The 144179-nt window shown below is 42.8% G+C and overlaps 1 protein-coding gene across 1 annotated transcript; it reads right to left on the reverse strand.

The window, feature by feature from the left end:
- Window positions 1-33866: 33866 nt before the first annotated feature.
- STAC (SH3 and cysteine rich domain) lies at window positions 33867-95208 on the reverse strand (the record flags this gene model as incomplete). The annotated part of the gene is made up of 11 exons (XM_080610338.1): window positions 33867-33976; window positions 42763-42900; window positions 43027-43078; window positions 44525-44613; window positions 45542-45606; window positions 48987-49068; window positions 53198-53313; window positions 55041-55122; window positions 56122-56222; window positions 71598-71874; window positions 95092-95208. 11 exons carry the CDS (start codon window positions 95206-95208, stop codon window positions 33878-33880), a joined length of 1218 nt encoding a protein of 405 aa, XP_080466464.1. The 3' UTR covers window positions 33867-33877.
- Window positions 95209-144179: the final 48971 nt, after the last annotated feature.

Raw genomic sequence — 144179 nt, forward strand, 5'->3', positions numbered from 1 at the left:
TCAGATTTGGGGCAAATTAGGCTGAAAAATACAGTGTATTAACACATACCTATATCCTAAAGAGCCCATATTTTCGTTTGAAATCTTTCATAGTGAAGGCGTTATCACTGAAGATTACATTAACTTTGCAAGACAGGAGGTCTCATACATAGTGTGATTTTTATGAAGGGTGAAACCTCTATGTGTGTGTGTACCATTCAAGTATAGGTTGAACATCCACTTCTTGTTCTGGAATGCCTTTGTTTTATGGTATTCGGTACTGATTTCTATCCATTGATCTCATCTGAAATGAGTTTAGAGGTTTTTCATAAAACACATCTGTCTTCCACTTTTTTCTTAAACTGAATTTGGTCAAAATACATACATTTTTATGTACATTTTCATATGCAAAACATAGGGTTTTTTAAATGGTTCTTCATAAGAATTTAGTCTCTGGTTTCTGTGGCAGCATCTCTACTTAGCACAGGGATAAAAACCTATGCAAGAGGTGAGTAAACCCAAGTGCGGTCCTCCATTGGAATGTGTGATGTGCTTAAAAACATTGTGGTATGAACTGGAGATTGCTACATCTCAGGACAACTTAAGGCAAAAAGCAGCTCCATCCTATAGGTGCAGAGAGGTGACAGATGCTTAACAGAGTTGCTCCATCCCCATGGCCACAGGGAGGTGATGGTGTCTTGGCTGCCCGCTGTGGCTGTGCACAGGACATGGTTTGTACCTGGGTTTTGAGCACTTGGCGATGGTTCCTGAAGCAGCAAGGTGAGGCTCTCAGGTCACACTGCCCGACGTGCCGAACCCACCTCCTCTGTGTGAGAAGGGTTCTGATGTGCTGGTACAAAGCCAGGCTGTGCTAACTACACAGAGTGCTTGCCCTGCTTAGAAACATCTACTGAGGAATCTTCACTTCAACCACCTTAAGCAGGTGCTGCTGCTTATCCTGGGAGTTACAACAGTGCAATTAGCCTGATCTGAACCAGATTTGGGCACATCAATGCAGGCTCTCTGCCTTTTGTCTCAATTCAAAGCAGATACATGCTGATGGAACACTGCTTTTGCTGCTGTGCTGGTTTTGGATGGGGCAGAGTTGATTTTCTTCTCAGTAGCTGATACGGGGCTTTCCTGGAGATGGCTGCGCACCTGCCTGCCCATGGGAAGGGGTGAATTAACTCCTTGCTTTGCTTTGCTTGTGTGCATGGCTTTTGCTTTACCTATAAGAATGTCTTTATCTTGACTCGTAAGTTTTCTCCCTTTTACCTTTCCAGTTCTCTCCCTCATCCTGCCATGGGGGACAAAGCGGGTGGCTGTGTGGGGCTTAGTTGCTGGCTGGGGTTAAACCATAGCACCTATCTTCTCCAGGGTCATCACAAGACTTCAGTTAACATTATGGAGACATCAGTTCCAATTGCCTTGATCTGACCATGCTGACACTCGTCCTGTCTTCCTAAACCCAACAGGTATCCAACCAGCTGATCTTCCTGGGATAACAACTACAGAGTTAGACTCTGCCTGGCTGAAAACTAACAGCAGGGAAAGAACAAGGTCAAAAACGTGAGTATTAACCAGAAGAAGCCGTGTCACTTTAGTATCAGATTTTCACAAGAGATGCAGTGAAAGTGCTTGGAAAGGTTCCCTGTTTTGTCTTTTCCAGACCAAGCTGGGGGTTTCACAATGAATGGATCAGAACATTTGTCTGGGGAGCAGACACCTGCAGTCTCCTTTGTGACTCTTTCTAATCTCTTCTGTAGCTCCCTGTTAGCTGTCATGCCAGTCTGCACTCCTGTCTGGCTAAGCTTGGTTGAGTCTGCAGCTATATTTATAATGCTCCCTTGAGGTACCCAGTCGGAAGCTGCCTGTTTGCCTCGTGTTAATGGAAGTCAGGCCCAATTATATACATGTGGGGGATAAGTTGTTTCCTCTTACTCATAATGAATCCTGACCTTTCCCAGGATCTGGCTTGCCTGTTTATTCAATAACACGCTACCCTTCACACTCAGGGGAGAAATGGAAAAATCCCTGAGCTTGCTCAATGGCAGCCTTCTGTTGAAGCAGCAAAGGATAACGGAGCACATGTATGATGCCTGTCTGAGTGGGCAGGTTTGACCCTTTGGCAGAAGGAACACTTGAGCTGCAGTAGTTGATTGGAATGTGCCCAAGCGAGCTCCCACACTCAGCATGCAGAGGCAGCAGTGGGCATGACGTCCTGCTCGCACTGATTTACCTCTCCAGTCTGAGATGAGCCCAGCCTTCTGGGGAGCACTTCTAGGTGCTGGTGCAGTATGGTTGTGGGTGGGGATGTGCCTTTGCCTTTGTGCCTTGGGGCTGCAGCATCACCAGGGTTTCTGCATAATGGTTTTTGCAGGAGAAGTGTTGTGGAAATTCAAAGCTTGTGCTCTTGGGTAGGAGGTGAGTGCATAAATCACACAGGGTCTTTTGAAAGCCTTACCCTCTGGCCTTTGGCTGTGGTAGCTTTAAGCCCCATTTTTCTCTTGTTTTAATCCCTCTCTGTGTGTGCATGAAGATGAGGCAGCTGCCAGCTGCTGAATTACTGGAACAAAGGCAAGTTTTCTAAAGCACTTTATTTAACACTTGTTCCCTTTCATTTGATGAATGATCCATTAATGTCTCTGTTTGAGATAATTATTACGAAGGCTATAACCTTTCTCATTATTTGAATGAACACAAAACATTACAAAGAAAAACTCTGGGAGGACCTAATTCATGCCCAGCAAATGTGGTGCTGCTCTCAGCAAGTTGTCTACATGTGTGTGAAACACCAAAATCATATTCACCTCCTGAGCTGCAGAGCAACACGTATCCCTCAATGTTTGTTTAAGAAGCTGATGTATTTCTGTTGATGGTTAGGAAAACTCTGCAGCCATTGCTTCCTTGCTGATGTTTGTCCAGCCCTGGATTTTCCTGGCTCTGCTTGGCACAAATCTGAGCAAGCCAATGCAGTTAAACCATAGAATTATAGACTCACAGCATCATTTGGGTTGGAAGAGACTTTGAAGGTCATCTAGTTCCTATCCCCCTGCCCACAGCTGGCTTGGAGGTGGTGGACTCTGTGTGTGTGTGAAAAGGGACTGACCACACACAAAAGAGGACAGAAAGGGGAAAAATGGGATGAGCAAGAAGAGCAAAGGAGCTCTTACAACCAAGTCTACTGCAGTGCTCTCCCACCACCCTGCATGGTGAATCCAAAGGTCGTGAGGTGTTACTTATGGCCAAAAGCAGCATGACCCTCCTTAAAACGATGGTTTGCTCTGCTTATAATATCTGAGCTCAGCAGGAAAATGATCTCTGATCTGGTAAATCTGAGCTGGGCCTCTTTATTTTTAGTCTTGGTTTTGTCTGATGGCTTCTGTGCCTTCCCAGGAATCTCAGAGGGAGCACAGCCACTTGCTTCCAACAGTGTTCCCTCCGGTGTCCTGGATACTTCCTGACAGCTCAGGTTTAATTTTACTGTGTGTATTAATGGTTACAAACGTTCTGAAACTTTTCTAACCAGCTGGAAAAATGTGAGATGACAGCATCACCATCCAAGACCTCAACTGAGAACAGTGCTTTCTAACCTGCTATACACTTACATTTGGTTGGATTTCTTCCTCTTGCTTTCCAATGAATTTCTTAGCTACTCCCAGTTGTGACTCACAGATTAGAAGGCCAGAAGGGCAACTAGGTTGCCTAAAAAAAAGTCCTGTTTCAATGAAATATTCTTGAAAAGAATATTTTTGAGTACTGAAGCAACAGAAACCATGGTTATCCTGGATCTACCTGGGAAGTTCTGCTCAGTCCTTTCATTGTGCCGAGTATTGCTCTTGCCTCAAGGCTGAAACTTGCTAAACCAAAGTAATATGTCCTTGGGTACACCTCATCTGTAATGCCGTCCAGTGAATGTCAGTGAGAAGTCGATGCTTATTTATTACACTTTGGGAAATTGCTTGGGCTAATTTATGTGGGGAGCTTCGCTAGATGGGTAAGCATGGCAATCCCATCAGGATTAACAGACAGCTTCATCTGCCATGACAAAACTTCTCTCTGACATCTGGGCCATTAAAGTAAACGACAGGTTTTACTGCAGTGTCCATCTCATGGAGGGACATTGACAATTCGCTGCTTAAAACCCAAGTCACAGCAGAGCACTTAGGTGACAACTGAGACCTTGGCATCAGCAGCCAATATTGGTAATATACAGCACAAGCACCACACGAAGGGTGGAAAACATCACTCAGAATGCCTTGCTGGAGTAGGTCAACAAATAAAGCTTCCTTCTCTGTTATGGTCCAGGGAGAGAATCTTTCTGCTCAGTGATAAAGACAGAAGGTACCAGCTTTGATTCTGTTTTTATATATTCCTGACAAACATGATTTATGAAACAGAATACTTGTTTCATTACTGAAAGGATCTATCTGCTCAGTGCCCTCACACAATGATTTCCTTGTAAGATTTTCTGCTCGTGCATTTCCTAGCCCCATTTGTACACTGTCTTGTCAGTTCCATAAATCATTAGGGATAAATAAATCCTTCTCTTCACCTTTTGGGGTGATAGCATTACTAATATTTTCTGAACATATTGCCTACAGTTCTTCTAGAAGAAAAGACATGTCCTTTCCTCTGAGCATAGAAAAAGCAAAAGCATTCTTGTTCTTTTTGGTCAAATCAGTAGAGTTTTAACCCTTCTCATTGCTTGCACGCAGTCTTATAAGCAAGAAGTGCTCTATCAAAGCTTTGAAGCTGTTTTAGAAGTTCATGTGCGCATCAACATATTTGAGTATTTTGTTGGTGAAGGCAGATACTGAGCATTGCACAAAGCTCCTCAGCAATTCCAGAAATTAAAGAAGTCTGTATTTGTACCGCCTTTGAACTCTTCTCTCTGCTAGCGAGGTAATTTGGTGTACGATAGCACGGGATTCAAATTGCTTTAGCTTCATCGTAGTCCTTTGCCATATTGAAGAAGAACTACAAGTCTGCACCGTGATTCAATTAATTTGACTTAGATTAAGAAAGTAAAGCCCGGAGCTCAATGAAGATTCTTATGGGGGGAAAAAAAGAATGGAGACCAAAATAGGCTGTAGGAAAATTGCAGCAGAGGTGAAACATTTTTATATGGAAAAAAATCGAGAGAAATGTCATGTCTAAATAGCATCATAGAGTCATAGAATCAATCAGATTAGAAGAGACTTTTAAGATCATCAAGTCCAACCTTTACCCCAGGACTGCCAAGACCACCACTAACCCATGTCAGTAAGATAAAACAACATGGAAGGGTGATAATCCTTAGCTCACTGGAAGGTAGGAACAACTTTCCTCCCCTGTCCAGAAGCGAGATAACTTGGTTTAATTTTATTCCCATTACCTTTTAGCAAAGATGCAAGAGGAATATCTCTTGCCCACCTTTCACAGTGATGTCTCGTCCCTACTTCAAAGCTTTATGTCACCTTTGATGTCTGCGAGTAGCCAGCTAACTAAGCCGTCTGTGACATGGATTTATTCACGGAGATGAAAACAAGCCGGGAATACAGATATTCCTTTAAGAGTTAGCACATCAGCAGAAAAGCAACCGAGAGTGCATCCCTGACACGAAGAAAGACCATGGGTATGTCGATCTTCTCTTTTGTTAGGGTTTTTCAGACCTCAGATAGGTCATGTATAGCCCACACAGAGATGTGTTGCTGCCCTGTTTTCCATTTCAGCTCTAACTCCTTTCTAGTAGAAATCTTTGGGGGCAGGATGACTGCATAGCTAACTAAATTCTGCCGTGCTTGGAAGGGGAGAGCACTTGAATTCATTTCTCTGGCTCGCTCCAGTAACAAGGGACCAGTCATTGCGAGCAGAGGTCACCCACAATGAGAGCAGTTGCTATAATTAACTGTCATCATTCTGAAACGGCAAGCACCAAAAAATGCTCTCCAGGTCGGTTTTGAATTTTGGGCAGGGTTTTTGTTTTATCCTTTTTTGCCTTCACCCTTTCAGAATGAATAGGTCTTGCCTGAAATTTGTCAAAGGACTGTCTGTCTATGCTTCACAAGGTAATGCAGCAGGTTTGTAATTGTACTGGCCTTTTGTAACAGTGGATCTTTCAACCCAGTGCGTTTTTTAAGGCTGTGACACATCATCTTGTCTTTTCTCTTTCAAGGTGCCACATCCATATTTAACATCCCCTGGAGCTTCATCCATATCCAATTTCCTGCACGTCTTGGTCTAAATAGTGGTCATGTAGCTGCCATTCACAGCAGTTTTATCCTATTATTTCCTGGATTTTCCAGTGTTTGGTGTGATAATTCTCACATTTAGGAGCAAAACTTACCCAGTGGTCTCCATAAATGTTACAGAAATGATGGTTGTTATATCTCTGCTCTACTAATCTAGTCACCTAAAGATGAGTGATGAAGACAAAATATACTATGTTCATATTTTAGAGACAATTTGAAATGGAGGATATTTGCTAATCTTCAGGAAACTGCAGCACAGAAGTCTAAATGCAGTGTAAAAAATGGTCTTTGCAAGCAATTAGTAACTCTTCCTGCCCTTAACCACAGCAGCTTGTTGCTTGTGCTTTTCCCTTTAAAAAGGAAAGATAAAATGAATGACAACAGGATCAGATTTTGTAAGCTCTAACGCATAAAGATACCTGTGTGGGAGTCCTTGTACTGCATTTGACTGAAAACAAAAGCAAAAATATGATAAGGCAGAAGTTAATCTGGAGGAGAATTAAATCAGTGCCATCCTGTGGAGGTTACTCCTCACTGCTTTCATTGCCAAAGGACAAACGAAGAAGAGATCTGTTAAAGTTTAACTTTCTTTTAAGAGCATTAAACTTCATCACCATTTAACTCACAGTGATGTTTTTAGCTGATATCTTGTTTTGATGCTGGTATCCTACGTGTCTATCAAAACGATGAATTTCTCTCTAGAAGTACCAAACTCCAAACCATCACATTGTCTCATCACTAGCAGCACTCTGGTTAATGACTAACATTACAATATCTGCTGTTAAGCAGATCATATATGCACTGCAATAGCTATTATGTCTGTCGCTGCAACCCTAGGCACGCTGTGCTTATACTGGAGCTTAGTAATGAGGTTAAAGGATACTCAAGTCATGTGGAGCAGACATTTTGTACTAGCTGCAGAGGAATTTCTAATGAACTGTTTTCTGATGAGACTTGAAGGCTTTCAGCAAACAGAACCTGACATTCCCGCTCCCTGACACGGTTTTAAAGCTCTCTCTTTATCAAGGATCCTTTTCTGTCATCTAGGCAATGGGGAGCACTGCTGTGGCAACGTTTGTATTCTTGACTCCTCTCCTAAGTGAGTCGTCTGGTTTCCGTTTTATTCCAGCTCTTTGTGTTTTCTGGTACCTGAATGGAGCCATCCAGGAAAGCCCTGGACAAGGATGTTTGGTCAAGCACATGCTCTGACAATTTTGGCACCATCAGCAGCAATGTGAACCATTTCCCACCAATCCATCCTAACTCACTGCTTGATTGACTTGAATTCCTACCCTGCACCCTCTGTTGAGGTTGTCACTAGGGCTCTTTAACTGTTTGATTTTATTCTTATCCTCTTGGCAAAGTCTAAAGCTTTACAAGATTTCCTTTTGGTTTGTAGCGATAGAAAACCCCACTCTGATAACAGGGCTGCTGAACCAGCGTATGTGACAATGTGCAACAACATAGACAAGATATTGCTTGTTGCTCTAACAACGTCTGAGCTTCTGCTCCATCCTTCCAGCCTGCCTGCATGGTTTCATGTCATTTCTGTCTTGCTTATTCCTACCAGAGGCCAAAGATCAGCCATATTTTATTGTTGTAAAACATCTGGTACCCTTGGGAAACCAGCTCAGGGGACTCATTTGGACACTGAACAAGGAACTTCTTAGAGCTGTTCAGAGGGACCATTAGGCCAATGTGTCCACAGCACTCCATGGAACCTAAAATCCAGCAAAGATGGTGCAGAAGGAATGAGAAAAGATAAGTAAGTGTAAATATTTCTTTAACTGGACCCAACTCAATGCCTTTGTACTTTCTGTTACCAAATTCTGCATTCAAACAAAGGAAGAAACAGTAATGTGGGTGCAGAGAGAACTCCACATTTCCTTCTGATGCAGTGATTGAGTACTCAGGCCTGTTTTAGTCAAGGTTTGTTCTACATAGCACTTGTTATATGCTCCAACAATAGAGCAAATATAGCTGCATTAGTCAGGTCCTTTGCCTGGGTGAAATAGTCCTGTCAAGATTAGCCCAGGATCACAGAAATTCAATTTAGAGCATGGTTTTACTGAGCCTGGGATGGAGCTGGGAGATTACTGCTTCAGTGCATTGTAAGGCCATTGTATTGGGCTCTGGCTCCAAGCTATAGCATCTTCAGGCTGTAATCTCTCCTCCTGCCCCTGCTTGACTAAAGTTTGGCCCTAATTTAAGCAAGGCAAGGCCCTGTCATTAATGCAGCTGTTTACTGATGCTGATGACGTGAGTCGTTTATGCAGCAGATGGCATTCAGAGAGGCACTGAGGTTTGCTCTGCTTCCAGCATCCCATCCATCAGCTGAGCACTGCATAAGCAATGCTCTGGCACTTACTAAATTTGGAGCTGCTGGGGGTTTTTTGACAAGTTCATGGGGTTCGGTGGCTCACAGACAACACGGGCTTTCCCTCCTGCCAAGAGAACAAACACTCCACTTCTGTTTACTCGCACCTCTTTGGGAAGGGGAAAGGGCAGGACAGGATTGCATTCTGAGGCAGAAATGCACAGCCCATGTGAGAAAGATAGGAACCTGCTCAGTGGACCTTGTAGATGTTTGTCCTACAGCTGTAGAGATGCAGGGTAGCACTTTAAAAAGGTCTGGATATGTCTGTCCCTTGTTGACTTGAATTCAAGATGATAGAGGAGCTTCTAAAAGCCTGCAGAAGGGAAATACTTGTAACCAGGCTATACAGCTGTAGCTTGCTAAGCAAGGAAGAAGGGGATCAGAGCCTGACAGCCTTCCCTGTGACTTAGGAAGGAGTTGAACTGGGTCTTCTGTGGGATAAGGACATCCAAGTTACTCAACGACTGCTAAAGCAAACAACCAAATCATCGCTCCTTCTGCCTCCTCAGCATTTTCTGCCCCTTTATTACATATTCTGTGGGTTCCCTGTGAGGTTTACCATGTTCAGGTATGTATCCTGATGGGATGGCATCACCGCCTGGCTGCAAGTGCCTCCCATTTGATGGTTTTTCTTCTTCAGTTTGGTTCCCTGCAGAAATGAGGCTGTCATTACACTCTTGGAGTATGTGTCCCCCATCTTTGCCAGCATCAGTCATACCTGATAAAGGTGTATCTGTCTCAAAGACTAAGATTCCATCAGAGGTTTATGAAAGTAAATGTCTGCGTGAAGAAGAGAGGTGCATCCACAGAGAAGAGACATGATGCTCTCACACAGGCATCAGAAACGGAAAGAGACTCTGGAAACCCTGTTCATGGGAATTACTTTTAGAGGGGAATCATAGACTAGTTAGGGTTGGAAAGGACCTTAAGATCATCTAGTTCAATCATTGCCACTGAGACAAGAGAGGGAGTTTCCTAATGAGATTCTTACTTTCTTCTGCATTTATATATAGTGTTGGTTATAGCAGTTGTTTTTGTTTTGGTGTTGCAAAGTGGCAAAGATGAAAGCACACGTTTTCAGTGCTGTTCAAAACCAAACACTGAAAGCAGAGCAAGCATGGGCTAAAGTAACACAGCCCTTGCACAGCTCGCTGCAAAAGAACCCACGGACTAAGATGTGTGTATCAGTGGGATCAGCTTGAATTCAAGAGCTTGTTGATAGCCTCTGTTATCTGACCATTCACCAACCAGCTAATTTTACCTTTCCTTTAAAACATAAGGTGATTTACTACATTGTGGGTCGGTATGTCTGTGACCTTTCAGGTCATCAAAGATCACTACCAGCATCTTTGGATTATATAGATGAGCCAGGGAGCATATGAGGCTCCTGATGGCTGGTGCCGCAACGCAGTCATGTATTAAATGCAGGATTAATGTGGGTTCCCATAATCTGGATCAACACACAAGAATGTAAAGCTGGCTTTCTCTCTGAGTGCTTTGTGCATTATGAGCTGTCATTAGTTTCTCCATCTGCCTGAACTACCCTCATGGGACACGCAGCTCCCTGGCCCTCTTCCCTGCTGTTCCCCTGCTCTCTGGCCAAGCACTGCTTCTCAGGCTGTGCCATGCAGGATGATATCTACCGTGAATTACAAGCACTCAGGCCCAGCACCAGGGTGTGAAGGTGAGGAGATGAGAGCAGGGTGGGAGGTTGTGTTTCACAGATGTGCTGTGCCTCCAATGCCACATTTTCACCCTTGTCTCACTGCATCAGCAGCATCTCTGGGAAGGCTGATGGGGCTCCAGGGATCTCTGATCCAGCTGTGGCCCAGGACCCACTGGGAAACTGAGAGCAATGGGGAGGTGAGCCCCAGCAGTGCTCCTTAGCAGTTGAAAAGCAGCAGATTTTCCTTTTCATGCAGCTGCAGGCACAGTGTGTGCCTTTCCTTTTGGTAACAGCAAAATAATCAGAGAAACAAACAAGCACTGGAGATTTCACTGTTTCCCAGTTCAAAGAAATCCCATTTTCCAGTGGAAGAATATGTAATTCCTGGAATTTTCAACCAGCTGTGCTGCTGCCTGCTATTTCCAGTTTCCTTCCCGTGATGCGGTGTGCGCCAGTGGTGCATCCTGAAAACGTGCTTTCGCCAACCCTTTCATACAGGTGAGTATATCTCTCGGTAAATTACCCAGGACTCCTGCAATTAGTCTTTTGGAAATGATCTGTATGGTTTTTTACACGTGGCCCTCAGCTGCAAAACCCTCTTAAATCTTTGTCAAATAGGTAATAATGAAGAGAATACATTTCCATGCAGCTTGGACCTTCTGACTGCAGCACACTGTAATCTCTTACCCTTCAATGTTCTTGCAGTAGATTGAGCTGCCAATCATCAAATGACCTGAAGAGAAAAGAGGAGACAAAGAAGCTGAAGAAAATTCTGGTACTTGAGTGAAAATATCTACATTTAGCCAAGAATAATGTCTCATATCCCAATGAAGATTAATGCAAAATGTGCTGAATGGCAAACTAAAATAGCAATATATGCTTAATTTGGGTCTGGTAAAACTGATGTTTATTCAGAAGGCATGGCCCTGCATTGAAAAATACACATGCAGCAGAATCTCCCTTTCAAGCTGTCTATAAAGATGCACCCACACACCTATACCCTTATCAGTTGTATAGCCTCAGTGTCCCCTTAGCCATTATGGCTGGATAGCAGCCACCACCTGTGTGCTGTGCACATCTGCACAGGGGTCTGGGCACCAAATCCATGCACCAGTGTTGCCTTCACCTGCAGATGTTGCAGATGAAGGAGGCACTGAAGGGGATGGCAGCAATGAGAATATTCCTTGGTGTTAACTAGCTGCTGGCTACCACGGGCTGCAGCTGGGGGGCTGTAAGTGTTAATGTGTACTGGGGCTTTAGAAAGAACATGAAGCAGCCAAAAGCTTACAAGGAAATGATAAGAGCTGACATGAACGTGCCTCTTGTGACAGAGGGCAGAATTTTAGAGGTATGGTAATTTTAGAGGTATTGTAATTTTAGAGGTATGGTAATTTCTGTAATTTCAAGCACCAACCTAAAGACAGCCTTTGTGTTGTCCAAGAAGGGCTTTTCAGCACTGATTTTGACCACTGAGCGAAGCAAGTGTCAAGCATCACTTATAGGCTATTGGTCTTGGCTCAAGCAGCAGTCAGGGTGTCCTACTGTCAGTATGAAGCACGTCCACATCTTTCACATCCTATTGGGAACAACATTGAAGCAGCTGTGTTTCTGTGAAGGTGAGCTTATCACAGAGCACTCCAGACCCCATCTGGTGATGGATGAGCCTCCCTTGAGCATCCACAGGAGTCAAAGAACCTCTGTGTCCCATGTGCAAGTCCTGTGCTGAAAGAAATTACTCTCTGTTACCTAAACCAGGCTGATGCCCTCTTGTTAGGCTCTAGAGGCAACTTTCAAGTCACATTGCAGATCTGGCCAGTAGAAAGGAAGATGGGTAGCTTTGGTCTGCCAGTCAGGTACACCAGTGAGACCTCAACTCCAAGCGCCATATAAAATGTGTGTTACTTCCGTGCAATACCTAATTCATTGTTTGCATATATGTTAATAACCCTTTAGATCCCCGCAACTGAAATACATCTTGCTTTTCTGAAAGCATGTGCTGTTTCCAGTACTGTGTTTTTGTATTGCAGGACACCTCTGGAGGCTGAGGGCTGTGGAAAATCTGATTTCTGTGTCAAAATAAGAAATCACCGAAGCAAGTGACATGAAAGTGCACACATTATTACACAGGCATGGAAACACGGAAGGAAAATATTAGCTCACCTTTTGAGCCCTGCAGAGCAGTTTGCCTGTGATTTCCTTCTCTTTTCTTGCGTACCTGACTCATCTGTAAGTACAAAGTTAATTACTGTCTTTATATGGACAAGCCTTAGATCAGTCTCTCTGTTCCAGACCCATCTGCTTGTGTCCAAATGAAATCTCAGCCTGTCTGCCTGGCATTTCCTCTTGATGTGTCATCCCCAGCTCCAGTTCAAGAAACCTAAACCTCAGCTGTTCATCTTTCAACACAACTCTTAGCTGTTAATCAACAACCTCTCCCTCTTTTGGGGCAGCACTGCTGGGGTTCAGGTTGCCCATTTCTGATGTTTTTCCAAGCAGGCTTCTGCTTGTCCTTTTGCTTCTTCACATTCAGGCAACCCTCCTTAAGCATCTGGAAAAAGTGATTTCTAATGTTTTGTTGAATTCCCAAAAAAACCCCATTTTGAGGGGAGGCCAAAAAATCCTTCAAAAAACTTCTCAAGAATGCCTAAAATATCCATTAGTTGTGCTTGCTTTTGTAAGCTGAGGTTTAGATTATGAAGACTTTTTCTGAAACCTGCTTGTGTTGCTATTTGAGCAAGAAGCTGGCACTTGTGAGAGCAGCGTGATTTGGCATGGAGAACGGTCCTATGATTTTCACTCTGAATTCACCTACTGTTGTTAGAATAACAATAGGTTTAATTCTTCCCCCGTAGGACCGCTATGGCAAGAGTCCAATGGCAACAGCAGCAAAATCAGAGCGGACAAAACACCGGTGCCCCGTCTGAAGTCAGTGCTTCAGATCCCTGCCTGTGGCTGTGATTTGGCACCGTTCTGTGGTTGGGCAAGGGAGCGGTTAGATGTGTGTTGTGAGTCTCTGAATTAGTATGTTCTTTCCCTTGTATGGGGCTTTGTGGCTAAAGCTACAATTTGCTAAGATCAGTGTTTTCTAATTCATTAATTTGCTTGTGGCTGTTACCATGGTGCTGTTATTTGGCAGGCAGGGAGCACTCCTAACAAGTGCACTGAAGTCAAGCTGGAATTCGTTTCTCCTTTCTCTCTTGCCCCTACAGTGGGGACATGTGGAAGGACACAGCCAGGAGGATTTCTTCCAGTGTGATGGGAAGTCGTTGAAGCTGGAAAAGGGGCACCTACTCTCATCATCCCATCCCACATCATGGGGTAAGGAGGACGATGAACCCTCTCGTGCACTGAAACCAATCCTGATGGACCATGGTGATGGAGAGGGAAGGCATGGCAGAGGTAGCAAGAAACACATCCATGAGGCTTGGCAGGAAAGCGTGAGGCTGACCTGGAAAGGGAGAGGTGCCCCAGTAAGTGCTGACCCGGGCGGGAGATAGGTAAAAGCCCTTGCCACCAGTGTATCCATGCAGCCTTTGGGTGGTTCCTTATGGCTCTATGGAAAGGTGATCAGACAGGCTGCTTAAAGAACCCGTTTCCTTGCCACTTCCAATGTCAGGGCATTTCCAAATGTTATTTTGCTAAAGTGTAGACTAAAATCCTGCCATTGCCAGTTACAGAACTAAGATGTGATGCTGTGATACCAGCAGATTCAAACTACCCACTGGCAAGCACGCTGCAACAGGTCCGAATGCTGCACCAGATGTTTGAGAATGGTGTGTGTTATGCCTGGGAGACTTTCAGGAGAGACAGCTGTTGTTGTTTCTTGGGTTGGGTTTCAGCCTAATTAGAGCTACCACAGGATAAGTGTGTGTGGATCATGTCTCCAGAACCGGACTGTTTCTACCTCTCTGAGCTGTATGTGTGGTTTCAGTGCCTGGTAACAGTGGGCCTGTGGTTGCCCTGAACCCCAACCAGCAGACAGGGATCAGAAGTTGATTTCATGTCAGGGCCGTGTCTATAAACTGTGCTGTAAACCCTGGGGCCTGATCCCCAGGAGCATGATGACAGCTAGGGGGGAAAAGCCTTAGCTATTGCTATCTCCATTCTGCAGCCCCCGTCATGGGCAAAGCTCTTTTGGGAGGTGGAGATGGGCCAGTGAATGACAACGCTGAAAAACAGGTTCACTTTAGCGTGCTGCTGAAATGAGGGTTGTGAAATGCTGTCATCCTCAGTTAACTCTCCGGGTTCTCCAGTGTCACTCTGTTAGTAATGTGGTCTGTCACCCAGCCAAGGTAATCAGCTCTATGTGCAGGGAGTGAGTACGAACCCTGGAAATCCAAGCTCTAAGCAGAGTGCAAGATCACTGGGGAAAGGAGCGATGGGGATATATAGTTTCACTGGGCTGCATTACTTCAAATAGCATTGAATATGTTGGCTGATGGTGAGCAACACAAAACTTCACATGGCGCAGCCCCATGGTCTGCAGTGTTCAGATGGGGCAGAGCAAGTGTCTTGCCTTGTTTTCTTTTACGTCTTCATGACCACTCAAATCCTTGGTTTCTCTTTCAGATTAAATTCTGGTATCCCTTTCAAAGTGAGTCTTCTCCAACCCTGTGGTTATTAAAGGACTGCATTGCCGTGTGCAGGAAAAGAGGGAAGATCTACTTTCTTCTGCTTTCTGCCCACCATTCCTGAAGGTCAGTTCTTCCAATCCACAAAGCCAAGTTTCTGCCCTGTGGAAGAAGATAACTCACACACCCAGGCAGAGCAAGTTCCCTTTCCCTATTGGATTTGATTGGCTTCCTCTATAGGTTTGCTCAAGGTCCATCAGGCTCAAGACCTGTTGAACAGGGTGTATAGTGCAGTGCAGTGGTTTAAATCCAACAGCCACGGTGCTTGAGAAGATTCAGCGTGAAAGCTTTACCAGGGTTTTGTCTGAGCTAAAGAATGTGAAACTGAAAGGGAGGGCTCCTAATGGAGGTCAGGATTATTATAATAATAATTAGGATTATTGGAAGCCCCATGCAAAAGAAATTAATTCACACTATACCAAAGATTGCTTTTTAATCATTTTTAGCCATTTTAATTAATGGTTTTGAATTATCAATGATAAAAATGTGTCATAAAGCAACGTGTGTGAATCTGATCGTTGTATGAGTACCATAAATAACTTTGAGTTGTTGGAAGCTGTGAAATTTCCTTAAGATTCAAGTATTCACAGCTTATTTCAGGGAAATAAAGTTTGCAATTTGACCTGAAGTTTGGTTGTGACTGCGTGACTTCAAGTGATCAAGTTTTAAATCACCAAATATTCATGCACAGGAGGCAGCCAATGAGCCCGAAATTGGTCCTTCCCTGAGATCTGGCGTGTCAAGATTCATCTTTGAGCAAATATCTGTTTGCTCCTCACTGTTTTAAGCCACATGTGCTTCCTCTGAAGGAGAAGAGGCCAATAATGTTGTGTTTGGCTCCCTGCAAGGGTCCGGGAAACTGGAGGCTTGGAAACTTGAAGGTGAGTTGCCAGGCTTTTTTCATTGTCTTGGTCGTTTGAGACATTGCTTTATCTCTCTTTTGTAATTTCCTCTGGTCTCCCTCAATTTCTCTTACATAAAAGCAAAGGAAAAGGATGAGAAAAGGCCTCAGCTCAGGTTCTCCATGAGGTGGGTTAGGTTAACAGGAGAAATGAAAGAGCTCTGTGCCTTGTTCATCCCCTTCATAAACAGCTTAAAATAAAATCACACCTATCCTTAGCTTTCAATAACCACACCTGAAATGACAGCTTTCCATCATGCCTACTTGGTTTACTGATGCATAGGCAGCAGTGTATGGAGGTCATGTTGCAAACAGACTTTTCCTTGAAACAGATGTGTATTGCACGTCTGCTGCTTCTTCACAGTTGAGAGATGGAAAATCAGTATTTGAATTGAAGAATGTCTTGTATTTCACGTAACCCTACCCTGCAGAGAGATTCTTCTCTCTATTGCCACAGGTCTGATTATTACTACTGGAGGCTGCCAATACAATTAAGTGTTAGTGGATGGGTGCCTGCTTACCAGAATGAAAGAGGAGGACTGTGTTCAGCTTCCATGGTTTTTTAGCCCTGTGTTCACAGTGACAGGGATGTTCACAGTGATGTGATGTTTAGAAGAACAAAGTCAGAAGTTGTTAGCAACAGGGCACTGGGGATGACAGGCAGTGCTGCTGAGAGATCTTGTGAACAAATTCAAGAAAACACTAAGATTTGGTGAGAGATGCAAATATGTAATAAAGATCCATGATTTATTGCAAATATGTAATAAAATCCATCCACAGCAGCATGAACTGAGCATATAAAGAAAAATCATACATTATAGTGAAGGTCATAATTTAGTGTTTGCCTACTAAATGCCAGCTCTTTATTTGTCATTTGTATGCAAACATGTGATAGAACACTCTGGTGAAAGCCCACATGGTCATGGTCTAACTGATGTTAATCTGGGGTCTCAAAGTCTGGTGACTAAAACAGGCTAAGTGTATGTCGTGGTTTAAGCCCAGCCGGTAACCCAGAACCACGCAGCCGCTCTCTCACCCACCCTACTTCCTCCCCCCACTCCCGAAGGGATGGGGAGGAGAAGAAAAAGAATGTAACTCCCACGGGTTGAGATAAGAACAGTCCAGTAACTAAGGTATAACACAAACCACTGCTGCTACCACCAATAATAATAATGATAAGGGAAATAACAAGGGGAGAGAATACAACCGCTCACCACCCACCGACCGATACCCCGCCTAACCCGAGCAGTGATCTAACCCTTCTGGGTAACTGCCGCCAGTTTATACAGTGGCCATGACGTGCTGTGGTATGGAATACCTCTTTGGCTAGTTTGGGTCAGGTGCCCTGTCTCTGCTTCCTCCCGGCTTCCCCTCCTCCCTGGCAGAGCATGAGACTCACAAAGTCCTTGGTCAGAGTAAACATGACTGAGCAGCAACTAAAACCATCGGTGTTATCAGCGCTGTTCCCAGGGTGAAAGTCAAAACCACAGCACTGCACCAGCTACTAAGAAGGAGAAAAATGACTGCTACAGCTGAACCCAGGACAGTATAATTTCTGCTAAAGGTTTTTCTTGTTGCCCCATGAAGTGGCCTCTAACAGCCACTGGGCTAATTTGTTCTGTCTCCTATAACTGACAGTGAAGTTTATTTATGGGTAGAAAACCAATCATAGCTTGACTTGCCTTCCCTGGTGTCAGCACAGCTTCATGGTCTGCAATGCTCATTCTTCCTTCCTTGCAGGAGCAAAGAACAGTGGTTCCTCGTGCTCATGTCAGAGTTTACAGTGGTTATGTCTGCAGAGCAGCAAGGATATAGTTTTGCCCCATCTGCACAAATAAAGATAAATCCCAACTACTAAGCAAGGGTAAGTTAATGAAAGGTATTGAGAACTGGGTTAACATGATAAGGGAGATACAAGCTATGATAAGCATGGTAACTCATGGTCATGCTGTTTTCAGTTGTGTTTCAACATTTTCTGTCACTGTGAACCTGAAAGGAAGCATTTCTCATTTCAAAGGCTTTGGATAAAGGTCTGGTCATGATGTCAGAAATGCATGGGTGTTCAGGGAACCAACACAACTCAAAGGACAGACATTAAACCACATTTTTAACTATGTGGGACCTGCTTCCCCACTCCATATGTTTAGTAGATCAATATTAGCTCCTCTATAGTCAATAGAGCTCACTGATGTAAAACTGCTGTGTGCATGTTCTTAATGATTCATAGTTTTGAAGCCTGGCCAGTTCTATAATTCAACCCTCGCAAAAGCAATCAGCCTCCTGCCAATCTGCCCTTTCTTCTCTCATCCTGTTGTTTGTTAGGCGTCTGTAGCCCATTAGCTGGCTTACTATGGTATTAATATGTGGCATCACTATTCATAGCCAGATCTGCTGATAAGAAATCGAATGCTCTGATAAACAACTGACTGGGTTTTTTTTCCATGACATCAACAACAAAGTCAAATGGGGTGCTGGAAAAAGGATAATTCCCAGGATCATGTTAAAAGATTACATAGTTATGCAGAGGAGGGGAAAAGCTGCTTTCAGAGCACTGATCAGGGACGTTCTGTGTCATTCCCAGCAGACACACACCAGCACGTCTTCTGCTCACACTTGAACTGTCCACCTGTAAGAAACAGATGGGACTTCATGGTGTCATTCTTCAAAATGACTTCTTTCCCAACCTTCCCCCCAGATGGCAAATTTATCTCTGGAAGAATCAGGGTCAGACTTCTTCGTGTGAAGAGGGGCACAGGGTTGGCCAACAAGGGGACATGCCTAAGCCCACTGTCTCTTTTCCTCCATAAAACCAGTGCCTCAGGGTACAGGAGAGCACAAGTGGCTATTGGCTTAATTTTTGGTACTTAACTTCCATGCTACTGTTGCAAGTGCTTGCTGCCCCTCGCCATCTAGGAGAGTGGCTTTTGGGGAAGCTCTTTGCATGTTACAGGGCTGGTTGAGCAGGCATGCATCTGCACACAGGGATGCTTCTCACTTGCCAGCCACGTTGGCATGGGTGCGATCCCCAGAGTTAGTATACATGTGTTTTACATTATATATGTGGTTTACATTCTTGTGATTCCTCTGGTTTTGTTAGGATTGCTTTGCCTTGACATCTGTTTGACACTAACACCTTCCCCTTCCCTTCCCAGTGGCTGGCTGAGTAATAACTGGTTTTGAGGCTGAGATTAACTGTGATTAGGCAGTTGAAAACTCTGACTAATGCTGCAAACACTTGGGCAACACTTGTGAAAAGGTAAGTGCCATTTTTAAAGCTTAAAATCATTTCCACTCCTTGCTCCTGGATAGCACAATTGCACCTTTTTGTTTCTCTGAAGTACATGCAGTAACTTGGTGCAAGGATACTTTTAATGAAAGGCCTCTCAAAGATTTCCAGTGATTCATTCCCATTTTATGTTTCAGGTTAATAACAATGATTTTCAATAATAGTTCAGAGAGGGTAAGGTCAGACAGGATCCTTACACCATCTCCCACATTGCCTGGGTTATTCCTGGTCTTGCAAGTTTACTGCTGTCTTGAGGCTAGCAGCTTCAGTGCAGAATGAAGATTATTTTCTAAGCAAGCCATTTCTTTCTCGGACTGAAACTCTGCCATTCCTCTGGTGTCTTTTCCAACTGGTCACTTACCCCTGCTCCTTTAAACGTGAGCTTCATTTCTGGTCTGAGTTTGTCTCATCCATCTTTGAGTCCTTGGTGCTTTTTTATGTCTTTCTTAGATGAAAGAGCTTGTCACTGCCCTTGGCCTTGCTCTCTGAAAGTAATAACACCAGGTGAACAAATTGCTCAGAAACCATCCTCTTGATGAGCTTCTGATTAACTACCTGCCTGGAAGGCATTTTTTATGTGTCTGGCATCATTTTTGATGTCTTTTCCAGCACTGGGTTTTTCAGCATCTGGACTGCCAACTAGTTCTGTAGCTGGTGTTCATCTTATCCGTGTTGCCTGCACAGTTAATACAACCTCCCTTACAGTAGGCCACATATTTCTTTTCTTTTTAAAGTATCTTAAGGTCTTTTTAAATCCCTACAGCTTACGCTTCTTTTGCACTGGTGGGAAACCTGTAAAGCTTATATCCTTTTCAGTGAGGTTCAGGATGTGACTGTCCTGATCTGAAGGTCTATGGTTTCTTTATGTTATAGGAAAAACTGTCTCTCTTCATCACCTGGAAGAGATCTTGTGTCTGCAGGTGCCGGCACACAGTGTGTTTGAATGGGTCAGCTCTTTGTGAGTACCTTTTGCCATGACTTTCCTGAAAGATTGGAGCTGTGTTTGTCTAGTGCTGAACTGAAACCTCAACGTTGACATTGGCAGCTCTTAACACAACTTCTGCTGTACTGAACACACACTGAAAACTCCTCTCTCACAGTCCTGGCAGCCCTAGATCTTTCCCTGCTATCTTCAGCATGAGCTCCAAGTTTTGAAGTGTAGAACATGAAAAAAAAGGAAACTTAAAGACATTAAGGAAAAAGCTAGAATCCATTTTTAAGCATTCTATTTTTTTTTATTCTATGTTGATTTCATTGTTTTCTACTCCTCTTTCTTGTCTTCAGTATCAACAATTGCATCCTTTATCGGAGAACCAGGGAGAGTTTAACACTGAACTGTTTTCATGTTGTTGCACTAGAAGAGTGCAACTCCATAGACAGAGACAGGGATTTGATTGTGTCTTTAGGCTAGCATCCTTTTGTCTAGGATGTATCACCTCACACAGAAGTGACTTGGAAAGTCGTTCTCCTCTACTGACAGTCTGTACAGCATTATCCTCACCCTGGCTGTAACATCTCCTTCGGTGGGCATAGATGAGCTTCACTGGATCCAGTATGCTTTTCTCTAAGGAATAGGTATGTTGGCATTCAACTTAAACCTTCTAATTATTAGCTATTATATTTCAGTCATGTATCACTTATTGCCTTGAAATTTAAGTTTTCTCCCAAATACTTCAGTCTCTGTCCCTTCCTTTTCTCCCTCTTCACTGGGGATGAAGGCCACCACTTAAAAGCAAGGATGAAGCATAGATATTTCATTTACTCCTCTAGGATTCCATTGTTTTCTTCAGGAAAATAGAGGCCATTGGCAGTGTTATCTTGCTCCCAGATGTTTCAAGGGTGATGGACGCTGAAGTGCTGTATGCACTCTCAATCACAAAGAATGACATCATCTTTTGTGTTGGCTTTTCTGTGATCTGTCAAGTGGGAGGATGAGCCAATACAAGATGACTTTCCTGGGCACGTATGTCCCAGCATTTCTGAGAAGTGCTTCAGCTGCTCGCCTCTGAATCTGCAGAGGCAGAACAAAAGGGCAAGTGGCATGCACAGTGCAAGGCTAGTAAGGCTAAGAATAACAACCATGGGTTGCATGGATTTAGTTTGCAGCGTTGTGGCAATTTGGGTGTGGAAGCTTCTCTGCTCTTATAATAACATCAGATTAATTTTTTTGCTGGAAGGACACTTATGTTCTGGAAAAGCCATTATGAAGTTATTGTCTTCTTTTAATTTAATTTAAAGCCATCCTCCCTTTTAGAACATCATCCTCTGCATGTTACTGAGATGTTCATCTGAGGGGAAAAAAAAGGCCCAATAATTATATTAAACATGTGTTTGTCTCCACAGCCAGAACAGCAGCAAGAGGTGATTGATTTTAGAGGACTGGTCCTTCTCCTTGCTCTCTGATAGCTCTCTGTCCCCTCTTTGTTTTTCTTCCAGTTGCCACACTTGCCATCTTTTCTGTTCCCAAAAGGAAGCAGCAGAGGTGGTAAAGTGTGCTCTGCTCAGCTCCTGCACTAGGCTCTGCACATGCATTTGTAGGTATGGAGGAGTATGAAATACTGGAAGGAACACGTAGGCTTTTCCTTAAACCAAGGCAAAAAAGAGATTTAGTAGTTAAAAGTAGCTCTTGAAGTCATGTGGCACCATAAAAGACACCACCTGACAAATATAAAACACATAGGAAGAACTGCAAGATACATTTTCAAGTCTGAAATTTTCATTCCTCTTTATCAGAGGACTAAAACCAAGGGAATACTGGAAAATGCACAAACCTCTGTCCCTCAAGTACGAGGATGCCTGGATTTGGTAGCAGAAGGCCTCACGTTTCACTTTTGTTAATTATCCCACGCTTCCCTTGGGGTGATAGGAAGATAAAGCATGTCCATAGCCCACTACCACTATGACAGGCCAAACCATCTTCTGAGACATCTCATTTGTACGCTCCAGCCTTGTCTATTGTTTTATTTATTCCTGTGCCTTTCCCCCTTTAATCTCAGTTTTCAGAAGCTCAATTTTCTCTAGCTATCACTCCGTGTTGTAACGTATCACGAGTCATGCCCCATATACTGAACAGTAAAGTATACTGCATGCAAAGAGGATTGTCCCAGCCAGCCTATCTGAAGAAAACATCATGTTTGGAAAGCTGGATCTGGCCTGTTGCAGCAGAGCTGGTTTCAAGTTTGCGATTTTAATGAAGCTGCACCTGGACCTTTTCTTATGTTCTTCTTTTTTAGATTTATTCTCAATTAGTTTTTGAGATTTGTTCTCAATCCATGTGATTACGACAGCTTTAGTGTCCTAAAAACCAGCAGAACAATTCTTCTCTGTAGCCAGTGGGACTGTAATTAATATAATGTCCATTAAATGACAGGCCAGTATAAGAACTTCAGCCACAACTCCTCTGGGTGTTATCAGTCTTTCAGGACTTAGACTGAACACAGTCATGCAGAAATGGTGTTAATCTTGCATTGCAAATGTGACTGAGAGCTTATTAAAAACGCCCCCAATTTCCCCAAGATTGATGTTTTAGATCGATGCTTTAGATGCGCCTGCTCCTGTGTGCTCCAGCCAGCAGCTGAACAGGGTATTTATGCAAAAAAACCCACAAAAATTATTGCACCAAATACTGAACTTTGATTAGAAGGCATCGGAGATTAATTAAAATTGGCCTTTTATTCAGCAGCAATGAAAACGTCGTAACTGGATGCTTCTGCATGTGGCACAGGCATCGGTTGTCAGCTCCAGGAGGTGATGCTGTTTTATTTTGCCAGCTATCACAAACCCTTGCAAAACTGCTTTTTCTTTTGGGAGGGGTGATGAAGGTGAAAGGGAAAGGGATGACTGGGAGGCTGCTAATTTGTCTGGAGGCCACCATTCTAGGACTAAAGTCTGTTCCGAAGGGTAACGTCTGAGAGGCTCCAACCTTTGGTGTTTGTATGTCAGGATTCACTAGGAAATGGGCATTCTTGGCACAGAGAAGCTGAAAACTCAGTCCTGGCTGCCTCTGCCCCAGTTTAAAGACTTTGAGTTGTTAGTTACAGCCAGGATATAAATTTTGACATCTAAAGGTATGACTGGCTCTGATATGCAATTTAGTCCCATTTCCTCCTTCCTTCTAGAGAGTAACAATTCATACCCAGCTGATGATAAAAGTGAATTTAATTCATTTTTCCGTCTGGAAACCTTTCCCTTCCTCAGGTTTTCTCCGAGCTCAAAGCTTTCTTTGACAGCTGCTCCAATGGCAAACTGGGATTCTGCCTGCTCTGTGATGTGTTTTCACCACGTCGCACCAGACCTTGGCTGAAAATCCAGATAGGCTCAACAGGGAAGGATGGAAGACCCTGCCAGTAGACACCACAGCACCTGTAGCCCACCTGCATCTTTACAACACCTTAGTATATAAGAAGCAGCATCCCTTGCCATGTTAAATGGGAATGGCAAGTTGTAGAAATCTGTTGATTTTACTGATGAGATTCCAACTCTGAATATGCCACCCAGAATTTTTTTGGGGGTATGGGACAACGAATTTCTTTATTAGAGAATATATTCAGCTTAACAAAGAGCTAGAAGTAACCCATCTGTTAACTGCTGTTCAAAGATTGCATGTAGATCAAATCACATCAGAGATATAATGACAGCTTGTGCAACTGGGTGGCTGCAGCCTTCCAGGATATATCCCTGTGGTGTTCCTGGAGTCTAACTGGGAGAGAAACTTGGTCACAGAGATGCATAATGCAATCACTGTCTGAGGCATTCTTCTGGAGCCTCAAAGGTGGCTGATGTTTGGCTTGCACTGCTTTGTCTGTGTGGTACTGACATGGATAACATAATTAAGAGCAAAGGCAAAGCCAGAGGTTTCCAGATGAATAATTTAAGACAATAAATAAACTGGGATTATCACTATAAACCTTTTTCTCCATTCATTTACTGCTTTCTCTTTTTACCTTATAACTCATTTTACCTTATAACTCATTTTCTACTTTTCATCTTTGTCAGCCAAGATTCCTCACTCAATTTTTCTTAATATCAGTCCAAATCTGTTGCCTATCACCTGCTACTTACTTCTGAATAAAGAATCTGTCCCTATATTACTCATTTCAATTAATTGCCATGCTTAAATGATCTTTTCCAATCCTCTCTAACCCCAAGGCAACTCTTACCTGCAATCTTGATAAGTGATTAATGACTTTCCATTCCTGGAACCAATGTGAAAGACAAAAGAGAAAGAAGACAACCGAGAAAAGACTCTCCTTCTAACCTTTCTTTCACCTCAATCATGGCAGGAAGGAAGACAAGAAGGGTAAGAAATGTTTCACTCTTCTTCAAGGAACACCAGCTCTGCTGGTGCCCAGTGTTAAGTACCTGAAAAATGCTGGAATGAAAGAACACAACTTGAAAAGAAAAGCTCCTTTTCTCTCGTCAGGTTGGGCTGGTGGCAAAAGAAGTGCTTGCTGACACTGCTGACACCCCCTCTCTTTGAGTAAGGTCTTTATGTTGCTCCCCTCAATCTGGCCAAGCCTAAGAGCAAGAGCAACACATTTCATGGGTGTTCTTTTAGACCTATCCACTTGTGGGCTTGCTGTTCATCTGATTCAATCTACAGTGGTTTACAGCGCACCAGTTGCTGCTAGAGGTTTGTGTTGTGGTAGCATGTTGGGCTCCAGTGGTACAAGATTCTCAAAGCACTTTACAGTCTTAACTCACCTTGTCCTTTGTTTAATGGATTTCTATAACAGATTTCTATCATCACCCTTGCCCACTCGTTCTTAGTCCTCAGTAGCAAGGATGAACATGGATCCAAGCATCACATGCACACAGTTGTTATTATGCCATTGCATTCAGCTGCAGGGGTTTAAATAGATCACAGTCTTCCCACTTCCCTTCATCTTCCCTAAGGCAAAACCAAGTTTCCTAAGACATCCTGCCTATTTGAGTGCTGATCTGTCACGTCAGACCTTATTGCAAGTGCTTGACTGTGATTTGACCCACAACAGTGGGTTTTTACATACTCCAAGCCTCCTTGTGCTGCTTACACCATGGTGGGAGCTGCCTCCATTCCTCAGCACCACTGGAATGTGATCAGGTGAATGTCAGCTGGACCCTCCTTCCCACAACAGCCTCAAACCCATGGTTAACTAGCTTATTTCTCAGCCTGCAGATGAGTAGAGAGTCACCATTCCTGTGCAGAGCTGATGATTCTGGTTTGGGAAGAAGGAACTGTGGTGAGGTAAGGCTGGAGACCAGTTCTCAGGAAGCAGGAGTAGCACATTTACTTTATTCAAGAGTAATTTATGGCCCTATTTTCAGTTCTTGCTGGGACTTCCCCTGTTTAAAGGCAGCCTTGAGTATGGCTTTGATATTCCCTAGAGTGTTTTGGTTTTACTCAAAGCAGTGCATTTTATATGGCAGTATCATCCGGGGTGGCTGGGGGGTATCATGTAAGCTGGTTACCTGGTGCAGCTGATAAAGTAATGAACCCTGAAAGGTAACATCTGTCTCATCCTGCTCAGGCTCTCAGATGATAATTACATCACCTGCTCTATAACTCATTAGTACTGACAGTCCTTCCTTCCCTTGCTCCCAAGACAGTGGGGGAAGGCACTTCCCCATCTGTGTTTGGATTTCCACTAAGCAGGCACTGAACCTTCATCTTCAGTGGTGAGACTCACAGGCTGCAGCATTTCGTTAGATGCTGCTCCATCTACTTGTCAGGTCTTTCCTTGACTGCTCTGAGACCAAAGCCACAGTGATGCTGCTTAAAAGAGGGCATGCCCTCATAAGTGATGCCCTTGTAAGAGGGCAAATCTTAGAAAGCTGGCTGTGAGAGTGGTATTACATGCAAAGCCCATGGTGATGCCTGACTGCGAAAATGACTCTAAGCTGAGGATGACCTGGACATGGAACCACCCCACAGGAAAAAGAGTCAAAAAGACCCTTCCTATTTCCTCCACTACCCATGGCTGCACTGGTCTGGTGGGCAGAGCAGTTCAGTCACAGAGACAGCATTGCAGGTAAGAGGCTGCTTTGATACCTCTGGCCTGCTGCAGACTGTTTCATTAATTGCTAGTGTCAGCTGTGACTAGTGTCTTAAATCTATGGGGGGGTTAATTGGGGCACTGAAGCAGGAAGAGTTCTTAAAGAGCTCTTAAACTCCAGAAATTAGGGCACCTCCTTCTCAATGAGCAGGTTTTGTGTAATCAGAGTCTAAGGGGTAAGTACAGTACTGTCAGATGAAGAGCTATGTGTATGCTCCAGCATCTGATCCCTCAGCTCTTGCCTTATGTTAATTGGGGTTGGGGGGGTGGTAGTATGCAGAGGTTTTTACAACCCTTACTAATGTCCCACAAGCCAACATAAAGGCTGCTGGGATTTTGGAGAAATCAAGCTAGAGCATCATGACCTATGAAACCATTATGGTCAAACCTGGGCAGACACTGCCTGGACACAGACTGGGAGGTGATGTGCACCTAGCATTCATCTTCTGCTCCAGTGGTGCTGCTACAGCCAAACCTGCATAGAGTCTGCATGGAGCACGCTTTAGATACAGCCATGTCCACAGTGCCACCTCTTTTGCTTTGCACAAAATGCATGTAGGTTTGCGGGATACAGATTGTCCCAGTTAACACTGTGCGCAGGCTTGCATGTCCCATTGCACTGCTGGTATTCACATGGAGGTCCAGCACAGGTCCTTTGTGGTTCTCTGAGGTCTTTCAAGACCAGAGCCTTACAAGCTGTGTGAAGAATAGCAATGGTCTTGGTGACAGTCTCCAAGAAGCAAGCTGTCTCTTCAGTCTCGATATGTGGGACCTTTCACCCTTCCTTTCAGTAGGAAATGTCTTACTGACCAATGAAGATTTATATGCAGGAACTAAACTGATTTTCTGTTCTTTCCATAAGGCACCTGTGAGCTAGTGTCAGGATGTCAGTAAAGCTGATTTGCCCGCTATTTGTACTCGTAATTCATATGACAGTAGCCTCTAGAGGCCACAGGACCATACACATCTCTACAGAAAAACTGCAACAGATGGTTCAGGAGCTGCATGCATAAGATGATAGATAGGAGTAAGCTAATAATGGGCTATTTTTGTGTATTTACCATTTTATTTACATGGTAAAATGCTGCAAACTGTATAATTACTGAAAAAAGTATCTGTTCCACTGTGTTTTTCTAGTCTGTCCCACCATGGTATTAGCTTCCATTTTAGCTCCAGTGCCATTAGATGAATTACCTTCTCCATGGTTAAAGCAAGTAACTGCGCACATGGGATCTAGGTACTATTTTTATGGGGTAACCTTCTCTTGACACTATAATAGCCTGGGCTTACTTCTTCCCTGTGCAGCTGACACCTCATTCCTGGCAGGACTGAGCTTCAAGTGGCTTAGTCAATTCAGGCAGTACTTAGTAATGGGGATAGCTGTGCTTAAGTAAGTAATACATCCCACATGGTCTGTCAGCTTAGAAAAGCTACTGTCCTGCAGGGGGGAATGTCTCACTGTACCTTGCTAATATCCACAGGAAGCATCGCCCTTGGCAGGAGGAGAAAAGCCAGGGAGGGGAAACCTTTGCAAGACTGAGCACAGCTGATTGGGATGTGGGGTGAGTGAAGGAGAGAGCAGGAGAGCTTTGCATTCGCTTTGTGTTTCTCGAGCCAAAATGTGGAGACAGAGAGTAATAAATAGAGTGAATGGGCTGAAAACAGAAGTTGTTCTCCCCTGTTTAGTATGATTCACTTAATATTTGAGCCTTAGAGACCCAGACTTTTCCCAGAGTAAGGCAGCACCTGTTTTTCCCTTCAACCCTTGATGCCATAGGGTAGATCTCTCCATCCCCAATGCTGATAGGAAGAGGCTCACAGCAGTCCCTTTGAATGAGGGTTTCCAACCAGCTCGTAGAAGATGCCCGTGTGAGAAGGCTGCTGAGCCAGGGTCAATGCCAGCCTTGCCTTTTTGGGGGCAACTTTCTTGACAGCAAACATTTAACAGTGGACACACTGAATGGGCCAAAGAGGTTTTTCCTGGCAGGACAGAGTGTCAGACTCGCTCTGTGTGTAAAATGGGAATGCCTGGTGTGCTGGTGAGAAAGGTGCTGCAGCCTTCTCAGCCATGGCAGGATCAGCAGCAGTGGTGGTTTCAGCTTAGTGATGCTCTGTTTTCAGCATCTATCGCATTACTGTGAGGCAGCCAGGACAAAGAGGTAAGATTTACATGTTCTGACAACGTTTTCAGGATGCCAATTTGTATGCAGCATGCAGTCCTACCTTCACCTGATGAATGGCATGCATTTTGGAGCAGCAAGTATCTTGACTGCACTCAATGTATTGCATATTTGCAGTTCAACTGCCTGTAACTCTTAGTTTATGTGTTATATGCTTTGTTTAACACAGGTAAAACTTGTCAGGGCTAGATTTCTCTGTACAGTTGTCTGTCTCCGTACTTATCAGGCACCAATTATGATCCTGTTTAGGTGCTGAGCACTTTAAGGTGAGGAAAAGATCAGTCAGGCCAGATTTTTAAGGGCATGTGTTCTTGCCTTCGGGTTGATGTTAATGAATATAAGATATACATGTGTATCTATATATGTTTATGTGTTGCCTGTATGCTTGTATATAAAATATGAAATTAATCTGATTGATTGACCAAATAGTTTGGTAGGTGTTGTACTGATTTCCCTGAACCACTCAGGAGATGAACATATATGCTGACCTGAAGCAATCCTACTATAGTTTTTCTGGGCCTCCTTTGTGAAGACCCTGCCAAATGTTCATTCCCCAGGCACAGAACAATACAAAGAATGGGTTTAAAAATAGCTCTCACGTACCTTTCAGATTTAGATGTTCTTTTTAGCCATGGAACGCTCAATGTTGTGATGACACGTATTCCCACTGGGAAACATATTTATTCTCCTCGCTTTGCGCTATCTGCATGATAATTTGGGACTACGTGGTTTAGCAAATGTCTCAAATATGAAATTGAAGACTTGTGTTGGTCTGACCTTATTTGTAATAGAGCAAAGTACAGAAGCAGTATGCATGGGAATATCCTTCACACTCCTCCCTTCCTGTATTTTAAACACAACCTGACATCCTTTGTAATTGTTCATTTTCTTTTGGACTTATTTTCACTTCTGTTTGATAAGCTATTTGATAAGTGTATCACCAGTGAACAGAAAATACATATCTGCTTTTCTGCTTTTTATGTATGAATAAGCAAAGCAACGCCCTCCCTTGCCCAGGCCAGTGCTATTCAAGTTGGTGGATAGGAGCATCTCAGAATGTTGTCCAGGAGAAACATTGTGAAATGTCATTAGAAGATGAACCACACACAATGCTACTGCCCTAGGCATAAGGTAAGTGCATGCTTCTGTTCTTGCTTCTTCTTGCTTCTGTTTTTGGAACTTATGGACAATCTATTTTTGCAGGCAGGGATAGGGTCATGCTAATGTTCTTCCTGTTCAAATTCAAATGTCCTTAAATAGGATTGATTCTATATGATGTTTAAGTTATGTTCGTATTTAAATGCAGAATGTTTTATTTAGGAAGCCACCCTTATCCACCAGCCGGTAAAGGAAATTCTATTAAGAAAATGGGGAAAAAAATGCCTTTGTTTCTCATTTTTAACAACCATGATTGGTAACTTCACAGGCACTGTAGAAAGTACAAGACACATGGTAGTCAGGTGTACTGTTACACCTGCATATCCAGTAATTAGGGCTAGGAATTCTTCTGCCTTGAAAGAGATGTTGCATCTGCAGAAGTCTACATCTGACCCAGGTGTTCAATGATCCCTTGGTTGTTGATGGGTAGAAATGGGCACTTGTGAGGCACAATTTAGCTCATGCAAAAGCAAAAGTCTTCAGTTGCTCAGGTGAACCATAGCACTGAAGTGCATATTAATTCTCTTTCCTGGGGAAGCGTGAGAGCAAATTGACTTACTCACTTAGATGTAGACATTTACAGATCAGACTAAATGACATTATAGATTTTGGGGAGAACTTAACATTGACTAGCCTTTTCCAAGACAACAGCTGACCTCCAGTCCTTGTGACATTCAAGGATTCATTTCACTGTGGATTTCAATGGGATAAGATTGCTGTGGCTTGCTGCATTTATTCAGTGGCCTTTAGGGAAAGAAAGATCTAATTTAAAGGCTCAATAAATCAGCCTTGTCTGTGCATATTTAAAATAAATGAGTTAAGTTCATTTTGCAAGGACATCTGTCTAGTGCCAGTTTAGACAGCCTACATGGTCTCCTGTGGCTTCTTTAGAAGGTCACGGTTCTTCCAAAACTCCAGTGTCACTGCTGGCTCTATGCAGGTTCCTCTGATGGTTCTGGATGCTATATTTAGTCAATTGAATATCAGCAAATAATTAGAAGAAAAGGCCTGTAAGCAGTGCTAAAGATGCATGATCTTTGTAGAAGCATCTTAGATGCCCTGGAGCCATGAATCCGCAGCTGACTGTGCACTGCAGCATCTGTCTCTGAAGGAAGTCAAAATGGCCAAGTGCAGAGAAATGATAACAATAATGAGCTGAGATGCTGTGTTATTTATGGATGGGAGGGGATGATGATGATTCAGGCAGTTCATCCTTAACTCCTGTTGATCAGCTCCTCCTAGCACTTATGAAAGTATTCTGTACTGGTTTTATGCTGTGATGAGATGTGGAGTGGCTAAAATACATTCTGATGTGCCAGAAACAAACGTTCGAGATGGCCCCACCACAAAACTTCACCCCAAGTCTACACATGGTGCATACATTGCAAAAGAGCTACTTCAGAAATGGTTTGCTAAATGTGGCAAATACAAGTGCTGTAGATTTTAAACGGGAATGCTCAGTAGCATCTGATGATGACAGGTTTAGTGAAGGTTCTTGAAGGTGGATAACTGAATATGATACAGTCCAGTGCAAAGAAGCCAAGAAACATACACTTCTATTCTCCTTCCAACCATCACATAGTTTTTATTAAGCAGAATATTAAATTAAATCTGAACAGCATTTATCTCCTAAAAATTCAATTTTTCGGAGCACACGTCAGATAGAGTCCATTTTCTGTCTGACTTTAACTGCTTGCTAATGCAGTACCTGTGGTGAACTGCATGTGGTAGGAAAAAAATGACGGGATACTCGTCTGAATTCAGAGTAAGGCATCCAAAATAAATTCCAGGAAAATTACCTTAATTCAGCAAAGTGCTTCAGCTTTAAGCATGCAAATAGCCAATGAATCACATGCTTAAAGTAAGACTCATATATGTGCTTCTTGCTAAATTAGGCATTCTACATATCAAACGGCAGCAATAGCCCAGTAAAAAGACAAAACCAACACAGATAACCAGGAAAGCTTTGGTTCAGAAGCAATGCTTTCTCAGATGTAATACAGTCCACGTAAGGTCTGTTTGTTTTTACTCAGTCACTTTATTATTTATTGCTCAGTATCAAAAGGAATCAAACTGACATTAATTAAAGGCCATTGTGAGTTGTAGGTAATATTCATATAACTCTTTCAATAGTACGATGCACATTGTAGGGATAAATTGAAATCATAGAAGACTGAAAGAGGAGGGAATCACAGTATGATGCAATCATGTAAACAACAGCACATATGTACAGATTAACACAGATTTCCTCTGTCCACGTGACAGGCCTGATCAAAAGTAGCAAATATTTTAATTCTAACAAAACTTGAGTTTTCATTTTGGACGGATGAATATTAAAAAATACATCTTTCAAAGCAGAGCAGATTACTACATCTCTACCGCTTTTCCTCTTGATCTTTAAGGCTTAACAGAATCCTTTGTCCTTGCACTGAGTTTACTTAGGAAAATGAGCTGAGCAAATGTTCGTTGTTTGAATTGAAAAAAACCAAACCCTAATGTTTGTAAATTGCTGATATTGCCACAAAAGATATGAAATCAGATACTTTTGATCAGCCAGGAGGACATTAATTGGTACAGGCTGATTATAATAACTTACGTTATGAGGGTCCACATTTCAGCAGTTGCCACCCCTGCAGCTTCCTCCTCTGCAATGAAGTGATGCGTAAGAGCTGCAAAAGGTGTCTCTGAAAGGCTGTAGACAGATCTGCTCTGTGAACTTCTGGCTGTGTGTAGAGCTGCACCAGATTTCATAAGGCTATGTGTAAGATCAGCTACTCAAATAGGGCAACTATCGAGACATGGGTTGGGCACTGCAGATTCAAACTGCCTCAGTACATGGAAGCAGGATGGATAGCCTGGTTTTATAAATAGTGTCATCTTTGCAAAGGGCTACACTAGCCTGGCAGAATGTGTATTTCTTCTTGTGGTATCAGGATTTAGGACATCACTTTGGGGTTAATCTCAGTAAAGACTCAAATTCAGTCTCAATCTGGTCAAATAAGGCATGAATTCAGGAGGGAGCTTCGGGATACGACTTAATCTCCACGTCATAATACATGCTAAGCTGTTTAAGTGTGTTTGGTGCAATTACATCCAATTAAATACTTGGAAAATAGGTTCCCTGTCTTGAGTCATGATAAGGCCCCTGCTCTACAACAACATTGGCACTGGCTGACTTGTACAGTTTGGTCAAGATCCACAGGTCCCACAGGCTGCTTCCTGGGTACCAAAAGGTTCATATGCCCAAAACATGTTTGAAGATGGAGGTTTACATAGACAAAACAGATGGAAAAGGTTTATAGGATGCTCATGGTGGTTTATACCAAGGAGGAATTCATGACACTGTATTTATTGGTGAATCTGCAAAACTTCTGTTCAGCAAATGAGAAAGATGCCTTTGGCGTGTGAGCACAATACTCAGGCAGTGCCCTTGTATCATAAGTTCTGGATTTCAACAATCACAGACTTCACGTCCATGTGCAGTCTGCCCTTCCCTAGCATTTTCAGTCTTCCAGGGGTGAGTTAATTGTTTTATTATTTTTTTATAAATAGCATTAATATATAAAATCTTTTAAGTGCAATAAACACATAAAAATAGAAAACATTTCAAGCCTGTGGCTCTCCCCCAGCATCTCTGTATCAGCAGATCAAGGTGCAGGAAACACAGAGGGATGCTTCTGAGCAGGTTTGCGCATCGGAGGAGCAGTTACTGTTGTGAGCTATGAGAGCAGCCATCGCACCCAAACCACGCTGAGAGCTTTTGTTTGTATACAGAGAAAACAAAAGACATACAAGTTCGCTACTCTTTCATATGGGGAGACTGCACAGAAAGAGAAAGCTGGCAACTTTCAGGGCACAGTGCATCTCTCGAACTGACGTGGTTCACATCGTGTCTCCAAACCGCGCTGTTATGGGATTAAACACCAGGATTTAAACGGACAGAACCGCAGAACCACAGCCACACTTCCTACAAGCACTGGACTGTAGTACGAGGACAGTTTGAAAGGCGTTTTTCCCCCCTCCCCCCTTAAACACACACTTCAAACAAGAAAGCAGCCCAACAGTTTTCTAAGACACAAGAACAGGACGTAGCTTTAGTCCTTCAGAACAAACTGTCCGTCTCCATCAGGGTGTAGCAGCCATCTTGCACCAGAAATCAGCCCAGACTCTTCTTTTCCTTACCTTATTCTTGTGAGCATCCAAGGACCTCTCATTTCCCTATTGATTTCTGACTGTATTTTCTGTCAAACATTCCTCTTATTTCTCAGTGTTGCTGTTGCAGCCTAAATGTCTTTTTCTTCTCGTAGTTGCAGTTTTCTCACTATTTCCCTGAACATCTGCAAGACAGCCCATCTGGGTTGACACAGTGTGAGATGAGGCAGACAGGCATTGCCAACAAAGGGCTCCTACTGCAGCAAGTGGGTTGTTGAAATCAGATGTTTTCTAAGACGTCTATGGGGACAAAGCCTTTCTTCTTCCCGCTGTATACTTTGATAAAGCCATCGTGTTCCTTTTCAGAAGTCACACAAATCTGAAGGCAAAGAAGGTATGGGAATAAAACAGTAAACTCTTTGCCATGATCAAAGCAACAAATTATTCCAGGCTATTTATCAGGTGGGTTAGACTTCCTGCTAGTTGTTTCTATAGGTAGAACAATCCCTTCTGGAATCTGCCTGCTTTGATAAGACACTCAAACTCATATATTCAGAGTCACCTCTCCCCCACCTCCTTCAAGTGCCACATTTGTGTAAGAAACATCAAAATCATTAAGAAATTTGTGCTGGATCAAAGATTTTGAAACTTGAATTGTGAAGTCTACTGTAATGATGTGATTTAGCTCTTTGTGTACAAGAGGAATGGGTATTTCAGATCATGAGCTATCTGCCTCCCTCAGCAGTTGTTGGTGAAAAGTAATTCGAATCCTAGCCTGGTTTGTGTTGGAAGGGATCATAAAGCTCATCCAGTTCCAACCGCTGCCACGTGCAGGGACACCTTCCACTGGAGCAGCTTGCTCCAAGCCCCTGTGTCCAACCTGGCCTTGAACACTGCCAGGGATGGGGCAGCCACGGCTTCTCTGGGCACCCTGTGCCAGCGCCTCAGCACCACCCTCATCATCATCACTGAATCATGACACCAAGTGGATCACTTGCAGCAGCTGATCTGAATGCAAGCATATTCTCTTCTGCATGTTCAAGGAGCCCAGGTACTTCTCAGATGAGCAGTGGGTTATGTTAGGTCATATATTATTTATTATATATTTATTATATATATAATATGTACATTATATATAAATATATATTTATATATAATATATATTATATATAAAATAATAATAAATATATATTATTATATATTATATATTACATATATTATATTAGGTCAGCCCTTGCACCTACAGGTGCCTGTTTTGAACACCAAAGTATGTGATCTGAATCCAGCTCTGTGAGTGTGTTTGCATCACACCTACTCCAAATGGAGGCAGTTGTTGTGAAACCACATGGTCTTTCCAACAGCCCAAATATTACATCTTGGTAAAGGTTTGCCTTTCCTGAAGACCTTTGAGATCTCAGGTATTCTCACTTTAGAACCCTTTCTGAGACATTTGTGGTAATGGCCAAACCATTTGTTAGCCCAGTGGCACCGGTACTTTAGCCTGGGCACTTCAGCGCAGAGCCACGCAGAATAAAGAATTGGTTTCAGACATCTCTGCCAAAGGGCTGCATATTTCCTACTGATCAAACAAGGCTGAAAAATAGCCAGAAAACTGATGGTCCTTTTGAGACCAACTCACTGATTTCTCATGATGTCAGTGCCAGGTCTTTACAGCCTTCTGTTTGGCCTAACACTCACAAAGGCTCTGTCTGTAGGTATTAACAGTGTTTAATTACAATAATTCAGAGGGTATGAAATGAAATAAAAATGACCCTATAGTATTCCTGGCTAAATCCATTTCAGCATGACTGCTATGGATTGTGCAGTGACACCTAAACACCACGTCTGAAGTCTGGGCCAGCTTGTCCTGCTGTTGTTACATACACAGCATTTACTTTCAACAGTGATGCTGCCAGAGGAAAATGAAAGGTCATAAGAGGGAGATGAAGCTGCTTCATATTTGCTGCCTCCAGCATTTAGAAATTCTCAGGTGCACCTTTGTACCAGCAAATAAATGTTTGCAAAGCAAATAGACTCATTAATTTTCTTACTTAAGCTACCTACTGAACACTAACTGAACTGGATCCCTGTGGCAGGATGACTGAGCACACCAACAGAGCTGACATGCAATGAAATAAGATGATGTATTGTTGTTTGGGCTAAATCATATGGAAAGTGTGGGAGGTGTGGAATTGATGCTGTTTAGTTTAGGCTGTGTTATAAAGCAGCCCAGCCCACTCATGCATTATTCCCTAGCACAGCAGCTGCCCCCTCTGCAGTCGCATCACCATTTGAAGCACATACACACAGAAAGGGGTCCCTGACCTCTGATAGATATTGGTTCTGTGTCCATAAGAAAGACTACGGAAACTTCAACAGTGAGAGAAAAAGCCTGCAAGGAAGCACAAGACTAAGGATGCCTGAGCATGGCAGAGTATTCAACATTGGGAAAGAGCACCTTGGTTGAAAGATGCCCCTTCTCAGCTGATCCTTGCTGCTGTGTGGGAAAAATGAGCCTTTGCAGCCTTTTTTTTCTGGTTAAAAGGAATGCCTGACTCCATCACTGTGCTTTCTTCCTAACCAAAGGGGTCTGCAAGACCCCTGGTTTCTGCATGGGCAAAAGAATCCCCAAAATAGATCTCCAGAAGGAGATCTGCACTGCCTGCTGCCACCATGCATTTCTTGCTTAACCCTCTGTTGCTGTGCAGAATGTACTGTGAGATCAGAGTTTTCCCCTGATGTCAGCAGGATGATTTGTGGTCTAAAGACAAATGCTGAGCTTTCTGAACGGGTTTCCTTTATCATTGGAGTGAAAGAGGATGGCAGATTTGGTCTTTTGTTTAGAGGGGGTTCTTTACTTCTGGTGCTGGTTTGAGTACTCCTTGATCTAGCAGTGGCTGTCCTCTGCTACAGCAGTAACTTCAGACCTTCACTGGGCAGGAGGAGTACAAGGCACTCTGTAGGAACTTGCCTCTCTCTATATGAATGCGTTGATCTGAATTCTCCCAGATTCCAGCTGCAATTCTCCCAGATTCCCACTGAAATTCTCCCACCCTCATACACTAAGCCTTGCATATGCCGGTGGTCAGAGGACAGAGGATTTTCCCACTCCTTCCCAGGGAAAGGGATGCACGGAGGGCAGAACAAGCTTGCCCACAATATGCCACATTATCCAGGCCTTTGGACTCCACCTGATGGAGCTGTTGCCCTGGTGACAGATGCCAAACTCGATGGCTGTGGCAGCACAAGGTGCCACAGCTTGTTTCGGAGCCACAGGATTTTCTGTGTCAGATTGGAAACTACTCAGTAAAATGGGAACTGCTCAGGCTGGCAAGTCCCAGGGGCAAGGCTGCTGGCCTGGCCAGGTAAGGGGGCCACTGAGCAGCCACTGCCCAGTAAATTTGGTAGCAACACAAATGGACAGTTGGGTTTTTTGCCTGCACCCAGCTCAACAGGTTAGTACTAGAGTAAGCCCCAGAGTAAGAAACTGCATCTCAGGCTGTTTCTCAGTCATCAGAACTAGCAGAAAATGGGATCTAATGTTCTATAAAGTCCATTCTCAACTCTTTCATCTCGCTTTAAAAACCCCCAAACCCAAACCACTAAACCCAAACCGTTCAGACCATGACTGTTGTCTGAACTGGTCAGCATCTGCCCTGAGGATTTTCTTACCCAGCAGTCAGCCTGGAGCAGATGGAGGAGATGAGCAATTAGGAAATGATCCTTTAAGCTGCAGGGTCATTAATGCTCTCCTGTTCTTCTAAGTCGCGTGCTTTGAATGTGGCCTCAAGTGGCAAATTCTCTTTGTCCAGGAGTAAGTTTGAACTTGCTCTAATTTTATGCTGCTATCTTTTGCTTATCTCCTCTCTCCCATATATGTAATACATCTGTCAGCCACAGACTGGTTCTGATCAAGTAGGGATTTGGCTATAATGACAGTGCAGTTGCAAGAGCTGTCCTGGGGCCTGAAGACCAGGTGAAGTACTCTGAAAGCTCAAGTCTTCTGTTTGTCTATAAGAATGATAGCACAGGGTCACTGTGAGCTTCTACGTCTGTGCTGAAGTTCTTGCTTATGTGAGCTTTGTGGATGGAAAAGTAGTTCAGTTTTCATACCCATTTGGTCATAGTGAATACAATGATGACAGGGTTTACATCAGTTGTTTCATTAGCTTTTAGATGGAGAGCACCAGCTTGTTTTACCTACAGCACTTACTTAAGGCTTTAAATATGACCTGGGATGAACTGGATGAATGAATGAGGACACCCCTCCCTCTTCAGCAAGGCTGACGTCAATGAAATCAGAGGCAGCAGGAAAAAGACACTCTTCCCCTTAAGCCTTGCCATGAAGTGCAGCAGTTATAGCTGGGGAGCATGTGAAGAGCTGCAATCTCGCCTTCTGCACTAGCTTTGTGCTTCACGTGACTCAGTCCAAATGCATAAGTCACCGTAATGCAACTGATTTTCAAAGGCAGCTGAGTCATGCTCTTAGGAGTTCAGCTTCTTTTAGAGTATCACAGATGAAAGATGTGGGGACATAAAGGAATTCCTGGGCAGTGAGGTGAAAAACCAGGTAGGGACAAAGCATCCAGTCTCATCAGGAGAAGACCTGAGACAGGGGGATCCCCCAGGGCTATAGACCTGCCTTGTTAAGCCCAGCCTCATGGATATGTTTAAGCCCATTCCCAGGCTCTCCTGGAGTGGCTGGATCATATCTGCACAGAGCTGATAACACACATGTGGCTTCTTGAAATCCATGTGACGAGTGTTGGGATCAGGAGGGAAGTTTGTCCCCTGGGCTGTGGTGCCAAGGGGACAGCAAGGCTGACAGCTCTGGCTCAGAGGTTGTGGCCACGGGCAGAATCTGGCTGGGAGATGCTTTCGGTAGCAGATCTAGTTTACATCAGTGACATTTACCATCTCAAAATGATCTGCTGCACTGACCTTTGTGTAAACTCACAGTACACATCTAGATGAGGCAACCCAGATGACTGACGGTCCTGTTACAAATGTTGTGGTTTAGGGTCATTTCTGTTGCACAAGATGACTTGTGCAATTTAAAATCAATTGTGTTATTTAACCACAAAAAGCCCAGCTCTAAAGTGGTTTGTATTAGCGTGACTCTGGACGTCAGAGGCAGCCGGAGAAGGGCAGGAGTAGCTTGGTTTTAAAGAACCTATTTCCTTTATTTAAGTAGGATGTCATAAAAGGAGTAAACCCAGACATTCAAACAATAGATTATTATGACTACTTTAAATATAAGGATGACCAGAAAGGTCAGAGCATTTTAAGAGACACTTTTCCAAACACTGGTGATATATTAGATGTGGTGGCTTTTTCTTTCACGAAAAGAGGTCGAATCAGAGCCTGTAGTCATGCAAAGAAGCATTTGTATAATGTGTGGTAATGAATTTGGGTAGGCTAGAACAGAAGTTATAGGCTGGAGAAAACATTACATACCCAAGCGATGGTACAAGCAATCAGAGTTGGAAATTATGCAGGCAGCGCTGTGTGTGAAACAGCTTAGAAGAGTGGAAAGCCACAGAAATTGGGTGGGTTTGGTTGCCCTGTTAATAATCTTGCTTTATTGATGTCAGGGCCTATGTCTGCCTCTCTGCCACAGATTCCTGATTGAGCCCTGTGGTCCCCAGTCAGCTTCTGAAATGGTTTCAGGACCCACAAATCTGCCAGTGAACCCTAACCCCCCAGAGGTTGCTGTCTGAAGCACTGCTCCCATTCTCCCCCAGGCTGGGTTTCACATTTCATAATGAACTTTCCAAGGCATCCTCTGGGAAGACGAGATTGCTCAAGATGGGTGAGCAAACTGCGTTGTTTTTATCCTTCAGCCCTGTCCTGCGGTATTGGCTTTGCCAGGAAGGTTTGCATGAAGATGAAGCTCAAAATGTTATTGCCAGGGCATGAAACTGCCCAGTGATTCCAGAGGAAGCCTCACCCACTGAGCTTCAAACTCTGAAGACGTCTCTGCTTGCCTGAAAAGGCTTTTCTTATGGCAGTCCTGTGGCTTCGCTGATGTGCCTTTTGCCTTAGAAGAATAGACTCTCAACCTGGGAACATTCATCTAAAGCACAAAAGGGATAGAGGCCTGCAGGGTAAGCCATGGAGGGCATCAAGCAGCACAATCAATCATGGAATCCCAAACTGGTTTGTGTTGAAGGGACCTTAAAGCTCATCCAGTTCCAATCCCCTGCCACGGGCAGGGACACCTTCCACTGGAGCAGCTTGCTCCAAGCCCCTGTGTCCAACCTGGCCTTGAACACTGCCAGGGATGGGGCAGCCACAGCTTCTCTGGGCACCCTGTGCCAGCGCCTCAGCACCCTCACAGGGAAGAGCTTCTGCCTAAGAGCTCATCTCAATCTCCCATCTTTTGGCATGTCATCCTTGCCTCTGTTGTCAGAATGGCTCTGGGCTCTTGTTAGACCTTGCAGAATCTGACTCACTGAATTAACAGTATAAAATTAAGACCATTTGCCATCCTACAGTAACAAGAACTTATTAGATCAGTTAATGAGGTTTTCTAGCTAAAGTGAGACTTGACATCAATTGGTAGCAATAACCTCCCATTCTTGCTAACCTGGAATAAGCCAGCACTATGCACATAGTACTTACACCACATTCACAGCGCTTTGGACACTGTGCCCAGAGGCAGCTAAAACGGGTGGTTATATCCCACAGACATCCCCAAATAGACCAAACCAACCAACCAAACAAAATTCTGCCAAGCTGTTCCCAGAAATCCCATTCAGATGACTTTTCTTCCCTATTACATCCCTCTCTCTGCTTCACAACGAAAACAGTGGGGAAATAAAGGACTAAAAAAGAAGAGAAACGGCTGAAGAAAGAAGAAAGAAAATTTCAACTTCAGGAATACAAAATAAGTTTTGGAATTAAAAAGAACCAAAAACCTCTCGATATCAGCATGGATTTTGCAATCAGAGATTTTCCACAGTGAAGGCAAAGTTGTTCTGTTAAAAACAGAGACAAAAGAGTTGTGCCCTTCAGACAGCGATCTCCACGGCAGACACACATCCCACAGGTTAGGGGCAGGAGACCTTGGGCTCCTGTCCTTGTCCCACTGCTACATGCTGGTCCTGTGCATGCTGCCAGCTATCAAGGGATGCTCAAAACCTGCACGGAGGGACAGCTACTTGGATGCCTCCTTTTGGAGGATTTGTGCAAGGGTGGAGTGGGATCTATTGGTTCCCCTCCTTTCCTCTGATGTCTCTGCATTTGTCTGCTTGCCCTATTGTTTAACACCAAATATCTCTTTGTTCCTCTGAAGCCTCTCTCACATGGAGTAAGCACCTGGCAGTGTTCACATTCAACCTCAGCATCTGCAGGGGTTTGAGATAGAGCTGAGTAAGTTCACTAAACCAGGAAATAGAATAGACAGGCAGGACGTGTTCATCCCTTTCTTTACCTCCTGCCCTACCACAGACAACGCTGCGCCCCTGACTACAAGCTGTCTTGTGAGCCTATTATGAAATAGGGACAATAGGAAGACCTTGTGTTGAGATGAAGCTGCCAGATCTGCCCACTTGGAAACTGTGAGTTTGAGAAATGAGGCAAGAAGCTGGGTTCTTACTGTCTGCAGCAGCAGCTACACTAACAAAGAGGATCTGGTATGTCCACTGATGAGAAGGGACTCAGACCCTGAGCATCCCCTCATGCTGGCATGCCATATTCCCACACTATTATTTCCCCAAGCTTTGCTCTTGTGTATTGCTTATTCTAGAGCACAAAGGGTGCAAAACCTCTCGTTCTGCTTTGGTAACAGTTTTTTTCCTCTGTGTGCACATTTATAAGCCATCAAAAGAGGTGCTGGGTTAGAAAAAGGAAATATAATCAAAGCACTGTTCTCTCTTTCTAGCAGCTTCAGGGCTGCCCCACGTACTATGTGCACAGGGGCAGTTAAAATGTATTCTGGTCGCTGTATTGCTGTGCAATAAGCACAATAAGCTTAAAAAAGCTGTGCAATAAGCATAATAAGCTTAAAAAAGCTGTGTAAACCCAAGGGTTGTGGGTACTTGTATGGCTTGCTATGCCACAAAACAGCAGCAGCAAAGGTATAAATTAACCTTCTCCACTAAAGAAGTGTTATAGAAGTTCTGTGTGGAAAAATCGATATGACATTCATTGCCAAGGGAAAAGAAACACTTAGTAAGGTGAAAGAACATGAGCCTTCACAAGATACAGTGAGAACAATCCACCAGTTCATCCAGGTGTCAGAGTACTCAAGCTCTGCATCACCCTTACTCAGCCATCCTCCTAATTAATGAGCTTACACCAGAAACCTGACTGTCCCTTAAAGCAGGTTTTGAGCCACATCCTTTCCTCACTTTACCCCAGCAAGCATTTATAGCAGCATCACAAGACTTGACACTTGGATGTTTTAAATGTTAAAAATCACGTTTCGAATCAGATCGAAGACAAATCTCACAGTGGTGGCCATGGCTTTTGCCTAGTGAACCCAACTGAAGGAGCTGCTGAGAGCATACCAGGGTGGATAGACCCAGCGAGTCCTCACTGTATATGATGTACTTTAACTCACAGTAGCACTTCTAGTTTAGAATAACTTACAGCCTGTAAAGAGGGTGTGTAAGTGGTGACACAAGCAGTCAATGATTAAAGATGCTTTGCAACTGGTGAATGAGAGTGAGATTTGAGGTTTACAGGTTGGTTTGGTGCTGTCTTAACTCAGTTCCTGTTGAAACCAGACCAATGAGCTGTGTTCACAGCTTTAGGTAAGTTAAGATCTGAGGAGGGAGCCACTATCTTCTAGGTTAGCTCCAATAGTGAGTAGAAACCCAAATCATTTATCAAGCACACATGATCTATCTCTAGAAGACTGCATGTTCTTCAAGCTGTCCCTCTGAAGCCAATAGCAGAGTGCATAAAATGCAAAGCACCTTTATGAATGTCTGCAGTCTGAAAATTTTGGCTATATTAGGCAAGGTGCATACATTTGCACAAGGCCAACACTGCCCTTAACTGGCTACTAGACACTATTACTGAACAAATAATAAATGCTGCAGTAAAACTGGAGTGAACAGCATCTGCCTGTGCTCATCTTACACAACGGTCCCTCCAGTCATCGGTCAGACTGCTGGATGCTCAAGTCCGGTGGGGATCCGGCACAAGGGAGCTTACCTGGTTCTCTTTCAGAGTTATCTGTCCCTGTTCCTTGCAGCCAATGAATGTCCTGATACACCTGTAAATCTTCTCATTGTGTTGCACTCTTTGAACAAAGTTAGCAGGAAAAAATCCAGTTCTGTCATCAATTTTCCCCTGTGAATAAAACATATAGGCAGAAGAAGATTGTTAACGTTAAGTAGCTTGCATACAAGTTCAGTATTGGAAAGAACACATTTTCTCCTTTGGAAAGGAAACAGGTAAAAACTAATATGCATGTACCTTCCACCAGTCTTCATTGGAGTCTTCCAGAAGAGTGATCATATCCCCTGGCCTGTAATTAGAAAAGGAATAGCGGTTAAGATGAGTCTTAATTGTTATGTTGCATCAGCTTCCACAATTGCCTTCTAATAAGAAGGAGGTCTTGGTCAATGTACCTGAGCATTCGCTGCAGGTAGACTCAATGAGGCAGCAAGGCTTACTTCAGTCATACACAGCAATGCAGAAAGAGAACCTCTGTATGTCTGGGTTGGATCTTTATTTTGAGACAACATCTGTGAACTGGAATTTTGGCTTCCTGTTTAATAAGAAACTGTTTAAAATACAGCCCCTATTTGTTACAGGCATTGTCTTATTACTTCAAGACATTTCACATTGTTGGGACACACCACTTTATCATCTGTGTTTTCAAGCTGTGATTGCAGAAGGAAGGCAGCAGGAAAATAGTTCTATTTAACTGACAAAGGCAATTAGTCAGCAGGGATATAATTCTGCCCAAGAAAGTCTTTTTGATTTCAATGGGACATGTTTACCTTTATAATGTGTGGTGCAGGGTGGTAATTGCTAAGTATCAGCATCCAGCTGACTAGTTCCACAGCAGAGCTAGGAGAATAATTTGGCTGGAAATGCTAGTAGCAAAATGTGCTGAGCTGATTGTATGCAGGTAGTTGAACAGTTACTTGACCTCCTTCCCCCACTGGAAGCACTTCATCAGCATCAGCATGTTATTATAACAGCGTTACATTGTGGAGAGTAAGTGGCAGCCCATTTCCAAACAGATTAATGCCAGAAAGCTCTGTCTGCTTGATAACAGGGATTTCTTTGATCTTAATAATGGTTGACCCCTAATTATTCAGCTTTCCTTCCATTCCTTGTTAGGCTGACTGTATTGTTGAGGTATCAGCACAAGAGCTTGCAAATACACCTGGATGGATACGGGTCCAATTTCATGGGCTCTTGCAGAGCACACATAGAAGATGTGACCTTGTCCAGGATGTAGCTGGATGTGGGTACAGTAGTGGGCCTCTTTCCAAGTGGAGAAACAGGCATTCAGCCTTCTAACACTGCACAACCTGAACCAGTGTTTTCCAGCTTTCCCAGAAAGGTGCTGTCACCAGGACAACAGGGTTGCTTTTTTTTCTCAAGCCCTTCTTGAGAAGCTGTTCCAATGCGTTTGGAATAATTAGAAGTTGCTGAGGTGACAAAGGAAGCTGCTAAAATCAGCACGAGAGCTGGTGAGGAATTCCTAGCTGGAAAATGCTGGTTGAAAAACCAAAGCAACTGAGGACTGAATATTTCCTATCTAAAAGCCATCTTGCTCCTGAAGTGATGTAAGTGGCTTTGAAACTTTTCCTCTATTGTGCTACCAGCTTTTTATCCATGAGAATCTTTGTGGCTGCAAATGGATATGTCTATAAGAAATGTTTAGTACAAATATCAGAATGAAACCTTCCCCATCCAAAGTCATATAGGCCGAAACAACTAACAAATGATTTTTTACCTCATCTCCAAGTCTTCATTTTCTTGTGGTACAAATTTGTACAAGGCAACATAGGTGTTCATTTGTAACGTGCTTTTATAAAATGGTCCCTTTAAGAAAGAAGAGAAAGACAAATTTCAGTATCTGTCCTGTCCACATGGTTCACTTTGTTAAGAGACTGAGAAACCAGGACCTGTTCTTCCAAGAAATGAGCCAGAATCATCTTATTCCTTTCACACCTTGGAGGACTATGGTCCAGATACATTGTGAACCGCTAAGGCAGCAACCATCTTCCCTTAGAAGTAAGACTCTTTGAACCCCAAGATCAAATTCCAGGCTTCCAAAGAGCACAAGCAGAAATCTGCACAAGTAGGTCTTTTGGGTGAGATTTTAAAAGTGAGTTTGACTTTTGCTCTCTGTTAATGCATGATTCTTATGAACCCAGTAACGCATCACTCCCATTACATGTTTATTATGCAGGCCTTGTTATGGATGATGGAGGTAGAGCTATACATAGACAGGTCCAAAAGCCAGGGTGGGAAAACCTGAAACAGAAGGCTGCTTGTGCTGGGCTTCCCCCCTGACTCCCTCTCTCCTCGCTTTCTCCACTGGTATTCTGGAGAGGGAAAAAAGCACCTAAACCAAACCCCAAATGATATCTGTGATCCGTTATTCCAGATATTCCACACCATATCTGTGATCTGTTTCTGGAGTTCTGCTGTAATGACATGGCCTCCACACTGGATCTTTTGCGTTCACAATATCAATTTGCAATAAACAGAACATAAAGGAGTCCATAACAGGTAAACCAAAGAGCCATCCTATCCTGTATATTGCTTCCAACTGAGGCCAGTGGCGCAGAAATGGTGTAGGAACGTGACAGTCAGATACCAATGCTTCTCCAGAGTAGAGCCCCGGCAGACCTACTCAAGGGCCTCAGCTATCTATCAAACCAAGGCTTTTATATATATATATATATATATATTTATATATATATTTCCCGTTCCCATTCCATTCTCACAACGCGTATGCCCATACCAGGGAATGTATACTTTTTGGTTCTTCTCCAAAGTGTTCTGTGCCGTTTTCAGAGTATGTAAACACTGAAATAAAGAAAACACACGACATGTTAGGGGTAGTTTAAGACTCTTCACCTCAGCAGGGTCGCTTTCACTGTGTTAATCTCTTTCCTTTCCCCCTTAATTTCTCTGATCCCTCGTGCTCTCCTCTGAACCCTTCTACACCCCCACCAAAACCACATACGCTGGCATACAGCACAAAATAACCTGTTCTGAAGAACATCCAATCACAACATTTTGATCAGGTGAATATACACAAGTACAGCTCCGGGAGCAGAACCTAGGTCCCCTGACTGCATTACTAGTTGAAGTCCATCAGCCTCTTCCTCCCACTGAATGCTGGATTCCCATGTTTAGGATGAGCACCTGCAAATGTGTCACTATAAATGACAACTTCGAAGTTTTATGAGTGAAATGGTGAGGTTTCTTGAGAGTAGGGAGTTGTGCCTAGACACTGAAAAGACATAGTGTTCTTGCAATAAAGAGAACTGAAACAGCAGCAACAGCATGCACAAGACCTTGTACAAAGTGATATGCATCCATGAGCGCATACAAGCACATATTCTCTCACAAAATGCAGTTAATATTGTAGTTGTAAAGCTCAATGTGTGAATGTGAAGACAGCACGTGAGCTGGTATCTGCAGCGATTAACCTGAAAATGCCCCACGCTGGGTCTATCCACGTGGTCTGACCACACTGACCTGGGCGCCTCAATCTGTATCTACAAAGTCCTTCTGTAGAGAGACCTGACCCTGCAAACTGTCAAACTGCCACCAGTACCAGAGGGAAAACCTTAAAACCAAAATGAATGTCTTTTTATCTTCTAGTATAGGGGTGTATGTATACCTGACATCTGCAGAAAGGGGTGTAAAATGCTGCTGTTACAAGCTGGCAGTGTTTAAATCCTACTCAAGTGGCTATTCTTTGATTTTTTTGTGTCCAAAGGAAGAGAAGTTAAGGAGACAAACAGAAAGAGTTCCCATTTATAATGAATTTGGGTAGTCAGGAACACTTTGGACTTGCAGAAAGTCACTCGCCAGACAAAGTAGAAGCACTTCAGCATCATGCTTGGAGTGATTTCTGCTTGGTGACAGAATATAAAGCTGAAAGCTAATGTATTATGTACATTATGAGGATAATGTACATCCTCATAAGCTGTGAAGCTGACCCAGAAGGTGGAGAGGTAGCTGAAATATATTCTGGGTTTGCAGGGAGGACATCCCTTAGTTCACTTGAGGGGAAAGTGCTCAAATCCCTGTTGATAACAGATTCATACGTGTCACTTGAATCCCATTTTGGCTTGCGGGACTCCTGTTACAGATGGCAATTCACAGCAGTGAAGAAGTATAACTGGCTTAGAGGAGGCTGAAGGGCTGGAAATCAGGTATGCCACCTTGCAGTTGTAAACTAGGAAGCCTTGCTTCATTTTCTGAACGGAAAAGCCTTCCTTTGAAGTTGTTGTCAGAGCAGTCTGTAGGAGTGATTCCATGGCCACGCATGCTGGGTTCTTTCACCCTTCTGCAGGCTCTGTCTTTTCCATTCTTTCCCTTTCAGGAAAGAGTCCCCAAAGTACCTTTTCCTAAAAATCTCATTTGCAGAAGACCCTGTTTTAATTAAGAAGGAAAGAAGCGGAATAGAGTTGATTCACCAAGGCACTGCTGTGGCACTGCCTGCTGAAGGGGCAGGGGACAGCCGAGGAAAATGGAGCGGTGAATCAGCCTGCAATAATATATTCAATGTACTTCCTTAAATGTTTAATCTCTGTTCAGTCTCTGGCTCTTACTGAATGCCATATGGGTGTGTAGTCCACTTCCCCACACAACAAAAACCCATTTATTTTCCTGTTTGCTTGCCCTAGCAGCAGCCAAAGAAAAAGGCCAAGAAAAAGGAGGGATTTTTCCAGTGTGAGAAGGATTTTGCCATTTCCACCGCTTGGGCAAACAGTGCAGGCACTCTATTAAAAACCTACCGAGGGGAAACTTTTGGAGCGACTGATGCATAATTTATACCCTGAGCCTCTGAAGGATGGATTGTGAAAGAGCCAGCACTGATCAAAGGAATCGCTAATGTGCTGCGGAAGTTATTTGGAGGTCCGACACATACTGAGTTTTTAAACTAATCTCTATGAGCAAGTTCCTTGAATGCCTCTCAGTGCATTCGGTGAATACAGATCTCAGAGAAAAAAGTTTCTTTGGGTGTCAGAAATGGAACTACCGATTGACAGTGAAATGAAAAGTTATCTGGCAGCTCAGGATCAAATTAATCTCGGGTGGGTAGGATTGAACAATGTGAAGCAGACTGAATTCTTTAACCAGGTCAGGTCAACTTGCACTTGCGAAACAGAGAACCTAAACGTATTGCTGGGAGAAAACAGGTGACATAGATGGTGCGTTCACAAGGTGAGAGGAAGGAAATGACTGAACACAGTGAGGAGAAGTGATAGGACCAGGAGAGGAGGAAAGGAGTAAGGAGATAGCATAAAATGGGAACGGACAGCTGAAGCTGTCATTTTACCTACATGTATTGCTAGCAGCATGTAAGGGGCGCTGCGGATGCTATGAGGAAGAAAGGGATGCTCACAGAGATTTATTTTGGTAGCGTACGAGATACACGCTAAACCATCAGAGCAACTTCTTTAGCAGCACCTGAGATTTAGCAAAGCAGCCTCCAGGTGCTGCCAGAGAAGCTGCTCTGATGGTCTGGACCTGAAGTTTTGCTTAGTGTCCCAAACCCTTTTGCACTCATTTCTTCCCTCACCATGACTGAATTCAAGAACAGTGTCACAAACACCGATTTCATTGACTAAGATTTCATTACTAAGCTCTCTATGGGTATGATGGTCCTGAAACCCCATCACACCAATGCTGTAAAAACATTACTCTTGTACTGCAAAGCAAACAAAGAAATTAGGCTATTAATGTTACTGAGCACATACTGTATTTGTACTGAGCTGCGATTATGATCAGGATTCACTGTTCAATATTTCACAGGCATATGGATATTATATGATTCATTTCCTGTCCCAAAGAGGTTATGGTATACAAAGCCATGTAGACAAGTCTAACATATGGAAAAGAAAGAAATGGTTTTGTTCCACTTAGCCAATGTGGAACTGAAGCACGTTAAGTGATTAGCCTTCCTGAAGTGTGGGAGATAGGGAATGGACCTGAACCTTTGGCCAGTGTCAGGTCTGGACACAAAAACTAAAGAAAACGGTGGCTTGGATTTCATCTGAATGGCTAAAAGCATCCCCCAAATTCTTGCACCAACTTCATCCCCCACTCAACTCCCCCTCTCAAAGCCAGAATGCTGCTAAAATATGGACATGCCATAAACCTCCTTCTGAAATAGGTTATGCAGGCCTATACAACTGAAGATGCTCTCCCGGCCTGGCACCACTCACCGCTGTTGCTGCGCTTCCTGCTTATGTCAAGGGTGCCTGCAGAGCTACCGCCTTCCTCAGGAACTTCTGCCAGGTCACCTGTCTGCAGGGACAGAAAGAGCAAGTGAGATGGGATGAGCCAGAAGTGGGTGCTGAGGTGACAGAAGACCACAGAAGAGCCTTTGGGGAACGCAGTAGTTGGGTGTTATCAGAGCAGAGCGAGTCAGCCTGATGGGATTACAGAAAACATTGTACCTGGTGATGCACAACAAATACCTACTTCACAGGGAGCCCAGAAAGAACTCCAGACCAAATTGACAGCCTGGAGCACAAAAGGTTTCTGCAGTATAAAGTGAAATGAAAATTAAGGAACAAAGGATTATGTTAAACTATGTGGTTCGCTGTATAAAATAGAAGGAGCCTAGGAGGATTTGCAGATCCTGCAGGTACGCTAAATAGCTATCTACCAAGGAGACTGGACATTAATTGAAATTAGTGACTGTTAATTTACGAACCTTGAATCCATTATTCAATAAAATAACTGTAAGGTACTGATTTGAGTTCTTTTAACATGCTGTGAAAGAAGGAGCTAGAGTGTGATAGAGTTGGTGAAGTCAGTCTTTAAATATCTGCCCTCATGTTCTTTTTTAAGTCATCTGGTTGGTACGCTTAGGGAAAAATGAAACCCAAGTGTTGTTAGACTTACTATGATTTCTTATTTGTACCATATTAATGTCAATCATGGTTAGGGACCCATTGTTCTAGAGTGTAGGAAAACATGGGATGATATAATCTCAAGCCTCAGAAGCATACTCTGCATAAGGCACTGGATTCCTCGATTGGGTAGTCAGCTTCTCCATCTACAGCCTGACAGGAACCAGGAGCTGCTCCAAACAGCTTTGTCTGAACCTGACCTTATGGAACTCCAGTTTCTGAACTTTCCACTCGTGACTTCTTTTGGGTAAAACATCTTTGATAACTGCAAAAAACCCAAATGCTGATCTTGAGTCAGGTGCTCTCTCTAATCTGAAAAACTGAACCCGTGATTTCTCCTAAGCTTTGCTTGTTTCTTGTTAACAGGACTGCAAGACACATGGAAGGATGTAACTCCAGTTTTCCGTGACACTTTGCAATTGTACTGTACACAAAGGCTCTGTCCATTGCTTTGCAAACCTTTGCCTTCTTACAGGAAGAGAAGCCAGATGAGGAACACTCACTGCTTTTGTTTGGGGAGCACAAAATCTGAGTTGCTTTAGAGAGTTTGATGGGGATTTTTGGGTTTGTTTTACCAGTGTTGACAACAAGTAAAACCAGGCAGGTTTAGAAAGCACTTTGACAATTTTATTTTCCATATCTAGTACACTCCCACCTACTTCTCCATCCAAGGATACTAATGAAAAAGAGGTTAAAAGTAGATTTACGGCTTAGGTATCCTGTGGTTATGCTGCTTCCCCTGCTATTTTAAGAGCCTTCTACCTTACTGCTCTGTTCTGCCTTGCTTTTAGACTCAGCGTTTTGGAGCAGGTCATGTTTCTCTTGCATCTTGCACAAATGGGTCACCCCGGATGAGAAGCCACTGCAATAGCAATGGGTGCAATATGCAATAGCATGGAGAGAGTGTAGAGTTTGTCTAGGGAATTCTAGTTGCTGGGAGGAGAAGAGAAACTGGCTTCAATGAAATAGCAAGTGCCAGCTATTTTCCAGCTCATTGCTATGGCATGTTCCTCATTCTTCATAGACTATCTTCATAATTGCATGATTGCTGATAATTAGCTTCATATTTTGTTGGGTACAACTGCATATGGGATGTTCAGTGGCAGTCTCTTCAGTACATACCTCATTCAAAACCTCCTGAAGTAACTTCAGTTACCTTTAATGATTTTACAGTCAAGAGCTCTACGAGAAATGCTCTAATAGAAACGACAGGGGTACAAAGCTGCTTTTGGGAGGAGCTGAGCTACGAGAAGCTAACAAGAACTGGAATCACGTTTACATCACCTCGAGTGACTTTCTGTATAAACGTGGGTTGCAGCAGCACAGTTTTAAGGAAGCAGTAGGTAGTAAATCTGGAGCATATGGCCACTTTCCCTTATGGGAAACTCAGAATCCGGGCTGAAAAACCACAGTGGGTGCATCCACACTGTTCACTCATGTTAAAAATACTGTGACTAGTTCTCTGCTCTGCCTAGGAGTCATGAACTGCAGTCCTGGAAGCTTTATGGCTGTAGAGGCAAGGCATGCTGCAAAGCCTCTGTGCTGCTGTGAGCCTCACATGGCTGCTTCTGCTTGGAGAGGAGTGAAGCAACACAGAAGTGAGAACCACTGGGGAAAGAACTTAGTACCTATGTGTTATTAACTGCACATATGCTGCTAGCTCACGTGCTCTGGTGCCTTTTTACCTCTGCTCTAAGGGCTCTGTGTCAAGTCCCTGCTGTGGTCACTGCTCAATGCCTGCTCCTGGGTCACACATCGCGGTTGTAAAGATCCATCACTTGGATCAGGCTTGTGTCTGCCTCTGGTTGTCTCAATCCACAAGCTTGCACTGGCACAAGCTATGTTTTCACACGTCTGTTTATTCAGTTCTCTAATGTTTCCTATCTTCTATATGCCGACACATGTTATATTCTCTCTCAGCCTCAATACCCTGGAGAAATCCCCATAATGAACTTGCATTCCTCATTCTCCACCCACACCCCACCTAGATGCGATCAGCTCCCTAGGGCAAGCTGACGCAGCAGTCGTGATTTCTACGCTTGAGTTGTCATTCATAATTCAACAGAACGCTTTATGGATTTAGAAAGCAATAATCACATTTGTAGAGCTCCTTTTGCAAAGCAAATTAAATAACTGAAAGAAATGCAACCACAATGCGAGAGGCGGCTGGGCTCTAAAGGAGAATGGGAACTACAAAACCTCTGTTAAGGCACAAACAAGGGTGGGTAGAGGACATGTTTAATAACTCCCTTGCAGATTTCACTTAGTTCTTGTTTAAATTTGCCTGGTTCCTTTCCCATCTGACACAAACGGATGTCTGTTTAGTGGCCACCTATACCACTTAACGTTACAATTCAGCGAGCATACATTGAGGCGCCGGGGAGATGTTGTACCAAACATAAACAGACACTAGCACGACTTCAAATTAAACACGTAAGTGTTTGCTCTGAGGTTTGGAGACCAAGTGTCATTATGTTCCTGTGCCTGGTTGGTTTTCATTCTGAGGTGAGTGTGGGACAGATTGTCAGATAATGTGGGTCTGAGTTTCAGATATGACAACCAGCTTTAGCCTCCAGTGTATTCAGGCATGATTTTGTTGTTCCTTCTCTTTGGTGGGGGGACCAGTGGTAAGGATCAATATGGAAAAACAAAACAGCCTCAAGCATAGGCTGAAGTGCCTGCTTATGAGAGATGAAAGGGTATCGAGCATTCTTTCAACACCATGAATGAGCTCCTGATCTCATGGATTCCAATACTGCTGAAATAACCATTTCTGTAAGGAAGAAATTGGTAGTTGTTACTGTTGAACTAGGTAGGGATTTAGCAAAAGCAGGGCTAAGGGAACTATTGTTTCCCTTGTTCTCCTTCTCCAGTTTTCTGCCATGGTCTTCTATGATAGGAGAAAGTGAACGACAAAGATTAACACAAAGGTGAAAATCTCCCCGTCTGGATAGAACAAGCTGTATATACCTGGCTGGAGTCTGGATTTTGGAGAGGAATCCAGATCTGTGAGGCTGAGTCTATACTGAGCAGGAGTGGAAGTGCCAGTCCGCTGCCTTGTCACAGTGCCTTAATTTTGTCTGGGTTTGTATTGTGGAGCTTTGGCCTTTTAAATTTAGGCTCCGAGGTCTCCCACCCATTGCCATCACTTGTATGAAGGGTAAATGCCCACAATCAACCACAGGCAGTATGCACCTACTCCAGCATGACAGCTAAATATCTCTGTTCCACTTTCACACAGATATGCATAATCAAAAGAACACAATTCCCTTTTCCAATCTGACAGAATAAGATTATTCATTTAATTTGTATTTTCCCCTTTCTCTCAGGAGTCATCTCAATGATATTTCACACCTGAGTTTGCAAAAGTAACATGTTTTCTGGTCTCATTTTGGAAGCTTGAGATCAGTGTTTTACAGCTTGAAATACAAGTTTTATGAGCTCTGATACTAACTCCTATGGGTGAGTACCTGCTGCTCCTCCAGAAAGAAAATGGAACAAAGATGTGGGATACTCACAGAATTTCTGTTTGGAGAATCAGACCCACTTCCAGAGCTGCTCTTTTTGGTTTTCTGGGCTAAGGAGGTCCCAAAGCGAAGAGTTTCATACACAGGATCAACCTTGTTTCCGCAGGCTGCAACAGAAGGAGCAAAACATGCATCAACCCCTTGGAGATATATTCTGGTCATGGTCTTGCTCCACCTGGAGAAATACCTGCCTCTACCAGCATGCTGGGGTGTATGCTTAGACACGAGCTGACAGGTTATCCTGATACAAAGTGTTAGATAAACTTGGTGGAACTGGGTTTTGCTAGCGATTTCCTGCTGCCTCTCTTCTTCCATAAAGATCATCCTCCCCTCATACAAGTTCTTCAGATCCTGGACATTGCCTTGTCGCTCTTCACCTGCCATCCCCCTTCTCTAATCACCACTGATGCTGCCTACACTGAGGTAAAGAAGACAACGTGCCAGTGACTCCAATCCATGTTTGCTGTCTGTTCCCACCACTGATCTCTTGGGATTGCTCCCATCAGTAGGTGCTTAATGGGAAAAGCCCTGTATGCCTGAGCATCCCTGTGGTATGGGTGGGCGAATTCCTTTATCCATCTGCATTCAGTGCTCCTAACTTGGCTAATGTGGATAAACAGGACGGCCTGGATCTTCCTTGAAGGATCCTGACATCCCCGCTGTGGGGCCATATGAGGTCTGGAGGCAGGCATGAGTAGCTACCTGCTGTTGGGAATGTGCTCCAAGTTGCTCAGCTCAGCCTAGGAGTAACTAGAAAGAAGACCACTCACTCCCACTGGTACACGTCTGTTCAGTTCTCATTGCCACCGTCCCTCATAGCTGCCTCTAAAAGTCGTTTGCCATGGCACAGAAATAGACATCTTCAATTAGCACAAGCAAATTCACTTCAAATCCTTTTCTCCATACATAACAGTCCTCAGCCTGCTTTGTGGTACAAGGCAGTAGACATGTACAATATATTACACGTGTAGCACTGTGTGGAAGGAGGGAAATTTTGGCCAATATACTGAGAAAACACATGGGATTTGGAACTTTGCTAAGAGCAAAGCACACTTCAGTTTTAGCCAGAATTTGCTCAAAACGTTTCTATTACTTCTGACAAAAATGACAGTATTTTTTAGAAAGAAACTGAGATTAAATACATTTAATTCTTTAATTTAACCCCCCTCGTTTTTAAACTGCTAAAAACAACAAAGCAAATGTCCTCAGAGACGTAACTGTAAAGGGACTGCCTAGTTTTGGCTTTCATGCTTTGTACTGCCCACCCTGCCTGGTGGGGGGAGGAATATCTCCTCGAATCAGCTCAACTTCTCCATTTCAGAATGTTTCTTTTCAGGAGTTTGGTATCACAGTGAGTGCAATCTGGTCTGTGCACTGCTCCGGCAGCGTGTAGACATGGTTAATAGGGAAAAACATGAGGAAAGTAAGAAGTGTGGAGGGAACCGCAATGCCCCTCAAAAGCCAGACCAGCAGTTTGAATGCCTCCTGCTGTTTTGACCTCTTTTTTATCTGGTTCTTCCCAGCTCAGGCCTTCACCAGTGCATCCTCCCTTTTAAGTTCCGACCTTGATCTCAGTTAGTGATTATCCTAAACAGAGAGATTGCTAAGAGGTTGTATGTATGGGGGGGTTGAGCGAAACGCACAGTAAACACACCCTCTCCTCTTCCAGCTTTGTATCTTTGAAGCGGTCCTTTCCTGAGATGGCAGAAGGACATCCAGTCACCAAAAGGAGCTGGAAGGCTGCTGAGGGCAAATACCATTGCTGGAAGTCTGCTGCTGCTGCTGCAGAGCACTGCCCAAGGGAGACTTGAACGGAAAAGCAATCAAAACCTACCAATAGGCATCACTTCTTTGATGCAGCCAAACTGTTCATGAATGAGTAGTGGTGAGCTGTAGTACCGTCGAAATCCCTTTGGCTGGAGAGAGAGAAAGCAAAGACAAGTGAAGTGCATTGCTCCCATGATTCAGGCAGTAGAAATAACCTCAGCTCCTGTGCTAGCAGCATAACAGCGTGGTGAGGCTGGAAATGGGCCTCCTGTTGTTGACTCACCATGGGGTTTAGAGATCAGGGATTAATTCGATTTATCCCCTGGAAAAAAACAGTTTCCCTTCCTTATGTGGAAGGAGGGGCCCATTTTCAGCTCTCCTTTTTCTTTTGTCTTACACAAAAGCAGCACTAATCAGCTGCAGCAGAGGTGCTGAATCCTTACAGGTTCTGGGAAGTTTCCCCTCTCCCTTTCTCTTTATGCAATGTGAATCTGCGTTGTTTTGCATTTGCTAAACATGGGACTACCCTTCCCCGCCCTAACACCAAATCCTCATGCTCCCACGTAGGCACTGTGAAACCCAAGGAATTTAGAGCCTTTCTATGGATTTTTCTGAGGTTTGCTGCCGACTGACTGCAGCTTCCACTGCCTTTTTGTCTTGGAAGGACAAAAAGCTTCCCAAGTTGTCACCAGATATCCCCTCAATGCCCTTTTGTAGAGAAATGCCCTGTAACAACTCAAGCTACACCACTGAAGACCGCAATATGGCAAGTAACTGCGCCCTATACTACTTGTAAAACAATTCTTTCATTAAACTCTGTTGGGGTGTTTTCACTGATTTCTAGCGTTCCTTGTGAGATTTACACTACACACAGCACAGTTTAAACCAAGGGAATTAATTCTGTTATTTAGCTGAATTTGGATTATGGAACTGCATTTTCGCATCCACAAACAGACCAGATCTGTGTTTCATTTTGGTTCAGGTTTACGAGTAACAGCAACTGTCCAAATGGATACTAAGGTGACCAACCTGGCTTTCCTTTTCCCTCTTCAGTAAAGCGACCTGGTGTCAGTTCTGTTCACACACCAGCTAAACGCCAGCCGGGAGGTCAGGCACACAGGGTCAGGAGTGCTTCCCACTGCACTTACCAGCTTGCCCATGCAGCGCTGTTGTCCAATGCTGTCCGCACACTTGTGGTGGATGCTCATCTTACAAGCCTTGCAGCGCAGCCCGTGCTTAGCGGTTGTCCCTGTGAAACGCAGGGAAATGATTTATTCAGACAAAATCCATAGTTTCCATGCATTTAACGAATGACCTGAAAGAACTGACAGGGAGGCCGCTTTACTGCTTTTACTGGAGGTCGCCTCACCTGCTTTTCTTAATATACATTTATACACACGTCTTCTTTACAGCCTATTTTAGGCATTTCTCCCCCAGGCTCTTTCCTAGGCTATTGTTGCCTTCACAGATATACATCAGATGATGCTCTCTTGTATGAGAGTCTTATCTGTGATGTCTCTACCTCATAAACACCAAGCAAAATCCCTTTGCTGTTTTGAAAGGGCTTGGCATGAGAGCTGTGCATGGCTGAGGGAGCTGCTGAAGAAACACCCAGGTTCTGGAGCTGCCCTTGGGATCCAGGCCATCACTGAAGGACCAGGTTTTGTGGGTGAGAGGTAGCTCCAAGGGTGTGTGAGGGGGCTAAACCAGCCCTCTTACCATTGCTCACACATTCACCCAGGGATTGCTGCTCTCACCATCCTGGACCAGTGCTCAAAGGCTGCAGAAAGGACTCCTTGCATGTCCCCATGTGATACCATGGGTCTGACCTTGCTCTGATTCACTGGCAGTGGAAAAGACCAGCATCACAGGTAACGTAGCTCCAGGAGAAATTTTGCCACACAGAAGCAGGCTTCTCCCACTTGGGCAATGGTAGTTCTGCATTATCTTCAACACGGACCTACTCTTAAATGACAGAGCCAAGTTTGTTTGCTTCCAGGCAGGAACAGTCATTCATATTCGTGCACCCGTAAGACTTCCTAAAGTACGCAGAAGCAGTTAAACTGCAACAACTCTTTCATCCCTGCAGGACCGTATAAATGCAATGAGTAAGCAACATGTCAGTTCATTATCATCTGCTACAAGAGTAAGAAATAAGGTAGTAAAAAAACCTCTCAAAAACCCTTGACATTTTAACCCGCCCTCATTAGTCAGGCATGGCAGGAATGTTAGTCAGAGGGATGCTGCATCGGAAAGTGCTCACGTAGCTCTTGGTTATTTAAGTAGTCAACGCCATGTACATGCTGCTCACTTTATTTAGTGAAACCCTGTGTCTGAAAGGAGCACTTCAGGGAAGGTCTCATCAAGGTGCTGACAAAACCCAAGCCTTGACAGGGCTGCTTTCAGTGGTATTGGTCCCCGAGGTGGCCACTTTCAAGCCAGATCGAGCCAGGCTGGAGGAGCTGGGGGAGGCAGCAGTGAGCAAAGCTCAGATGTTTCACTTGTAGGACAGGGAACTGACATCCTCCCCTCCTTCCTACCGAGGCTGCTGGAGAGATGTGGAATGGATGTGCTTGAGCGTGGGGTGCACCCCAGGGACTTGCGTAGAGTGGGGTCAGTGCCTGCTCCCAGCTTGTTGCCTGCTTGGTCCCTCTCAGCCCCTTCCTGGTATGTGCAAGTGCCTAGCCTCATTCCTGGCGTCTTTTTTCCTAGTAAACACAGGATTTACTAGAAGAACACATCCCTGTGGATTTTGGTTGTGTTTTTTTTTGCTGTGTGATTGCACTTGGATTGCTGTGCTGGTTTTCAGTGAGTTTCTTTCCAATAACACATGCTCAAACCAATATTGACGGCTGTGCCTTTGTGCTTTTGTGATGGATGATGAAATGCTGAATCACCCTTCCTGATGGACAACAACTGGCAAAGTGAGAAAACAGGGCTTCCTCCACAGCTTTTTTAATTATAATTATAAGGTGGAATGAAAAGAAGAAGTAAATGGCATCATGCTTTGCCTACGCAAGATGTATTTAGTGCCAGTGCTTAGACTGGGTCATGCTGGTCTGTACCAACATAACTCTTACCTGCATTACTAAGTTACTCCTGAGGTTCACCTGAAAAGACAGTCAGTCTCACACACCTTTCTACTGGCTGTGTTACACTCTTCCAGCCATTTCAGTGTTAACATTACAAGGTGTGTATTTGTCCTCACGTGTTATAACGATGTGATCACAGAAGATACACATCTGTCAATACAAACGTGCATCCAAACGATGCGCAAAATGAATGCAAAGTATCTGTTCCACTCTCAAAAACCAAGACCCAGCTTCTCCAGCACAGAAACCTGTGATCATGTGAAAATCAGTAAGAGCTTAAGTTACAAAAAGAGCAGCACTGTATTTCTATTGCTGAGTGTCATTTGTTACCAGTGGGCAGGTAAATAGGGGCTTCAAAGAGAGGAAAAGTATTTCTGTCACACTCCCGAGCCTACAAGAAGTCTTTGTAAATCAAAATGAAATTGCCTATAACTACCAAAAGCTTCAATCTTTAATTCATTGTCATTTCTAACTACTTGATTTACTGTGGGATTAGGCAGCTTGGAAATGATTTGCATATATCTCCCTGTCTCCCACTGAGGAATAACTAAAGGGCTTAAAGAAGAAGCATTTATCCTGTATTTACGCTTAACGACCGTATCCCAAAGCTCTGAAAATGGCATTTCTACAAGACAGATTTCCATTTTTCCCCAGGACGATTCTTTCTTCTTCAATTTCTGATCTCAATCACACTAAATCAAACCTCCTCAGGGAACCATAGCTAAGCTATTTCAAACCTGCACACCAGAGATTAGACAACTACATATTGGCAATGCATCAGACCCAAAAGTTCCTGAGATTCAGAACTGAGGCACAGCCACAGCCCACATTGAGAAGAACAGATCCACATTCTGTATAGGTGTAAATGAGACCAGGGTTTGACCTGCTGCATCAGTTTTCATCCTCCCATGTAAGCAAGCTTTTTGACTTCAGAGTTGCCTGAATGGGGCTGGTTTTGGAAGGCATCCTGGTAGTTTGAAATAGGGGAAAAAGCTGAGAGAACAGTATTTCACTGCATGCAAATGAGGAAATTTCATGTCAGGATACCTGACTAGCTCTTAAATAAACTTCAAAATGAGATTCTCCTACAGCCAGTTTCTTCAGATACCAGCTAATGCATCCAGACACTCGGCCCTGGAAAGACACAGCGTTTTGAGAAGCAGGTCATGTTTAATAATGCCTTGCTAGAAATACTCTACGACTGGGTCAGCTCCCATTTGAATATCTAAACCAGTGGCCAGGTTTTCCAGGGCAGCCGTGGAAAATTGAATCTTAAACTGTTCTGATAATCTGACCTCAAATACCACCAAAAGGACGTACTGCATCGCTTTGGTGAAGCTAAGATTCCTTTGGAGGAAGCCTAAATGGAAACAGAACAACTCAATATAGATGGTTGGAGAGATCTGGAGGCAGAAAGAGACAGAGGAGACAGGGCAGAATTTAATCCTAAATCTTTATGTCTGTCTCTCCTATAATTTAGTAGCCACACTGCATTTCAGGAAAGTGGCATTTATCCTAAGGAATGCAAATGAGAATTACATTTGTCACACACACGCAAAGTGAACCTTTATCATCCTCTTGGGCAGCACGGCTACGGCCGCAGCACAGTTGGCTGCTTTCTGCCTGTTTCAAGACTCAACATAAGATTGATAGATGGATAACAAGCCCTACAGCCTGGAGAAATGTGAGAGAACACTGCAAATGTAGGTAACAACATGACATTATGCTGCCTGTATACAGATAATTATATTACATTAAAGTGGGAAAAAATAAAAGAGAGGATAAAATGATTCCGGTCTGTAAAAGAGAGAAAGGAGAGGGGAAAGGGACACGGAGAGAGCCTCTCACCTCCAGCTAATCCAGCTATGACCCAACAACTATTTTTTAGCGTTCCAGCTAAGAGGAACATGCCAGTCAGAAATTGTTTTGATTTAAAACTTACATAAATAAATGCATTTAAAATCACATATTTTCCATAGAACTTCAACTTCTGCTGTGGGAGGCTGATAAAAATAATGAGTGCCTTGCCCCTTTCTCCCCAAGCACATTTGCAATTGTCACCAGAAAGCTGTTTCCATGCCAGAACTGGTGGGAAAAGGAGAACTTTAAGCAAGCTGGGGCCAGTATTGTAGCAGGGAAGGGTTTTCGATGTCACCTTAGAAGGAGAAAGGAAAGTCCCTGAAATGGCACTGGTGCCCTCCAAGCCTGTGCATGACCTCCTTTCCCGTCCCCTTCTTCAATTTTAATTGATAGTTTTTGCACAAAATCTTTGATGCTCAAAGGGAGATTGGTTTTAAAATTTCCTTTATGGTTATTTCCTGCCCCTAGAGCTGTGGGTAGACCAGAGAATGGCACTTTCCCTGCAGAACATCCACCCCTTTCAAATCAACACTCTTGAGCCTCATTCCCCCAAATCATCAGGTTTGTAAGGATGAGCTGGGCATCCCTTTGCTTGACATTCTTTGGCCTCCAGCCTCCTGCATCCTTGGGAATTGCCCCCTTCCTCTGCCCTAATACCTGGCATCCTTCTGCTTCTTTTTCTTAACGAATGCTGGGACCCCATTGCCTTTCCCAGCTGACACTGTGGAGAGGACAGAGGCCCAGATCCTCAGCTGGTCATCAGGAGAGCTATAAATCAAAGCCTGAACACACATTTCCCGAGCCACCCTAGATAGCTGACTGCTGGAAGTCATTGCCATCTAACGCCAGACTGATAATGCAAGCTGCTGGACACACAGTTGCTGGGTGTGTTCACTGATAGACAGATATTCACCTCACATGAAATTACCAGTGCTATTAGCAACCCTCCCATCGTGCTTTCCACTGCTAAATACAGGGCCGAGAGGATTGTGTAAAAAAGTAATAAAAAGATGACATAATAATTTTGTGGTCTGCTCCGTGTTGTTCCTAAATGGCCCTCAGATAAATATATTATGGCAGCTCTTGCCATTGCCATTTTGATGATTCTAAAGGACCAATTTTCCTTTCTTAAGAGATGAAACCACGCTTTATGGATACCTTCTCTTTTGACCCGACTAGGCGGTCATTTGAACACTATGGCAAAGGCACTCTATGCATGAATAACTGATAGGTAGGATGAAAAAGTTCAAAGCACACTGAGAAAACCAGGCAAAAATCTTATTTAGGCATTTTTTTCATGAATAATGGCAGCATGGGATTGACTTCAAAGGGGTTACTCTTTAGTGAGAGATGTTTTAGTATTGGTCTCCTTTTTTTCTACAGTTAAATCTGTGAGCTCAAAGCATGCGGGGTTGTGGGTAGGTTAAGGCAGTAGCTCCTTGGGACAGGGGTACACTGTACAGAGACATCCAACAACACGTGGGAACTAGAGCAGGAACTTCCCCATTTGGGACCTGACACTCTGACTGGTGGAGCAGCCCATTCCCCTGAGTCCACCTTGTGCCAGTCTAAACCAAGTGGGGTGTGGGGAGAAGCTGGGACTTCTCTATTTATGTTCTGTAGAACAGGACTTGATATCCAGCCGTGGTACCTCTCCTGCCAAACGGATAAATGCTAGATCACGTGCCACTAAGAGGTGCGGGTCTGTGAGTGCCTACCCCACCCCATTTCCCCATAACAATATCCAATGTTTCAACAGCAAAAAAAGTTGCCTTGCCTGTAGGCAGGCTACAAAACAGTGCATAAAATTAGAACTGACTTCCTAGTGACATAGTTTTCTTTAGAAACGACATGCTGAGAAAAAACCGAGGCAGTAATAGGCAGGTTTTTCTTCAAGGCTGTTACAGAGAAGAAAAATATCCCTACTAAAATAAAGTACTAACTTGGTGGCTTTTAATCATACATAGCTGCAAGAGGAAATGCCTTTATTCCTCTTGCAAATCAACTCTGTAGCTCCTTGACAAAAGAACTTCCAATGGTGCCAGACCTTTTATTATGTGGTTCAAGAACGAGACTTACTTAAAATGCAAATGAGTTTTTCCTGTCTTTGAGTGCAAAAGTGATTCTCATTCTTGATGTCTGGTGATCAGAAGACGGAAAAATTGTCCACAAAAGGTTTTTCTGCAAGGCACTTTTCACATATTCAGCAGCTTTGCTATAAATGCCTGTCCCTGAAAGGAAATATCCACCTCCATACTTCTTAAATTATCATCTCAGGTCTTTGATCATCTAAATGTTAATTAAGATGCTGGGACGCCATGATAAGTAAACTAACATCTAGATATTATCGAAAGAAACAGCCCCAGTCCTCTAAAAACCAAACAAGATAAACCATATCTAACCTCCTTCGCTCTAAACACACCCTGATATCTCAATACCTACTTCTCTAGGCAGCTTTCTAGACTACTGAACCTGTGCTTGTAGACCTTTGCACTGTGTTTGCAGACCTTTGAACCCAGGACACCTTTGCACTGTGTTTGCATTGCTGAGAAGGAAAATAGCTCAAAGAAGATAAGTATATGCTTATCCTTGCTCCCATGATTGCCTATGGGAGGTGATGGTGAACTTCCCCAGAGATGATGGTAGTACCATGGCTGAACTGGACATGGAGAAATTAAACCTCGTGTCATGTCCCGGAGGAGGACAGGCAGAGATCAGTGGTTGATCTTGGCCTCAGTAATGTTACTAAACACAGTGTGCTCCATAACTCTTCTTAAGAGGAAGATGAAGAAACTCGGATTTCAAACAAGACCTCCACGTTGGCAGGCTCAGGTTATTTGTACCTGTGCTCTTAACATGTGTCGGAATGAAAAGCTATCCAATTACAGCTTTTTTGTGTGTGTGTGTTTTGAGATGCTTTGAAAAAACAGTTGAATTTTGCAGGGCCACTTATGTGTGCTGATCCTTCAAGGACATTGGACCATTAAGCAGAAGTTGGAAAACAAAAACAAACCCAGTATCTGAACGAAAGCCGTGCTGTGAAATGAGGAGCAGGACTCTAGGCTTGCTGAAAATGTGGGAGAAGACATATAGAACAAAAGAAGAGTCTGTCCTCAGTGATGGGATTTAATATCCCCTCTGATCTGCTAATGGATTTTGAACATTGCCTGTTGCTCACAGAGCTCCATCATCAATAGGCTTGAAACAAGAGGCTGCTATTGCTATATGAGAGGCACTATGAGAGTACCAGAAGATTATGACAATTAATTAGGACTATGAAAGGTTTACTTAAAAAACCCCAACCCTGCTATGTGAAGGGTCAGTTGCTCTGTGGTTTTCTGCTGTTTCAAACTTACTGAGGTTTTTCAGCTCTTTCCTCCCATAGCAAAAAACCCTCCCTCAGCAGCACAACCTGTGCGAGTGGCAGCACGATTTGCTTGCACTAGAGATGATTCAGGGCACCACTGTGAGTAACTGGGCAGTTGTACCAGCTTGGTGGGATCAGTTTTCAGGGAGTTATTTTCACAGTTAGTCACAATGTGTTGCTTCTTTACATAATCTTACAATCACATTCTGTCACCGTGGCTTCGTTTTAGTTTCTCTTTCCACAGTGATTTTGAAAACAAGAAGTGAAATTGTAAATGTGAAAAAACATTCAAATGAAACCTTTCAGCCCAAGCTGAACCTTTTCAAATTTGGGGTTTTTCAGAAATAGTTACTGATTCCAGTGAAATCCCACAAGCTGGGCAGAAACCCACTGCTGTTTACTACTGACATCTGCCCAAAGGGGCAATCTCAGCTTGCAACCCAAGGGAATTCAGTACTTGACACATAGCAGCACTGGTCTAAAGCACACCTACAAGTACGCTTCCACATGGCATCAATTATTGTTTAAATGAATAAGAAAATCTTCTGTCAAATGGCTGTACGGAAGTTTCTCCAGTTCAGCAGTGCAGAAAGAGTATTGTGTGCCTGGGGGTACAGCTAAAACTTCGGCAGTGTAGAGAAGATTGCTGAAGTTGCATTTACTTGCATTCATATTACCTAAGCAGAAAGAGCATGCAATGTTCCATGTAAGCCATAAGGATCATTGCTTTCTGAGACATCCTTCTATATTAAGGACAGCGACAAGCAACTGTGGGTAGGCATTTTACTCTACACAATGACAATGCTCTATTTCTTGCAAAAGCATTTCTGCTAATTGCCTCATTTTATGGCTTCTGCAACTCATAGTAAGGTGAAGCTGCCAGTAATTTCCCTTCTAGATGATGCTTTTGTCAGCTACATGGCAATGTAATTATCCACATAACAGTGATACTCTGGTAGACAAAGACTCTTAAGTAGAAAAATAATGTTATGACTAGAAGGTCAGCGTCAAAGAAGATGCATTTAATTCGCTTATCTGAAAACACCCGATGTCCCATATGAGCTCAGGAAAAGTCCAGAGCAGGACATTAAAGAAAGAAATCTTCTGCTTCATCCCTAGGTCTTTAACAAACCTTAAGCTTACCATTATGTTCCTCACTTGGGCTAATCTCAGAAGAAATTGCCACTACTGGGTAAGGCGTTTGGCATTTTTCAATGTAGTTTCTGGTCAAAAAGCATCTTGGCTAACACCACGTTAAAATACTACTTGTAGAGGTGCTGGAAACATTAACTGCTTTCCATCTAGTTAGGCAGCAAATGTCGGTCAAGATCTTTAATGTCTCTTTTCACTGAAGATTAACTGCAGCTTCATATTAATAGCAATTTCCACCAAATGACAGCGAGCTTGCAAATGATCTGGTTACAAATGTGAAACATGCTTGATGCTGTTCAAGGACAAATTAGAATTTAAAACATATTTCCACCCCTTTTTAAAATAAATCTCCGCACTCTTCTCTCAGCTAAGCAGTCACTGATTATCCCATTTACTGATAACATTCTTGCCTCATCTCAGAGAAGGAAGCTCTCCCAAAGGATAAACAGACTAAATATTTGCCCTTCAGTATTTGCTTTAAAGTCTGTTTAACTCTTTATTACCAAAGAGCAATACTAATTTAATGCAGGGATGCTGCGTGGCCCTCAGTAGCTACTTTACAAATGCGGGGCTGCGTGAATTGAATACTTTTTGTCATGCTTATTAAACATAGGAGTCAAATTGATGGAGCACACCTATGCTGCAGGTACCGTATGTATTTCTGCCTCTTTCCATCTGTTTATCCCTACTTTATGTATTTCAATAGACAAACCATCCACTGTCTGGAAATTGTGCAGAGTCCCAGTGACATTATTTGTACCTGACTAGTTTACAGCTAACAGTTAACTGCATACAGTACAATTTGGTTACTGCAGTACTTAACTTCATATTTCCAGAAGGCTTTTGTTTAGTTCTTACAGGGCTCCTCTCTAAAGTGCAACAATCTATGCTTATGGAGAGTTATTAACTCAAGAAAGAAATCTTAGAACAAACTGGGTTCAATTTCAAGCAAATATGTATATTAATATTATTATCTTGCACCAATTTTTTGCCAATGTGTGTTAAAAAATGCAATGCTTTTGCTTGCCTTAAACCCTAGCACAGCAGGTCAGAGAGGACCGAAATCATTCTCACTCACACTGATTCTTAAAAGTACTACAGGATTTAGGTGTCCATCAAGTGGAGCGAGAACCAGAGTCTCCTAAATCCAGGTGTGGATTTACTGGAGAGAAGGAGGAGAAAGAGCCAGGGACTACAGGTCATGCGTTATTAAACATATGGGATGGCTCCTGGTACCATTCACTGACTGATTGACAAGGTTACACAACTGCCCCTTTTTCTCACAATCACAACCAAAGGAGTCTTTTGAAAACCTCTTTCCATAGAGAAACCCTTTGTCCTCTTACATTAATAATACACAACATTCACACTATGTTGTACTGTAGGGGTTTATCATCTGGAAAATAGATCTGGGAAGGCTCAGTTGCGACTGCACAAACCCATTAGAGAGGCGGATACAAAGCCTTTTCCTCAAGCTGCTCCGGGGGCATCTCCTCCTCACTGGCAGCTCTTTACCCTTCTCTATGGGGGCCAAATCCCATGCTGATGCAGTGGCAACACAAATCTTTTGCCACAGGGTCATGCGGGCTGGGAGACGCTAGAGAGACTGAGTGAAGGAAAGGCTGAATAATGTTATTTCGCCTTTATCCTCCAAGGAAAGTCTCAGTAAATAAAAATGCCTTTTTTATATTTACATTTGTTAAGGTCCTCCAAACTACTATAGCCTTGGAAACAGAGCTTCAGCTACTGTCATGCTTCCCAGGACTCCTTTTACTCTGTCTAGCTGCCAAGCAGGGGTGATCAACACGTTTAGCAGACCCAAATCTACCTGGATAATGCCGAATAAAGGCAGGTGTGGATCAAAGCAGAATGCCTGCTTAATGGAGCGAGGCAGCAAGCTTAAAAAAAGCCAAGAATATTCTTTATGAGGGAGCTGATCAGACTGGAGGCAGAAAGCACTGTGTCACAGTTCCTGTGAAATTTTGCTATATTTAATAAGCATCCACATAAATTACAGTTACATAAACACTTCCTCAAACTACAGAGTTTTTCCATTACTTATTAGTCACAGTTACTGATAGTCTAAGAGAAGAGGTTCAGATGTAGTGACTAAGGAATATAGGAGACCATAGCTCCAATTGAGATATCTCTCTCTCTCTCATTCATTCCTGCATTAGAAAAGCTGGGCCAATTTATCAACTTTGATCCTAGCTTTATGGAGGATGTTGCATTACAGCCCTGGGGATGAAAATGGCTGAATGTTCTAGTAACCACAGTAACACAGTGAAATAAAGGAATAAAGACTGCTTCTAAATGATGTGGCCAGAAAGAATGGCCACACGGCACTCTGTTGGTGGCTAAACCAGAACAGACAGTGGCAGGAGCCAGGCAATACTAAAGGCGTATCACAATTTCACTGCTTAAGCACTGTTCATGAGTAGGCAGGAAGTAAACTGTGTTAGAGGTTTATTACTGGTATTACTTCTTTGCATGCTGCTTTGTTTTCTACATGTTTCTCTGACTGGAACCTAGCTACTTCCCTGAGAAGGCAGGTACTGAGTTCTTTACCTCCAGAGCTGCAAAGGTCTGGAGAATCTGCATCCAGACCAGAAACTCTATTGCCCAGAGACCATCTATAGATAAGTCTATCTCAGGTACGTAAGCTAGTGATGGCATGATCCAGAAGAACCTGGTTTTGACTATTACTGCACATTCCAGAGCACAATCTTGTTGGGTCTTCCTGAAAGTTTGTGGCCCTCTAGCATGCCTTTCCAGGCCAAGATACTGCATCAGGTGTCACTAAAAAAGGTGGTTGGCGAAAATTCTGCATCCGAGTTAAGGTTAAGCATGGAAGGAAACTGCTACGTATGCTTTTGAAACACCAGTGTTGTTATAAATAAGCTTCTATTTCCTTAAAACACAGCTTTAAAGGTTTAACTTTAAAGTCAGCTATTTTTGAAAGCAAAGAGGCTTATTTTTTGCTACACTACTTATATCTGACTTAGATGGGAATACGTTAATTGCATGTAATATGCTTGGAATGTGTGGAAAAGAACATTTTTTCCATGTGAGTCAGCACAGGAAACGAACTGCAAATGAGTAAAATGTTGAGAAGTCTACAGATGGAGTTTTTTTAAATACACAATGTTTTTCAAGAGTAGAGCACTGACATCATGTTTTCCTCAAGAGTATCACAGAGACGAGCGATGACACACCAGGGACTGAAGAAGAGCAAGAACTTGCTTCTGAGCAGCATAGGTTAAGACTCTAACCTGACGCAATGTGAACAGTTTCTATCTTTGCCGGTGCCAGGCAGTTTTGCTTACCCTTATGGGCATTGCCAAAGCCTGCCACATTCTTGCTAAACACAGAAAATGGCAGGCAACACGAAGCAAACTCAAAGGGTTTTGATTTTCTTTTCAGTGATGTAAAATAAGCAAACCAATGTCTTCTAAATAATGATCTAGTGATACATTCCACAAGATACTTTGATTTTCAAACTTTTCCCTTGTGGGGGTTTATTAAAAGAGTGATAAATACTAGTAGTAAGAACAACAAATAAATGGGTGTCTAAGAGTCTTACTGTGAAGAATGTTCACGGGTCGATACAGTTAGGAAAAGATGTAGCCCACCATGGAGCTGAAACCTCAGTCCTAAACTAACCAATGCTTGGAGCTCACAGCAGCAGAACAGTGAGTGGGAGGAAGGAGGACAGAGTCTGCCCCAACATACTGTTGATTTGCTCTGAAATTAAGTGAATTATTGCTGCTGAATTCAGTATTAGAACTGGCAATTGTATTGGAGTGTTTGATGCTGCAAGAAGGCTCCATTAATGTAAAATGGATCCGCCACACACTCCTCAGAGCTCCCCCTGGATCTGAAGCTTTCTCCCTTATGTCACTTGGCAGAAAACTACTGCTTCTATGTCAGATTTTCCTTCTGTTTGCCGAGGTGGAACCTTCCCCAGTCTAGTACAGTCAGTAGGAACACTCCAACTCCTGTCTTTAACGTAAGGTATGAAGCACACTTGTAATACTGCCTTTTTCTTTTTGAACTCAAACCAATAGAGTTTCTTTTGAGTGTGTTGCATTGCACTCTGGGATGCACGAAAAGCATTTGAATGAGTAAATTTGCATTACACTGATCCTAGTAAACATCTTCCTCTGAATGCTGAAATCGATTACATGTACTTGGCCATTATCTGATGACTCCACTTCTGTCAAATGAACACACGCTGCATCCCAAAGGCAACATTTGGCTCTTAGTGCCTAACAATCAAGGAGAGATGATGCACATATTTTTTGTAGGAAGATAATGTGTCACATCCCTTTGCTTTAATTTTGCCTTGAAAAGAGCAGCCCAAGGAGCCTGCTGCCTCTGCTCCCAGTGCTCTGCTCACTCTGAAGCTGCAGACAGATTCTGCCACACCAGTGAGGCTGAAGTACGTACTGCACGCTCATGCTAGGCACAGTTCATCATGCTGCCCTGTACCAAGCAGCTGCTCAGTTCATAGATCAGAAAGCCATTTAAGGTGAACCTGGAAACATCCTTGGGTGACAAAACTGAAACCATCTAAAGTCAAGCTGGGATTTTCCTGGACTCCTTCCCCCAGCCTTCAAAACATGTATCTGTCTTTGCCTTTATTCTCATCAATAAGGAATTTAAAGCCATAGACTCATTACTCTCCGATGTCACTGCCCATGAAAAATGCAAATAGGGAGAACAAAGAGGCTCCGTGTTGCAAGTGCAAATTCAGAGTCCCTGCACGGAAGTGAGTTTGTTTCAGCCTGGCTTTGGAAGCAGGCTGGACATGAGCTCCTGGGAATCTGCCTGTTTCGCTCCCCCACCAGCTGCAAAAGCTATACAGCTTAACTGAGCTGCAAACAGTAACATCCAGACCTCCCATGCTCCTTAAAATACACTACAGCAAAACCAGGCATGACTGCAATAGGGATCAAAAGGACAGAACTACAGGAAGGAAGAAGATGTCTATTTAGGACCAGGGCATCTAGACTCTAAAGCATTATAAAGTAAAACTCTCATCATCTTCTCTGCTGCACCTCCAGGCAAAGAGGAGCTGGAGGAGGTGAGAGCAATTCACCTGACTCAGCCTGCCACCAGGCAAACCAGGCTGCATTAGCTTCTGCAGCAACTGTAAAAGGCTTCTTTCTCTAATGAAGTAGCTGCATTACAGAACAGAAAAGGGAAGTCCTCAGAGGATAGAAAAGAATAGAGCAAGTTCAGAAGGCAGGTGGGGTTAAAACTGATATTTTGAAGCTCAAAGCTATGCTTCAGGACTTTCCTATCCCAGATTGCCCAGCAAAGGAGAAGTGTATGGGTGTTTATGAGCTGGCGTTACTCCCTGCAAAGTTTGCTGCCAGTAATAATCCATCTTGAGCAGCAGTGTTTTGGAACAGTATTGCTGAGTCGTGCAGATCTGTGATGATACTGATCTCCATACAACGTCATGGGAAGCTGCCAGAAATGCAAAGGACTCTTATATTTGCAGCATGTATTTGTGAAACTAAGCCTTGATGAAACGTCCATCAGCTTTACAGAAGAAGACAAGTTCTGGGTCTGCTTCCACAAATGGGTTATTTCAGCTAACTGCCTGTATTCTATCTTCCAGACTTCCAGTATCTGGTCTATGAACTTCCCTGATATTGATGTTTTACTCCTTCTCCCTTTGACTTGTTCTATCACTTAAAGCAGAAAAAAGCTTAAAAGAATGGAAAATAACACCAAAAATCTGGGATCAAAGCTTCTCTGTTTCTCTGGATTCAGTAGAGCTGTGATGGAGAGAGGATGAAATCAAGCCTTGTGTTTAATTCTTCACTTCATGGAGGCAGGATTGTCTTGCACGAGCTTTAATGTTCTGCAGACACCTGCCCTTTCCCATGCACACAAGAGGGGTACGCTGAGCACCTCTATGTGGAAAGGAGGTACCATTCTCTGAAAAAGGTTGAGCAATCCTACCAGCATCTTTCAAGAACTCATCATACTGTTATCTGAAGGGCAGTGATTTCCATGTCAAAGGACATGAGTTTCTTACAGTAAGGTAGATAAACTACAGACAATAGTTTGTGCTCAAAGACCTGTGCTACTTCTACACAAAGCTAGTGTTTTACTCCTTATCCTGTCTGAAAACCTGGACAGTGTGTCACTCACTTTCACACTGGCACCGAATTCATTCCAGATCTACTGTACTGGGACAACTAGATGATCTTAAGGTCCTTTCCAACACTAACTATTCTATGATTCTATAAGTAACAGGAAGACCAAGTTATGTGTACATAACACACTAGCCAAAACAACATGAGTTTCTAGGCCAGACTTCTGAAGAGTTAACTCCTGCAGCTTCCCGCTGTGGTGACCGTGCACGTTCTGCACCTCCTGCCACCAGGCACCACTTCTTTCCTGACCCCTCCTTGCACAGCCCCATAGATAATCTGCAGCATCTTCAAGCATCTTACCTCACAAGCAGGGCTCAGTATAATCTTGAACACTGCCAGGGATGGGGCAGCCACAGCTTCTCTGGGCACCCTATGCCAGCGCCTCAGCACCCTCATAGGGAAGAACTGCCTAAGAGCAAATCTCAGTCTCCTCTCTGTCAGTTTAAAGCCATTCCTCCTTGTTCTGTCCCTACAGGCCCTTGTCCAAAGCCCTTCTCCAGGTTTCTTGTGAGCCCCTTATGTATTGAAACACTGTTTAAGGTGTACGCTGAGACCTGTGGTCACCATAGGTGAATGTAAATTGGAGGCAATGCAGGGTGTGAGGGCAGACACAAGTTGCAAGAGAGTTAGAATTACTGTTGGGCAAAAGAATTAGGATAGCATACACAAACGGCAGGATGTATTTCTGCTGTTTCTAGTGTAATATACAACAATATTTATGCTTGGTGCTCAGTACGACCTGAACAAGAGAGGAATTTGACTCCAGCTGAAACCCTCACCTGTAATTTATGATAACATTACGTGCCTACAAGGCAAGAGATCTGTCAACAGATATAGAACCTGTATTAACCAGTGCAGATGTGACAGAAGTCTGGGTCCTTTCGGCATGAATATTCTCAAGCAGACATCCAAGCTCACGTAAGCTACGGAAAGGTCACCCTGTGAGCTCTAGCATGGATTTAACACCGATCGCTCCTTACCGACAATCATGTGGTTGCAGACGTCGCAGAAGGTGGGCTTCTTGAAGATGTGCTCCTGGAAGATGTGAGCCTTGTTGTTTTCTGGCAGCTGCTGGACTCTGGTCGGGGAGGATGCCTGGCTCTCGGAGCTGGGGAGCTGCCCGGTGCTCGTGCTCACCTCAGGCATCAAGTCCACCTGCAGCTTCACATCGCTATTAGTCCTCTGGAAGAAATTGTCCGCGCTTTTACTCCGCAAGCTTTTGGTCTTGAAGGAAAGCGATCGCTTCAGTTTCTGCAGCTGCAACAGAGAAGCCAGTCACAATCACAGCCCTTCCCTCTCCAACAGCAAGGCAAGGCTCCTGCGTTTGGGGTGTGCTGCACGCAAGTGAACCTGGGAGCCACCGGCAGACCCTGAACCACCTGAACAATAAAACTGACTTTAGAATTTAACCAGCAATTTCAGAGCAAAGAAAACACATCCCAAAAGAGAAAACAAACTATTCTACACGTGCTTTCTGATAGACAATAAAGCCCTAATGAATGCTTCTGTTGGGCTTTTCTTTCAGGTATGAAAGCAAAGAGGTACTGCAGAGAGTTGTACGCATTGGAGAACATATCCTTATAACACCTGAGGAGTGTTATTCATCCTCGCATGGTCCTTAAGCAGCCTGTAAAGCCATTTCAGGAACCCCTGTTAAAAAAGCCCCAGTACAAGAGGAATGAATTCAGTAAAGACATGTGATACACTTGTATTTCTTGAATTTGGCAGAAACAGAGATTTTCATGCAGTTTTGACAGAAATTCTTGTTGTCTTTTAGTTCTTTTCAAATGAAAGAAGGCTAAGGAGCAGTAACAGTATCATTAACTAGCTAACCGATGGTTAATGCATTAATTAATACCAGTTAACACACATTCACATATATTCTTGTGTACATATATGTGAACATATATATGTATACATACATGTATTGTGTCTTGATTGTGAGACTATTGAGGACTGCAATAAGGCATTATTAGCTTTAATTTGTTAACTCAGACTCTTTACCTGTCAACTGCCTTGCACTGTAGAGATCTCTCATCCTTCCCCCCCAAAACCAAGTTCATATAAGGCTGAGCAGGGTGCAAGGTGAGGCACAGAAGCTATCAGGCTATCAGCTGCACGTGTCTGGGTCTGTCAACTCCAATGGCCCACAAGTAGCGATCACGGGAAAGAAAAGCCAGTTCTGCATCCCCTTCATGTTTGCTGTCTCTGTAGCCTAATGCCGCTGTATCACCTTTCACTCAGCATTATTCCAACCACCGCACAATCCTTTCAATCACTGCTGCAATTCTCTGGGCAAGTGTGATGTAACAACCAAAATTTTCCATGCCACCAGGCTGTCTGCGGTATCCGGCAGGAATGGTTTGTATTAGAGACTGTTTATGTTAGGAGCAATGATGATTGGGAATTATAATTCACACTAATAGAAAGGGAAGGAGTTCACATGCTTTCCTAAAGAAAGCGTGGCACTGGTCTGTCACACTGACTTACTTGCCTCAGAGTGCTTGCGAGAGCAGAACTTCCTAGGTTCTATTCCTGATCCATCCATTTTCCCTCTGGTGCAGCCAAAAGCACGATGTCAGACAGCAGCCTGAAGGAATGCCACCTTCAGACACAACCAGCTTGCTCTTGGAGAAAGGAGACACTCCAGCTCAATTCCCCATGTTTCATAATAAGCTCTTCAAGTCCAATAAACAGGCAAAGAGCTGCCACTGCCTCCAGTTAACCGTGTCTGGGTTTGCTACGTGGAAGCAAACTGCATTTTGCTCCCTGAGCTGTTTCTCCTTAGTAGCTTTGGGAGTAGGGAGAGACCAGAGCCCATCCAACGTGCGCCACTCTCACCCACAACTCTCTCAGGGTTCAAGGGATACAGAAGGAAATGCCTATTTGCAAGAGACTCAGTCTCTGAGGGAGTGTGTGAATAAGAGCAATTAAGTTATTATATGCCAACTACAAGGTAAGAGCAGCTTCTGAAGCTCTTTCAGCTGAAATCAAAGTCATGGACTAGCTGAGCCTAAATCTCACTGTATAACTGCACCGATAATATGGGAGATCTTTTCTCTTCTGCTTGAATGTTAAAGTCACTGGCTCCTGAAATCACTGAGGTTACTCCATCTCTCCGGTGACAGCCAGGAGCTCCGCAACAATTCACTCCCTTCCCTCCTCACTGAAGTCAGGCCTAATTAGTGTAGCAAAACACAGAGAATTACACGGCCCCAAGGTGACTGAATTGGCATTCATTATTGATTGGCCATCCATTTCCATAGAGCCATAGGAAGTTAATTACACTTCAAAACGCTGCTGCTGCCACAGAAAGAAGACCAAGCTGTGCACTACAGGATTTGTTTTACCATGAAACAACTGTCCTAGTTTGGACGACGCAGGCAGTGCATCATAAGGAGCTCTGCATTTACTACCCTCATCCTGGTCTCCTTTGCACAGCCATTTGCCAGTCAAAGGATGTACCAGCAGCTTTCCCTCCCCCAGGCAGAAAAGCCAGCAGTTTTCCAAAGGTTAGTCCAGCATTCAGGCTATGCATGTCCAAACACATGCATGTACACCAAAGTCAGTGCACAACTGTGCATACCCCATGCATCACCACCAACAACAGTCAGAGCAGGACACATACATACTGCAGAACAAGTTGATCAAGTTACATTAACAGATTTGGTAGGCATCTCTGCACAAGCCAATAGTTCTGAGATTCCCTGAGCACTGTCCTGTGTTAATGTGGTTAGGTAATTTCCAGACAAGGTAGGCATCCTTGTTGTTACCCAAATGCAGATATCATACTCATTTGCATTCGCATTCAAGCTAGAAGACACCTACATATTTGGCTTGCGCTGCACCCCTAAAACACCAATGATAACTGCAGCTATTACATCCCAAATAGGCTACATGTGTACAGAAACGACTATGCCAAACTGGAGAACATCAGCAAGGTTTAGCATTTTGCATAGCTAATTATACACTTTGCTCAGTACTGCTAAAAAGCACCTCTCAGATCAGAATGGTTCACACGCACCTTGCATCGGTGAGAGCACACAGGGAAAGACTGGCATCGGGTCTTAAAATGGGATCCAAACTTCGTCTCTCATACAGGCTCATGAGAGAACTTGTGCAGATAGTGGAAATTGTCAAACCATGAAAGTTTAAGTTCCGGCTCTGTTGCAGTCAATAAAGCATCACCTCGCTTATTTAAATATCACCAGCCCCTCATTTGGAAGTTTGCTATGGCCTATCCCTGTTCTTTCATTGGAAGATTTCAAATGGAATAACAGGCATGTAATCAATGCCTGATTTCGGCCTGCTGTAAAGTTATTTAATGCACTTGTGATTCCACTGCCTCCTAATAGAGCTGCTATAGCATCACCTGAGGCAGGAATCAGCTCTTTCAATAGAGAGGAAAGCATGCGAAGTCTACGATTTATCATTTCTTTCTGCAGAGTGCATGAGTTCAAAGTTAAATCTTAGGAAGAAATGTTACCAACCTTTGGATAAACCAGGGTTGTTCTGCACTCAATACTTCCCTCAACACTTCAGTGAAAAATCATGTGTTGGGACTGAAGAAAAAGCCCCTAAACCAAGCACAAAAAGGCTGTAAGAAACAATCTTTGAGATAAATCTCCGAAGCTTTCCAGATTTCCTCCTCTGCAAGGAAAGCCACAAATTAGCTTTCATTTAAATAAAAATTAGATTCTCATGAGCACAAGGGTCTTCCTGGACTCGTGATGGCATCGCAAGGCTTCGCAGCATTGACACTTCAGAAACGTGAACCCTTGATAGGAAATCCAGGATGTTCCTGTGGTTTGAAATTAGAGCCAGAGAAAAAACGTTTGTCTCTAGTTCAAAGCATTCCATCAGTCACACAGCCTCCCAGTGACTGCAGGCACTCACTCCGCAGGCAAGGTAGAGATAAGTGCAATAGCTCTACCTCAGAGCTTGGCTGACCTTTTCTTCTCAGTATCTTCCCCAATCTCCATCTTCATCCGAGACATTGAAAATTCAAGCTTCAAGGGATGAGGAAGCTCTGACAAATCACAGTTTATCTGCACCTCCTCTGTTCCTAATTCCCCTATACTCAAACTCTTTAGCTGCTAAAAACAGAGAATAGCAGGCAGAAAAAGGACAGCTATTGAAATTCCTTCCTAGTGTTAACTAGGTGCCACTGCTTTTGACACGAGTGGGAATTGCACCTGCCTTCACTAAGAATTTATTTGACATAAACCTTGGAAGCGCACAATTCTTCTACAATATTGATTCAAGAACTTCTCATGGAAGTTGGGAAGATCCAGTGATTTGAGCTCTTTTATATTCCCTGGCTCTGCAATTCCAAAAGGTAATTATCCACCCTGTAGAGTAATTTATCCAAGCTCCTAATTGCTCCCTGGTATCTAGAAACTCTTTTTCCCTTGCCTCTCCACTTTATCTACATTAGCAGTCAGCATGGCTCAGTCGAAGCAGATCTGGGGGCTGTTGAGGACCCAGCATACAGACCGTACACATTTCAGGGCACAGAGTACTCTGAACCAGCCCAGCCACTTAGTCCTGTTGTGCATTAGGTACAAACCTGGAGCGCAAGCAAACCCCCAAGTGATGCAGCCGGTGCTCTACGCACCAAAACAAGGACTAAAGCGGGGTGAGCAGCAGCAACTGGGAGATGTGCTTTGAAACCACGCTCCCAAATCAAACTAAAATGCAAAGATAGGTGCCCCTAGCACAGCTTCTTCAATTACACCTCCTCACCATTCAAAAGAGTTCAAGGAAAGCCTCACTCCACATCCCACACACAAATGCTTTGTTACCCTTCCTGAAGCTCCCTCCATAACGTTCTCAGGGTGAATGTTGGCCACTGGGAGGACAAACTGCATCTCATGTTAAGTTACATTATGTTTGTTATATCAAGTATGTTATGCTTGTTATGTTTGCTGGGGCCAAAAAAGCTTTGGCATTCAGAGCAACCCTCACAGAGCCTGCCCGCTTCAGCTTATTTCCCAATGTGCTTGGTCTTGTTCCCTTCTCAACCACTGCTGCTCATCCTTGCTAGTGGCAGAGGCTCCTGTGCAGCGTGGGGCCAACAGGGAAATTATCCTTATACATTTGCACTCTTAACTCTCTTCCAGGAGAAATGAACAAATGAATCATAGAATCAGAAACTAGATTGGAAAAGACCTTTAAGTGAACCAGGCTCATCAACTGCACTTTACTGACAGACCGTATAACCAAGCCCTCATTCTCAGACACCAGCTGTCTGCTTCATTGCTGTTGTGCTAGCAATAAAAACCAGAGATACTGCTTCTTCTTCTCTATCCCTTTCTTCACGCTAGTGTTAACAATATGATTAGATAGATTACAACTAATATAGGCTATTAAGAGAGATGGAGCCAGTTTGATTCCTGCAGTCTTTATAAAATGCAGCTATTTTGTTTTGCTATGCAGACTAAAAATGCTCTGCCAGCGTATTTCATTCTGCTGTGAGACAAACATCCACCTTCTGTAAGGAACTGCTTCTTCTTCCTTAAAGCTTCTTGGAGCAGGTTTCCAAATTGTTTGACTTGTACATTGCTATAAAAGAAGGACTTGAAACACAGAGGGCCTAGAGGATGTTGTGTAGACTCACTAGAGAGCACATCAGGTACATGGGATGTTACCCAAGGGGACTCAGACCAAAAGCCTTTCAAATAAGGGAAAGAACAAGAGTCTTGATGAATGGCATCTCTTCTACTGAGCACAGTCCATTTTCTGGGGCAAGGAGCATTCAATTTGGATTAGTAACCCTCAGAACATACTTCAGATGTTAACTAGATTTGTTGAAGGACTGGATATTACCAGGGTGTAAGCTGGCCTGGCAGCATTGCTGGGTTTCAGCTAACTATGCTTCAGAGTAAACAAGGAACCAGCTCAAACAGAAGTCCTTATTTTTGTGAGCATGTAGGCTGATGATTTTCTTCTCTAGAATCGAGGGATACAAAAGTAAGTTATTTTTGGGCACAGACAAGGGTGGGTTTTATTCCTAGGATTTGATTTGAAAATGCACTGCCTTGGTATTTTAATGAGCGAAAATAAGATCATGACATGCCCAAAGCCAGTACACCATTTCATAAATCATATGTACATTTGCCTGCTGGTGAGAGAAGTACCATGTCTTAAAGCATTAACAAGATAAAAGGATATTTCAAACACTTAAGTGGTTGGTATTATTTATTGGCAAAGCACCCATGATAAAATTTGTTAGCAAGGCTGATTCCTTTTCTACCTTCTTTCTACATAATAAATAGTACAAATACTCTACTGGTACAAATCGAATTAGCTGAACTGACTTCAGTTGTAGCTGATTTATATGGTCTGAGAATCTGGCCCTATCATGTATTTGTGCCTGCTCCAGCCAGCTTTCTTGGAAGCTGTATCATTTTAATCTGCTACAGACAAAGAAGGAGTGTTCATTACTGCAGAATCTGCTATGTATTATATCTCTGTGTTTTCCCAAACAGATTGCATAGCTGGCATAGGAACAAGTATGTTTGTTATTGTTGTAAAAGTAAATAAATCAAACTGTCTGCTTGAACACTGTGTTGGAATAGTCAGAGGGGAGACGTTTTCCATCATACCTAAGGATAACATTGTTCTTGATTTATTGGGTATTTCCACCTACTCTGGTTGGCTCTCGCTGCTCTGATCGTCATCCTCAGATTCTCCTCCCTGCCCTATATTGGTTTTGAAACTCACTGATCCCCAAACCTATTTAAGATATAAACCTTTTCAGGCAGGGCTTTTGCTGTGATTTTGTTTCACACATAGACTCCCAACCACAATGAAATGCTCTGATTGGCAAGCCAGAACCTAACAGCGAAACTCCTGAGAGAGCCTTAGGCTTTGAAAGCATGAAGTCTGAAGGGATGCTCAGTTGTCACTGCTCCTACGAATGTCACTGTGAATCACACGTCCTCAGCCCTTTCCTGATGTACTACATCACTGGCAGCTGCCGGTTTGCATCTCTAATTGCCAGACCTCTAAATTATCAAGAGGTACAGCCCGCACATGTAGGCAAACAGTGCATTGGCTTAGCGGACCTGCTCATTCTGTACAACTCTCTGGTTTGGTTTAAACCAAGCTGAACAATTAATTTAGTTCTCAACAGCTGGTTCCTGCAGTTGGTTTGAAATTACCCTGCAGTTTTGGGTACGTTTTCTTCTTACATTGCAAGGCACCAGGATAAGCAAACACGTGAGACAAATGTGAAATAAAGCGTTGAAAGTTTTAAGGCCTGAAAAAGATGAAAAAGTCTCCCTTGTGCTCCAAATTCCTTTATATATCTTCAAAATCAAACAGGAAAAGTATCAGGAGAAAGCAATGCAGTGTGGGGAGTGATAGATTTGAAGAAACACAAACAATTTATTAGCTATAACAACTGGCGTCTAATCTCAGGGAATTCCTTTTCCTCCAGTAAGTTCAGAATAGTCTACTTAGTCTTAAGGCACAAAAAGAGTAACCTCTGTGTCAGATATTCTGCAGCTGTGACTTACCCTGAGCTCGTATTACCTTCCCTGCCAACTATATATTCATATTAACTTCAAAAGACTCACAGTCGTTTAAACACTTTAAAACAGCTTGTGAAAAGGAGGAAGCATATGCAAAATAAATATAGTGGTACTTGTATGCATGTCAAATCCAGCAAATTTTAATGATACGTAAAATCCCACCCCAACACGTGTAATAAACTTATATATTTAGCCAGGACTCTCAAATTCGACATGTAACAGCATTTTTGCTGTTGTGTTTCTGAACGGCCCTATTTTGGTGTATTCTGGTGCTTTCTTTTAAGCAATTTATATTAGAAAGAGTAACGCAGAAAGAAAAGATTTCCCTTAACATCTCTCTTTGTGACAGATCTAGTCTCTAGTGCTATCTCTTCAAACTCCCTAACGGATTGGATTCAAGTTCAGCTTAGGGAAAATGCTTGCGATAACACTAACCCGAGGTTCATGCTCAATCTGCTTCTAACAGAGAGTTAAAACGGACTCTGTCTCAAGTTTGCTGCACTTCAAGCTAACGACAAACAATATCTGTCAGAGAAGCTACTTTGTAGCTTTCTGAAGTTTATCGTCTGTTTCATGGAAATCAGATTAACTCAGGTCTGCTGAGTTCATTTTGCTGAGGCTCAATGATTATCCATTCTTCCCTCTCCGCAAATATGTGCATAAATCAAAGCACATTAGAAATCAAACCAAACAACACTTCAGACACTACTAAGTTTGTTGCTTGTTTTATATCAGGGTTGCACGATGTTTTGTCTCTTTGATCTCCTCTCCTGCTTAACCTAGCAAAAGAAGAGCTGCACCTCTTAGGACAGAGGGAAAAACAACAAACCCTGTGTTTATATCCAGGATTATATCCTCCCTGCTGCTAAATAGCTGCTCCAACACGGGTGGCACCAGCTGTGAGAGATCTTCTATAATCCAGTTTATGAAAGGTGTCTGGTGGAATAACCAGCTGCAAACCTCTGGGTGGGTCCTGTCCTGTCTCTCTTTCATGGTCTAGCAATTGAATTGCCTGAGTCTTTCCTCCTGAAACGAACAGGAAAGCTCATGAAGAAAGCAGGAGACAGTCATGAGAAGTCTTTCAATTGTTTTTAACACACACACACACAAAAAACCCCTATATTTTCAGTTTCAACACCGGTACGTGTTTGCAACATCTTGTTTTGTACTTTGGGTTTCGCCTCAGGCATCTGGTTGCTAAGCAGCCGGTCATCTCCATACTTTGTCCCCATTAGGATGGGGGACACAAGGTTATCTCTTGCTTCTTAACATAGAAAGAATTTGGACTGCTACCTCTGAGGTTTCTTTGGGAAGCCCACATTTTACTGCCCGTTTTGAATACGCCTTTTCCATTTCAGCTTCTAAATGGAGCCAGGATTTCCCTTCAGTAACTCTGGATTTACCAATCTTTGCTGTTGTGTAAGTAATACTATGAAATTTGGAGATTAAAAGGCTGGATTTCAGAGTAATGTAAATCCAGGCAGCCCTGCTGAGGTGAAGGAAGCTACGCTGGGATCTACCCGCTGAGAGTCCTCAATAATAATAATAGAGCTTGCATTTTGCTGCTTTTCCCTGTCATGAATATTCTGCAGTGGATGTGATTGCGAATGTAAGATTAATCATCCTTGATTGTATCTTGTCCCAGTCCATCTATGAAGCATGCATCATTATTTGCCACTATTGATCTTATGAGAAATTAAAGCTCAATACGACCCCCTTGGACCATAGCATCCTGCTAAAAAGTGCTGCTCTACCTATAGCAATAGTTTCCACTGGTTTATTTTACCCATTTGTTTTTCCTCTTATATTTATCTTTCTTTTTTTTTTTTTTTAGCAGAGCTGTTTTATACTACTTTAAATGGTAGCATGACTCTTGAAGCAAGTATGGAAATACATCTGGCAGGGAGGCCGATATTAACACAGGGCAAATTAACATCAGCACCAGATCCCGCGTACTGGATAACCACATTTGTACCATCTTAAAACAAAAGGGAGACTGAGATCTACTGGGAGTTGTTATAGTTAATATTCTGTCAGTGTTTCCACTCCTACTTCTGGGGTTCAAACTTACACTGTTCAAATTGCTTCGCAATGAAAACATGCAAGTGCTCAGCTCTACAACAAAGTTATTGTCACTAGGCCAAATACTAAGGTCTTTCCTCACTGTTAACTGCCGCTGACTGCAGCGAGCATGTTTACTCAATAAAGGCTTGGGGCTTGGTTGGGGTTTTTGTTTTGAAATGAAACTTTCTGGTTTTAATACTGTTTTACACTATGCACTAAACCGAAAGGCTTTCTGCATGCATGCAGCATGAAAAGACACCTGGCCACCTTCGGCATCCTATTATCTGGCTGACTTCATTCAATCCGTCTCTGTCAACCTCCACTCCTCCATAACCACAGATAGATCAAGGGGGACACCTATGCTTCTCACTTCTTTGGTCTTTCCTAGGCACTTGTTTCAAGCTCATACTTTGTGTGAATTAATTCTGCCCAAACGTCTCGCTTAGCTGCTGTGCTTTAACCCTGAGGTGATGTTATCTCATTTTCCAATCAACGAAAGGGCCAGAAACACACTGCCAGAATTTGGGTGCTATATGGTCTATTGGCTTAAAACAAACCCCTAAACTTTGATATTTTGGCTTACTTGATCCCACAGGTTTCTGCCCTCCCTACCTGTTCACAAGCAGAGATACAGATCCAAGTCGTACAGCGTGTTTCCACCTTTCCATTTCAAGCCCGTCTCAGTGGGAGATGGCGTAGGAACTTCTGCCTTACAGAATATTAGCAGTGTTTGTTGGTGCATTTCCAATTTTCCTTTTTCACAGTTTCCTTCCCCTTCTTGTGCATATCTCTGCAATCTGGCAGCAAATTTGCTGCCTCCCATCTTCTTTTTATCCCTCCTGAAGACTGACACTGTCCCACCCTGTGAACACTGCTTCTTGCCAGCCACGCTGGAGGTCAGAGTGCAGCCACCCTGGCACTACCTGTTCTGACAGCACAAATCCAACAGGATCCATATGGTCCTGGTGCTGCTGCCCCAGCACCATTCTGCTCTGAAGCCCGGGACCTGGGGGAAGAGCTGAAAGCAGAGTTGGAGCAAAGCAATTAATTCCTCTTGGCTTTTCTAGGCTTCACTTAGGAACCCACCAGTTTCCTTCATCTCACATTTCCAGTTCTAATGTCTACAGCAGCTATCAGATACATTACAAATGCTGTGCCCATCATGTTTTTTTCCCTATCTTGGTAACATCTTGCTATTCATTTTGCATCTAGTTATCTTCCTGTCCACCACAGCAGAGATCTCTACTCAGATCGAGCCCAGATCTGGCACATTTTCCATGAAAGCGCTACCCAACGTGTAACTTACGGCACACATTTATCCCTTTCAACACATCTGCTATAGCCATTTGCTAATTCCCAAAAAGCACTTCCAGATAATTTTGGGGAAAATTATGCCTGTAGTACCAGTTTCCAAGGAGCCTGACACTAGTACAGAAAGTTTCTATCGCAGTCTGTCTTTTGTCTGCTTGCTGTTACACGTTAGTCATGCCCAGCAGAAACTGGCTTCAGCATCCTACATAAAGAATAGGGCAGCTCTCCACATGAAGAATCTGTTTAACTTGGTGATGATATTGTCGTATATATGACATACGGTTACTTGGCACTTTCTGGAGATGTTTAAAAGCCTAAACACTGCCTCAAGAAGTTGACAATGTAAATACATGCATTTGGAGATGGTAATTGGCAAGAATTGTTATGTATGGGATCTATCACACATGTTTGACTCTTTGGCCTTAGGCTATTCCATTTCTTTCACATTGTTTTCCAAGAGCTGCAAGCTGCTGAGCATATTTCACCAGCTATTGTTTTAAGATCAACCCTGCAAAACAAAGCCATTCTATTTTTATCCTCAGCAGCTGCACAGCTTTCCTCTTCAAATTACCTCTATCAAAGTCTCACGATTCAAATGACTGTCTGAAATGCAGAAATGTGTTTCCATACTGTGATAGCTAGCTTCATGTAAAAGGATGCTTACATACAGAATACCACAAACAGAAAGGTACGAAATTTAAGGCTATAGCTCTTTCTGAAGAGCTACAATTTCTTCTGAATGTTAGAAGAGATTTTAAGACCCTCAGAATCCTCTAAAGTTAAACTGTTGCTAATGAAAGCCTGCACGCAAACAGCTAATATTCTGTAAGCTTCTGTCACAAGCTTGTGCTCCCCTAATAAATGAAGTATATCCAAACTTCACATTTTTGGTATTGAGAGAGAAAAGAGCTGTTGGTATTGACATAACAACAGATTTAGTAGGAGTTACTTATTGGATAGTAGAGCTAGGGATCTTGAAGCAGTAAAAGGATCTGTGAAACCTTGTCTGACAAAGATAATATCAGCGACTCTGACGGGAGCAACATATTGCATGGGGCTGCAGAAGGGATTCAGGCAGGCAGGAGAGCAGGGGAGTAGAAGAAGGAAATAGAGGAAAGCAAAGTCAAGTTAGGACAGAGAGGGTTTTAAAGAATATAAATATGAATTCTGTGTAAGAAGAGGAATCTCCATGAACTGCCTCGCTTTGTTTAGTCTCTTCTGTCTGAGCATGTATAATTCCTGGTATCAGCAGGGTAGCACTGACTTATAAGGAACATGATGCATTACACCAGAAACCAGAGGTACTGATCTCTGCTGAACTGAAGAGCCAGTGCAGTACTTTGCTTTATTTTATATGCAGTAGTGGTTACAAGTATGACTGTACTAAAGGTACAATAACTCATGGAAAGGAAATTTCTTTCCAGAACTCAGCAGCTGGTAGTAAACACCAAATGACATTACTGCTACTTCAAGAATATTGTATTTACTGCAGTGTGGTCTCTACAATAAAAGAGGTGTGCCAATAAAAATCGGCTGGCCTTGGTAGAAAAGGGCTGACTTTTCATCAGGCTGGCTGACTACACTTCTCATGGCCAGCATCCGGTCATAGCCGAGTTCTCCTTAGAGTCAAATCACGTTATTAAGGTTTTTATTTTAAGACTTGGCTGTCATATTTTGAACATTTGTAAAACGCTTTTGATTTATCTGCATTCTAGCAGGATTCAAGTAGGTCTATTAGAGCTGTTGGCATGCATTTTAGCTTGGATAATCTCTAAGGAATCATATGTCCACAGCATTTTTCCTGGATTATCAGGCAGGAACTGCTAAAATACCCAGTGTTGTCAGAGCACAGGGAAGACTGTGGGAGCCTAAGTTGATTGGGGAAGCAGGAGCTCAAAAACCCTCCACTGGCAGTGCAGTTGGAAAGGAATCTCCTGATTTGCATTGGTCTTCAACTATCTATCCAGAAAGGAGACCAAGAAGGAGGTTTCATTTCTTCTGTATAAGGAATGCTTTCTATTACCTCTTTGCCTAGGTTTTAAATTTATATATATTTTCCTGCACATACACATAAAGAAAACATAAGGTTACATCATGTAAGAGGTGAATGGGCATCCATCCTTGCATTGGCTTATTGTATCAGAGAGCCTGGTCCTGGATTAAAGCACAGGGGTGCGAATAGGAACAGAGGGAGAAACACTGGAAGGCAGAGAGTGAGTGGATGAGCTAGCAAAAAAGTTAACTGTTCAACTGGATCTTTAGCAGCCAGGAGGATTAAGTCCATTTGTCACTGCAACTAACTACAGGAGATAGATCTAACTGCTGTGAACCTGCCAAAGACTCCTGTGTGCCCATACTTCATGAAACTGGAACATGATTCATCTTGTGGCTACGGTTTAATAGCAGCACGTCACATTTTGAAGCCTGGGTAGGTTCACATTTGTCTTTCTTTTTGTCATAAGTGCATAACTTTCCATTATAGGGCTGGCTGGAAAACAGCAGTTCCGCTTAGCACAGATTTTCAGAGTTTGAATGATTTTGTTCCACATTGACATAAGAAACAACTGCAGCCTTTCAAAAGGTCTTTGAGTGAGCTGTGGGCAGAAGAGGGGAAAGTCAGACAGGCTAACCGAGAACTGGCCAATTCAAGGTTCAAGACCTTCCTCTGACAGATACACAGTGGTGTTCACCATAGTCAAATTCAAGCTTTTAACTCAGCTGTAGTTGCCTACTGTGGTTCATGGAAAAAGATTTCCCCTCAGAGAGGCTAATTTAGAGCACACAAGGCAGGCTTTTCCTCTAAATCACCTCTGATAAAACAATTTCAGTCTGCGTTCCATTTATAACATAGGGAGACAGAACTACTAACTTAACTGCCTGAAGTTGGTCTCTAATTACAGGTGAGGCTGTACCATGAGGTTTTTCTCCTCTTCTGACTGGAAATTTCACCTGACAAAAGCGTTTTTCCTGACAAAAGTTTATCCCATCAAGAAAAGGGAAGATTTCCTCAAAACCAGAAGTTCTGATGTTAAAAATACCCAAGTTGACAAGCACACATTTCACTGGAACATCCATTAACAGGAATGCTTGGCAAACCAGTATAAGTCACCTAACGTTTATTTGAAAATGATTCCTTAATTAGATAAGAGGATGTGTGAATGTGAAAAATCAGCTACGTGCACTTATAAATAACATAAATGAGTACACTAAGAGGTACAATAAAAATTGGATGTGCCAGATCCTTGAGCTGATTGGTACTGGCTGAAAACTTAACAGTGGGTGCCTTTATAAATGCGTATGGACCTGAGCATCTCAACTGCACAGAAGTGAGCGGTGCACTGCTGAGTTTTCCATGTTGAATTTTGCCCAGTCTACTTTGGTTACTTGTGAGGACAGAGAAGCCCAGTCCACGGCCATTCCTCACCGTGTGTACACATAAAGACAAGGGAGGTTGTGCCAAAGTTTTCAGCCTCTTGGTTCAATCTGAAGACATTTTGGTTTTGAGAATGACTGCCACAGCATTTAAACTGGCAGGGGAAAAAAACCCAATACTGAATAATGCACCTATATATGTGATGTTTGTATGCATCACGCCAGTAATCTGACACTAAGCCAAGAAAAGCTGATGCGTCCCTTCACTATGCAAGAGTACTATTTGGAAAAACCAAATGAAGTTAAATATTGGGGTAACGGAGATGCAAGTTGATCTCTAAGATCATATACAACAGTATTTGCTATAACAACCTGTCAGGCTGACTCTGCTCTCCTACCTGAGCTGGGCCTCCACAGCATACATTTCTTTGTCTTACTCTGATGAATAAGCTGGGATAAAAACCAGTATTCTAAACACTGACTTCAATAGCTTTGAGAATCCCAGGTTCTTCTATTTTGCTTCTTTCTGAATTAAACCTAATCATCAGTTACTATAGGTCAACTGCATTTTTCTTTTAGAACACTAAATTGCTAAAATGATCCTTATTAATAAAGCAGTGCATGTGTAGCATTTTAATCAAGCTTTCAAACGGCACTCAGAAACAAAGCATATGATGCCTACAGAGAAGAAAAGCATTCACATTGTCCCTGTTACCCGCCTAAAGGACTGTCTGCAATTCCATATTGAACTTGCAGCCTCCTGGGGGCCTGGGAAACACCTCTCTTTCACAATTATTCATGCTATGGTATTTTTAAGACACCACAGCAGCTCCTGAACAGTAACGCTTCCATCTTTATGCAAGACTACAGACATAAGACTTATTTCTTCTAAATAAATAAGATATGCAAGCCATTTGTCATATTTAACTGTTGATACCAAAGACACATGAAGTCTGCTTTGCAGACATCCCTTGTAAATATGTTTTACATACGAGTTGAAATCCCTGACAAGGAGCATATATTCTATCAGTTGGCCTACTGAATCAAGGGAGTTCCCTGAAGCAGAGGCATATGCCAAAGGGAAAAAAAAAAAAAAAAAGATCAAGTTATTTCAGTCATTCACACTTAGATTTCTCATTTTCACAGCTGGTCCTCTTTGCTAATGAACATGCAAAGTTTGCTTATGCTTCAGCTAGAATACAGACATCCACTTGCCTGGCAAAGCCAGCGCTCATTTAACATTGAATGGTCTCATTTTCCTTTGCAACTGGAAGTCGTGCAGGTCTGAAAACCGTGTAAAGAATGTTCAACTTGTGCTCACATCTGAAAGATCAGTCTTCTGCCTGACAAACATGAGCACAAATTTATCAAATATGCAATCTTCTACCTATCAAGAGTATGCAGCAACGGCTCGGGTAGGCAATAGGAGGAATGCTCATCATACAAGAAATTAGAGGTTTCTGTCAGGGGATTATGATTTACTTCCATCTAAATTAAATAACGTGTAAGGGGAAAATGAGCCTCTAAGACATGTTTTGGATTTCAAGAGGATTGCCTTTAATGTGCTATGCTCCCTAGAAGAATTCCAAGCTTCAGCGCTCTTAGATACCTATGGATATATTTGAGATCACATCACACTTTACAGTGCGGCACAGAAGGACCCAAGCTAGTTCCTCTCTGAAGGTATGACAGCGAAGCAGTTTGGTCTGGAAAGCAGCACAGCTATGAAAGCAGGTAACTGTAGCTGCTAACACATGCTGGCTCTCAGCAAGCACTGAATGCTGATGAACCCGGATGACCACAGGTTGTGGAGCAACCTTGGCTTCTGCTAGCCTTGAGGTATCAGGTTAGAGACATGTTCAACTGAATAAACTCTGATCAGAAACGGTCAGATACTTGGCTGTGCTTGCATGAGTAAGAGGCTTAGAATTTCTTCAAAGCAAATCTGTTAATACTACCTGGAATATGAAATGGAAAGAAATAAAAAGATTCTGTGAATGTTCTCCAGGCAGACTGCATGAAAACAGTCACCTCAAAAGGGAAATCTGGAATAAGGAAAGAGTCCACAAAGAATGGTGGGGAGGGGAACAAGGAAAAGTGGGGAAAAAACCTAGTGTGCAAATGAAACCAGAGCTTTCAATCAGAACTCTTGAGGTTTAAGAATGTTAATTGTCAAGAGAAGCTGAGTCTTTGCAAAAGGTATTTAAGGAAACGTCAATGGATTGATTTGGGCTAGGGAAAGAAAAAGAAGAAACAGGCTGTGGTATAGTAAGGATGGGATAGAAAAACTTCAGCAAATACTTCATCTTACTTTCTTCTCAGAACAATGGGGTAAAATAATAGGCAAGAGGTTGCAGAAATGGATGGTATGACATTAAAAAAGCAGTTCAATGTATCAGCTGAGGTGAAAGAGAGAAAAGAAACTGGTTAATCTCCATTACAAAATTCTCCTTTGGAAGACTAGGAACAAGTTTTCTTAAGATTTATGAAGGCAGAAATGATATGAAGTAGAAAAAGAATTCTGTTTCAAAAGAAGCAGGAAAAGCAACCCCAGCAAATACAGATTTGCAGATCTGACCTCAATATTGCTTGACAGAAAGGAAAAAAGGAAAAGGTGGATCCTTGCAGACTGCTTGGCTTGGGTAAGATGAACAATTTTCTAGACAAAATGTTTTAGGTCAAAGGTAGATTCTGCCTATTTGGATTTCATTAAACTTACTGAGTACACTACCAAAATCTATTACCCAGGACTGAAAAGAAGAGAACAGAACAGAATGCAGTCGATCACATAGATACACTTCTTTGGCTCTTGAAACAGAACTGAATTCCCTTTAGATAAAAAAGAACCAGAGTATTTTGAGAGATTTAGATTAAACGTTAGGCAGAAACCTCTTCCCTGTGAGGGTGCTGAGGCGCTGGCACAGGGTGCCCAGAGAAGCTGTGGCTGCCCCATCCCTGGCAGTGTTCAAGGCCAGGTTGGATAGAGCTTAAGGCAGCCTGCTCTAGTGGAAGGTGTCCCTGACCATGGGACAGGTAGATGAGCGTTGGGGTCCCATTCTATTCAAACCATTCGATGAGTCTGCGAAGTAGTGAAGAACGTTTAAGTTCAATGACAGATGGTTCTGGTTGAAAGAAGTGCTAGGTTGAAGGAAGGTAGAGTTTTTCAAAGAACAACACTGGCACAGTGTAAGGATCAATCTTGTTCTCTGTATTTTTATTACTGAATTTGATGCAAATATTAGGCATGACACTGGCTATTCATATTCAACATGATGTTGGAACCATTGTCAAAACTGGGGAAACCTAGGGCTTAAGGGAATGTGATGAAGTTCTGCTTTGGAAATGCAAGCTTGTACATCCAAGACCTGATCCAAACCATGCTAGATGATAACAGACAAATGTATCCTGGATCCACCAGGAATTACAGAGAGATAGAATGGAGACTTCTGGTTGACCAAGGGGAGACGAAGAGACACAAACATCAGGAGCACAGCTCCTGGAAAAGTTAGAGAAGCATTAGTGATGCTGTTCAAGATCTCATGTAGAATACCCTGCACAGATTCAGCCACCCATTTTCAAGGTTATTTAAAAGTGAAACTGATGCATGGATCTGTTACAAGAATGATATGAAGAACAGAGAGTTTGCCTTATGTGAGCCGGACTTGTTTAGTATAGAAAATAAAAGGCTGGGAAAAGATGTGAAAGTCTGTTCTTACAGGATGGAAACCTGTGCCATGAATGGAAAAAAAGGTGTTTAAACTAAAGCTAAGTTATTAAAGCTACAATGGCGCACAAGCTGGCCAGAAATAAACTCGGACAGGGAATTAGGAAGGGACGAGGGACAGAGGGCATCCCTTAACCATTAGAGCATCCAAATGCTGGGAGAGCCTTTTAAAAGCAGCAGTTAAAAATTAATTCAACAGGATTGCTTTCAGAAACAGAATACAGCAAAGACGACTGAGGCGATGGGATTGAATTATTTTCCAGCTTTGAAAGCAACTTTTGTTACAGTGAAAATTTGCACTTTGTAGTGAATCAGACAAGCCATCATTAGCTGTTGAAAGGCAACAGACATCTTCTCCATTCTGGCAACATTGGAAGTGTGGATAGAAGAGAATGAACTGATCACATTTCTATTTTGCCTTAGACATCTCAGTGTCCCTAGGAACTGACCTGACATCAGTTCAGACTGATCAGAACTATGTATCAGGCATCATATATCAAAGCAAAACCAATACAAGAGTGGTTTAATTAGAAGAAGAATAAGAAAGACAAGTGAAAAAACGTAAATACAAGAACAAGTCTGCTCAAGAAATTATTGACAGGGTAGAGTATTATTTCCTGTTCTTAATGAAACCTTCCTGTACATAATTTGTTCTAACATGTACCCAATTTGCTCTAACACTTCATCAGAAGACATTAATATATTTAAGCTCATTTCTTTCCCCTAGTCTTACCTACAGAGCATGTACTCACCATTTTAAGCAGAGGCATAGAGGTAAGATTAAGAAGAACCAGTTTTTCCTTCCCCTTTTACAGGATTTTTGGAAGCTGTCTGGTATTCCTTTGAAGACCACAGCAGTAGTTTATGTACTGGATGTTTATCACTGGTATGACAGGTGAAATACTAACTGTACACCAAACTCCCTACCCTCTTAAAATATTAATTGATGAGCAACCATCTATGGAGCCTCATAAAGTATTAACTCTTTAAATGGGGAATATCTCTGCTGAACAGCATAGCACAAATCCTACATGATTAAAGCCCACACAATCCTATTAAAATCCAAAGAGTTCCAAGCTGTTTACGTTGGTTCAGTATCTAATATTAACACCTGGGTTTGAAACCTCATGTAAGCTCCACTGCTTTGTTAGATCAGCAAGTCAGGGGAAAGCAAGTTCAATTTTCTTGACCTATATGGGGATGTACATAAATGAAGTCTAATCTTGGACTTCAATGCTTACTCTTTTTCTTGGCTTGTTATTCTTCAGCAACTTCCATTTTATGTACATATATACATGATGTGCAGTGCATAAAATGAACATATGCATGTACACATTATGTACTAGGTGAGCTAGTGTTCGCATAATTGTGCTCCATCTCCTGAACTGCCACACCTGAATTCGAAGATGAGGGGTCTGCATTTCCCTGAATACTGGCCACTGGATAGTCCGTGTATGCAAAGTGCAGACTGACAGAGACTCATTTATTTTGTGAAGTACATAGTCCAGACTAACAGCCTGAAGATCAGCAGCGCTGGTCAACCCTGCTGGTACTAGCTCAAACATCCCAAATGCTCAGCACCCCCCCCCCCCAAAACTTTAAACTGGTAAGGGTATTTTCTAAGATATGTCTTGTCTAAGATATTTCTTGTCTATGAATGCCCTCAGCCATTATTCACAATGCAGCTATAATGGCTTGACTCACACCTAAAGAAATCAGCAGATGGGCTCTTTCCCTTTCATATGAAAAGGTCAGAATAAACCTAGCAGAATTATGTGCCAAACTACACCAAAACATAAAGAAATGCTGCCAGGTGTAGGAATATTTTCTTTAGAAAGTTATTCCTTCAAATTCCAGTTTTCTTTACTGAATTCCAAGGAATCTTTACATAAGATACATCAGAAACATGACCTCTGACCGTTGCCACTGAAATGCTGCTTATGTGGTTAAGTAACTGATTGTACAAGCGTGCAGTGTGCCTGTAACTGCTGCCACCAGGAAGAAATTTCCCTTCAGGATTCCTCATCGAGTTGTAAACCTACAAAAGTCTTTGGCAAGCTGGCAATTTGCCTTCTTGGAAGCCAAAGAGGTGGGAGCCACAACTACAAATATATGAATGCAATAAATGTAGCAATTACATGTATTTGCATGGTACCCTCATGAAGGTATTCTCCTAGTAACCTTTAAGTATCCACTCAAGTCATACTTAAGTGTGAAGTAAATGTTTTCAAGAGCCAATAATATAATAAATTAATTATTAGCTTTGCAACATTCTTAACCATTCAAACTTTGGGGTTTTTAGCACAGTAGCAGTATATAGAGTGCTACAGGCTGGATCAGCTACAGCGTGTTTGCTACCCTGTGGACACCTATTTGAAGTTATATTAATGACAGAGTACACTGGAGTTGCTGTGTGTAAAGTACTTGAGGACACGTAATCCAAAAGACACAGTCATGTTATTTACAAATATATGTACTATGCAGTAAGGCAAACGTGCTTGGAGCATGCAAATGGGTTTGCTGTTAGGGCCCACGGCTTGAAAGCTCATTTGACCTTCCTCATTCCAAGTGGTTATACTGAAGGTGCCAAGATGCTCATGATGAGGAGAACAGTGTGGCCTGTCAACATCTGGGTGCGCTCACTTGCCAATATGCTCTTAATCCATAGGAAAAGGTGGTGGCGACATACACTTTTGGGACAACAGTGGGAGGTTTTAGCATTTATTACAGAGTGAGCTGCCTTCCCATGACAGGGGTGTGTGAGTAACACATGAGAGTCATTCCAAATTTCAGCTACTGGGTAGCAGCCTGGAGTTCTACCTCTCAAACTCACACTAGTCAGGAACTGCAATATCTCCTCCACGTCAGAGCACAGCCTGCAGTGTGGTACTAGAAGGGACTCTGTGCCACGTTGCCTATGATTACACGGGACTGGAAGCAAGCTTGCTGCACTAGTTCTACATCAGGTTATCAAAACTGCCTTTCAGCTGAATGCTTTCAAATGCATTTTGAAGGATGCTATTATCCATGTTGTTTCCATTCCCATATTTGCGGTCGTAATAGTGTTTTGCCACGCAAACAAGTCATTGTGGGGTAATTAGATACTGCACAAACTGTTCTGCAGTAGCTGCAGCAGATGTGAACTTGTTAACCTGTGCAACAGAGTACCTGAAGAAAGCTTAGCTCTCTGGGAATGCCAGGATAGCTCCCTCAGCAGGGGACACACAGGATAAAAGCTTGCACACGGGCCCTTGGCACTCACTGGTTTATGCTTTGTCAGTCTTTAGGTTCCGAAATACATCAATTCTCTTAGAAAAAAACAAGCACAGGCATCATCTTTATGAAATCACTGAGAATCTTTCCATCCTGCTGTTTGCTAGGACCAAAAAGAGAAAGCTTATCTCATTACCCCAGTGCTCAGAAGGCTTCTCTGACTCCATCTACTGAAATGACAACACAACGTGCTTTCTGATGGGTTTTGCAGTTCTACAATGTAAAAACACAGATTACATGTTTACTAAAGATACCTGTGAGTAACAGCATCAACTGCACAGTCACGGCTCTTGCCTATTGCCGTGTATCGCTTCAAACTGATGGTGATGATGCTCGATTATAAACCAGTTTGCAGCTTATTTGTTCTCTGTCCAGATGTGCCTAATTCCTGTTGTCATCCTTGCAAAAGCATGGATAGATGCACAAGGAGAAGCAGCGAGGAGCTGCAAGGAGGAGCCCTGCTTGCAGCACTTCACTTTCCCTCAGTTCTGGATTCATGCTGGTTAGTTTCTTTTGGGAACAGCGCTCTGTGACCCAGTGAAAAAGTCCCTCAAAGCACCATTGTAATGAAGCCCCTGGCCATGTGAGTGGCACCTTGAGCTCCATAACTACTTGCCCAGCACTGAATGAGGATCGTAGCTGGGAGAAGGAGGACCATCAGGCCCTGTGCACAGCCCAATGCACATGAGGAGCTGCTCCTGGCAAGCGCGGTGCAGTCTCCAGTTCCTTCTGGGACCTCACGGAGCTTCCCACTGCCCAAATAACAATTCAGCAACTCCAGAGAACTGGCCTTAGAGGAGATAGAGGTACCAATCAACTGGATCCTTTTAGAGCCTGGGGTTGAGCTGATGACCCATTTACTTTTCATTTCGCATTAACCAGGAAGACTATAGCAGCATCCCAGTAGTGCTGCATGTGTATAGTTAACAGTGTCTATTATTGCTATGGAGAGAGCCCTTTTCTTTTAAAGAGGCTGTTCTACAGAGGGAATACCTCAGCTCTCCTTGGAGTATAGCACCTAATAGAAAAGATATAATAAATCCCAAAGCCCACGTCAGAACTACCCACACAGATAGATAATTTCAACTCACTCACAGCTATAGCTATAACTGCAGAATAACGGAGCCGTCTTCCTACGTTAGAGCCAGGCAGCCGCTGCCTTTAAACTCGAGCTGGAGCAAACCTTCCCTGGCAAGTGGCTGTTTTGTTCATACACTGCCTCCTAAGGTTCTACCCAGCTCCTAGTGACAAGGACCTCCCTGTTTTTACGTGTTTACACAGCCCAGAGCATCACTATGAAGTTCACAGGGAGATCAGTCAGGTGTTATCGTAATACCCATCATAAGTAAGCAGCAGAGTATCAGTAAAGGCACATTATCCAGGTGCGTTGCAAAGAACGTTCATAGAATCATAGAATCAACTAGGTTGGAAAAGACCTTTAAGACCATCATTAAGCAAGGTTACTACTTTTCTCCCTTTACCTCTCTACCTTCCAAGTGACATACTGGCAGGCAGAAAACTTTTCATATGCAAGTCAGTTAAAGATTCAGAGGCCATGCCATTTGAGCTGGAAGTTGGTTTCCAGTAAAGTAAATTGAACCACATTTAAAAATCAGTAAGTAGAGGAAAAAGGCTGCAGGAAAAGAAGTTCTCTTCTTTTCACATAAGGATTATTGTGCCCAAACTGTCACATCCTGTTTCAATGCTGAGAGGTTAAACCGTGAAAGTTCACTGCCAGAGAGGGTTAAGGCAGGTGAAAACCCCCAAGTCCTCAGGCAAGATTCTCTTCTCTGAACCTGTGTAAAAATCAATCTTGCCAACCATGAACAAACCCCTGTGAGTGATCTGATGCTTGGTGTGAAAATAGCTAAAAACTATTGACATCGATCCTCTCCCTCAGCCCCATCACTTCTCAAAGACCTTACTGTATAGAGAGGAAAAAAACACAAGCAAGCATCCCCAAACCAAGCATCTCAAAGGCAGGTATTTTCCCAGTTCAGCCTCCAGAGCTGCCCAGGTGACAGAGAGAATTCAGAAGTAGGAGTGTCAGAGCAGGCACCGCAATCAGAGGTGGCTCATAGCACTCCACCGCTGCCTCCTGGCACAGGGCTCCACATCAAAACCAGAGCAAACCTCTCTTCAAAACAAAGAAAGAGTAAAAACAAGCCAGAAAAGACCTCATTGTGTGAGTACCTTTGATTCCTGGCTGGTAGTTGATGCTGGAGAGGGGGGCTGCTCTGTGCTCTCCACTTCATTCTCTTTCTCCACACTATCCACGCCGACTTCAGTCATGCTGCTCGGAGGAATCATTTTACCTCTAAATCACTGCTGCTGTCGGGAAGAAAGCTACAGACCTTGCTGGCTTCTTTTCATTGAACGTCCTTCTTGCTTCTCTGCTCCTTTAGAGCAAATGAACTCCGGCTGCCAGGCTTCGCTACATTTGTGAGACTGGAAATCTCTGGATTTCCTTTCTTTTCCCCCTTCTCCTCCTCCTCCTCCCCCTCTTTCTCCTCTCCCTCCTTCCTCCCTCCCCTCCCCTATGCGATTCTGCTGCGAGGGGAATAAGTTATCGATGGCTCCGTAGGTCAGCTCTGTGCCTGCTCCTATGTTTTCCCGGATCCTCCTCCCCTCCGTGTGGAGCAGAGTCGTGACCGCCAGCCCTGTGATCGGAGGAGAGTGAGCTGAAGCAGAAAGCCCAAGCCACGCACACACACACGGGGCACCGGAGGGAGGAGTTGTATTTCCAGTGCTGGGAACAGCTTTAGAGGAGCATGTGCTGTCATAGTAGTGAAAGAAAGTAAGGCTTGCATGCACGCACACACATGCAGGCAGAGGGACAGGCGGTGTGTATGAGGTTTGGAAGCATTTTACCTTTCAATGGGCTGGAGAAGGCAGTTTGAAGGGTAGCTTTATATTCTTACAAGTCTTTTCCTGAAGAAGGGCTCTAGAAACAGAAGAGAAAAATGAGTCTTCCCTTACCTTGTCCTAGAGAAGATGATTTAAAACCCTAACTACCCAGTGTCTCCAAAGCTCCCACCTTGGCTTACATTTACCTTACATCCCAAACTTGCTAGCAAGTGGTGGGACAGAGTCAGGGGAGAGTCACCTGTGGTTCCATGTGTTCTTTGATCCCCTTCCAGCCAGGGAAGCCCAGCTCTGAGCCAGACACATGTAATCCAGGTCAGCTGATGCTCACATCCTATACCTGTGGGTTGTCATAGTGATAACACTCCATCCGGCAGACACTGAGCAGAGGCAGCCATTGGGAAGGGCCCTCTGGCTTCCCCAATGCCATCATTCCCGAGGATGCGGCACCCGGAATCATGCTTGGGGCTTTTGCAGCACCAGCAGAAGGTCAGCACGACTTTGCTGGCTGGCTCTGATTGCTTTCTGTTGCTCGAGGTTTTGCCTGATTTAAATCTGCCGCAACAGTGCCTGTCAGCTCCCTTGCCTGCTGAATTACAGTCTGTATTGGAAAAAAGCTGAATGGATGTGCTATAGGACCTGTTAGAGCAAATCCAGCGGAGGCTACAAAGATGCTGCAAGGGCTGGAGCACCTCTGCTATGGGGAAAGGCTGAGAGTTGGGCTTGTTCAGCCTGGAGAAGGCTCTGGGGGCACCTTAGAGCAGCTTCCAGTGCCTAAAGGGGCTGACAAGAAATCTGGAGAGGGGCTTTGGACAAGTGCCTGTAGGGACAGGACAAGGGGGAATGGCTTTAACCTGCCAGAGGGGAGACTGAGATTAGACATTAGGAAGAAATACTTTAAAAGTCTTAGGCTGTTTTCTCAAGAGCCAGGGATATTCTCCAGGTGCAAAGCTCATTTCTTCCACTCAGCAAGTGAGATTTGGGCTTTGCTGTAAAATCAGCCTCTTAGCAAGAGCATGGACCGGGCAGAGACCCAGTTTGGGAAAATCAGGGCAGCTCTGGGCAGCAGAGATCTTGGCAGAGTGATAATGATGGATGCTCCAACTCTGGCTGTGGTACCCTTCCCTGGTGGTCCAGCCTAGCACAGCCAAGTCAGGGCCAGAGCACGGCGCTCTGCCCCTGCAAGGACTGTTCCACATGCCCAGCAATGGGGCAGAGGAGAAGCACAAAACTCACTTTGGTCCTGTTCCCCAGCAGTGTTGTGAACCAGTCTTGTTAAGAGCCTCAAAACCCATCTTCTTCTGATGAACTTTTAGGTCCCCTTAGAAATGGCCCTGGAGTGACTTGCTAATGGTTAATGCTCTATGTGTTGTAAAATCCTGCACATGTTTTGTATGAGAAGCTTGTAGCGTCATGACTGTGTAAGTGACTATTGTACCACTCTCCGCTCTTTTTTTTGGTTGTTTCACCAAATTAGTACTGACACCTGCTGCACTCCCTCTTTTCTCCCAATTACTCACTTGTCAACCACCACTGATCTGTCAGCTTCTTGACAATTAGCCTGGGAAAGATGAGTCAAACCTAAAACCTTACCAAAAAAGCGAAAGAGAAAAGAATCTGGATTTCTTCTGGTTTCATTTCCTTTCAGAGGCTCTCGCAAATCAGATCTCCTGTATAACAAAACGGACTGATCAGTTAGAACCTGTATCTGCCTCTCTCTCCCACTCTTCCATCTTGAGAAGCCAGACTTGTGATTGCTGCCCATCAGTCTCTACGTGAAGGTACTTGGTGGAAATGTGAGCACTGCACGGTGCTAAACGAGAAGATTGAACAGATTTTCCAGTGAAGAGACAAACGGAGATTTCCAGAGTGGGGAAAGGCAATCTGGATGAATAAAACATGAGAGCCGATGCTCAGCCCCCAGCTGAAGCTGTTGCACCGTGTAAAGGCACTTGGATGCTACCTGGAATCCCCTCCAAGCATGGCCTGGCGCAGTGCTCCAAGGCTGACTGCATGGGTGCTACACTTTGCCCATCCCTCCTGTTCTCTGGTACTCTGCACACAAAGGCAACAGGATGCGACGCAGAGCACTGCTCTGTGCTGGGGCTCCAGCACTTCTTAAGCTCTGACTGCAGCCAGCACAATAACAGCATCCCAGAGGATCCTGACACCAGGAATATACACACACTGCTGTAGAGCTCCACAGTGGCAAGATTAAGCTGATGCAGGGAGTTTGGCACGTCATGTTCTTTTGCCTTCTTTTCTTCTGGTATAGGCATTGCTTTGAAATATTTGAGCGCCTTTCTGTGAAAGAGGTAAAGGAGTAGAGCTGGATTGCACCAAACAGAAGATATCAAATCAGTGCTAATTAAAAGATGTTACTCTTCTGAATAACACCAGTTATAATATCCAGTATCTGAAGGAGGCCTACAAGGATGCTAGAGACGGACTATTCATGAGGGACTGTAGTGATAGGATAAGGGGTGATGGATTCAAACTGAAACAGGGGAGATTTAGGCTGGATATAAGGAATAAATTCTTTATTGTGAGAGTAGTGAGGCACTGGAACAGGTTGCCAAGGAAGTTGTGAATGTCCCATTCCTGGAAGTGTTCAAGGCCAGCTTGGACACAGCTTGGAGCAACCTGCTCTAGTGGAACGTGTCCCTTCCCATGGCAAGGGGTAGGAACTAGGTCCTTGCCAACCCAAACCATTCTATGATTCCATGATTCCTGCTTAGACCCTCATGTATTTAATAGAGAAAAAACAGAAGTAAAAAGGAGAGAGGGAGCTATAGGTGTCATCATTCACTCCCTGCTGCATGAACCACCCCATCCTCCTGAGCATATAGAGGCTGTAAGAGAGCATATAGAGATGACACTACTGATAAATGCCATTGGTTTAAACCATTACGTGCCTCTCTCTAGAAATGTACAATTCAATGAGGGATCAAGCTGGCTGCCACCAAAGCAGGGTCATCAAGGAAAAAGGAATTACGTTTCCCGAACTATATCGAACTCTCAAGAGGATGCAGACTGCGCACCACAGAAAACTGCTGGACACAGAAAAAAAGGCTGTAGTTCTGGCACTTGCAGTGAAACTTGGCCAGCCTCTTCTCAAGTTCCTCAGTTCAATTTGTGAGTGTTCCAGGTGAGAAACAGTAGCTTCATTTCTTAGTCAATTCAGTTTTGTCTTTGAGGAAACTGGCAACAGGATACCCTTTCTGGTGCCGTTTGTGATGGGAATTTTACTGTTGGCATCGTGCATTCGGCCAGATGAATCGGTAGACATCTTCACTAGGCTCTCCTCTCAAATATCTGCTGCTGTCCACAGCTGGCTAAGTGACTATAAAGACCAGACCATTGCTCTCATGGAGTATCTGCCTGTGTTTCCAAGTAACAGGCTTGTGGGCACTTCTCACCAGCAAGCATTGTAGTCACAGAGAAAAGGATATTAAAATAGTGTCAGGTGGCTGGGTTTTTCTTTATAGTCACACGGCCCATGTTTGCTTTCAGTACAATCCTGACAGCTCATCGAGCAGCTAACATAGTAACAACCCCCCTGGATTCAGCTTATCAAAATGCCATCTAAGGGCTACAATCACCAGTTCATCGAGCTGGAAGCACAAGCTGGTCAATGCTCTGAAAGCATTCCCAGTACTAATGGGATGCTGTTGGCTTGCAGTTTGACTAAAACGATCTCAAAGCACTGTTTAGAGTTAAAGTATTAAGCCTTCCACTGCTCCAGGGAGAGATTCTACTGCAGCAAGCAAACAACGGCGGAGGAAGCCAGACCAACAGATTTGTGCTTGTACTTAAGCTGGGAGAAAAATGGAACCTCTGCCTGAGTATTAGTTTCAAAACCTCTCTCCATCCACAGCAATGCCACAGGAAGCAACGCAGAGATCACGCTGCATCTTGAGGAGCTCGATCTGTCTTTCAGAGAGATGATGATGAGACTGAAACACCGCTACCCAGATATCTAGACCAGGAGAAAGAAGAACGCTGCATCCTCTTCTGATAGCAAGAAACGTTTGAGAAAGGGAGAAGAGGATGTAATTATAAGAGATGGAATTTAGCCAAGATACAGCATGTAATATGTTCAGTCTTACAAAAAGCATTGCAATACCTTTAAATAACCAGCGACAGTCCCGACCTGATTTTACATTTCTGCTGGCAGTATGATTCCTTCTCACTTTTTATAGGAATGCGATATAAAAAGAAGAGGCCCATGGAATCAGTGTCACCATTTCCTGCAACTCACAGATGCTCCTAGAAATTCCTGCCATTTAATAACCATTTACTGACTTGGACCAATATGGCTGTAGCAGGAACGTCCTGAACCAGTTCATCAGGTTGCTGCAGTGGGGATGTAGCTGCGTATTAAATGCTTTCAGGGTATCCATGCTCCAGATATTCAAAGAGATAACAAAGATGTGATAATTAATATAATCTCCTCCACTCTTTCTGGACTCTGCTTTAACCTCACTTGTATTTCCTTGGATAGGAATTAAGACTCTTCCCGATGGCTGTCAGTACCACTCAGAAGGGTCTCATGCAATCACACCATCTCAGCCAGATACTACTGCTTTTCCTCAGCCTTTTCCAGAGTGTGATGGGAGGAATCCCCCTACACATACACAGGTCAGCACACTGGATCTTGGGCTTCTTTTTCATTCTCTGAAAGGCTTTTGTTAGGAGTGAGCTTTCAATCACCTCTTTCTTTCTTAGACCTTCCCTGACCTGAACTGCCCCTTCAATTCCTTTGTCTGGTTGTTAGCCTTTCCAGGCGTGAGCTGGGTATTACAGCTCGCAGGGCTTTACTGGACTTGTCTCAGGTTCCTGTTTTCTCCATTCACTGTGGTATTGAACACCGTCAGCGTGAGCTATTTCTCCACTCATGTCAGTGAAAATGCATCGAGAGCAACATTTTGCTCCAACTGTAAATAGAATCCAAAATAAGACCTGGCAAACGTTCCCAGCAGAGCTGCTGGTGAACACAAGGCTATGTATATGCATTCCCTTTTCTTTTCATACAGATATCTTATGGCTATGCACCAGTTTTTGGCAGGCTGCGTATGCAGAGTGTTTCCTGTCTTAAGGTAGTTACAGCGCGCCTGTCGCTGCAATATTTAGGCACAAACACGCATGCTGAATGTAAAATGAACCTCGCTGTCAACTGCAAACCTGCAACCGTTGTGCTCTCATGCTGTGACCTGGAAATATAAGGGATTTCTCAGCGTGCCAATGACCTCTGTCAGGAAAGTGGGGCCTTTCCACAGGGTGTGGTGGAACTCGGTTACGCGCAGCAAGTCTCATAAATGCCTTCAATGCCTGGTTTTGTACAAATAGCAAGAATTATCATTACCAAGATTATCATTGCACTCTATCAGATTAGTGCACGTCAACTAGTATAGAAGTATGTATGATGAGGGTGCCCCACAATTACCTATCTTTAAAAGATCTGTTACAGCCCTCAAACAATAATAAAGCATCCTATAAATCTGTTTATATATTTATAATATCTATATTACATAAATATAGATATTAAAAGTGTTGAGCTGAACTATAAAAGTGTTCAGCATCCTATAAATCTGATAGGAAAGAGAATACGTTTCAGCCCACATACATCAGGTTTGTCCCTCAAATCCTCATGAGAGGCAAAATTTGACAGATATTGATAGTAGCTGGGTTCTTGTCTCCCTACATATCTACCAATTCAAACTCAAAATGGGAAGTAACATTTCAATTGAGCGAAAAATACAGGTAAACCTTACAAACACTGCAAGAGGTTATCTATAATGATTTCTATTATTTCATTTAAAGCAATGGAACTCTTGGAGCCCAGTGCAAAACGATAATAGAAAGATAAGTTTGTCTTCTTGGCAAAGACAAAACTATCACTATTCTATGAGCCTGTCAAATACAATCAGTACCTTTAAAAAAGGATTCGGGTCAATTTATAATATAAAAAACCAGACTGTACTATTAAGACTGCAAGCAGTGATAAAACCACTGAGCGCTGTAGTTGTGAACCTTTCCAATCAGATTTCTTCATAGAAATAACATGCATTTTTTTAAAGTGCTCCAGTGCACACAATTGTTATATTTTGTTGCTTAAAGCAATAAGAAAGAACATGATCACTCCCATTTGAAACCTGAACACAGAGCATTCTGGAGTCACTGCTTCTTTTGATGAATAATGAGAGGCAGTGGTTTGTATTCAAAGGGGTCAAGCTCAGCTGCGAGAGCAAACAATTTCACTAGCAAAGATAGCCATGATTTTTAGAAGTACAAACATCAGAAGAGAAATAAAAGAAAAATTAGGGGAAAATTGTCCAAAGTATGAGTGCCTTCACCTTCCACATGCATAACTGTGTCTATTCTTCATTGGATTTATGGGGAAAAACAAATCTCTTCAGGTTCCCTGATGTCTGTTAGTCATATCACCTGCAGCGTTACCCCTCTAAAACAGCCATTCTAATGCCTCAGAGTGTCTGAAGTGTTCGGGCAGAAAGGCACTGACCGCCAGGCTCAGTAAAAGCTGGATCTCTCCCATTGTTTCCATGGAATGAGTTATCTCAAATTCAAATCATAGAATCATAGAATAGTTAGGGTGGGAAAGGACCTTAAGATCATCCAGTTCCAACCCCCCTGCCATGGGCAGGGACATGCGTCATAACAGAGCTCAATGGCTTCAGACTTTGAGCAAACAGGGCACTGAAGTTGTAGATTCACCCATACAGTTGGTCAAATTAGCTCTAATAACAGACAATTAAGTTGACATGAATGATGATATAACCAATATAACTTGTATGATTTTAAAACTCTGTTTTCATTTTGTAGTCTGTAATACTTCTGTATTACTAGTTTTTTTAATGAAGAAAGAAAAGACTACTGAGCAACAAGCACCAGGACGGTTGAAATCTGGAGGCAAAGCAAGTGACTACAAATTCCTAGGGTGGGCTAATATTTAGGATGCTTTATTTTAGTCGAAAGCTGAACCATGAGACTAAAAGAGCTGAGCACAGGTCATATGTAAATTCAGTGGACCAACAATGAAAGAAAGCAGCAGTTTATGGCAGAAAGGACAGCCATCATCTCAGAATGTCAGGGACATTCCTCTGTGTCCACTCAAGAAGCTAAACAGTAGGTTTTTATATATATACCCATACACGTTTATGTTCACATGCTACATACTTAGCACAGTAATGGCTTCATATGTTGTAACCATGCTGAATGATAGATAACAATAGGCAGCAATGCTCAGGAAAGATAGGGGGAAGCTCACCGCAGTAAAGACTCCATACATCAAAGGAAGTAGTGTAGAGAATGATCTGATAGAAATGAAAATGTCTGCTGTGTGTTTGTGTGACCCCCAATGAGAGCTTTGTGAAGGAAATCTATTTTTATCTTTCACATAGAAAAGCGGACAATGTGCAGAGCTGGGAATGATGCGCTTTAACTGCAGATGGCTGCTAGAGGTTTTGACTTCTTTGGGGTACTTTTCTTAATCCCACTGCACCCAGTGGAGTTATAAGGCTGCTTGCAACATGCTTTAAAAGCTATTTCTCCATGAGGTGAAACAAACCATGCTCAGATCATCATGGGGTATTCAAAAAATGCTTCATGGACCTTTTTCTTCTTCCACAGATGTGAAAGCTGCCCTCCTTTCACCTGGACAGAAAAGCTGGACCATAATCAAGCACTTAGTTTGAAAATCCTAACCCCACTATCGTCCAAGACAGCTTAAGCCTATTTTCCTTGTTATTATTATGGTGTTGTTATTACAGGACTAAATATTAGTCCTGAAGCCCATGCTCAGAAGCAAAAATAAAAGTAATTTGGTGGTGCTTCACTCATCTCATGCCCATCTTCTTACTCCCTTAAAAACTCAGAACTGAAAGCTTTATTCTACAGAACCAAACTTTATCTGATCTAAATGCAGCATAAGATACGTCATAACACACAGCTACAATCATTTTCTCCCCTATCCTTTATGTTTAGGTGTTGGCTTAGCAGCTGGTAAATAGGCCATTAAAAAAAGTCTTGGGGACAAAAGACATAAATGACACCACAATGTTGAACTCTGGTTAACAAAAGAGAGATAAAAGCTCATTTTTAGTTTACAGACACATCTCCCTCTGTCCCAAAGACTCATAGTTTGAAAAGCACAGGGAAAGCTTCTGTAACAATCCTAAAAGACATCTTCCCTGATCAATACACATGAAGCAATACACATGAATCATAGAATAGTTAGGGTTGGAAAGGACCTTAAGATCATCCAGTTCCAACCCCCCTGCCATGGGCAGGGACACCTCACAACTAAACCATGGCACCCAAGGCTCTGTCCAACCTGGCCTTGAACACTGCCAGGGATGGAGCATTCACAACCTCCCTGGGCAACCCATTCCAGTGCCTCACCACCCTTACAGTAAAGAATTTCTTCCTTAGATCCAATCTAAACTTCCCCTGTTTCAGTTTGAACCCATTGCCCCTTGTCCTATCACTACAGTCCCTAATGAAGATTCCATCCCCAGCATCCTTATAAGCCCCCTTCAGATACTGGAAGGCTGCTATGAGGTTTCAGTCCTATTATTCTATCGACAAGGGGGAGTCATTCACATTCAGCTATCAAAAGAAATAAATCCTTTGAAACAGGATTGTCTTGAAGGAAGGGCTTTGAGGGTGCATGCCAGATCAGTAAAGGGTCCCAGGATTCCATCCCTGGAGACAAATCCAGGCGGCTCCAGTTAGGCACATTTCCTGCTATCTGCAGAAATAAAACGATGCCGAAAAACCAGGCCATAGCAGTTATCCGGCAAAGAGATCAGACAGTGCTATTATAGTCAGCATGCAAACCATTTCCCCAGTTAATTATATGCGTCTAATGTCAGAGATCTAATTATCCAAGAAAAAATTACAATTCCTAAAAGAGCACAGAACTGGAAAAAAGCCAAACTTCCCTGAAGTTTTCACTCAGGACAATGAGATCATTTTGACTATGTTTGAACTGTTGTTTTTTGGTGGGTGGTTGTTGTCTGTCTCCACCCCCCTCAGCAGGTGAAATGAAAAAGGCTAAAAGCAGTCCTGGGGTTTATCACATTCAATTGCTTCCCTTTTTACACTTCTTACACCATCTCGCTGTAGCAAATTACCCAGGTTGTTCTTTTCCTTCAGTCACTGTGAGAGGCATCCCTGGAAACATACAAAGTGACTTGGTGAAATAGAGTTTTACACCAGGGTTCATTTCACCTCTGAATAGACCACTCACACATCCTTAGAGCCATGAAGAATGTCAAGAACTGCTCTGTTAGCTATTTAAGCTCGTCAAGTGTGATCAATATTTAAACCAGAAATTAGAGTTTAGGTGAAAATCCCTCCTTTCACACAGCTTGTTTCACCTAATTCAAGAAATGAATAGGAGATCTGCTCATGACCAGTGTTATCAGGCTCCTTTCCATCTTCCACTCAGAGGTTCCCTGGACTGAGGACAAGCCTTTCTCCAGGACTCTTGGGAAGCATTATCCAAGTCAAGTGAAGGTTTGCATTTGGCAACTTTGTCCCAAGCCTTCCTGCTGAAATACCTTCTCATTCTCATGAGTCAAGATGCTATGGGGCAGTGCTCCACACACTTCCTTCTTTTACAGATTCAGCTCAAAACCCAGAAAACAACAAAACTACCCCAAAATTAAAGTGGAAACAACGGTCAATGAAAGAAGACAGAAATCTGTGGACAGTTTGTTCACGTATTGGGTTATTCTGATATTGGTGGTATTCAGCTGGGTTAAACAGCCATAGAATCACAGAATCAATTAGGTTGAAAAGACCTTTAAGACCATTGAGTCCAACCTTTACCCCAGGACTGGCAAATCCACCACTAAACCATGTCCATAGCTCAAGTGAATTTAGGGAGCTGTGTTACTTTACACAAATGGGGTTACAAACACAAAGTGGGTGAGCCAGGAGCTAAGCTGCAGCTGAAGACACTTGTGGAAGCTTCATTTTGATAGCTTTTATCTTCTTCTCTTTATATCAAACCTGAAGTTTCCGTTCTCAACTTTCAACTTCTCTACTATCAGAGGGTATGAGCTGAGGGCAAACTTATAGAAGAATGCACCAAAAGGAGGGATAAGTATTAACTTGACATTTCAGGAACTATATTAACTACATCACCTGGGACCGCAGAAGAGCCACAAATTAATGGAATCATCGCTCTCATTCTGTACGAGCCTGCCCATGAGGGAGCAACGTGATAAAATATCAGTCATTATTTTAAATGACAAAGCTGAACCAATTCGTCTCAGCTGCCAGATGTTCCTGTTCAGAAAGGACAATCACTGCTTTTAGCACACACACTCCTATTTTCTGTCTCACAAAAAAGTGTAACTATCCCAACTCATTTCAGCACAGTTTAAAAGCCATGCCCCTGTTTCAGCCTCAAGGGTTCCTATTAATTCCCTCCCAATGTTAGTTCAGGAAACAAGGATTTTCAGCTTTCATTAATCACCTTAATTATCAGCTCATATTCCACTATCATTCCTGGACATGTAAACAATTTATATGTTCTCCATAAGGCTAGCTTTGATAATGGGGGCCTTATCTAACAAACAGTTTGTCAGGGCTCTCCAACAAATTCAGCCTACTGTTTTTCACTCAGAGAATACTACTACTACAGATCCCCGCTGGGATTTATTGGCAGATGTAGAGAAGCAGTAAGGTCAGCTTAAGCAGCACAGTAACCAGCTGGATAGGTTTTCCCAACATGGAGGAGGTAAATTACTGCGCAGTGAGAGCACCGCTGCTGTCTTGGCCTTTATTAAAGACTCATCACAGACCATCAACACTAAGGCTTCTTAGGGTATAGGTTCAGAATGTCTGTGAGCATGGCCCTTTGAGTAGTGGCCAGAGGATCTTCCCTTCTTCTCCAGGTGGAAAAGGGAAAATCACGGGGTTATACAGTGATTTGTCTGCACAAACATGTGCCTGTGTTTACACTATGTGCACTCAGGAATGGACTGCAGGCATGTTTCAGAACTCGTTTAGGGGAAAGCTAGGATTCGGTCACTGATTAGCTGCCTCCTTAGATGAGGTGAGACAAATAACTGCTTCCTGCCTATCAGAAATGAAGACCTACCCACCATAGACTTACTGGCTGTTCTGGCTTGAAAATCTGTCATTCAAACTGAAGAGGAATAGGTGAGGGCTTTTTTTCCCACTCCTTGAAATTCTAAATCAACAGTGTAAAGTATCCTATCAATGATTGTTGAGCCTTTCCTAAGCCCAGAAGCTTTTCAGCTGTAATGCCTTGGTCACAGCATGAAGACAACAGGTAATATGCTGAAGGTTAATGCCTATATCTACTTACTGAACCACCGAACATATCTCCTAATTCCCTCACTCTCAGACTAGTGCAAACTACTCTCTCTCATCCACATTCTACCTCGGCTTCTGGTTGGAATAGTTGTTCATAGCTTGTCTCTTGAAGCAAATCTCTCCAGTGTCTATCATCTATGGCATGGATGAAGCCTTTCAAACCGATGAGTCATTAGAGCTTGATGTGAGCTCATGCAAGGAGGAAAAAGCATGTGAGTGGAAAAGCCTTATCTGTTGTGTGCCTGAAGTAAGCCTTTTTCTAGACAACTGCTCATGAGCACTGGTCTTTCTCTAAAAGGAAGGAATGTACCAGGTATACTGTGTTCGAATGAGCTCTTCATTCTGAATGTAAAATTCTTCTTGGGTGTTAGCTGTACATACCAATACCTATTTGAAATAGAAAATGGATCTAATGTTGCACAGTGCTGCAGGTGTAACAGCGTCCTTGTCTTCTAAAATGGAAGAAAATAATGGTATTTCTTCTTTGTAATCCCTTAAGAATAAATACAGGTAAAATAACAGAACATTAAGACCTCAGGTTTTGTCAAGAAAGTAGGATTTAGGTTTAGTTTTGCTGAGCCAGATACATGGATGGTGGGATTCACTGCAGAGATTTCAAAGCTAATGGCAGCACACTTAAATTACACAGCAGAACATCAGGTTATGAAACACTCTTACATGCAATTAAAGGAAGCTACAAAATGTGTCTGCGATTTTGATGTAAATCTGTCAGGTGGTTCATCGGTGTTACAGGAAAAGGAATTCTGCAAATTCTGATGCACATTAACTGAGATTCAGCTGCTACAGAACTTAAACCCAGTACAGCTCCTGTGAGGTTTAGGGTTTCAGACATTTAGAACTGTTTTCCTTAAGAGGGTCAACAAAAGAGAACATTTGCCCATGTGAAATTCAATGTTATCACAGCATTCCTGTGACTGCTTGTCAAAGTCAATAGATGATTTAAAGGCTGCAATGTAAGAGCTACGTTTTCTTTGTGAGTAGAGCAATCACATGTTTAGGAGAGAGTTCAAAATCCAATTATTTAAATATATTCATATATATAGGAATATATATCTAATTATATATGATATATAAACTACATATCATATATACACTCATATGTATATATGAATGCTGCAAATGCTTTTCTGGGCATGGTGTGCTGTGTTAATTGTTTTGATTACAAGAATTAAAGCCAGTAGAGACTTAGCTCTTGGGCAACTACTACGGAGTGAATAAATTTCACTAATCCAAGCATCTCAAAACTTGGGATTTAAAAGACTAACCAAAATCTGAGTCCTGCTTCACACTATGCAGCCTCCTCCTCTCGCCCATTTCCTTCTTGGTTTTACAGCTCAGAAGTCAGACAGCTCATTCCAGGCACAACACTACCCCTTTCTTCTTGCTTATCAAGCATACCCTTCTCATGTGCTTTCATGCTGCTGCTACTGCACAGTCTAGTTGTTACATACTACTGGAAGCTGCATTTTTGAGGTCAGTGGTCCTGAGCAAATGTCTCAGTCCTTATGGAATTGAATGGGAGCACTGAATTATGAAAGGGCTGCAAGTGCAGGGCCCCAAACGCACATGTGCTGTAGCCCCACAGCCTCTGAAACAAGCACAGTCCTTTCAGGTGTTTTGTTTTTACCTCCTACAGTGCAGATTTAAAGCCATCAGGGATGGCTGAACTACCTTTAAATGGAAAACCAGACTAATCAGCCTACACTGATCTCCATGTATAGATCACTGTTATGTGAAGGTCCTCCCAAGTCCTTAATCTGCAAACCTCCCAGCTGTTTTTTCTCACTCAATGCAACCACAACTCAAAACCAAGACCTTAGTGTATTTGTGGCATATCTTACCCACAGCACATCAGCAGGACACGTTTCACTTCTTCAGTGTTACATTGGTCATGCATCTTTGCCTCTAGCTAGAAGAGTGGCTCCTGAAGAGCCTCTGCAAAGGTTCATTTAACGCAAGGCAAAAGCAGTCAGAAATAAGGACACCGAGCCAAGCACACCTCTCAATCAGGTTGGCTGGGTGCTGTGAACCAATCAGCCTAATTAGACAGATGTGATGAGGAGCTACTGTCCTCTCTAGAAACTCCCAACTGTGCATAGAGCTGGCAACAATAATCAGCCTTTTATAAGAGACAAGAAGCAAAACACCAGCGTTGCAATCACCACCAAACACACTCAGTGCAAAGCCTTGTACATCTGCGTATGTGACACCAGGGAATGTTTAGGTTGGCATGAAACTCTGCTCCAGGAGCTAGCCCTTACTTGGAAAGGGGAAAGAGGAAAATGAAGGATTGGTGTAGGTTCTAGCAGAATTAATTACAGACTGTCATAAACGTGAGCTGTTGGGGGAAAAAAAAAAAAGCTCCAAAAGAGGCAATTATATTCCTACAATTTTATGGTTATTGCTGCTTTAATATAAAAAGAATTGAATGAAACTTCTTATTTTAAAGTGTTGAAATAAGAGACAGAATTTCTTTTCATGCTGTCGTATCCCCGCACACTTCTTTGAGAAATTATAGTTCTAACCCTTATAATTATGACTATAATTTAGAAAACATTAATTGGAACACTACAGAGCGTAGAAGTGTCTGCAGTCACTGTCTGAAACAATGACTTGGATGGATACGAATAACTTCATCCACCTTAGCATATATTAACTCTGAAGACTGATAATACTGTTACCACCTCACTACTACTCATTTCATTTTAAACACCTAGCTAAAGCACATATCTCAAACACTTCTATTCTCCCGCAGCATAACCCCCCCCGACTATGTTTCGTGTGATCAAACGTGGACAGATTCTCCTTCCAACCTCTTGGGTTTGTTGGAGTTTATTCGGCAGAAATGTTTTCTTCTGGCAAATGGTCTCTTTCCTCTCCTCAAAAAGAGTCTATTTCCAATGAAATATGAATGTCCAGTAAAACAAGGCCAATTTTCTGAAGCTGGAGTTGACAAATCCTGAAAGAGGAGAAGCAGTGCCTTTCATGTTTGGGTTTGGAATTCTGCTCTCTCTCCCTACACACTTTGTCTGAGACTCCAAGCACCCAGAAAACTGAGGGTCATTTCTGCAGAACAGGTGTAACCTCAGCTAACGTGAAAGCTTAGCCTCAAACGGTCTTGAAGCTCCTTCAGGATCCAGCTAACCTAGTTACAACCTGCACCACATGAGACAAAAGCCAAAACAGAAATGCTAGAAAGCTTTTTTGCCCATTCCCACCCCATTTTTTTGTTCCCCTCCCAATAAAAGAAGGAAGCAAAATGAAAGACTTTGTCAATTCCTCTTAAATCTCAGCGATGCTGTTGCGGTTTTTCCTTCCCTCACACATTCTTTCAGATGCAGATCTCTAAAGTAGTTCCCTGCTTCTAAATTTGTGTCACCAGCACAGTGAGCCCACGGGAGATGAAGGCAGTGGAATTCCACAGGCCCCCCACTGACTCCAATTAAAATGAGGGCCAGAAAGCAATTACTCTGCAACCACCCAGGAGGGTCAGCATTAATAAGGACTTTTAATACAGTTGTCTAATTAGGAGGAGGAGAGCTAATGTTAGCAGGTTTGCTTGTCACAGTGACTCAAACCATGACAAAGGGGAGTGAGAAATAGTACTTTTAAGGTAAGGGAAACTTCACCTTCAAGCTCGTGGCAATTATGCTTTCATCAGATGACTGCAAGACAGATGGAAGTAAAAAGAACCAGCCCTTAGAATCACAGAAGGGTTTGGGTTGGAAGGGACCTTAAAGCTCCTCCAGCTCCAACCCCTGCCACAGGCAGGGACACCTTCCACTGGAGCAGCTTGCTCCAAGCCCCTGTGTCCAACCTGGCCTTGAACACTGCCAGGGATGGGGCAGCCACAGCTTCTCTGGGCACCCTGTTCCAGTGTCCCACCACCCCAAGCCACAGCCCAAAAGAGTGTCACAGGTTTTGGAAAGCTGCTTCGTCAAAAAAACAACCTCAAACTCACCCCCATTGCTCCTATGAGGACAGAAGCCATCTCAATTTACATATTGCTTTTGAACCTCACTGCCAGCCCATTACATCCTCCCTCCCTCCTCATTTGGGTAAATGCCAACTCAAAAACGTGTGCGCTCTTTGGGCTCTGGATGCTCTCCAAATCTTTTGGAGCTTTTGTTCCTTTCATCATTAAGTAGCGAGAAGTTCAGGGGCTGAAGCATCTCTGTTAATGTCTGGGTCACTGTGAACTGATTTAAAAGGGCTCATCACCCTACTTGCGATGATCAGGTCTCTCTCCTTGCACTCACCAAGTGAAACTGTGCAGTGGCTCTCCCAGACAGGTGGGATCTAGCTTTCAGCTCCTCCTTTCAGGGACACTTGTATGAAAAGCTAGGTCTTCACTCCTCAAGCAGGTCACACATCCACCTGTACTACAGCATTTGCTAGGAAACCTTTTCTAAGTGCATCCTCTGCTGAATTAAACTGCCTTTTCCCCTGCGACATGAGTAGTTCTGGTTCAAGTCACACAGGCAGTGACATGACATCATGTTCAGTTTGATTGGAAGGAGAACTTGAGACAGGCATCCTCACTAGGATGGGACAGGAAACTCCACTCTCATGGCAAGCGTATGAGACTATGTTATGCCTGTTGTTCATCAGGGCCCTTGTTTTAAATGTCATTAATCTGGCAACACGTCCAGAGGCAGCAGAGTATCCCCTACAGCTACTTTGGATCATGGGTGAATTTGAGGAAGAAGCACAACTATTGAGTCATCCCTTCCTGCATTGTTCCAGGTTTCCAGCCACTTAACAACCATCCTTACCCTGGCCAGATTATTACAGTTTATGAGGCCATGGCCTTATGGAGTATATGTGCTGTCTAGACAGATAAATGCAATAAGTCTATATTGGATGGACTGGCACTGTGTGCTGCTTATTAACAAAGTAATCTCTTCCCATGTGCTAATTATTTACTTTGCTACAGGAAAATATGCCATGGTAATATCAACATAGAGCAGCCAGCACATAACATTTACACTGCACTTAGAGTAATTTCAAACCCTGTTGTAACATTTAAGAATGGGAGTCTTAAAAATGACTACTTCTCTTGTCTGTGAGCATGACCAGAACAAGTTCAATTACTCTCAAATGCTAGCATCTTCTTATATATGGCCAGGAGGGTTAAAGGTGGTAAAAGTATGTATTTATGCATAGTTCTTCCTCCTTTACAGCACAATTAAAACAAACTATTGATTTCATCTGCCAGGCAGAAAGGATGTATGTATACATTATAGCAAAACCGTACAAGTCCTTCTCTCCAGGGCTGACTGGCAATGATGCTTTTAAATATCATCCAGAAAGATAGATGCTTAAGTCCCATTATGCCTCTGTATTGCCAACAACAAAGCCAACCTCAGGTACCCTTCTGACATCTCTCAGTTGCAAACTTTCCCTCCCTGCAAGCAGTCAGTTGAGGGGGTCAGCCAAAAAGTGCAATCCCTCTTTTAGGTCACTTTTGCCCTCACTGGGGGGAAGCCGGATGCCTAAGGAAGTCTGGAGAAGTGGCAGAGCTTCCTTTCCTTTCAACTACCCATACAACAGGTCCACACACAGTACAAGTTGAGCGCTTCTAAGGGAGAGAAAGACTGCACTTGACCTTGACCTGCAAGAGGCTAGACACCAGGGCTCTGGCTTAAAAGACATCATCTAGCTCACAGGCTCCTACATGGAGCCACACAAGCATGCCAGGATTCCTGCTGCTACAGAAAGCTCTCTTACTAATTTCAGCCCAAGCTCAGCATGTTTCACCCGTGGTGACCTGCTGAGCTCTGTGGCCAAAATTCCCCTTTTTAGTTAAAAACAAACAGGGGAGAGAAAGAAGGCAGCAGAACTTCAAAAAAACAAAACCAAAATGCTTCTGGAGTTACAAAGTGACAATACAGAATGTGGGTATATTCAATTATGAACCTGTTTCTCTCAGGATAAAACTACTATGAGTCTGATTTTGTTCCTGGCATGACCTCTCATTCTTCATACATTTTGTTCAGGAAGAGATAAGGCATTGAGCTAGTCCCTTGGCATTCCAACATACGCAAACTTCCCCTTGGAGAACTGAGCGGACTACCCAAGATCCAGATGTCTGGAAAACCCTTCTGCAGGCATCAGCCACATGTAACTTATACGCGTACAGAGCCTGGACAGATTTGCCCCAGGACAACTGTATAGAACCTAAATGTCCATCTAACAGACTAAATTCCAGTCCCAAATGGAAAGATAGATGCATTCACAAGGAGAATCAACTTCCATATGAACAGTATGAGTGATAAATCCAGCATGCATTGGGTTCACTCTGAGTGACTTTATATGTATGTGTACCTGAATGATACCTGGGGAGCCCTGGGCTACTGCATAGTACTAATCCACCGTGAGAGAGAAGAGAATGATAGTGTTGAGTAGCTGACGCCTTTTTACATTGCACAAGGAAGCGTGGAAGACTTTATGATAAAATAACAATGCTACATCTGCTTGGCATGTGCCTGCACCATGCGATTGCTTCTGTTCTAGCCTACCCGACTTACTGTAGTTTGAGGCAAATGTTTCCCTACAGGTTTGACTCCATTTGGAAATCCTTGCCTGCTGTGCTGCTCTTGCCACTTGATAATTCTCTCCTGAGTAGCAGACTTCTTAGAGTGTGCCTGTGAGGATGTCTCTAAAAGCTGCCTGGAAAATGGCTGTTAATACCAGCTGTAAGAACTGAAGGCAAGGGGTCCTGAATGTACCAGAGATTACAAAGAAACAGAACAAAGTCTGTAACTGGGCATGTGAGAAGAACACATTCTTGTTAAGAGCAAAGGAGGAAAGGAGTGAGGGTTTCAAAATTGTCTCTTTAAAGTATCAAAAAGGAACTAAAATAGCACTGAGTTCTGGTCTTACAGTCTTCTGATTCGATTTCCTATACTTCCTCCCCATTTCCCCAGTCTTCATTCCTTCCCAGCTTCATACAGGAGATTTCAGTGGCTTGGTGGAGACGTTTTCTTAATGCTAGCACTTTGTGGAAGCAATACATTTCCTCAACACAAACCTGAAACCGTCCCCCCTCCTGGCAGTGAAGTTGAAGAGCCACTCTCTTCATTTTTGTTTTAGGGTTGGCATCATACCCATGTAATGATGCATGAGCAGTAGATGACTTGAGTCAATAAGGGAAATCCACCACCGAGGGGAATCTCAGGTGCATCGTGCCTGGAAAGAATTGGGTCACCATTTCCAGCCAACATTAACACTGGCACGGCTTTTCCTTAACGTTATAGCCTGCCAGCACCCTTCTGGCCTGTGATCCCAAGTGCAGATCTAAGGCTGTGATGAATTACAGATGCATCCTACCCACCTTTAGGCCAACCTCACTATTTTTGAGCACCAGCAGCAGTTCAGCCCAAGCAGAATATGTGGAAAAAGAAGGTGACTTTGAAGGTGAAATAAAGACAGGAAGAAGAAGAGGGTGACTTTGCTGTGTGACACTGACTCCTTTATGAACATGGCAGCTTCCTACTAAAATAAAGAGGCCTGAAAAAAAGCTTGAATGCTGGCTGTGCCTTGAAGTGCTTACAAATGGAAGACATCACTAACCACTGTAACCTCCAGGAATTGATAACCCCATCAAACAAACAAAGCCAGCCAGACACACTGCATTCCAGTTAAACTAGAAGCGAAGAAGTACTGACCTGAACATTTGTTTGGATTGCAAAACAGGTTTAGTTTAAAGCCTGACAAATAGAATCCAGAAAACTTGGCCACAAAGGCATATAAGCTTTCTCTGCTATCAGAATACAAAAGACTTGCAATTATCTATTTCTGATAGGAAAACCTAGGTTTTCACCAAGCGTATTAAACAATCAATCCAAGAGTATTTGCAGTACCATTTCCAGGGATTAGAATCTGCAAATATAGGAGGATTTTTCAAATTATCTCTTCCCCTACTAAAACATCCATTTTTTGTGTGCTTGTTTTCAAAACTGAAGAACTCTCAACATCTTCCTGCTTTGCGGTGGAATTTTTAAGCATCTACACGTCCAACTTCCTGAGCCCTTTTGAAAACCCAGCCTCTTAGCCTGGTACCTAAATGCTTACTGTGGGTTAAATCCATTTGCAAAATCTGGCGTAGAATATGAGGACCACCTAACTTTTCTTCTGATCACATTCCCAAAGACAAATGATTTCAGAACCACTGACTATAAAGGCAATAGACACAAGCACTTGTAAAATCCATTAACATCTCATAAACCCAACAAAAGTTGTGTAGAAAGCTGGCCTAATGAATGTCTGGTTCCCTGCTTCTTGAGGGCATGGCTTGAAGGTAGGACTCAATCCCCTCACTTGGCTTCAACCCCATGAGGTGGAAGGGGGTTTTCTTGGAACTGTGATTACAAAGAAGGTAGAAGAGCTTTATGTTTCTTAGCAGAAGCCAGTAGCAGCTTAGAGAAGTGGAGCAGATGAACATGGCCCGATTTAGGCGAAGAGGGACTGCTGCACATCAGAGAAGACCATAATGGTTAAACTTTTCCATAGTTCTTTGCCACAAGCAAAACTTATACCTGTTTAAAAGCTATTAAGACTGTTGGATTGGGGTCTGCTGCTGAAGATGGGAAAAGAGAGAAGCAAGGCTGAGATGGCAGCAGTCATGGCCATGCAAAGAATTTGAATAGGACCAAGATAATATAGAGTGCACAAGGACACCTGCAGAAAGGCACAGGGTTGGGATCACACAAGAATTATGATCCCTCTGTAAAGGCAACCTGCATAGAAAATAAGGCCTTCAGAGATGTGCCCGTTGCCTTTGCAAATGGTGAGTTCTTTAGGGCAGTTTAACCCTCATGGGCAGTAGCTGCAAAGCAAGTTCAGGTGATATGTGTAGATGGGACATGTTTCTCCCATGGGGACGGCAACAGGAATGGCCCTAGCAGAAAACCTACCACTACCATGAAACATTAAAATGCTTTTCACTTCCACAGATTCACAGCCAGGAGGATGAATAGCAAGGTCACAGATAAGCTATTCTAGTGTTCTGTATTATTCTGTGCTAGCATGAATGCACGTTGGGGTATTTTATCCTCTTGTTGTTTGTTTTAAGCTGACAGCTAATTTCCAGCTAGACTGACAAACAAATGGTATGATGAATTCTTGTTATTGATTTTTCTTCCCTTCTTTTTTCTTAAAGTAGCCAAAACAGCACACTTGCTAGGACAAAAACACAAAAGCAGATTTAAGAAACAGACTTGCTATTATAGTAAATTTTATAGCACTTCAGAGTCAAGAATATGTTTCTAAAATGGCATTTCTTTTTCTAAGGATGCGATAAAACACATGAAAAAATTAATCTGAACTCCTGGCCAAAAGAAATTCAGTGCTAACAATTTATAGTCTTCCCTACAGTCAATTCCTTTTGGGAAGAGGAGAGGGGAGAAGGTTATTTTTGCTTAAATGAAACCTGTTCATCGAAGATTGGCAGAATCTTAAAAGGGGGGGAGGCTCAGGAAACTAGGTCATCTCATGAGTTTCTTAGCCCTCCTTCTAGTCCCAGACATAAAAGCAAGGCAGTCAGCTTTCCTTCTGCTGTTTCACAAGTTCTGGATGAAGGCAGAAGTCCATAGCTGCAGGAATAATTAATGGAAGCCTCAAACCCTTTCAGCTGTTTCCCAGCACAGCACTTGGAGAGACAGAACTGCAGAAATAATCGATTATTTGGGGTTAGTGTCTGAAGCCATCTACCAGCCCGCAATAAACAAACCCTTATTTGGGTGAGGTGCTCTGACCTGGAATGTTTCCTCCTCCAACTTCTCACTAGCCTAAAAAGAGCAAACCCATGTTTTAGAATTCCAAGCTGCACTTTCCCGTTGGCATTGGTCATCTCTTCCCTAATTTTTCATTTATCAGAATCTAAACCGTGGATTTGAAAAGAGAAAATATTTTCGCGTTGAAAATGCTGCGTGAACTATAAAAAGGAAAGTGGTGAGAAGGTCCTTCGTTTTCCCAAAGGAAATTCTTCTTCTGAACTTAATTCCCCACTGGGACATTGTTCAGGCCACGCACAAATTGATCTGTCAGCTGCTAACCAATGCAGCTCAAACTTTTGCCGACATCTAACATTACATTTGATCTTGTCAGCTATCCCAACCTCATTTCATAGGTGACTTTCCAGATTTCTTCACATGTACTCAGCCTACCATCAGATATGTCACTCAATCAAGTAATAATTGCACACTCAACTAAATCATATGTATTTCAGCAACAACCCATTTATATAAAGTGTATTAAAAGCTTTGCTCTTTTCTGATTGCACATTCCTAAGAGATTAGTAGCATACTCTAACAGGCTTCAACACACTGGGCCCTCAGGTCCTCTAAACGGAATACTATGTCACATATGAAAACTGTGTGATCACGGAAGAAAAAACACTTCTGCATGCACAGTAATGTATTTATAAAATATGCTTACAGACAAATGCCCACACTTAACATTCTGTGCACGTTCTGTGTACTTGAAAAATGTGGAGGTGTCATTTAGGAGCGTTTTAAGACGGTCTACAGAATACCAGGGCAGAAAAGAAACCCGCTCCTACAGAATTACAACGCTGGAAAAGCCCCCAAAACAACCTACGGGGAACAATGTACAGAAATACAGCTGGCTAATAAAAGAGTTAGGAACAGGGGAGGTAGTCCCACTATGCCTGGGAGGAGGTAAGAAAGCATCAGGAAGATAAGATGGACAATTAATGTGTAAGCATGTTTTTTCGTGATCTAAAGAAGAGGATATAAAAAGGATCACAAAACCTTTCACATCCTGGCTCTGTGTGCAAGTACACCATCATGTGCTCCTCCTGAGAAAAACACATACAAAGTAATCATCAATAAGGATGACATTTCCCTTCCTTTACCTGCAATTCAATGGTGAAACTGAAGAACACTAGTGTATAGCAGAATTCTAAATGCTCTGCCATGGCCTTGGGGCCTACTGAGCTGCTTTGGCATAAATAATACCAGTTTCTGTAGCCAAAAGAGCTATTTTACTGTATTTTTCCATTTGGAGATGTCAACAGTCTCATTCCAACTAACACTACTAGGTTGTAGCTGACATTACCAACTCATGGAGGAGTGCAAAAGAACCTTTCTTTTGGAGATGCAATTTCTCATTTGCCTGAATCAGGGCAAATTAGGCACTGCAGCTATGCCAGGTAACACTAGCAGGTGATGCCACATTAGAGCATGCCTGAAATACACATCCACATCACAGCCACCAGTGTCATTATCGGTTACATCTGCTGGGAATTAAACAGGATCTGAATGATTCCCAGGAAACATGAGTGTCCCATCTTTCCTCTGCTAAGCAGGAGAGGAGGCTGGAAACTTGCACGTCCTAAGAACAACACAGGACAGCTTTGCAGCTCAACTGCCCCAGCCATAGACAACAGCTTATGCAGCTTGACAAGAAGCTGCTCAGAGGCAGTTGTTGTCCTCACTCTGCCTCTTGGGTTTGGACTATTTCACCAACTTAAAATCCTACTTCTACAAGCCTTGGGTTTACAGCTTTTTAGTTGTAAATTGAACTATGGCTGATTGGGTCTATTGTTTTCCCCTGTTAGCGCATCGCAGTGATTCAGAGACTGAAATGATTCATTCTAAAACTCAGCGACATTCAGAGGGGATTATTTTTGGAAATGGACAAATATCCAAGCATTGCAATAGCGTCCTGAGGAGTCACTTATGCAAAGGCAGAGGAAATGACCGGCTGAAGGATCATAAGCAGCTGAAACTACAGCCCTGCTGCAAGCCAGTGTGAGGAAATGTGCCTCTGTGTGTGTGTCCATTTGGCTGCTAATGAGAAACTGGAGAAGATGGTAAGCGAAGCAGTGCTATGACTCATTAGAGCCATCAAACTGTTTTCTTTACAATCTCTTCACCATTTCAACATTTCCTCTTTAGATTTTCATCATTAGCTTTGTGTTTTATGACCAAAGTAAAAAAAAAAAAATGAACTTAAAAAAGGCCTGAGGAACAGACACAGCTTTTTGGTTTGAAAGTCGATTTAACTGATTTCCCTTCCCAGTACATAATTCTAACTGTTCCCTAAGTAGGAACTTGCACCAAACCCACCAGCAATCCATGCTGTTGGAGCTGGGTAAAAATCCTGGCAGTTCAGAGGGAACAGAAGGTTTATTTCAAAGGCACGTGATTCAACAGCCCCCCATGAGTGCAATGGGTCAGTGCAGGGGGATACGTTCAATGCAGCATCACCCTCCACACTCAGCCGCAGGCAGATAAATCCTGCATTTAAGAGGAGGAACAAGAGCTCCTTCTTGCCTGATTCCCCAGAGGATGAACAAATGAATGGGGACAGCACTAAGTGTAAGAGCAGTCCTGGTTTCTCTCCCGTCAATAGAAGAGAAATAGCTGCTGGCAGCAGGAAAGGGAAGACCACAAGTGTGTGAAGTAACCGCCCTCCCCCTAGACTGAAAGGGAGTTTCTCACACTCTTCACTTCTCATTTTGTGACCATCTGCATAGTCTTCCCTGGGTAAGAAGTTGTGCAAAGTTACAGTACATCTCCCTTCGTTACTGGCAGCTGTAAATCTTCGCTATCACAAGGCCAATGCCACCCCATAGAACTCTCTCAGACAACCTACCCAAGCTTTACTAAAACATTCAGTGTGAAACAAGCAACATTCGAGGGGATGAAGGAGGTAGCGTAAAATAACAGCACTTCATGCAGGCTGATTCTTGTTCTGAAGAAGAGGAAGAGAAAAAGAAGATGAATTTGCTCAAAGTTTCCCAGCATTGGCAAACACGTGTGAAGAAGAACAGTCAAAGTCTAAAAGGCTCTGGAACACAACCTGGCTTTTTGCATGGAGACAATTCTAAAGTGGAGTTGTCGTTGTTTGCACTGATTCTGCAGTTAATCCTTTGAATCCTGAGTCCTCCAAAACCTCACACATTCTCAAAATCTCATTTTCTATACTCATCTACCTGCTGTGTCGGAAATCCATCCTCACAAGACAGGACACGTAGAATAGCTAGGGTTAGAAAGGACCTTAAGATCATCCAGTTCCAACCCCCCTGCCATGGGCAGGGACACCTCACACTAAACCATGCCACCCAAGGCTCTGTCCAACCTGGCCTTGAACACCGCCAAGGATGGAGCATCCACAACTTCCCTGGGCAACCCATTCCAGTGCCTCACCACCCTAACAGTAAAGAATTTCTTCCTTAGATCCAATCTAAACTTCCCCTGCTTAAGTTTTAAACATTCTTTGCCTGCATTAGGAGCTCCCATCAGTGAATAACAAGTCTTTCTGGAAATGCTGATTCCTTTCTTTCTGGAGCAGGTCAGGACTCTGACATGACACAAACGGCAGTTTTACACTCCTGGTAATTCCAGTTCTCTCACACTGAGTTTAGGAGTTTGGGACTGTTACGCAGTCTGGCCACCTTCTATATTTAGATCCATAAAGCTAACATCGCTCAGAAAATATCACGCGCTTTCACACTCGGCGCTGTCCTTTCATCCTCTGAGAATTTCACAACTCAGCAGTAGTACAAACAAGACAGAAGGGCTTAGCTTTTCCCTATATTTAGTCATGGGACAATGTTATAGTCTGAGCTCTCTTATTTTCCTAACGATTATGGCTTGCAGTAAGCGACTCAGCTGCTTTGCCTCAGATCCCATTGGAAACTTTGCTGCTGACTTCTGTGCAGAAAGAACAGTTCAGTTAGTTACATCTAAATTTGACCTGAGTTATCTTTAGCATACCACAGTGATGCTCCCTCTGTTACCTTTTTTCTACGACTGTTCAATAGGTTTATATAAGGAAAGGCAAAAAACATGTATCATTGACTAGCTTGTCCCCTGTAAAATGTCTTTCTAAGGTACTGGACTTCAGACCCTTCAGAGCATATTGAATTTTGCCTAATGCAACTGAGCATTCTTTTCATCAGCCAAGATGGAACACCAATAGTAAGCAATTCTATTTTGCAGCAACAAGGTTATATTTGCATTGTGGAAAAAGATGCAGTATTACTCTCTACTAATTGTTTCCTGGGGTGCGTACCCATTTGCTGGAAGCTTGGATCAAAACCTAGTAGAATATCAGATAGGGTTAAGTGAGAGTACAGATAATTAGATGCAACATTTATTTCCCTCTTCTAAGTACCAGTTTGTTTGGTGATTGTGTTTTTCATCAGACTGGCTGCTTAGCATATACAAAGCACAAAGCACATTATCTGAAGACTAAAAAAAGATAACCACAAGAACTGAAAGACAGAGATTCCCAGCTATAATCTGCCTCGAGATAGCTATAGATTGGGCCTGGGAGAGAAAAACTTACCTTGCAGAAAAGTTAAAGCACAGAGAAAAATAATGAAGCAAGAAAGTTATTTAATCTGAAAGATACACAGGAAAATCAGGTATAGGATAAGACACAAGATACGGACTGCAAAACCTAAATGCAAAAGTGAGATGTGTATATTGCATGAGGGATCTTTCTTAACCAAATAAGGCTATTTGTGGATGACTTCTATGAATTATTTAAGTACACCACCTATTTTTACACACGCACACAGCTGGAAAAGTACCTGCAGGGAAACGAGCATAAGGTTTCTGCTCATCGTGTACTTTCTGTGACACAGGTGGTTCTTCCAAGTCTAATATTTAATAAGAACGGTACATGCTAACAGCTCAAGTCTGCACTCAGAGAATCTTCCATGACTTGGAAAAGGTATGGCAGAACTCAGTGAATACTCACACATTGCAAATTTTGATGCCCAGAAGGGACGATACTTCTATTTCCTCTTTATGGCTCCGTAGACTAAGATCACTATTTAAAATGGACGAGAGCTCACAAGAGAAAAGCCAAAGCTGGACAGCAGAAGTGAGGTACTGAAGAGGAAAAGGCTTCTGGGAAAACTAAAGGTGGCACATAAAGTGTTGGAACATCACAACCTTATCTCTGCAAGAAGCAGATTCAAACAACATCTGCAGTCTGCTCCCGATGGGTCTTGTGCTCACAGTTGTGATCTTTCAGATCCAGAAGGGTAGAAATTCCTTTGCCCATCTAGGAAAGGACCATATCCAGAGGGATATATTCAAATAGTTTTATCCTTGGAGGCAGGAAGAGCCGCTTTTTCATTTGATGCTTGCCAAGAACATTCTGATTTACTGTTATTATATTAAAAAGAATAAAAGTCCCATCCCCTGTAGGAACTGAGAAATCACAAAATGTGTCTTTAGCACTTGTTAAGTGGATCTTAGCAGTTGGCAACAAAGGCAAATTACAAAGAAAAGAAGTGTGTTTGAGCTGATAACCCTGGCTGCATGGACATAACAGTAGGGAAACAAGAATTACTACAGAGCTCCACTTTGAAAACAGTGAGCTCCAGTCACTTGGTATTTTTTCCTCAGTGTTTGATCTGAAATGTGGACACACACAAAAGAGTTGTAATAAAAGCAGTGAAACATGGGCTGGTAATTATTTTGTCAATACCTCACCTAACCAGGCCTGACTTCCAACAGATCTGCATCTGATATGTGGGAACCTGCAGAGATGCAGCTAACACAGACACAAGTTCTCCCACAGTGCCATGCACTTGAGTCTCCCTCTCCCATCCCACTTGCTGTCACAAAAAGAAGTTCCATGCTTCTGGCAAGGTTGGTTAAGATTTGCTAATGGTATCAAAATGACCAGGGATAAGTGAAGGGGAGGAGACTGGCAGCCAGACTTTGTGATCATGAACTATTTGTTGTCTAGGAAATGCAGCAAAACGCCCTGGAAAATTGGTCTCTGACACCATTTAATGGGCAAAGCATGAATTTTAGCATTACTGATGGTGTTTTTGTCCTCTGGACCAAAGGAACAGGGGCGAGAAATCTCCTACAGCTCCAAATAAGCATGAAATAGTAGTGTCACAGGCCATTAGAGATCTCGGTCCAACTCCTGCTTGCTTGACCAAAATGGCAAGTGTCACACTATCATAAGTTATGCAAAAGAGATATCTGAGGAGCAGTTCTGGCAGCATCACCTACTCCTTCTTAACTCTCTATTTGGTGAGTGACAATGCATGTCAAGTAAGTGTTAGTTGGGAAAATAGGGCAGAAACTGGAGGAATATGTAGATGCAAAATGAAGAAAACATGGTTTTGCTTTCAGAGAAGAAGAATTGAGGAGAGGGCATCTCAGAGAGCAACAGCAGCGCAGCGAACTGTTCTGCAAGTATGCATAAGGCTTCACTATCCACTTTAATTAAAGTGCTTCTTCAGAGCACTGTGTAAATGCAGTTTGATCAGAAGCAGCCAGACATAAGAAAAGAAGACATCTTGGTCTAGAATACTGCAAACAGGAGTGAGAAAAAGATAAGTCCTAACATTTAAAAACATTTTAATGCCCCTGTCTTCACGCCCTTATAGGTGCTAATACAACAAGCAGGGGAATTCAAGCCCGAAGGGCTTAACCACGCAACAGCATTCCTGAGTTCCTACAAAATTATTTGGCAAAACCTCAGCTAAAGTGCAGATCATTAAACTGCAATTATATAAATGTATTTCCATATTTTTCCCTGTGCCTTCATGCAGGAAGCTATAAGCAAATATTGATAAAACACACTGTGGATGTAATTAAAGAGATCTCAGCGTTGGTTTACATCAAATGTGCTTTATCAAAATGGGCTTATATCAAAGTGCTCCTCTCAGAGCCTCTATTAATTTAAGAGGCGAAGCCAATCACCATCTTTTCCAAGTTTCTGAGGAAATCTGAAAGTGCTAGGAAATAAGAGAAATAAGGAAATCTTTCACCCTCCTAAGCCTAAAATCATATAAGTGCTAAAGATTTGATTGGTTCCGTTAACAGTCAATTGATTCTATATTGGTTCTGTTAACCAACAATATTTCCAGTCAAGGCTTTAAGTGAAATGAGCCCTCCTCCCTTTGTGTGCTTCATCTCAGAGCTCAATTTTGGTTCTTCTAGCACTGCCCAACATTTGGGAACTTATTTGTTGTTTAAGGGGTTGAAATATTGCCTAAGGAAACCTCCCCATTTTCATGCTCAGGTAGTTGTGCTTGATAACCATATTGGCTACTTGAATGCAGTAAGTTAGACTAATCCTCTCCAGCTGCATGGACTAAACATCCCATTCCCACTTCCTTTGCCTTTGAAATCTGTAAAAGCAATGTCCCTAAACAGAAGAGTCAATGAATGAAAAATGCATGGAAGAACATTACCCATGACGAAAATACCCACATGGGCAGTGTTCACTGCCTTGTGCAACTGTTGCACGCTATGAAAATGAGGAAGACTGACTTAAAATCCTCAGGGTACATCCATATGCAGCAGGGAGAGGATGCCAAGAGAAGCGTTTGCCCTGGTTTTGTGTAGGAAACAGAGCTGAGGCTGGAAACTTGCAGATAAACAGTGGGAGACAGTTCCCGGAGGTGAAAGCTCATCCTGGTGGCAATTGAGGTTAGAAGAAGATCATTTTCCATCTTCCAACCCTTTCATGTCCTTCCCATGGAAAGGGGAGCTGGGCATATGGGTCACAGCCCAAATGAAGAACACCAGCCCCTCACTAGCCAAATATCCCCACCCCAGGCTAAGCACTTCCTTTTCTCTATCACATTCACCACAAACCCCTGCCACAATATATCTGAGCTATAGCAGCAGCAATGTGCTATGCAAATGAAATGAGGAATTGCTTCAATATTCCCTTTTCATGGGCTCTTCTAACTACTGAGGTCTCATTTTCTCAGTTTCAGGAAATGTGCTTTTTGGTTTTGAGGCACAATGTCAGACTGCGTCCACAAGTGAGAAAACAGGACCAGTTTTTTCTTCACTCTCGTCTTCCTTAATGGGACACGCAAAACATGAACAAAACATTTTGATTGACATACCTGTGGTTTGTTCTTTTCTGCCTGTCATAAATGATGCTGTAATGAGTTCATTTCAGTTCATGTCCATTTTAGGGGTATCATGACCTGTAGCACTACCTCTGCTCCTAAAATGGAACACACTTTCTGGATCTGACAAAGGCTCCACAAACACCAAAAACTCAATTTAATGTGTCCATTGCATTCCTTCATATTCATATTAATTATAGTTCATTCAAAAGCATTAGCCATCTTTCAGTTTGATAAAACATTGATAAATCATATCACATCATAGCCTTGAGTTCAGGGTCTGATTTCTTCCCTATTTCATTCCCTAGCAGTATAATTCTGTCAGGGTGAAATTATACAGTCCTCTTCCTTCTATAGCAAAAACTATATAAGACATTCAAGCACCTGCTTGTTCCCTTCCTCCCATGCCACCCATCAGGAGATCAAGTGCTAACCTGCATCACTGGGCTGATTCAGACTACAACAACTGTACTGGAAGCCTGTTTAGTCTGGTGTATACTGTGGCCCCCAAAATCTGCATCAGCACAAGGGAGTGGAAAGAGCAGCTCTGGCTGGTTTTAGCCCTAAGTGCAGCATACCTCAGGTAGCCCCTGTGCAACGATCCCCCCCCAGCCATCCATCTAACTATTGATTTACTGTGCCCAAGGGATGGGAGAATTAGGGGAGATGTATCCCCTGGGACAGATGCTGTGTCTGGATGGAGCCAGAGAAGGACCTGAATTTCTACATTCATGCTCATAAGAAACTGCTGTAATCAGTTACCTCCAAGTATTGCGTCATTTCAGAGGAATCAATCTCTGAGATTTTTAATTGGAACTGCTAAAACATTTGTAAACTGGATGACTTTGGAGAATATTTACCTGACAGCTATTCCATTTTCTCCACTTCCACTCACTGGCAAAATATCCCGGGTTTTATTATGAGATCGAAATCCTTTGGGGTTTTATTGCAGTGTCATTAGAAGTCCTGTATAGAAGGATCTTATTAACCTTTGTGTGGTGCTTTCAAGTCAGATAAATACTTCAGGAGTATAATAAAATAAGCTGCAACTGAAATAATTTAACAAAGCAATTTAACATATTCAAGGGATGGGTTTAGCACCTCAGCTCTGGTTTAGGTAATCAGACTTTTCCAGCCTTTTATGGGGTACAGGAAATATCCAATGTGTGCAAAGAAATTTGAAAGACCCCCAAACAAACAAAAAATGCAACCAAACACACCCAAAACCCCCAGGATTCATCAAAGAAAGTTGATCATATTCAACATGCTCTTTACAGCAAAACATCCTCAGGCATATAAGGCGTTAGCAATTAGGAAATGTCACTGAAAGAAGCATCAAACAACAGATTCTGATCCCCTTTGCTTTCCTAAGCAGTTCAGCAACAGAAGTAAATTGGAAAACACGAATTTGGTCAAGTTAAAGCTGCAATTTTGGGGTGTAAATAACCTCTAAAAAAAAACGGTTGCCCTTTCCTACTCCAGCTGCTGTTTGGTGGTCAGTGCACATGGTTGACACATCCACTCCCCAACACAGGTTCTGATGGTAAGCCCGAATAAATAAAAGGTGGAAATGGAAAACATTTGCCATGCTCAGTGGCTCTAGGTAAATGCCTATGGTTCACAGTGTTGCAAGACATTAACCTTCTAATGGAAGAACAAGTTGGGTTTCCTGCTGGGGATGTCAAAAAGATTATAGTTCTAGTGCTTCCTTTCTTCACTATGTTGGTATAGAGGAGTAACCTCAACTATAAATCATCTTTTGCATACATAAGCTTCTAGCACTCGTCAGGTTTCGACATAATGTGTCCCTAGGCATCAGAAGAACATTTCAGAAAGGACTGACTATATTGCATTAGGAAAACTAATTACCAAAAGTACAATCTAATTAAGATAGGGCATTTAGGGCACAGGATCCCAAAGCCAGAACAGCTCGGGGACTGTAAGTAAAACACTGAGCAGAGAGTTTCTAGTGTCGGGTATCATGTCTTCTCTATACCCTACATTAAATCAGTGCTGTTTTACAACAACACTTTGGAGAAATCGCTTCCCTGCATGTGGTCTTATATGCTATGCAATTTCATCATATAACATAATGACTCTAAAATACATGTATTAAGCATAATAATACGGGTTCCCATTTCTACATCCCGAGGACCTGTGTTCTTCTATTAAAGGTAATGTAAGCCAGACATGAGCATGGGTATAATAAAAATAGTCTGCACAAAGCCAGCCTAAGTACATAAATAATCATACTTTGCAATTACACTTTAATAACCTCCATATAACTACCTCGGTGTATCTCGGGGAAAAAAAAGTAGAAATGAGCCATTTCACACACTTAATCTGCAACACTATGAGGAGCTTGATCACTCCGCTTTCCCAGAGCTGGCTCCCGTCAACAGCCTCCAGCAAGGCACCCAAATCATCAGAAATCTTGCTCTAAATACCCAGGCATCCAAACTGTACTTCAGATAAATGAAAGCAGAAGGCAATTAAATCCCTCACTATTATTTTATTGTATTTTATTTTATTATAGTTTAAACAAGTCACAGCCAAGTCACTTGTCCAAAATCTCAAAGAAAGCTTCTGGAAAGAGGAGTTTGTGGCTGACTTCTAGGCTATGTGTTCTGCTATGGGACTGCCCCCTCCAATGGCCTCAACAAGGAAAGAACACCATGCAATGCCTGTCATCAACTTGTGCTCTCCCAGTGAATAAATGACTTAAAAGCAAATAGAAACTGATCTATTTAATGGAAAAGGGTTAGGGGTATGGATTCTAGCACTTGAAAGAAGATAAACTTTATTTCATATTACTGAATGATTTATTAAGAAATGTAATTTCTCTTAAGGATTAGAAGCAAGACAAGAACCAAACAAAGCAATTGTAGCTCACCATTTCAAATGTAACTTAAGAGTTTAAGCTGAAAAAATGTGTCCAGAAACGCAATTAAAAAAAAGTAATGAAAATGTTAATGATAAAGCAGTGACTGAACAAGACATTATCAGAACAGTTGTCCTGGTGCTCCCAAGGTTTGCTGGTTTGATCGTATAGGTCCTTTGGGATTGATTTACTGTATTGACTGGACTTGGAATAAGTTGAGCATGAACAGATGGGTGTGGAAGGAAGACTGGATCTATGCCCATCAAATGCTTTAGAGAGGCCTTGAGGCTGCCCTGTTCTGTGGCAAGGTCAGTCTCCAGCCAAGCAGAGAATCACAGAGCTGTCAGCAATTCCACTGCTGCTTCTGTATTTTTGACAGAGGAGATCTGGGTCATGCCACAGAAACTGCCCCAAATCATTTAAAAACAAAAGGGAAGGGGGGATATATCTGGAGACTGATTTTCATACTTAAACATGACAATAGATTTAACCATCTATGATGCATCAGATACTTCAGTTGTCACAATGAAAAAGTCAGACTGAAGAAGTGAATTAAACAATGGTATACAATAATAGAAAATAACAAAACCTATTTCAGGTTCATTTCATTAATCTAGAATAAGACATAGCAATCAGTGAAAACACTCTAAATAGTTATTTTAAAGGTAATTGCCCTAATGTAGCTGATACATTCCCCAAACCCGAACCCAAGATACTCATTCCCTGGAGTCACGCTAGCACTATGTGTAACTAATTGTCTTTCAAACCCTTCTTGCTCACCATAAGTGTCCCTCTGAACAACTGCAGCTTGTTCTTGCCTGTGACCATGTTCTCTGCACTGCAGAAACCAGGGTGAATGAGATCTGAACGTCTCTCTGTACACTGGAAGTCATTATGCTTTCTGTGGAAATAGGGAATACAAATGACATTTTGCATGCTGATGAAGAATTGCTACATTCTAAGTCTACAGAGATATGAGACTTCTTATCAAGATGACCTAGCAGCCACCTAGACTCCATGACATGGTTATAAGCAGGCTGAATTACAAATTGGTTTAAGGAACACAGTCTGTCTTTTGAAAGTAAAAAAAAGATGAATTGAAAATAAAGTTTTATTAGAAGGTAAAGCTACAGCTTTATTCTACCTCAAATTGAGCATAACTGGAACAACAGGCTGGTAGGAAATTAAAACCCTGCTGCCAGAACAAAGCCTCGAAAATCATGATCAGTTAAGTGTCTGTAATTCAAATCGCCATATCCTCTGCCCAGAGAAGCAGAGATTTAATGTGTTCCTAGTGAGAGAAGCAGAAGACAAGACATTTTCTCTAGACTTTATTTTAACACATCACCTTCCCTGTCCTTGTGATACTCCACACTTCATGGTCTGGTCTTGTAACTACTGGAAAACTTATTCCTTTTGCTTCCAGTCAGCTCCTGCCCAGCCCCTCATCTCCGATATCATACACAGCAAGGAGGGATGCAACTTCCCAGCCTGCGTTGTTGGTTTTCACTGCTCCTCAGGTATGTATGAAGATAATCTTACTGTGTGCCTTCCCCTGTTCTATGTCTGAAGGTTTGAAAGAGCAACCTATTAATAACTGCAGTAATACACGCTTATCCACCTCCACTGGCTTCCCGAAAACTCACTTCAATGGCTACAAAAAGGCATTAATTAGTGCCCTTTTCTCTCCTGTCTCTTACAGATTCCCAACTGAACACCAGCATTAGGCCACAGATGTGCTAAAGTCAGTCATCATCATACAAGCATTTCTGTGAATCTTCAAACTTGTCTTCATCTATTTCACATTTCTATCCTAAAACATTTCTAATTGTTTATATAGCATAAGGTGAGCCTAAACCATACCTTGAGATCCTAAGCACATGAATTAATAAGTAATATTCTTTAATTATGAAGTTTCTTCCTACACTTAAAATACCACCGGCAATTACAACAACTGCTTTTACACAGCGCCAGTGAAATCTGGGCTTTCCATGTGTTTCAAAGCTATTCATCACCATCCTGTATAATGAAAATGCAGTACAAGAGAAAACTGAATAAGTAAACCTGTCATAGAAACAGCTACAGAGAAGCGTGAGACTATACTAATAGGTGACTGCTGGCAGCAACTTCCTGTTAAATCTTTTAGGTAACTCCCACACTTATTTTGGTGCCACCTCTTGAAGATGCTGTTTGTGAATAAAGAGCCACACATCATCTTCAGTTACAGATTCCCTGTTTTCACATCAGTATCGAAGTGAAATGTATGTAGATTCCATTAACCATTTATCAGGCTGTGCTAAATTGATCATCTAAATCTAAAAGATGTTAGGAGACATAACTGGGATTCATCACTTCGAGGGCTTAGCATTCATTTGATTGCAACAAAAGGTGGCAAGCTTTTCAGAAGAACTCGTTGTGGTAGATATTGACTGAATCTAAAACCAGGACCCTTATCTATAGACCTAACTGAAAGTTTTATTAATTCAAAAAGCTTGTTGTGGAGGCTTTAAAACAGTTTTATCGAAGATGGGCCCATTGGCAAGCTCCTAAAAACTGAAGCTCTGGTACAGTGCTTCAGCTAACCCAGACTTATGCTTCTGGGTAATACTATGAATCACCAAATACACAGGCAAGGCATAAAAGCTCTTCTTTCTAAATGGCTGCTGCTATCCACAAGGATGCTACAACATTACGACAACATCATTAAGGGATCAAGTATAAAACACAGTGAACTTGAGAAGCGTACATTTTCTTTCAAATTAGTATTTCCAGCAATTAGCAGAAACGGCTAAGAAAAAAATACAGATTTTAGAATAACTCGAAAACTGCTAAAGCTGAGCTGGGAACTCTCCTTAAAGCTGTTGTAAGAATGCACTGAAATGATGAACTCACGAATAAGAACTTCGGAAAATTTCTGCCTCTGCAAAGAGACCATTGGGAAGCAGAACTATCCAAATCCTTTACTCATTATCTATGTCACTCCTGTAACATAGCAGCAATTAAAGGTCCAGAGTTTTACTGACGTACATCCTCACAGACCACTACAACAACACTCAAAGTCTTAATGCCTTCACCAAAGCTACAGTAAGACCTTCCTCACAAAGGTTTCTAGAGGAGCAGTGTCCTGTGGGAAGGATCCAAACATGCAAGAGTGCCAGACAAGATGAGATGCTTGAGAATAAGCGCTGCTACAGCTTCAAATTCAAAGGCTGCAGCATGTTCTAACTATACATATGGTAAAAAGATAATGGATGAGTTTCCTTGAAGGGTCCACCTTCTGACTTACAAGTAACCATGTTTTTCATCAGTTAGCAGCATGGCAGTAGCCATCAAAACAAACTAGCAATTAACTCACTATGTAACTAAAAGGCCTAAAAGACATTTCAACATGTTAATTGTTTGTATACATTGAATACCAACAGGAAATCAAATGAGCTAAGGACAGGATGTGATTTGAATTGACAGGCTGTGAATGCATGGTAGTAGGCATAAACATGCTGTCTGTCAAGTGTTTGTCATGTCATTCATTAACCTAATTGAAGTCTTCCACAGGGGATATTCCAGCCTTTTTCTGCAAAATTCCTTGGATTCATGAAAAGAAATGGATCACCGAGATGAATCACATCAAATCACCAGTTTAATGGGGATTTTTTATTCTTCTTTTCCCTTGTTGCAATCATTATAACAAAAGCTCATTAAAACACCTCCAATTTCCAAATGGAATATGGATGATAATTTCCCCCCAGCTCACATACACACCGTTTCATGCAACATTTCACATCTCATCTCCAAAAAGGGGCTGCTTATCTACCAGGATGTTTAAGGACAGCATCGCCCTGTTTGTGTGAGCCATTTGCATTTTGAAAACTTCCACAAATTGTCTCCATGGCCTAATTCATGTTTTAGCAACAAGCAAGCAAGCAAAGCACCAGTGCACTGGATCAAATGGAACAAGGAGGAAATGATATATTTTATCTTAAAATCTCATAAAAATGAAGAGCTCCTACCCATGTATATGCTCTTAATCCTTTCTCCCAGTAAAGGAAGATGGGCAGACACTCAAGCAATGTGCAGGTTCAAAGAAACAAATGATCACCACTAACAAGAATCTTAGTGCTACGCTGTATGCGGTCTTATGCACATACTCTTTACCAAATTGTTAAGAGTATTTGAACAATAGGAAACGTAGTTCATAAAAATCTAATACTATGAGACGCAGACACACTAACATTAATTTTTAGGCTACCTTTTAGAGTGATTCAGAAGTCTCACTGTGGACAATTGAATTCTTATCTAGATTGCGTGTGTATCACTGGAAAGACATCCATTGCCATTAACCAGTTCCAAATCAGAGCAGTCTATATAAAACTACATGGAATTTCAATCCTGGACCTTATTTTCCTTATTTCCCCTGTGATTACTGCACATTATGCATTACACCATGGCATGTTATAAACAGAGGCAGCATCTTTCTGCATCTAGCATGAACAAATTCATGCTTTGCAACTGGTGTTACCAAATCAAGAGTTCTTCACCACTTGGAACTATTTGGGTTGATTTACTTCCATTCCAGCAAACAAGCTGAAAACAAGATTTAGTGACTTGCTCCAAGTATCTGTAGAGTGAGTAGCAGAGATCAGATCCAGTGTTTTGCTGCAATGTCATACCTAAGCGCAGTGTAAACCTGCGATGAGATCACCATGAGTGTAAGCCCATTTGGATTACAGTGACAAAGGAAGAAATGGGTGAGTGCTAGCAGTTTGCTGAGTGGAGGGATCAAGTCCACGCTCACCACTTTATGCTACTGGAGTGTTTTAGTTGGCATATTGTACAGGGAGGGTTTAAATGCCTTTAATCACAAAGGAAGAAAACACGTGAAAAGGTGAGTACTCTAGTCACGTAATTCCTTCCATTCAGTGCAGGTGCTGGCAACTCAGTGCTACCAACATCGGCTTGGATGCAGGTGAGCTGTTGATGGTAACATAACTGCATATGTTGCTCTCACGTTGTTGTCTACCTGCAACAGAGGTGAAGCTTTTGCCTTTTATTAATGGTAAAGTGGTAGAAATCCTTACTGAGATAAATGCAGTGTTTCTCAGAGGACGGAACAGTTTTATCTTTGTAAGGTGACTCTAATGCCATAGCAGTACTTTATTACTTTAGTAGGGCTGGATTTCATCACTGCAAATTGGGAAATGGATTGCTGGAATGCTTAGCACAAGACTTTGTATGCTGTGGCTTTCGTATTCAGATACTTTAAAAAACATCAGGTTTGTTGTGTGTTTACTTTCATTTCTTTCCCCAGAAATAATTGACCGGCTACAGAGCAGTTTGGAAATTGAAGAGAGTGTTACCAGTTTTCATTCTGGATTCAAAGCACGGCACTAAGGGTACAGCTTTGGAAGAGCTCTGTAAGCATTATAGGATCACCTACAGGAGAAAACACTAGAAGTACAGGGAAACCATGTCAGATCCTCCCTCTGCTCTTCCCACTGGGGCCTGTTACCAGGCTTAATGGTGCTGAGGAAACCCTCACATCCCTAGTAGCACCAAGATCAACTGGGCTGTGTCTGTACAGCATGAATGAACACAGCCTAGAAGCAGCTCCGGCTCCCCTGGGAGCCAGGGCTAGCCTTGAGATTTGGAACAACTTTCCAAAACTTCCCTCTCTTACTCCTTTCCCCTAAGCCAGGGAGGGAACGGAGACAGCATCCACGCAACCTCTTCCCGGGCTGCTGCTTGAGTTCAGCAGTCCCAAAAGTAAAGCTGCATGGAAGCAGGATACATGACCCGAACTGCAAAGGTGCACGATAAAAGGGAACCAGCAAAGTGCCCATGAGCCGGAACTCAGAGCTTTTTTCATCTAATTAAGGAGAGGAATCCAAAGTAAGTGACTGAGGTCTAAAGTTAGAGAGGCTGCTACCTTGACCTGCCGTAGAGCTCTTTTCTATTTTAGCTTTGTCCTCCATTTAAAACTGGCACAAGCCACCAGCAGTAAAGTTATTAAGGGATTGCTGCTGAGCTTTAGGCTACAGAGGACTTTTTTAATTCATAAATACCATGGGTGGTGGGAGAAAGGAATGGGAATACATCTTAACAATTAACAGGAGCGTTAGCGAGCACACGCTATTTTCAGATCCCTGCTGGCATCACTGGATGCTTGTGCACAAACGCGATGTTTTGTCAGATAAGGTGCTAGGCACTGGAGACTCGAGTTATCAAATAAAAATAGCAAATAGAATTTCAGCTCCATCCACAGCACTGGGAGCTGGGGAGGGGAGGGAAGTGGAGGTGGAAAGGAAGAAACGTGGAGTGGAAAAATGCAGAACAATTTGCGGGTGAGAATGGAGGAGGAAGGGTTTATATAAAAGCTCTGCAGAAGCCGTTGAAAGGGCAGAAGACAGTGAATGCAGGTCTGGTCCGCACGCAGCTTTTGTGAGAGTCTGCCACTGCGTGCATACAGGGCTGCGTGCTGCAAACCATCAATGCTATTCAACTGTGAACATGCTTACTTTGAAACCTGTGTGCCACAGGCTTTTGCATGTGCACCCTCCTCAATCCGATAGCTGAGTTAGAATAAACCATGGAATTAGGTCTGTGAGAACATGACTTAAAGAGCATAGAAAGCACACATGTGAGAGCTCAACCAGCAGAACTATGAAGTGTTCAGCCTCAGAACTATGGATTCGGACAACAAAAATGATGCAAACAAATGGCACAACTTTCTAGATAGGAAAAAAACCACTTAGACATTCGAGTTGATCTACGTCAGGATAGTGAGGAAAGTTCATCTGGAATATTCTTTAATGTTGATTGGCCACACAGCCTTAAAACCTACAGGTGAACTCTTAGTATAAGAGCAGCCACCACTCAGCTTCCCTTAAAAAGGGGATAAAATGCAATAAGCTTAATTTCAGCCATTTGGTTCACCAAGGAAAACTCCACTAAAAGGTATAATGCAGTTCATCAATAATAGTTATACCCTGTCTGAATTCTCTGTAATAGAAATAGGCAAGCCACAGAGCTAAGTCTAGACATAGCCAAAACCCACATGCAAGAAAATCCTTCTCAAACACATCCCCACATACATGGGCCCTCAGTGCTAACAGTTTAAGAGCAATTTCCTCTTTTCAAATGAAAGCCTGTGACAAAATAACATATGCTGAATTATTACAAATTCTGAGCAAAGCAGATTTTCCTACACTTGATATTCATAAATTCGATGAGGCAAATCTTTGTATCACACAATCTGTGTTTTCAGCAGAATCATCCTCAAGGCAGCCAAATATGTCAATTTGTGGGGTTTAAAGAGTCTTGGTTATAAATAACATACATATTGCAAGGGGTGTCTGCCATTACCGAAGGATTTCTCACCTGTCTTGAGCCATTAGTGCCCTGTTTGGGGGGGTACCCAAGAACTCAACATTTCTTTTAGCAGTGAGGTGAGACCTTTTGCGCCCATGGCCACTCCAGTGGGCAATCAATGTGCAATCTAGTGATCTAGAGCTTTTGGCTAGTGATGGCTGTGTAGCTACCACAGCCACTCTACCAAGCCAGTGAGAACATTTCAGGTCAGAGCAGAAGAACCAGGCAAAGTCAGAGACTGAGGAAACCTGCTCTGGTCTGCCCCTCTTACCCATAGAATCCCTCATCCCATAGAATCTCCTGATTTCATTAAGAGCAGTAAAAGCATCACCTTCTCGTCTGCTGAGGTTACACATACACTTGTGCCCTCGCATTTCGCCCCTGCTATGCATTTGGGGTATACCTGCAGGTACCTCAGGGTCCCATGTGCAGGCTGCAGGATGAGACTATGAGCCTGAACAAGCCTCACAAGCAAGCGCTTCCTGCTTATGAGCAACACTGACTCTCCTGAATGCAAAGCCCCTGTGTTCCCTCATCTCCCACATATCTTTGTAATGTAATTGCCTCCACAGATTCACTCTCCTCCACTAGCGATAACTGAAAAGAAAGATGGGGTTTTGGGAAGCAGTTGTGCAACAAAAACAATTTCAAGGCAAAGTGGATTTCAACAGCCTAAAATCACAGAATCCCAGACTGGTTTGGGTTGGAAGAGACCTTAAAGCTCATCCAGTTCCAACCCCTTCCACCAGAGCAGCTTGCTCCAAGCCCCTGTGTCCAACCTGGCCTTGAACACTGCCAGGGATGGGGCAGCCACAGCTTCTCTGGGCACCCTGTGCCAGCGCCTCAGCACCCTCACAGGGAAGAGCTTCTGCCTAAGAGCTCATCTCAGTTTCCCCTCTGGCAGGTTAAAGCCATTTCCCTTGGCCTGTCCCTGCAGGCCCTTGCCCAAAGCCCCTCTTCCAGCTTTTACCCTACAAGTTCATTTTTGTAATTCACTTTCAGACTCCAGTCTCTGATGACTCAACCAAATCAACTGCTGCGCTAACAAAGCTGAACGAGCTCTCTTATAACTGATGCTTTTCTTCCACTTGCCAAAGCCCTTCAAGACTGCTGCCCAGTCACTCCACAGAGGCTTTCTGTGACGCTTCCCACCATGTGCTTTGTTCAAGGACTGTGTAACATTACTCTGCCTGCTTTAAGGCTGCATGAACACAGCTGTCACTGTCTGAATTAAATGAAACAGTGACTCATACTACATCCTTGATATTGAAAAAGGTGTGGGCAGTATTGCATAGCTCTCTAAAAGCTATGATTTCACATTATGTTTAAATAAAGAAGGGCAATGACTTCAGAACATATAAACCCTACAGGAGAGGTGATGCACCATGTATTACAAATTCTTGGCAATATTTTACACGATTCTATCATCATCTACCAGCATGAGGACTGCAGATAAACTTTCAGAAGAAACAGTGTACCGTACAGGAAAAGAAAGGAATTAGAAACACAAAGCACTATTCTATTCACTCCCCAGGTCATCTTTTCTTTGGTAGGGTAGGAAGAAAAGCCTCTGTACATGCAGAGGCTCAGGATATGCTTGGCTTCATCTCACACAATCAGTCACATTTGTACAAAGTGGGTATTAAGTACTACTGGTTTTGCACGGTGGCATTCCTATGTTTGCCCTCTAAAATGAGAGCATCAGATCCTAGCAATGGAGAATTATAGGTAAGTAAGTCACTTACGGGATTAGAGACACACTTAGATCCTGCTTCTCCTCATTCTTTTCAATTCTTTTGCTACTTAACCCTGATGTGTACTTTTGAAAGTACTTTCTACTAAGATACCTACAAATAAAACTGATCTCAAAGCAAACCCAGTAGACAGCAGCAGTACACTGCACTTCTTATACCGGGCAGTCCCTGGCTGGAAATTCCTTGCTGTCTGTTAGCCAATGTACTTTTTGAAGTTACACCCTCCAAGACACACAATTTCTTCTTGCAAGCATCAGATACAGGAGAACGTGATGTAGAGGTTTTAAAACCAAGATCTAGGGAAACACCACTCAGGTTCTCTTCATGGAAAATATCGATACCGGAAACCTAGTAGTGCTTAGTTAAGGGGTTAAACCATGACAGTCCTTCAGGGAATAAAATTAGAAAAGACAAACAACACTTTCTAGGAGTATCATAAAATGCACATACATTGGGTACGTCATGACCACTTTTCCTGTTGAGAAGCAAGGTAGAAGACACTGTGGCCAAGTTAGAAGCAAAGGCAGCCATTGGAAAGCTTGATGAACACTTTCCTTTTCAGATGCTTCAAGCTGCAATCTGGCTGGGAATCATCTTAATTTTTCACACTGTTCCTTTGTTGTTGCCATTGATTCCAAATCAGCATTACTCATTTCAGAGAAGATGCCAGTGTAGAGGCAGGCTGAGGTAATCAGGGAAGTGTTAGCCAGCTGATACCCTGGAGGTGTTAGGAGGACTGGATTCAAATACTTCTTGGCATGAGTCTGAACACCCATAAAGTCCCACTTCTTCCTCGTAGCCAATAAACGAGTGAGTCAACCAAGACGGTTTTATGTTATTACATGTACTTTGCACCTGCCTTTCTAACTTCCATGTTATCTCAGTGACTGGCTGTCATTCTGCTTCAGTCCCCCCCTCTCTGCTTTGTTGGTTCTTCAAGTAAGCTCTAGGTTTGGGTTGGAAAGGACCTGAAGATCACCCAGTTCCAACCCCCTGCCATGGGCAGGGATGCCTCACACTAGACTAGAATGCTATAATGTACTGTATAAAGAACAAGCTTTCCCCAGCATTTCCCCCATATTCCCTTTGTCTTCATCATGGCCCATTAAATCTAATTATATCCACTGGAACACCCCCTCAGCTACTCTCTATCTGTCAGAACAACTAATGGTACATTCTAGAGAAATATGCTCAGAAGTCTGCTCGTAATTCAGGTCCCACACACTCAGAGATACAGATAGAGATTTGCTTCTTCCTCTGACACTCAGCTCAGCTCACAAAAAGGGTAACGGAGAAGAAAACAGAGCAGACTTTGCAATCCAAGTTGCCTCCTTGCTTGCCTAACCCTTTGTATAGTACGTGAGGTGTTAGAATCAATGGCTATTGCCCATTTCAAACAACAATCTGCTTTCCCTATATCTTGTCCTTGAGAAGATACAACACAACAATGCCAGACTTCAAGAGACCCTAACCTCTGGACTTAGATTGCTTTCTAGATTCACTTTGATCTTTGGAAAACCCCTGGGTATCCAAAATTCCAGCTCTCTAAACATCTTTCTTTGCTCATTTAGGGTTTTTTTGCAGTAACATAAAGTAAAAAAGAATAAGAAAGTGCCTACTTCTTACTATTAAGTAAGATTAAGACTAGGTTTGCTTTTAAACTACTTTAGGTTGAAAGGAACCATTGGAAGCGATCTGGGTCAAACCCACTGCGTGGTCCAAGTCAATTTTAAAGTGGCACTGGGCTGCACAAAGCCTTATTAATTCAAAGTGGGAAACACCAAATGAGAGAAGAAATGGTGTTCTCATGGTGAGGGTATACTTCTCCATGTTTTAAAACCTCTTTATTTAGGTATCAGAGCGAGAGTTTTTTCTTGCTTTTCATCTTACTCTTTATCTCAGGAAGAAAGATGCTGCTGACTGCACAATGGCGATCCAGCCAATTAAAGAGCATGAAACAGTATGAAATCTGACTTTCTGCCTTATGGCTTCCACATTCTATGCTGAAGGGACCTTGGAGACAGAAAGCGGCATTGCAAAGCAACCTTGGCAGAAAAACATGGTCGTGGTTTGCAAAGAAGCAGCTTCATAGTCCCAAAGTTTGGGACACAGCCTATTAGCAGTGTATCAGCGCTCTGCTCCTGGCAGCACACCTGCAGTCCTTGGAGAGACCTGTATCTTAGGCTACACTGCAACACAAATGAATGTGATCTGAAGGTTGCTGAAGGCATGTTTGTTGTTAGTCCGGCTTTCGGCACTCGCTGCTGTGGATTCACGGTGTGTATATGAACTGAGCTAACCAGAACACGAACAAAGTGACTTAGGTAACTGTAAAACATGTCTCCATTTAATACTGCACCATCCCAGCCTCAGGATCATGTTAACAAGACCTGAGGTGGGTGTCATATGCTGCACATAAAATTGTTTTTCTTCTCCCTTATAGCTATCTCTCAGAATGAGAGAACCAGGTAGAAACAACCTGTTTGGATGAGGGCACGTGTGCAGCTTGCTTAGGAGCAGTCCTTCCATGCTTCACAATAATATGGTTGTGTTAGAAGCTTCCACCTCACTTTCCAGTCAGGAACACTCCAGGTGCAAATGTCCCTTGAAAAATATCATGTCCTGTTGGTTGTGTTTTTCCCTAAATAAATGAAGATAACTGTAGAAAGAGTGCAGCTGGGAGGAAGATAATGAACAGGCCCTACAAACATGTTAACTGCTGCTCCCCCAAGATCAGCATGCTGACTGCTGAGAGAGCTGTCAGCACAGATTTATGATCACAGCCAACATGCCAACAGTGACCCATTCATGCCATGCCAGCAAAATTAACAACTTCATTTTCTCCTGTACAAACTGGCTACTGCATGATCTCAAAGTGTGATGGTTAAAGACCCATCCCTCTGTGCTTCAGTAATCCAAATTCCCTAATGAAGTGAGGAAAGCATATACGGACCCCATTTTGAACAGGAGGTTGGGCTGGATACCTTGTGACCTCCTGTCCACCTGAATGATCCTAGGATTACCAAAACCTATTTTGAACATGGCTTGCTTAAACTCACAGCAACTAGAGAGGTGTTTACTTACTGCACCCAAACAGAATGCAATTCTAGCTTATGAGTACCCAAATTCAACATGAAAATGAGATGGGAGGAGTAGGAAGTAAATTATCCTAGCAAAAATGGAAGGTGGATGTTAGTGAAATATTGTAGAGGAAAGTTACAGGCAACAGAATAATGTCAGAAAGAAAACTCAACTGGGAAAAATAAATTCAGTATCTATAGCAAAGTTATTCAGCCAGTGTTAGCTCGTATGACACAGTGGCTGTCTTTCTCTCTCCACACTCTCTTTCCCTTCTTTCCTCTCTCCTCTTCCAACCTCCCACCAAGTTATTTCTCTGAAAAAGTAAGAAAATACCTGGTTTGTAAAGGAACAGGAGCTCTCTAGAAACAGAGTGTTTGGATAGGAACAAAGAATTCATTGCCAATGATGTCTGTACACTCAAACTCTAGGAGACAACAGGACCATAAACCACAGGTTTATTCCCTAACACAATTATTGTGGATGCTGCTGTCCCTTGGATGAAGGAGCTACAGTTTCTGCTTGAGAGACAAAGCTCCATCTATAAAGCGATAGGGGATCAGCACGCCAACCACCCTGATGTTTTTCTTATGGATTCTCTTTATCTGGTGCATTTCACTCCTTCCAGTGATAACCCAGCAGACACCAGTAACTGTGATCAAATACCAGGGCCCATCTGCACTACCAAAACAGTCAAAAGAGTAAGACTATGCAAGAAAACCTTGGGACACATATGAATAAGTTTTTGAAACATGAACAATGGAGGATAGAGGCTGGTTTTGTACAGTTATCATCACTCCAAGTGTGTCAGAACAGCATCAGCTGATGAACATTGAGAGAATGATAAGAAAATTCCAGATGACTGTTACGGAATGGCAGTATCTAACCACATTCCCTAAGCAACTTTCTTAAACACCATTTATATTGAACACATTGCCTGATTAAAAAGTCAGAATTGCAACAGAGTGAGAAGTAGTCATGATTTCTCTGAAGCTCAAGTTCTCAACCTAGGTGGTCACTGCAGAGATGTAGGCAAAGGGAAGGCAGGAAAAGTGCAACAAAGCTCTTCTAATGAATGAAATGGACCTGAAGAGAAAGAGGGAACGATCATCAGGTGTCCCCAGGAACAGGTAGCAGGATCAAAACAAAAAAAAAATAGCCATTTTTCAGATAACATGTGTTAACCGAAACTTCTTGCTGCACGGTGTTCAGTTTAGGGAGCAGAACAGAGGAAAGAACAAGAGAAACAGCAGATTGCAGAAGATTTTTGCATCATTTTGGAAGATGGAAGTGTTTCATTTTGATTCCTGCAAAATAACAAGAGTAATGATGCATTTTAAATGTCATTACAAAACAGACACACTTTCCTTAATCATCTCTGCAAGTAGGATCTCCAAGAGCTCTCAGATTGGAGCTTTTGTTCGCAATGCTCCACATCAAGATTATAGTTAACGAAATTATCCAGGCTAATTGTAAGATGCTGGATTTCCTATTTGTGAACAAACACAATAGTGACAAGTTGTTACAGCTATTTCTCATCCACAGACCACAAAGCACCAAACGTTCATTAATTACGGACTAACGCAATCTAATCTGCTTAAGAACGTACCCCGAACAAAACCAGAATAGCTTGCATAAACTTCAGCTCCAAGTAAGTAACTTACTGTTGTATTCCAAAGGCATTATCATAGCTTACAGACAGAGTCTTTTTGCGGTGTTACCAATTTTAGCAACTGCTCTAAGGAAAGTAGGCTTTAAACTGTTAATCAATTGAAATACATGATTTACACAGCAGCATTCACAGAGCGTGACTCAGAGTGCTTTCTGAAAAACACAGTGCAAATGCTGAAGTGCTGGGATATCAAAAACAAAGAGAAAAATCTGGAAAAAAAACCCACAAGGATAAATGAGCATGGAAGAGAGGAGCTCATTATGTTATTTCCTGTTTAGGCTGGTCTGGCCAAGGAACAGTTGCGGTCCCAACAGAGGTCCTAATCTGTTGGATATCTCCACACCACCAAGTTTATTAGCTTTACCAAAGCTCTTTACAGGCAACCTGGACCCATCAGGCAAGTACACTAGAAAGCATGTTGCAAAGTTCAAAGCAGGATGTTAAGCTTCCTGGTTCACTGAAAACCAAATTAAGACACCCAATAATTCCATTTTCACCTTGCGATTGGAAGAGAGTTCTCCAAGCAGAAGATCATTTTATGTTTTCCCATGTGTACACAGCGCAAGAGCCCTGAATATGGGAAAACCATTGATCACCTAGCAGGAAATCGTGGTTGCTTCAGTTGGTTGTGTAAGGTGACACAGATGGGCGCAGCATGATGCTATTTTGAAGGAAAACTTCAAATACTGCTACTTTTTACTTTAGAAGTCAAATAGAAGCCTTCCTAGACACTATATAGATCTAACTGCATTCATCACTACTACATCCCTAACATGATAAGATTAGGATATAGGGTTACAAAATCGGTACATGTGTACAGCTCCAAGCATGGTTTGGGATGGTACCATTGATCAGTAAAATAACAAACACAGTCATACTGATAGAAAGACCACATTTGTATAGCACACTGGAGTGTACTTGTACTGTTCAGACCTTACTGAAAACTCTGTTAAAACCTAACAACTGTGTGCCCAGGCCACAGTATGAGATACACAGCCCAGCCTGAAGCAGAGCCCAAAAGGTAACTGAATGTAGAAGCACTGCGAAGACTAAAAGAGTTGTTCCATCAACTCGAGTGTAAGTGTCTCATAGCTAATCATGAATTGCAAGTTTGTCTTCCTCCTGGTCCTGAAAGAATACAAATTGACTGCTAGTGTGTATCTGCTGCTGTAACCCCCGGTACCTCCAATTCCTCAGCAAAAGATGAAAGGAAGGAAAGCAAAAGCACAACAATTCCTGCACCCAGTGTATATATGCTAAAAGGTAAAAAGCAGAAAAAGACAAAGGTCATTCCATGATGCAGAAAATTCACACTGAGCTCATCCCAGGTTCTTTCTTAACTATATTGCATGTGTATTGTTACACACACACACACACACACACTGCATTTTATTCTTTCAGGCTTTACAGGGGCTTACTGGGATGCGATTCAAACAGTTTCAAGGACATTACTTTAGACAGAGTTCAGCGCAGTAAGAAATGAGAAGGCAGGAAACCATGCTGCAGTTCAGAGCAGCTTATCTCACTTGGTCCCATCAGACCTGCAATATCGTTTAGCAAGAACTCAAAGCACCACCTTTGTCTGGGGAAGTTCTTTGCTTATAGCAGAGGATGACATGATGTAAGGTTTGAGATGATGGCTACAGGACAACTTAATGCACTGATTTATTTCCAAGTCACTACTGCAGACAAAGAAAGCAGGGATAGGGATACAGTAAAACATTGGTGATGTTTGACACATGGCTTGCACAACTTCTGCACTCTTCAGTCCACACAAGAATCAAACTCTGTAGTTTGTGGGAAAACCAGGTGAAAAGCCAAAGCAACAGCAGCACAACACTAGCAGAACCCAGAACTCCTTAAGAGAGATGATAAATGGTATGCAAACTAAGGATATTGCAAACGGAACACCTCAAATACCAGCTCATTTTGGTCTTAGAATAGCAACGATCTGGTACAGTTACTGGTTTCTCCTAACAATTTAGGCCCACTTCAGACAGCTCTGTGCATCTTACACCTAGGCGTTACTGGACTAGTAATGAGATCACACTGAGCAGCTTTGCCCACTTCTCTCACCACATCAGACTACTTGGTAACACATAATTAATTCCTTTCTGCACACATCTGAGTTTGAACACTGATGTCAGGCCTAACTCATTCAACTGCCTGTCCTGATGTCATGATACATGATCAGCATCATGGAATAGCTTCTTGTCTGGGCAGCCACTCAAATTACCTACTTCTTTGAATTACAAAACCCATACACGTTGTTGTGGCTCATGTTTCTGACAAAGATCATCTGTAAACTCAGAGATGTCCAACTGATTACACATCTCCCTTTTCTTTCAGCATCACCAAGTCTTCTCAATACTGTGTACTGCTGCTTCTTTTGGC

The sequence above is a fragment of the Psittacula echo genome (assembly GCF_963264785.1).
Source record: "Psittacula echo genome assembly, chromosome: 2".
Taxonomy (NCBI): domain Eukaryota; kingdom Metazoa; phylum Chordata; class Aves; order Psittaciformes; family Psittacidae; genus Psittacula; species Psittacula echo.